General features: G+C 45.9%; 3 protein-coding genes across 5 annotated transcripts in view; 1 reads left to right on the forward strand and 2 right to left on the reverse strand.

Moving 5' to 3' along the window:
- The window catches only part of JCAD (junctional cadherin 5 associated), a 62,739-nt gene extending 38,608 nt beyond the window's left edge, over window positions 1–24,131 (reverse strand). Inside the window, exon 1 of the mRNA XM_075046755.1 lies at window positions 24,106–24,131. The gene's annotated coding sequence lies outside the window, so the exon portion shown is untranslated. The remainder of the gene's footprint in view (window positions 1–24,105) is intronic.
- A 52,455-nt stretch (window positions 24,132–76,586) lies between these two features.
- Window positions 76,587–91,939, reverse strand: MTPAP (mitochondrial poly(A) polymerase). The gene is given in 10 exon segments (XM_075046800.1): window positions 76,587–77,158; window positions 77,161–77,473; window positions 78,412–78,485; window positions 78,586–78,678; window positions 79,894–80,120; window positions 82,093–82,304; window positions 87,843–88,067; window positions 88,400–88,633; window positions 89,194–89,366; window positions 91,749–91,939. Coding segments are annotated over 10 exon segments (1,773 nt in total). The 5' UTR covers window positions 91,924–91,939; the 3' UTR covers window positions 76,587–77,111.
- A 170-nt stretch (window positions 91,940–92,109) lies between these two features.
- MAP3K8 (mitogen-activated protein kinase kinase kinase 8) lies at window positions 92,110–113,834 on the forward strand. Of its 3 annotated transcripts, none has more exons than XM_075046818.1 (9): window positions 92,110–92,541; window positions 97,308–97,432; window positions 98,352–98,712; window positions 101,529–101,693; window positions 103,206–103,467; window positions 106,073–106,179; window positions 109,896–110,048; window positions 110,673–110,919; window positions 112,446–113,834. In XM_075046818.1, the coding sequence occupies exons 2-9, from the start codon at window positions 97,398–97,400 to the stop codon at window positions 112,577–112,579; spliced, it is 1,464 nt and encodes a 487-aa protein (XP_074902919.1). In that variant the 5' UTR covers window positions 92,110–92,541; window positions 97,308–97,397; the 3' UTR covers window positions 112,580–113,834. The 3 variants fall into 3 exon arrangements, with proteins under 3 accessions (XP_074902919.1, XP_074902910.1, XP_074902928.1); XM_075046809.1 differs by lacking the exon at window positions 92,110–92,541 and adding an exon at window positions 94,368–94,452; XM_075046827.1 differs by lacking the exon at window positions 92,110–92,541 and having other exon boundaries at window positions 96,737–97,432; window positions 98,483–98,712.
- Window positions 113,835–143,747: the final 29,913 nt, after the last annotated feature.

The following is a 143,747-nucleotide window of genomic DNA, read 5'->3' on the forward strand; positions in this document are numbered from 1 at the left end:
TTTAAGATGCTGTCCTCCGCTACCTGCCAGGAGCCACCTTCCTCTCTAACAGTGTCAGATGCATGGACAGTGGGAGCTGCAAATCCATTTCAGCGCCAAGTCAGCGGTAGTAGCCTGGCTAAGTTTCTGGCGTGCACTAGGCTGATGGTTTTCCAGCGAAGCCAGTGAGGAAAGCTCTGCTGAGGGGTGTTTCCTTGTAGAAGTGATGAAGGGAACAGCCTGGGGCAATGACACCATAACCCAGTACAGCTGTCTCTGCAGTGATCATTTGTTCACATCCTAGGATGCATTAAAAGAGCAGCTTGGAGCATTTCTGTTGCTGCTTATCCTCTGACTGGGCTGTTGTTAATGCAACACTCATTCAATGAAGTGTTTGGGATGAGGTCCAAAAAAGCACTTAGGTGCCTAAATCCAAGACAGCCATTCACAGCTGCCTAAGGGCTTAGGTTCCCCCTTTTGTATGCCCCTTCCCAGAACCTCTTTAAAAACCTGGACTTCTGCCATGGGGTGTCTCTAGGTGCTGCCATCTTAGCTGGGCTTGGCCACTGGAGCCTGCCTCCTGCCTCTCTGCCATCCAGCCCTGCAGACGAGGTGGCCGTGTTTGGGTCGCTCAGATGCTCTGCGGCTGTGCCCTGAGCTCTGAATTCAGCAACCACAGCTGCTCTTGCTCAAACTGTGGCCGGTGCTGCTCTTCCCCATTGGTATAGCCACCATGGCAGGGTGGTGGTGGTGGTGCTGGCTGGCTCTTTGCAGCCAGACAGTCATGATGAGCATGGCACAAGGGTGACTTTATGCTGATGAGGGAAGAGGCTGCCACTGGCCTGGCTTGAGTGCATTTTCCCCCATGTAGCTTTCCCTTTCTCCCACTCCCTAAGAGGGGTCCAGGATAGAAGTGATGAGCATACCCATTGCAGAAAACAGATGTTCCCTCTTCCGCTGCCCGTGCTACTGACGGACTGGCAGGGAACCGTGGAGCCAGGTTGACTCTGCAGTCTGGCAGCTGCTGCAGGGGTGGAAGCTGGATGGGTCATGGGACACCAGGCTCAAAGCCACTCGTACTGCCACCTGTCAATAAAGCTGTACAAGAACAGCTTAAAGTCATTCCTACCATAGGATAAAATACCTCCATTAACCAACTCTTCTACGACATTGCAGAATATTTCTGTCCATGTGCCTCTTTCCTCAAGATAGAGCTCAAAATAGTTACAGAAATCTGGTTATTGAACTCTAGTGACTTACAGGGAACAAGAGAGAGCATAGTTGCTCTTCAATTACAGCTTATTCACTCTGCTCCTGAAAAAGCCAATTGCCTCCCAGGAAGCTCCTGGGGTAGATGACGAGCTGAGGCGTGCGTGCTGGGAACTCGTTAGTTGGGTTGGCAGCAGTTCTTCCCACAGCCTGAGCATCTGTTTGGGTGATCTGACAGCCATCTTCCACGTGTCTCGCCATGAGATCATTAAGCTTTGCCAGGTTTCTGCTCTTGCCTGATAAAGCAGTTAGGGGTCCGTGTAACAGACACTTGCACTTTTCAAATATATGTCTCAGGTAGGGCTCTACATGCACAAGCTGGTTTTCTCATTAAGCCCTTCAGTTACTGCAGTTTACCTAAATCCATGCTGGACTGTAAAAGGCTTAATTGATGTAACACATTCACTCCTGGTGATGTCAGGGAGCAGCTATACCAATCTAACAGATGAGCTGATCTGATAGCCAGTAAATTTGGGATGACAAGCAAGGTTTATCATGTTAAACCAGATGCCATCAGCACCCTTCAGTCCTGCAAAAATGCTCTAATTCTTCATAAAGATATTACTGAGACATGTAAGGAAAACATGAAATCTGAGCTCCTTCCTGCTCCAGCCTTCTGCCACTGGCTCCTCTTCCTACAATCAGGACCAGAGCCCGATGTGGAGGCATGTTGCTGAAAGGATTTCAAAGGTGAGATTTGGTGGCTTCTCTGCCTACATGTGTCCTCAGCAGAAAAACTGCAGAGCAGCAGAAGAGGGAGGATGAAGGCTACTGCGGGACAGAAAATGAATCTTCTGTAGATCTGTCCATGCATGTGTATCTGGCTGGGCCTCGTTCTCCAGCCATGCTGCGATCTGTATTTCAAAGGGACCATGATTCCTTCTCAAATTACTGGTGCTGGCAGAGCAGCAGAGCTGGCAAGTGAGCATTCAGGAATGTCTTTATCCTTCACAATCCATATGAAATAGGTCCAAGTAGTAATATTCTTGGAGAGCCAGATACAGAAATTTTGAAAAGTTTGGGAGCAGCAAAGCACACTATTAATAAAACAGTCACAGTGCTCTTGGTTTTGTTCTGATTGTGATAATTATAAGCAGAAGTGTTCTTCTGTCTAGGTCAAAGTCTCTGTTGCTTCAAGTTTAGAACTGTCAGAGGCAGCTGAGCTAGACAGCTTCATTCAACGGACAGCAGTATCTGATCCAGCAGGTGACATCAGTCTACTTTGGTAAGTTCAGTGGAAGACTGAAGAGGAGAGCTTGCCTGAGGACCCACTCTCCCATCCACTGTTAACACTATTGCAGTTCAGAGTATCTTACCAAAGGTGTCTTGGCTTAGAGAAAAAAAAGGATTTTTTTTTTGATGTATACTAACATATCCATGACAGTATACAAAGGTAAAAGCTAGTATTACTTCAATTGTCATATTTGTTATTCTAATAATGCTGGCTTATTTTAATGGGGTATCTTCAGCTTGGAGAAATAAAGGACATATTCTCAAAATACTGGGAACCAGAGACAAAAAAGAAGCTGCTCATAAGTATCTTTTTTTATGCTCAGCTAAACATTGTGAAACAAAGTTGGTGCCTTCTGGCAGTATGAGCCTGCTTAGGAGGGGAGATTTTGTTCTGATAGTCAATAAATTTTCCCTACACGTTTTCAATAGGTAAGTCTCAACAGCTACTATTAAGAATCAAAGTCTTCGTGCTCCAGAGGCCAAAGCACCCACCATTTCACCTCATTCGCAATTTAACAGGTTTATCATTTACACTATGGTGTCTCTTTTAAAGGAAATCCCGGTGGAATTAACCAATATTAGATTTCAGGTGCAGCAGGAAAATGTTCAATGGAGCATATTTATGCTAGAGACAGACTTTTGTGCCTAGGTTTGCTGCAGTGGATATTGCTGGAAAGGGCAGCTTTTCTGCAAAGTTCTGTTAGATCCCCTCAGCAGGAAACAATTATCTGTAATACCAATTTCCCGCAGAATTTCGCAAATCCTTCCCTACAGGGATTTCACCTTTCATTGTTTCCCCTGCACAGGACAGAAAATCTAACTGCAGTGCTACAAAAGCAGATCTGAATCATATTTTTTTTAGCCGCTGTCAGCTGAAGGGTATAATCTCATCTTTGACCAGAAGTGGATGGGCAAACAGGGTAAGGGCTGGTGACCTGAGTCCCAAGCTAACCTCCGGAGATCCCTTCCCACTGCACCCGTTTCATGGTGTGATGCCCAAAAGGAGAGGGGTGGAGGGTGCAGTGGTGGGGTCCCTGCTTTGGGGGCACTCCTGCCTTGGCAGCAGAAGGGATCCAAATAGAGGCACGTTGGGGCCCCAGAACATCTGTGGGAAGGAGCACTGCCGTAACTGGTACCTGCCAGGAGGAGCACCTCACCACACCTGCGGTCCCCCCATGTCCTCCGAAGGCCACGGCACCCCCATGGCAGAGCCCCCGGCTGCCTTGAACCACCCTCTCTTTTTCTTTCTCCTGCGGCGGTGCAGGGTTACGAGGAGGATTACAGCCATGGCAACCAGGAGTCACATTTTCAGCGCGTTTTCTGCATTTTTCACCTTTGTCCCTGTTCCCTCTTCCAAAGTGAGGTACCTCACCGTGCCGCTGCCTGACAGCATGGGCACAGCCCTGCCTGAGCAGGCAGTCCCACAACCAACCCACGGTGCGTGTAGGGGTCTGCCGCCTTCTCCCACGTTGGAAGGAAACTCTGAGCTCAGCATCGGGACGCTCAGACCCTGTACTGGGCAGCACATGCCCAGGGAAAGAGGATGTGTGGGATTCTCTGGGGAGGTGGGCGTACAGCCCGAGTGGGGAATTCTGTCTTTGAGCAGTTCAGCATATTCAGAGCTACCATATACCAAGGTTTCCTTGCAGGATCCACCTTTTTCCACCTCTACATACATTTCAGCAGTGGGGGAACAAGGGCTTTGGCTATGTGGTTAGGGATGCAGGTAGGATGACCCTGGGAACACAAGCCAGTCCGTTCTGCTGTCCCCAGTACCTGGCAGCCCAGCAGCAGCAGGACCTGGCCTGCTGGGTGACAGGTACAAATGACTGGTTAGATGTTTTTGCTGCATTTCCCACCAAGAGGAGGCCCGTGAGGTTGTGCTGTCTGTCCATCTGCTCCTGGCAGTTGGCTCTGCCAACCACCTTCACCCAGTCCTGATGGGGGAGGCGTTTCAAGGCCGTGAAGTCCCCCTGGATTTGTGACGTGCAATGAGCTGGGTCCGTCCCCAGCACCAGCTGCCCTCTCCCCAGGCAAGTGCTGGCCACTGAGGAGGGCAGTGGGAGGGTAAGGCAGCGGCCGAGGCAGCGTGGAGAGCCAGACCCTGCAGGAAACCAACCTCAGAGGCTCCTACGAGCAACTCCATCACCGTTTGTCCCTGTCCATCCTGAGCTGTTTATGAACTCCAGCCCAGATGACCTGACATTTGGGTAAACCGAATCTGATTTTCCAGCTGAGGGAGCCCTCAGATCTTTACTGTTTCCAACCAGATTTCATTGTGGAAAGCACATTGCCCTCTGAGGTCTGAACTTCAATGCCAGCAGCAGAAAGCACCGAGAATGCCCAGCTGCTGGCTAAAGGAAACTCAGACCTTTGCTAAGCCCTGGCTGCAAAACAGGGAGGAGAAGGAGCGCAGGAGCAGCCCCTGGACGCAGCACCTGACCGGGGGTCTGACCTGGGGTGTCCCATCAGTGCCCGTGGGTGACCCAGGGTGCAGCTCCTCCGCTGCACAGCTCACACAGGGGAGATGCTCACCCCTCTCCAAAATGCAGGCTGTGCCAGAGGGACATTGGTGGTAAGGTCCTGGTGTCACTCAGGTGAACAGATTTGGCAAGGAATGTGGGAAAGGCAGGAGGCACCTGGGCAGCTGCAGAGGCTTTGGGGGTAAAAGAAAGAGGGACAAACAAGGGGAAAAAAACAGATAGAAAGAACTGTATTTGATACTTTTCAAGTTGTTAGGTACCTGGTACCAGAGATGGACAAATGAAATTCAAATTTCTCAAGGCTTTTTTTTTTTTTTTTAAATTGGAAACTTAAATTTTTAAATCCACTGGAAAAACCATGTTCAAAAGCAACATTTTCCTGCAACAAGTGACTTAAAAAAGCAATGCAGAACCCCTTATTTTGGGAAGAACATTTTAAAGTCACAAAAGTCTGAGTAGCTCTGCTTCCCACTGTGGATGCTGTCAGACATGCCCAAAGCATGTGCAGTTGTATATAGAGCTGTGATTTGCTCTTCTTTGGGATACATTTGTTGTTGGCCTTTAAGCTGCAGGAGAGCTGCCTTGTTTCCCCCTCAGCAACAGGGGATACGAAGTATAGCGCTACCACCAAGAAGTGCTAGTACAACTGTGGAGGCACACAGACCCGCAACACTGAAATTTAAAGCTATGGAGGAATTCTGCAGGGCTGTTAATATTGTTTGATGTTCATCTCCAATCATCCATTTGTATTCATGGTCTTTTTACTTGCTAGAATTCTCTAGCAGTCTTTAATCCAAGAAAAATTCATTTCCCACTTGAGATCTCAGAGGAACGGGGTAAAAACATAATTTGCATGATAATCAAGGTCTCCTTCAAGGAAAGTGTAGGATCTGGATAAATTAGCCACAACCCAGCAAGAGTGGGAATATCCATCAAAAGTTTGTCTGCTTAATTCCAGAGCCCAGGTGATCACAAAATGTTTGTTTTGTAGAAGCCAGGAGAGCAACAGCCAAAGGGAAAAGGTGTGTTATGGTGAGATCTGTACACTGGAAAGCCCTGCTCAAGTGGTCACAGGGGGAAAATGAGAATAATCACAGGCTGCCCTCCCTGCCCGTGGCAGGCAGGAGGTGAAGCACAGCAATAAGGCAGTCAAGGGAGGTTGTGGGGGATTGCTAACAGGTTTGACAAGCACCGGGGGCTGGCGGGGCAGGGGGGGGCATGTGGAGCTGAGCCTCCCTGGGAGAGGGGGAGAAGCTGGAGAGCCTCCCCAGGCCACTGCTCTCCAAGGGGAGATGTTCCACCCTGCCCTTGCCTTCACTCCGCCGAAGGCTGGGAAGGGGGTTTGCAACACCAGGTCTCAGTACCTTTATAGAGGATTTCTATTTTTCAGTCTCACTGTTTAGTTCTTATAATAAGTTGGACATTTTTGATTCAGTTGCAGCGTAGCCATGATGTCCCATGACATGCCACAACATTTACAAAAAGCAAAACCAGTCCAAGTCCTTTGTTGACTAGGAGCACTCCTGGTTATTTCCAAGTGCAATGGGAGAAGCAGGGATCCTGGCCTTCCTCCGCAATACGTCCTTGAGGAGGATGTAATTACTGAATTGGGTTTTGTAGTCTTTCTGCTGGGCGCGCTCTGACTGACAGCCCGGGCCAACCCGCGCTTCTCTCCTTCATAACCGTGGAAGCTTATTTGCCTGCAGTGCCAATAAAAATAAATCATCTGGTTGCCTTATGCTCTGTGCAGATGAAAACAGAGTCATCAGTGGTCTGTGTACTTCTGTGCTAACTTTACGCCCACATCATTCTTTTTTTTTAAATCAAATTGCAGAATTTTGAAGAGGCTACTATGCACTGGAGAAGAACGGAGGGCTGAGGCTCAGTGTGTGTGAATGATGAGGTTACAATACGTTCATTGTTCAGTTTAAATAATGGTTTTTCAAATTAGGTTTGCATGTATGAATGTAATGTTCTCATTGACTAGAGCAATGCACAATAGACCACCCACAATTTGGGAGAGCGCTATGGGTTTGTCCCTCTGTGGGCAGGCATCACTTAGTTTTCCATCCCCATTCTGTCAATATATCTTCAGCCTGGCCTTAATCATTCCTTCTAGATGAGTATATCTGGATCATATAATTTTCTGTGGTGGCCTCATATGCAGTTAAAAGATGATTTCAAGTTGAGAGTCCTCAAAGCCTGGAGAGTTGAGACCTGTACCACTGATCCAAAATCCAACTTCAGCATTTTCCACTCATTCAGTGTGGGAGTAAATCAGGATTTATTTTTCTGAAGTCAGAGATTTACATCACTTTAAAGCAGGAATAAGCGAACATGCCTCATCTGTCAAGGGGGGCCAGGTAGCAGGTTAATGTTTGTTACGATATACTGGGTGTCTCAGCTGCTTTGCAGTAGTTTTGTTGTTATTTCTATTATTACCAGCCCCCCTACTTTCATAAAAAAGTAAGTGTGTAAGCAGCCAAATACAATGGAGTGTGCGGAGGAATCACTCCCACTCAGGTCGCATTGAGATAAAATTATATAACTCAAAGCCCCAGTTGTATTTCCATCTGGAACATATGGCCTTCCCCCTTCCCCCAGTACTTGTAGGGGAGATGCTTGGACAGGTTGTTATTTATGTCTGTGCACACTGGTGGTACCAGGCATGTCTCCGCGGTAGTGAAGGCAAGTATTAGCGCCGGCATCATAGCGCAGCATATGTATGTGATGAGATAATAGACATCTGGCACTGAGAGGCTACTGGGGCTCCGTAAATCCCTTGTTTTGTAGTTTTGTGCAGAAAAGCTACCTCCAGCACAGTATATGACTGTACAGTCTGGAGTAATAAGCTTGGTCCTTACAAAGCAGTGAGATGTGTAACGCTGCTTTTGGGTCCCCAGCTTAGCACTTGTGCCCAGATGCCCCCAAGGACATTGGTGCCTGAAGAGGGAATCAGGGAGCTCTCAGGTGTCTGGGGGCTTCCTTGTAAATCCCTACGGTTTGCTTTGCTTCCTCACATCCCAGCATTTTGGTCAGGCCAAGCAGCTCAGCCTCTGCCCTCAGGCTGGATGTCTCCCACCTGAGAACCCGCACACCGCATGCTGCCTGGCTGAGCTGCACCAGACGAGCACCCACAATCACAGCCCACGCACCCCACATCACTTCCCTGTCCCATGCGGCTGCTGTCCAGGACGCAGGCAGCTCGCTGTCCAGGATGTGGGATGCGCTCACCGTTTTCTGGGACCGAACAGATGTGAATGCCACATCTCCCGCTTTGAGGATGGGAGAGGTGAGTGTTCAGGTCCCTGCTCCAGGTGCAGGTTGTGCACTGCATCCAGCTGTTGTTTAGGATACACACCCTAAAAACCTGTGTTATTAACTCAAGGTTAACATATAGTTAATCTTTTTCCAAATCGAGGAGGTTACAAATGCCGTTAATACTCACCACTGTTGAGAAGCATGAGAGTAAACAACTCATTAGAGAGCACTGTGACCATGGTGAACCCGCCGCAGAACATACAGCACGTTCAATTCTGTGGTGGGGCATTGCCAGCTCAAAATCCCTCGGGATGGGTATGGGACCAAATTCAACTCTCTTGCACTGCCCTGCAGCTACACTGACTTCAGTTTGCATCCCTGTGGCTTTATGTGGTAAACTGGTGGGATATTTGATCTCCAGTACCAAGAATAGGAACAAAGTGTCTGATTCCAGTGCATGATATTCTGCAAATATCTATCTGAGTAGCCAGGTCTGAGTAAAAAAAGAAATCAAATAGAGGGATGTGGAAAAATCTCTTTATGCCTATAAAAGGATCACTTCAAAACCACAGGATTTTGTATAGGAACCTTTTTCCTTAAATAGTAGAAACAGTCACCGGGTGCATTCCATCAGTGTAAAAAATGGGGGTTAGAGGAGAGCTGCTGTGTCCAGCGGCAGTTTCCTCTCCTTCCATCTCTCCCTTTCCTCCCCCCACCACATGTGTACATTGTCTTAGCCCCAGAAACTGTGCTTGTAGGAAGCATGAAAACAGTATAATTGCAATATATATATTTACACACACAGATATAAGCAAACCCATATATATATATATATACATACACATATATACACTGTGCAGTTAAAGACGAACTGCATGGTGGGATTTTTCTGCATTCTTCAGGAAACACCTTTCTGTCCCATTTTCCCACCAAGATAAACAAAACTTGGCAGTGAATTTTGCTGGGTGGCTAAAACCCCAGTGCAGGCTCCTCCTGCAGTCCCACACCTGCAGCCTCCTCCTGCCTGCCACCGGCCAGAAGGGAGAGGAATAAAACCCAAAGCTCTTTGGCAGTGCCCGTACAAAGGCAGTGGGCCAAATCCTGCCACGCAAAACCCTGCTGACATCACGGGGATTAGATGGGCTGCTAATCAGGACAGTGGGATTTGCGTCAATCTTTTAGTTAGGATGCGCTGCTGAGTCCTCCTGTGGTCAGTGTGGGGTGGCTGGGGCTGCGAAGGGACCGGGTCTCCCCGGGGGTGAGCAGCTGTGGGGGGTGGTGCTGGGCTTTGGGGTGCCCTACATCTGCTCCAGGGTGCCCTGTGGCTGCTGCCGTGGGGAGGAGCAGGAATGTGGGACCAGCTGTCCCAGGGCATGGGACCTCAGTGCATCTCGGGGCAAGGGTCCTGCCGCTGCCCTTTCCAGACTGGGGCTCCCAGGACAGCAGGGGACAGGAGTGGGGAGAAGATTTCTGTGACTTTGGGGTTCGGTGGCCCCTTTGCAGCAGGTTTGTCTGAGGGTGGGATGGGGAAAGGAGTCAAAAGGATTCCATCTTCAAGTGGGAAATGGGCTCAGTCGAGACTGAAACCTTTTCTGGGGGTTGTTTAGAAACCAGGGTGATTTTTTTAGTACTTTATAAGAAGAGTCTCATGAGTCCACATTAATATGTTGAAAATGTCATGTAGAAGTGTCTTCAGGGAATCAGGCTGGCTCTAGTCCATCCCTTTACCCCATGCCTAGGTCATTCCTTACAGATGTCTGGATAACCTGTTCTTAAAAACGTCTAATAACAGAACCTCCACAGTCTCCTGAGACAAAGTATTTCAGTGTTTTACTACGCTTACTATTAGGATCATTTCTTAAATCTGTCTTAAACCTTTCTTAACTCACTCCCAGCCAGACCCAACACACACCCTCATTGAAATTTTAGCATGTGGCAGGGACAGAGAGCAGTTTACTTAATTCCTTTCTGCTCAGCCCCTCATGTGCCTGAAAGCCATTATTTCTCCCTTCAGATATCTGCTCTTTAGTCAAACCCAGTTTCTATAGCCTACCTTCCTGCACATACCTGTATAGACCTTTCTTGAGGAACAGCATCCCAATCCATACAAAAATCTCTAGGTGAAGTCTTACACTAATAGGGGGAGCTGAACAGAGGGAGGGGAGATGTCTTGCATGCTGTGTTTCTATTTAGGTACTTCACAATGGAATTTGGAGGTTTTTTTTGTAACAGTATGACATTATAGGTACTCAGTCAGCCTGTGACCCTTCACAACCTGCAGGTCCTCGGAGTCGACCAGCAGCCCAGGCAGTCAGCCCCAGCCTGGCTCAGGGACACTGGGGAGAGGTGTGCATTCAATCCCTCTCTCCAGTTTGTCATTCTTGCAACCTACAGCCAGTGCAACACCTGCCATAGCTGCAACAAGTGCATTGCTCTATTTTTCCATTGCCCAAGCTGTCACTGAAAGTGTTGGTCAATTCTGGGACAAAGAGAGACCGCCAGGGTCCCATCCAAGGCACTCCCCTAGTCAACAGGGAAGTATTGACACCTTCCACATGCAGCTTTGTAACAGCTTCACCCTTCCCACACCAGTTTCACTCCAACTGCATTTCTCCTGCTTGCTCATAAAAGGGATGACACTGTCAGGGTTGGCAGAAACCAGGAGGAAAGGGTGCTGGGGTGAGGATGCACCCACCTACACTGCAGGCACAGCCTGGGGTGGCACAGCAGGTAGCACCCGCAGGGTGGGGGCTGTGGGAGCTGCGGGCTGCGCTGCACCGCACCGCATCGGGCAGAGACGGGGGGGAGAAGCCACTTGGAGCATGGGCCCTGCTGTGGGAAAGCTTTGTAGACCCCAATCTTGGGATCCCACAAGGCCACGCACGGGCTGGCACAGACAGGGTGTCAAACGGGGCAGGGGCTCTGCGGCAGCAGGGCAAAATGTGTGAGGGGCTGGGAAGACCAGGTTAGGAGCAAGGTGCTGCCCTTTTGGTGCATGCAACTCAGTTCTGCTACTGTAATAAATATTTGTAACCTCACAGTGGTAAGAGCTGTGCATATGGGTGGCCACCTCCAGAATGGCTGTTTCTATTTCACGGACCCTTGCACCTTTTGCCAAGTCCTACCCTCCACAGAGGACACAGGCCTTGTGCTGCACATGCACAAGTTTCTAGTAAAGTTGTTTTAGCATAATTAGAAAAGGATAAAAAGTACCTCTGATGCAATTGCTCAATCTCCTTTTCAAAGAGCAACACATCATACAGCTGGAGACACACTGCTGGAGAAAGCACGCTCCATGTACTGGTCTAGCAAACACCTCCTGAACATTTTTTAATGTGACCTGGCAGCAGACCAGGGTAAATGGCATGTTCTTTTTCCAGTGCTTTGGCCCAAAGTGTGCATTTCAGAGGCTTAAAAGAACAGTCAGTCAATTAAATGTGATAAACGAGGCCATTTGTCACCAGCATTTTAGCTTTTCTTTTAAAGTATAAAACGAGATAATGAGCAGGGCTTGAAGAAATCCTTTGTGGTGTTGGGAGCCAAGGGCACATGATATAGAGAAGGGATTTTCTGCCTCTCCCATCATGAGAATGCGATCTGACAATACTCCCCCTCACAACACAGAAATCAGAGACAATGTTAAGATGGGGAAAAAAATCACTAATGGATGAAAAATCAGTAACATGTTGCAATGACGATAAGAAAAGAAATGCACTTAGTTAAGGGCAAATCTACCCCCACTGGAAACTTCCCATTGTAGGTGCTAGTCAATAGGAACACTAACACAGAGGTGGCTGCAGAGTACCTTTAGCTTACAAAAAAGCCTCAAGTAGAGTAGTTACCAACACATCACCTACTCAGAAAGAAGCCAGCAGTGTATGCATGCAGGGGCAGGTAGTGGTTGATGGAAAAGATGGAGCAACCCTTCCCCCAGCATGGGAGAGGGGACATGACTGTAATGGGCTGTGTGAGCTGCAGGGTCCTGCACAGTATGGGAGTCCCGGGGCTTTGGGGCACACTGGGACACCCCATTCACTGGCAGTCACATAGGCAATGCAGCACAGGTATGTAGCCCATAAGAGTGGTGGCACTTAGGTAGTGCCCGCATTCGTGTGGGTTAGTATCCGTGGCCAGAGGCTAGAGCTGGATCTGGATCCAGAACTGGAGTCCTTCCAAGCTCTCTTAAAAAATAGCACCCTTCTTTCTGGCAGGTTCCCTGAATATGTTTCCTTCTGTGCGCTGTGCTTGTCTATCATATGTGTCTAGGAATTAGGAGACATTTACTCCAATGTGTGAAACCTCTCTGCACCTGTGGGACATGAACATATTGACTGTATTGACTGCATTTCACATTGGCGTGTGCGCCACTGGGTCAATGTTACTTCTGCACCCTTTTTCCATCTCCCCTCTGCATCTACCCACTTGCGCGACTACCATAAGAAATTACTCTTTTTTTAAAAAAAAACTTCTTTTCTCAATCAATCATCAGTTTATACTGAATACATTGAGGCAGGAGTGCCAGTAAGTACGGTTGTGCACAAACACAAACATATTTAAGGAGATGAGAACCACTGACAGTTTGCCTCTACAGCCTATGTTTTATTTATGTCTGTGCTGTGCTGTCTTGGCAGCATTTGATTTAGTCCTGGGATGAAAACCCTGCCTTCTTGCACACATGGACAGCCTCACACATGCCTCTGACATTAAATAAGTAATATACACCATGCATGGAAACATATATTTTAAGAAAACAACCCAGATGCACCAGCAACAGGAAGCATCAAAGTAACTCAAAAGACAAAGAATTAAATCGTATTAAAGGAATTGCATTAGAGGAGGTCCCAGTCAAGTACCAAATGCATAAATGCCAAACACGCAGTTGAGCCGATGACTCATCATCAGGTTAGCCTCAAGTCAATGAGTTTTCAGCTGATAACGAACTTTGTGCATGGCCTTCGATGGGGCTCTCCGTGGAGGACCACCCTCCTCAGCACCCCAGCGACCCAATGCCAGCAGTGTGCAGCCAGCTGCACCCACGCAAAGGTTTCCAACACTCATAGCGGCTACCACAGCAGTGAGGTCTGTGCCCAAGGTGATTTTTCAGATGAGGTTTCAAACAACGGGACCAGAGACCGTGCTGTACAAAACTGCTGGTAAGAGTGGTCTGTCTGTCCCTGCCTCCCCTGGAAGCGGGCTCAGCCCCAGCCCATGGGTTGCCCCAGCTATGGCTTGCTGAAAGGGTGGGATAATCCTGCTGAAGCCCTTGGTGGGCTGCCCATTTCCTCTCCTTCCGACTCGCTTGCTTCCAAAACAAATTCCTGCTGCGAAGGCTCAGGCCCTTTCAACTCTGCATTCCTGCCTGTAACACGATCCCTTTTAAAAAGGAGGTGAACTGGTACAACTCAGTGAACTCAAAAGGAAAAAGTTCCCAAATAATTGTTGGAAATGATTGGAAAGAAATATCTCATAAAACAACATCCTAAACCAAACAGAGTGCTGAATGTTTCAGAAGCAGTTAGCTGTGAAATGGTGTGTTTCAAAAGCATGGTGACTTACCACGGGCAGGCAATGGAGGTGTGGGAGTCGATGCCAACGCATTTCCCTTCCTCACATGCAAAGCCTGTGTGGGACTGCTGCCTGCACTGTGAGGTGGTTGTGTAAAGGTGCTATCACCATCCATTTCTCCAACAGCATGAGACCCACCGCTGCCATCTCTAGCTATGGCCCCAGGAGTGAATGCTCCATCCTTTCTGCAGCAGAGGTTTGCTGGCATCCACCTCATTTGTCTGGGTTAAGCGAGGAGGACATGGAGAAGGAGGGGGAGGCTCTGACTCCCAAAAGCTCAGATTTACAGCTTCAGGAAGATAGTTTCTCTGCAAACACTTTCCCTGGTTTTCTTCCTCCTGTTATCTACAGAAAGTTGAGAATTTTTAAAACTGCAGTAGCCTCCCTTAGGGATGCTTGTTTTCAGATCCTGTCTCAACCCAGTTTGGAGCAGGAACTTCAAAGGCAAGGAAATCTGGTACCCTGTTAACTTGGATCCATTTGGAGCTGGTCTGGGCAGTTGGAGCTTGCCATGGTGTTCACAGTCCTTCGAAATATTTACTTATCTGACTGACAAGAGAGTTATTTAATAAGTTATGATGTCTGCAGTTTTGCGTAAACAATTTACAGTGCCATGATGTATGCTGAGTGCTGTTTGGAGAGAGGCAAAACTGATTGTATACACTGGGCTTCAGTTTGGAAAGTTCAGCCCCACGACTGGGCAGTATTATTATACCTAATAAATAACAACAGTTAATCATTTGGACTCTTGCTCTTTCCGTCCTCATAAAGCCACACAAACATGGGCGAGTTAAGGCCATGTTTCAGCAGACCTTGGCCACGCAAACATCAGGGACCTCTGCAGGGGTGCCCAGTACAGCGGTCACAGTGCCCGGCTCTGCCCTTGCCAATGCTGTCCACAGTCCTCCAGCACTTACTGGGCAGAAGGAAACAGCTGGTGTTGTGGGTAGGACAGCCATTGCAGATGTGGGGCATCACACTTCAAGCGCCTTCTCCAAATCTAGGAGGGTGGAGGTTGGGAAGTGAGTCTCACCATGTCCAGGAGGCAGCTCCAGCCCCTGCAAGAGTACAGTGAAGTGAGTGGGTTTGCTTCTTCTGGTACAGCTTCAGGTCATGGTACATGGGTGGGTTTCCTCAGTCTTGCATTTTTCAGTGCCTTACCTCAGGTCTCCAGGGGCTTCCAGGAGGAGATGGGATTTCTGCTGCAGTGCTTTGGGTCACATCAGCAAAGTCCTTTTTCTGTGTGAATAACTTCCATCACAGGTGTGCAGAATCACAAGAAAAGCCTATTCCTTGGTGGAAGAGATGTTCCCACCTCCAGTGGCGTGACACAGGAGTGTCATTGCTGTGGTTCATGGGTGCATGCAGACCAGCTGGTGAGCTGTAGCTACTGTAGATAAGAACAAGCCCCCATGAGACACCAGAGCAGAAAAGAGAGGGCATGGTCTAATGTCAGACTGAGAGGAAGTCAGAGATTTTGGTTCAGTTCAAACTGGAAACAAGGTGTTTCAGTTCTGAACCATCAAAATGTTTTGTATCTGGAATTACGTGAACTGGACATGTCTGAAACAACATTTCCAGGACCATGCAGCTCCCTCAAATTTTCTGCAATTTGACTTTCTGACCTGATTGTGCACAAAGACAAGGGTATGTCTCTCAGAAGTTCCCATGAAATGGAAATGCTGGGCCCAGTGCAGCCATGTGCAATGCAGGAGCTATGCAACAGCTACTGCTGAAAGGAAAAAGCTTGGAAGGAGAGGAAGAAAGAGCCTTTTCTTGCTACCAAGCAGCTGTTCAGATTGACTAGCACAGGCAAGAAATTAAAAAAAAAAAAAAAGATTTAAGAATTTTATTCTGGAAATACTCTTTCAGACACATTCACCATCAAAGATCTACGCCAGATGCTGTGAATAAAGAACAGGAGGAAATTAAAAGGAGGGAATTGACCCTAACACTGACACAAGGTGGCTGGGTGGATGTGAGCTAGAGAAAGGCTCCACATACCCATGCAGAGGAAAATGTGCTTCCTCTGAACAAAGCAAAGTAATGAAGTATTGATTTGAAGTTATTGAACTGTGATACTACATCCATGTTGCTGATGATGGTGTTGTCTGATGGAGAGAAAAGAACAAGGAGGTCTTTCCAGTTCAGACTGGAAAAAGGAAAAGGATGTCTGAGGCAGACTTTCCACATATTGCATTCACCATGGGAGGAAAGTAATACTCAATGCCCTCCTGATGTTCAAAACTGTTTCTGCAATCATCCTCAGCCACCAGAAAAGGCTAATTGATCCCCCAGCTTCACCAATAGCATTTGCTCTAGAAAGGATATCTCTTTTCATTTAGTCTGTTGAAGTTTGCACTCAGAACAAGAAGGATCTTGAGCAAAACACAGCCTGCCTCTTCCCCCCAAGGGACCTTCCGGAGTTATGCTGCACTTAGCAAAGCAAGTGAAGGTTTCAGGGGGACCTGAGGGACAGCAGGCTGATGGCACCACTCTTGGTCTCCATGGAAATTTGCCTTGATGTAATTAATGATAAAGAACTGGGACAAGAGTAAAAATGATTCAGAGAAGCTCTGGTACTTCTCCCCTGTTTAGCTCCCGTGATTAAACCCACACAGGTCCTAGATTGGGGAGTTGAGTCTCAATTATAGCTAAGGAACAGCATAATGAATTATCTCCTTTGCACTTACTTTAGCTGGTGAGTAATCCAATTTCTACCCAAACCCATGTTGACTATGGAGATTTTGCCAATATCTGATTCATCAAGATGCTGGAAGAATGTGGAATTAGAAATGCAGAAGAAGGCCTGTAGCTCTCCACTTATTCTTAAACACTGATAATTTCGGGTAAACTTTTTAACAGATAACATTAATACAACCAATACTTTGGTGAAAGTCCACCTTTATCTAAAATTAAATACAAACAAATGGCCTGCTAAGTGAAGAGTTGGAATCCTCTCTTTTATGTACAATATAAAAATCTTTTTATTTTGGATGGTGGGTCCTTCTTAGATTTGCGAACTCCAACTGAATAGTACAGAGTGTGTTTTATGTGTCTTGAAGGTCTTTTGCTCAGAAAATGCCTGGAACTGCAGGTTTTGAGGTTATAATTTAAATACTGTTGAAAGGTATCAGCAGCCTCAGCTCCCCCCGCCCCGCTGTCGAGAGCCTCAGAGGGTTGGCATCCTTGTGTTTCCAGCCTCAGCCATTCTGTGTGGGTACCAGTAGGAAGAGATGGCTCTCAGAGCAGCTTTCCTGCATCTGAAAGGAGCCTATTCCTGGAACTTACAGACTTGTTGAGTTCCTGGGACAGAAACAATATGACTGCTGAAACTCTGCCCTGTGACTCTGGGAGCTGCTGGCACGATTTGAGGGCTGGGTTTGTAAGTCCTGTGGAGCAGGCACCAGCTTTCTGAGCTGCGCGTCTGCAACCCTGGCAGAAGGAGGTGCTGGCCCGCAGCACGGCGGTGGAGAAGGAAAGCAGTTCAAATAAATTAAAAAAAAAAAAGTTTGGGGTCTTTTATGAAAGGCAGTCTTGTACAGCAATTTATAAAGGGCTCAAGGGATGTTATTGTTTAAATAAATATTTAAGGGAGATTCCTCTCCGTTTAAACACAGTGAGCTGTAGCATGTGGAAAGCAGCAGCATTTGATTACATATATGCAAGAGGCCAAAGCAAACCATTATGAACAAAGGCGGCAGAGGAGGAGAAAGCAATTTCATTTGAGTCTGTTTCTCTGAGATAGGTTATTGACAACACTATTTCTGCCTAGTGCCGAAGTGCAGCAGGGGTACACATCCTGGCAGTCCCAGCAGTGGATGCGCTGTGCAGGAAAGCCATTCTGCAAGCCCTGTTGGCATTTTGTCCATTGAGATGGCTAGGGACAGAAGTGAGTGCAGGGTTTAGCTCCGCAGGTGGTGCCCTGCCTGGCGGCTAGTGACCCGACGTGCAGCAGCAGGACTGTGTGCCCGAGGACAAGGGGACAGAGGTGGGTATGGCTGATCACGCACGACCCATCACGCGCGTTGGCCGGTCTTTGACAGACACACGGTCACAGCCTTGATACTAGAGGGCTGCACATTGCAACACAGGTTCACTTTAAAACCCTGCTTGATTTGTTTGGGGGTCTGGGATGGCAACTCGAACTGAGAGTTTCTTGTGCTCGGTGGCTACAGAGCTGGAGTGACCTTGTGCGGCAAGCTTGGCACAGCCAAAGCTCAACACCGTGCACTGTCAGAGGCTTGATACAAAGAGGTGTTTTCTGCCCTGCAGGTAGAAAATGCCAAGGGCATAGACATCAACTGGTAGTAGTAGAAAAGAAGAGAAAACAAGAGAAATTCACTGTTAATGGACAAGACCTCTAAATAAAAGTGAAAATATGCTAAAAGGCTGTAAGCAGTTAAAAAACCCTCAGTGAGTTTGGGGTTATTAGGAACCCATGCATGTCGTAAGTCTCATACGTAGATTTGGACTATGGGATTCACAAGGGTGTTATAAATTAATTGATAGAAAAGGACTTAGGGGAACCCACGACACTTGCCACAGGGTGGGAAACCTGAATTTATGTCTGGGTAGGTGTTTCCCAAATTGGCTTCACCAGTGCAAAATGCTGAAATGCTCATCTTCCTCACCTTGGGCTAGTCTCCTTTTGAAAAAGGCAAGGCCTTTGCCTTATCAGAAATTAGTTTTTCTTTTCTGATATAACTGTGTATTCATTCCCCTTCTGAATTTAAGTCACAAGCCAATAGAGCACCAAATAAATCATTCTTCCAAAGTGTCCCTGAAATTGGAGAATTCTGTAAAGGTCACGCGGCCCAGCTGACACATTTTTCATGGATGCATCTGAAGATATGGCAGATCCCCTGTATGAAGTAGGACATGATTTATATGGGAGAACACTCTTTGGATTATCAAGATGGTTACTACAAGACTACTCGGCCAGAGCTGTATCTTGGTAGCAGACAAAATCTGTGCACCCATTCACGAACAAATGTCTTTGATGTTTCACCCTATCCCATGTCACTGGACAGCAGAATAACATGAAGACAGATTTATGTCTGGGATGCAACTGCAGGAAGGTAGCAGGCTTCTCTCAAGGCTGGGATCAATCTGGTTATCTCCAGCCACGGGTTCTAGGGACCTTAGTGTTACTGTACAGCCACTTCAGAAACCCAAGACCCTGCCATGGCTCAGGACAGAAGACCTGGCCCACACAATACGTGGAGACACTGGGGTCTGAAAAGTAGGTCAAAGCAGACCATTTGGAAAAGAAAAGCATTAATATCTGAGACAAAATAGTTCATGATTCATGACTATTTGGAAACAAATGAGAAATAGGAATTACACAAAGGCCCCATTTTGTTCATTGAGGAACTGCAGAATTAATTGCATGTACTTTAGTTTCCAGCAAAGGCTAAGTCCCAAGGCACAGTGTTGTGATCGTTGAACTAGTCATGTCACGCATACTGGTTTAATTCAGACCAAAACTGTAGGAAGAGCATGATGGGATATAGGCAGTAGCTAGCTTGGAATAGAGGTGGGATAGGAGCAGGGTCTGTCTCAAGTAGGTCAAGCAATTCATCAAGCAAGGAAGGTTTTGGGTTAGCACCGATGAGGTGCCCTCGCTCTTTCCCTGGGCGGTGTGCAGTGAAAGGAGCTGGCTGGACCGGCCAGGGTTGCAGATTAGGAGGTGGCAGCTCTTCCAGAACTGTGCAAGAAACCTTATGCACAGAGCTGTCTGCTTCATTCATGATGTTGCTCCCCACTTGTAATCATCACATCAAAGTTGTAACAGCAACAGCTTCCCAGATTTATTTCTTTTGTGACAAATTCTACAGGGACATCTGCAATAAGCAACTCCGGTCCTTTGACTGCTAGTCTCCACTCCACCCATCTGCTCTCATCCAGCATCAAAGTTTAGGGCACTGTTTTCCACAATGTCCCGACAATCACTTTCTTGTTTTCTTCCATGACACTTGGTTCAGAAGCCCATAAGTGTCGACCACTCCTTTTCCTTTTCTGTTTCAGTTCTCCTGAAAATACCTCCTTAAAATTCCTTCTTGTGACATCCTTGACAAAGGTGAGGCTGTCTGTTTGCAGCAAGCACTGCCTGCCATGCTGGCCAACACCGTCTCACAGCTTCTTAGAACTCCTTCATCTCTCAGTGAGAGATGTCTGTAGGCAGCCCTGGTCTTCTCACATTGTCATCTCCTGTTCTTTTGGTCTTTGTTTCTACACCGTCTCACACAGATGAGTCCTGGTGTGTCCGTGGAGCTCCCAGGAGCTGATGAAGATGATGAAACTTCACTGCCTGGCTTTGTGGAAGGAGAGGCTGTACAGGATGCTCTGTAACCCATAGCCATAAAAGAAGTGAAGGAAACAATCTCTCCCTGCCACTCCAGCAGGAACGGAAACAAGCAGACTGCAGCTCCCTACTTTTCAATGTGGAAATCACGTCAAGAGGCAAAATGGAAACACTGAGATTTCACCATCTGTCTGCAAATGCTGCATATGTATTGCATAAAAAAATGGGCTATAAGAATACTGTTAAGCCTGAAAAACGCATGAGGCAAGAGATGCCAGATTTAGGCCTCCCTTGTGCTATGTTTTATGATACACTTGTTAATTAGATGATCACACAGTATTTTGCCAGAGGTCACAGCTTTATCCCATGGTGCAGGATGGACTGTCTTCACCGTAGAAGGTGTTATATAGAATTTTGTTTTTTCCTTAGTGTTCAGTGTAGTCCTAGGCTTTATTTGCTACCCAAGCCCTCCTCTGAATAAAAATTAACAATTTTCCCAAGACTGGGAAAATTTCAGTGGCGCACTTCCCTATAGTATCTGGGTGCTTCACAAGTGTCTCTGAATTGTGGTACCTCTGTCAGAGGGTGGTGGTGCCTTAGCCACTTGAACAAAATGGAAACTGAGGGAAGAGATGGGCATCCAAGCAACCAGCTTGATGGCATCAGGCACCAGTTCATCAGGGGTCTGGCTTGGTTGCCCATCCCAGCTGCCCCCCACCACAGTAGTGGGCCTTCCCTGCAGCAAGACCCATGCCCACATCCACCCTTGCAGGCTTCACGGGTCCCACAGCCCAGTGCTTCAAGGTCATGAGCTCAGACCAAGGGGTGACCAACAGACATAGCTGGGGCTGAGGCTGGGGCTGTGCAAGAGCGTTCAGAATCAGGCGGCACTGGAAAGGCTTGAGGCAGAGCTCCCGTCAACTCCCATCCCAGGAGCAGACATTCAGTACCAGGGTCTTATGGCAAGACCTCGCGGCTACTGACTGCAGACTGGGGAAAGCCTCAGTGAGACCCGGCACAAAAGACCCTACAGGGAGAGCAGGACTGAAGCCAGTTCTGCAAGGCAGCAGTCACATACCTGAAAAGGGACCATGGATGGGGCAGCTCAGGTTTCACGTCAGGCTCTGGCATGTCCAGACTCTCCCTATGGCTCACGCCTTGACACACACCTGGCTGCCCCGCTCCCGAGCCCCCTGAACCCCTGACTCCTCACTTGTGCCATGTACTCCCCATCCCCGTTCCATGCCATCCTTCAGCTTCAGCATCCCACTACCAGACCTTCCCTTAGCCTAGCATCCTCAGGGGCCCTGGTTGCCTCCTGGCTATGTGGGGAAGGTGTCAAGAGTGTTTTTCCCTGCCTGCTTTTCCATTGTCCAACCCCTTTGCCCTGAGCAGCATTACAGAGAGAACCCAACTTCATCCTGCTCCTAGATCTAGGGATGGCTCTTGGGCTGCAGAGAGGGGACATGGGTAGCCTGGTCCGTGCAGAGCTGTGAGGAAGCAGCAGGAACTTGGTAGCACTGACTGGGCGCACAGGAGCATTGGGGTCAGCGCTGGGAGCTGCCAGGATGATGGGCTGAGCTTGCTCACATGGGAAGGAATCTCAGCAGATTTTGACTACTCAGCCCTAGCACGTTCCTAATAAGTTGCTATTTTTTCCCTTCAAAGGCTGTCACTAAGCCAAACTGGAGGAGATTTACAAAACTAAAAAAAAAAAAAAAAAAATCACAGTCCTAACACAAAGCTGCCAAATTTCAGATCTCTACTCCAATGCACAGAGGGATAAGAACTGTCCAAGGAAAGGATCACCAGGTTCCCCCCTCCTGTTTCTTCCCTTCGTTTTTTTTCCAGTTGGACAACAATACTTTTTTCCCTATGCTCATTCTTGGAAATGGCTGGACAGTTTTGGCTGAAATTTTCCAGAAAAGAACTTAGCCCAAGGCAGACAATCAAGTTGGAAGAACTCAGTCTAAACGGTTCAAGTCTGGCAGTTATAAGGAACTGTGAACGTGGTCTTATAGCAGGACACATATGAGTAACCTTAATCATAGGAGCTGCATGCCATCCCACCTTTGACGCATTTGAAGTTATAATAGCTGATGATGCTGTTCCATTCAGGTGCGTTTTATCACAATTCAGATATGTCACCAGTAAAAGAGCTTTACATCAGTCATCCCACTGAGCCTTCCCACACCCCTTCCTACTCGAACAGCTCTTCCCATCTAACAACTGGTCGTACAAAAAACCACAGTTCCCTCGCCTCCAGTATTTGCATTTGAGCTTCGGCTTCTTGGATAGAGGCAGCTGATGCTAAAATAGGATTGCTCTCTGAACTAATGTATTCAAAATTAATAAAAGAAATAAAGCAACACACTCCTCTGGCAGGTTCCCATGCATATTTTCCATAAAAGTTCATTTTTCCACAAGAACAAATTGTGAGTATGTGGGGGATTTGCACTGAATCTTGATACGGAGCTTAGAATTCTTGGCACTGCTTGGGACGTTAAAATGACATCAGCTCCACTTGCTATATTGAAATTTTATAGTTGCTGCCTGACCGCATTTCTTTGTTCTGCGCATATTCTCTCTCCTCCAAGCTGCCTCTCTGCCACAATGTACTGTACATGAGTATCATGAAAAGCTGCGTGTTTGTATTCCTTGTAGCCCTGCTTGCCTCTCCCTGTGCCGGGCACCCAAGTGATGAAACTGCATTTCTTCCTCCCGGACAAAGCAGCATTGTTGGCTCAAGGGACGAGGACACCTTTGCCAGCCGAGAGGCTTCCCCGCAGCGCAGCGGCTCTGTGCTGCGAGGGAGCTGGTGTGCCAGGCAGGGTCCTCCTCTTTTCTCCGCAGGAGCAGAGGAGTGGAGTGTGTGCTGCCGGGGTGACAGGGCTGTGGGACAGCGGGGACCAGGGGAGGCCAGTTATTGCAGGCAGAACGCTGTGAAACTGTCCTGTCTGGCTCAGGGAAGGGAAAGGGGAGTGGAAAGAGGGGGAAGAGCAAAGGGTGCATCTCTGGGTGGGAGACAAGGCTTTCTCCAGCACTGGCAAGGTAGCACCTAGAGCAGCGTTTGTGCAGTGCTACCTCGATGGAGGGAGAGTATAAGTGCCCCCCAACACACACGCACTGCCCCATGCCTCGGTGCAGGGAGGGGCAGCTTTTTTTTAAATTAAGCAATAATCTGAGTAATGGTGTTTCTCTATTATCCAGCAGCATGACCCACTGTGTTTGAACACTGTGGGGCAGGAGGACAGATTTGGTGCTTGGGATCCCCTGTGAATCACAGCACGGGGAGAAACAAGAGTGTCGGGGCTGGGAGAGTTAACAGACTCCAGCACTGCGAGTACAGCTCCACGGGTATTAGCACAGACATCACACTCGTTTCCTGGATTTCAAATAAAATAAGGATTCAAGGAAAAGATGATGCTTTCCTACATCCCCTGTGACTTGGAAAGCAATAAGAGCAAATAGAGGCAGTTAATTATCTGGCACGCCACATCCAAACATTTCTGAAAGCACCGCTCTGCCGTTACTGTAAGAGTCACGCTGGAACAGCATTAGCATATACTCTGTAAACAGACTCAGTGCCATCCTCCGGCACAGCCTCAGCCTCCCACATGGGGATTACAGCAGCTGGACAAACCCAGGAGGGACTATACCTGACAGTCAACAAAATGCTAGTTTTGCTTTAGTCTGGCTCGATCGCAGTAATACCTGGGTTTGTTATTTCCTACATTGCCTACATGCTCAGCATCTCTCCTGTGTGATGGAGAATTGCTGCTGCTTGCTTCCCCATGCAAGATTATAATTTCATCATTTCACTGTCATATGGAAATAGCCACAAGACCAGATTAACTGTTAAAGATTGTGAAGCCATTTGCCAAATATTTCTTGCTCTATAAGCAACAACGTTTTTACAATTGCATTTGCAACAACATTTTTGCAATCACATTTATACACTCCTTTGCAAGCACATGCAACCATATACAGAATGCAGAAAATCTTTACCTTGCGTGCCCAGAAGAGAGAGTCTGGTTTCCTCTCATGGATCAGAAGTAGGATGAAAAACAAACCCGAGAAAGACCCTTGAACAGACTCATCTGCTGAGAGTTGTCTAAATCCCAAGCCAGCTCCCGCTAGCAGCTCTAAGTTTGTGCTCTGAATAGAGGCTGTGTTATTTTAACCACAGGATTTCTAGTCATGGGGGAGGAGAGATGGATTAGGTACGTTTGCAATCTAATGCTTCACATTCACCTCAACTGAAATGAACTCCTTTAAGCCTGATGTAAATAAGTACTGCTAAGATATAAATTTCAAGAGCCCACTAACCAATTATGCTTAAACTAACATTCTAAATAACTGTGGAAAATTCCAGAGGAATAAGATAACATACTTTTGTGTTCTTTCCTAAATAAAAGGCATGTGTGGAATTTCATGCTAGATACTACAACAAGTGAGGGGCAGCAGATGAACTGTGCAAACTAACCTATGTAAGGTGCCATACCTCAGAAAACAATATTCCTAACACCTGTTAGCAAGGATTTCAGCAGGCATCCCAGCAATTTGGGTTTTCATGGCTTGTAAAAAGTACAGATATGAAGGATTTGATTCTAAGATTTCAAAAGAGCAAATAAAGCTCTTTAAGGTAATAAGGCAAGATTTTAAAAGGCAACGAGGTCTCTAGTTCTGCAGGAGCACAGACATTAGCCTGCTAAACAAGTGCCATCTCCAACAGGGATGTAAGCTTGATACCCTCCCTGCAGCTTATGGATCGCTACGGAGATTGTTAAATGCAGGCAAAATATTGTGCCCAGGACACTGGTTTGGGGTTTTTGTTGTTTAATCCAGCTCAGACCCTGCCTTCATTTCCTGGTTTATGACACTTTGGTGCTGCAGCTGCTGTGGTTGCAAAGCATGGCTACAGTCCAGGCTTCCAGGGCCACCTCACAGATGATGGAAAAGAGATCTATTAACTTTCTGAGAAGTATGATTTATAAATAAAACACATTCTTAAACCTTGGGCTGAACGGAGGAAAATGATTCGGATGCAAAACACTAGAGGAAAGGGGACAAATTAAAAATCATCTCTGACAGCACAGGCTTCAGGAACACAAGTTTAATTCCGTTTCGAATAAAACCTGGCTCTATAAATAACATTATCTTACACTTACATAATGCTCTTCATCCCAAAGCATTCGCGAGTGCTTTGCAGATGTAATCATCCTGTCCGAAAACCGCGGGCAGACCTCCCGCCTCGGCGTGGAAGATAGCGCTGGCCGGCACTGCTGCGTGCTCTGGGCAGGAGGGAGGCAGCGGAGCATCCAGCGGCAGCCTGGCCGGATCCCGTCTGTCGGCAGGAGCTGGCAGCTGGCCGGGGCACCAGAGCCGGTGCCCTGCTCTTGGGGTGCTGGCCGGGAGCACGGGGCATTAGCTCGTTGGGTCACCCGGGGACCGCTGGCTGCAGGAGGGCTCGCTCTGATGTACGCGTCTGGTATCTTTAATGACCGGCCGTGGTTAAGAGCCTGCCGCCCGGCTCAGCCCGCAGGTTCCCAGGATGGCCTGGGGTATCTCCGGGGATGCCAGCCTGCTTCCTAGAGCTCAGGCTGAGTTCCCCCCGATGCCTGGCTCAGGCTGGCTCACCCGAGCCTGGGTTTTTGCAGGGTAGGCAACTGGGATCCCAAGCATCTGTGCCACAGGCAGGGATGTGCGCCTGAGCTAGAAGCAAAATGTCGCCAAACCTCCCATCAACATGCCTCTGGCCCATCAACCAGCTTCTCCTTTCACCAGTCAAGCAGCTCACTGCACCCCAGCTGGCTTTCTTTGGCATTACTGTAATTGCCATAAGATCAACTCCACTGATGTGTCCCAGCTATAGGTTCTACCTCATCCTTGCATGGGACCCCACAAGGAAAGCAGGCATGAGAAAAGCTCTTGGGGCAGGTATTGCTACAGCCCTCCTGGGGGGAGCTCCAGCTGGAAGAGCCCAGGTCTCCCAGTTTGCAGGGATACTTGTATGACAGGCACCAAAGCTGTGCACCAACATCGCAAGCTGCCAGAGAGGACTTCAGGAAGAAAACAACCTGTCTCCTTTTCTTGTGCTCCCTGCTCCACCTGGATGGAGGATCTTTGCATGCACAGAGGAAGTTTGTGTGCTGCAGAGGGGTATATTTTTGCTTAGCTGGCTTGATAGGAAACAGCAGGAGGAAGAGAGGCCAGCAGAAGTTGCTCTGCAGGTTGACCTGAAAAGAGTCCATTTTTTCCACAGACACTAAAAAAAAGTGGGAGGGGGAAAGCAAAAATAGTTTTGAATTAAGTGAAAGCATTTGATCCTAACACATGGTTTGGTTTTTCCAGTTTATCTCTTAGGTCAGACTGTACTCAATTTACAAAGAAACAGCACTTTAAAAACGTACATAAAGGAAATGAGGAGTTTCATTTCTAAAATGTCAGGGCAAGACATTTCAATGTTCCATATTGCTCCTGTTTCTTTGGGATGTGAAGAAAAGTAGTAACAGAGGGATGGGGTTAGTGTTTGTTTCCTTTCTCCTCCAAGACAAGTCAACAAATTGGACCCTAATTCACAAACCAGTTCCTTCAAGTTCATATTTTTTATCCAAAAAAAAGAAGATCATACTGTCTGAAACCTTTGCCAGATTTAGGCTCTGACACAGCAGCCAGCATTTGGAAGTCGAACACCTGCCTATTGATGAAGTTGTTATTTTTCTCTCGTGCCTTGAGGCAGCTCAGACCTGCTCCCTGCCTGACGTGTCCTCCTGCTGCAGTGCAGACCGCAAACGTGCCCACTGCCTCCAAAACAAAGTCGGTTCCACATAGTTTCCTAGAGCTCTTTCCCTTTTCATCCAACCCTAACATTACAGATCTTAGCTGGAATGGCTGTTTCCCAAGTGTAAACAGCAACAAATTATTCCCTGTCTGTGAGAGGAACATTCCCTTTCAGCACCCTCTGTGCGATGCTGCATATTTCTGCACTCTAATCATGCCGAGTTGAGGTCTGTAAGCTGCGGTGCTCACCTGCCTTCCATTAAAGTCTGCAGAGTAAAACACGGCCCATGCTAGAACTATTTTGGGATTCAGTTTTGTATTTCAGTCAGTGCTTAGATGAATCGAGCAACAAATGAAAGGAAACGTGAAGCGCAATGAACTGTTCAATGAAGTAAAATTTTGCAGCAGCAAGAACTCCCACAGTGGCCTCCCCTTCTGAGATAATGGGATGAAGAATTCATAATAGATGTTGTCGATGGGAAATTACACGCTAAAGGAACCTGAATAGTTGTCCATCTATTTCACATGTTTTCTCCCTTTTTTATAAAGTGAACTGAGAATTAGAGATAAAAAGTTCCTATTTCTTTTGATTAGGGAACTGCTTCTAGAAGTGATATTGCCAATCCCCACCATTAAAAGATCTTTTGTTAGGACCCACACAAAACCACGACTGATTTAGAAAACACAAACTTTTGGGGAAAAAAGCCCATTGGGGAGGGTAGCAGACCACATTTTCACACTTCTGCTCTGCAGTTTTGACATCTGGTACTTAGTTCTGTTGTAAAAGAAAGCAAATGTTTTCTTTAATCAAAGTACTCCAGGAACTGAGGCCCTGAACCAGCCCCTCCCACTATCAAGTACCATAAGACACAAAATTGTGATAGTTGTCAAAAATGAAAAAAATTACAAGAAAAAAAGAGAATTTAGGCTGATGTGTTTTGTGTTATCTTCTTTCTGGATTGCAGTGCTTGTTTCTGTTCTATTTATTTCTAGAATTATGTTGATCGCAACCATCGGTGAACATAAAACACCAAATGACGTGACAAGATAAAACTGAACGAGCTTACAGTTAATTGTAAGTTAACTCAGGGAATTCCACCAAAGAGTTTCCCTTTAAATGAAGTGTGTGCAGCTCTCAGTTACAAGCTCAAGATAAAACAGGTGGGTGCCCAGTTCGGGGGAACCAGGCCCTGTTGGCACAGGAGGGGCGGTGGCAGCCATTGACCCTATGTGGGCATTGCTTCCCCTCTCCAAACCCAGTAGGTCTTGCCCATACCATGAGGAAGTTGCACCCAACCCCGCGAGAAGCATCTCCCAGTTAATGGCATTAGGAGACTGACGATCATTCAGGGTTATGTGGGACACTGCTCGATGCAGGCAGCCCAGGCACCCACGGGGAGGTGGCAGGTCCAGGGGACATGGAGGGGGGGTACCCCCAAACCTGGCCCCAGGAGATCCAGGTCTGCTGAGCAAGAGCAGGGACATGCTGGGGTGGGCTGAGCACCGTAGCCAGGCCCTGCAGGCTTTGCCATGGCTCTGGCATGATGAACAAATTTAAATCAATCTCCTTCTGGAACGAGTACTTGTTTAAGTTTCACAGCTCACCACTGCCCCAAGTCAACTTCGTTTCACAGGGTGGAAACCTCTGAAGTTGTGTTGAATGTTAGTACATGAGTACTGGGCAAAACCTAAAGTATAATATAACTATAATGGTGCAGGCTTTTCTTACCCTGCAGTGGTGGATCTCGAGGAACCGCAGGTCTCTGCAAAGGATTAAATGACTGAATCACCAGGGACCAGGTGTGAGCCAAGGACCTACTGGGACTTCAGCAGAGGTGACCTGCTGTGCTCAGCATGCATAAGGAACGCTGTGGTCACCTTCAAGCCTGGGGTACCTCACAGTTGTTCCAGGAAAGGTTCAGTGGCAGTGCCCAGGGCTGCCTCAGGATGAGGCTCACTTTTAATTATTTGAATTGCCAATAACAGAATTGTAAGCCTGGCCTGTATCTGTAATCACTCGGAGTAGGGTGGGAATTTGTGTTGCTTAGCAAGTTCTTTTGGTTAAATTAACAAATTTAGAGAAAAATAAGGATAATTAAGTCTTCTCCATGGACACTTAAGAGTGTATCATGACGGTAGCTAAGCTGGCCTCTCTATTGGGTGTATCCCTAACTCTCCTCCCATTCATACCAGAATGCCTGCATTTGGTGATGCTTCAAATCTGGGCTAATTGGCCCAGTGCAGGTATAGACTTGAGTTCAGGGGTTGCTTTTGCAAAGGAACACCCTGCTTGCAAAGATGATAAAGCTGAAATCATTCAGCTGCTGGTAGTCTTCCCATATCTCCCTGCATGCCTAGAAGGCACTGGGAAACATGCTGTCCCTAGCGTGCCTAGAAGGATGGTTTTTAAATGACTTACTAGGCAGGTACCATAGAATGGCTCACCTTCTGGCAAGGCGATGGGTTTTGGGGGACCCACACAGGTGAGAGCAGCAGTATGACAGCACAGTAAGGTTAGTACAGTTTCTGGGGTGACTGCTGGCATCGAAGCCAGACTGGCCCAGGAGTGCTGCCCTTGATGCAGTGCCCTTAATGCCCATCACTGGCATTAACGCTCTGATGAAGACATAACCAAACTGTCAATTGTATTGAGCAGATTTTTTTCCTACTTTTCTGGATAGAAAATGTTATTATATTTCCCTTATGGTGATTTGCTTCAGAAAGGGCTTCCTTCTGGTGGGAGGATTTCAGTTAATAGATCTGATTGGAAAATTCCTGTCTAGTTAGAAGTATTTTATTATAATGTTAAAAAGAGGTATTATGACTTGATTATGTCTTATTTATGCTTTTTTACCCTGTCTATCTATCTGCACCTCTTCAACGTCCCATCTCCGAGCCTTTTCTGGCTTGCTGTGGGTATGAGACAGAACGAGAAAATCCATGTAGATCTCTAAAGGCAGAACATGCATTTCCTGAAGGGAGCTTTTGGATGAGATAGCTGAAAACCAGGCTGTATAGACAGCTAAATTTCACTGAGGACAACACTGAAAATACTCCTAGAGAAGAGCTGGGTTTGCTCAGCAATAGAGAAGTGCTAGTAGCAGCGCACAGTGAGACCTTCCACTCTAGAAGATGTTATCTTCTCCCCCAGTCCCACCAGATGGGCAGATGCGATTGCTACTACTGAATATGCCTTTGTTATGAGGTGCCTTCTGAGGTCCTCAAGCATATTAAATCCCGACAGGCAGGCTCATCCGTCAGCAGGAAACATTTGCGCTAGATATGTGACTGCTATAAACTGGAATTTCTGCCTTGGAGAACTTGTGTTATTAAAAAGCTCTGCTGTTGCAGGAGGACTTCTTTGCATCTCCTGCAATGTTTATGTACTCATCTTTATTGTGGAAAGGAAGATTACCTATTGTGACATCCAGGATCAGAAATGAAGGCAACTGAGTTCTGATTTATGAGATGAAGGGTTGTCTCTGTGTTAACAAAGCATTTATGTTCTTGCAGTCAGATATGTGTATCTTTAAAACTGTGTTACATTATGATACCCAAAACAAAACAGTTTTCAGGGACAGCAGGTAGTTTTAGGAGTGGCAGCTCTTGCTCTACTTTGTGAGCAATGCCTCTTTGAACCGCCCTGTCTTATCTTGTACCCTCCGTAGCATGAGCTGCTCTGCACATGCAGTAGAAGCCACCATGGCAGTGCTCATCCAGAACCAGGAAGGACCAAGCCAAACTGGGGCAGCTGGAGGCCTCCCCCACACTTGTGCACCTTTCTGAACTCCTTCACAATACGGGTTGTATTGGGTTTGCATGGCAAGTTTGTGGTAGTGGGGGGGCTACAGGGGTGGCTTCTGTGAGAAGCTGCTGGAAACTTCCCCTGTGTCCGACAGAGCCAATGCCAGCCGGCTCCGAGACGGGCCCACCTCTGGCCAAGGCCGAGCCCATCAGCGACAGTGGTAGCATCTCTGGGAAAACAGATTTAAGAAGGGGGAAAAAAAAAAGTTGCTGGGGCACAGAAACTGCAGCCAGAGAGAGGAGTGAGAATATGTCAGAGAAACAGCCCTGCAGACCCCAAGGTCAGTGAAGAAGGAGGGGGAGGAGGTGCTCCAAGCACTGGGGCAGAGATTCCCCTGCAGCCTGTGGTGGTGAAGACCATGGTGAGGCAGGCTGTCCCCCTGCAGCCCAGGGAGGTCCACGGTGGAGCAGATCTCCACCTGCAGCCCGGGGAGGACCCCACGCCAGAGCAGGTGGATGCCCAAAGGAGGCCGTGACCCTGTGGGAAGCCCATGCTGGAGCAGGCTCCTGGCATGACCTGTGGCCCTGTGGAGAGAGAAGCCCACGCTGGAGCAGGTTTCCTGGCAGGACTTGTGACCCCACGGGGGACCCGCGCTGGAGCAGTGTGCTCCTGAAGGACTGCACACCGTGGAAAGGACCCACGCTGGAGCAGTTCATGAAGAACTGCAGCCCGTGGGAAGTACCCACGTTGGAGAAGTCCATGGAGGACTGTCTCCTGTGCGAGGGACCCCACAATGGAGTAGGGGAAGAGTGTGAGGAGTCCTGTCCCTGACGAGGAAGGAGTGGGAGAGACAATGTGTGATGAACTGACCGTAACCCCCATTCCCCATCCCCCTGCACTGCTGGGAGGGGGTAGGTAGAGAATTCGGGAGTGAAGCTGTGCCTGGGAACAAGGGAGAGGTGGGGGGAAGGTGTTTTAAGATTTGGTTTTATTTCTCATTACACTACTCTGGTTTGATTGGCAATAAATTAAGTTAATTTTCCCCAAGTCGAGTCTGTTTTGCCTGTGATGGTAATTGGTTGAGTGATCTCTCCCTGTCCTTATCTTGACCCATAAGCCTTTTGTTATATTTTCTCTCCCCTGTCCAGCTGAGGAGGGGAGTGATAGAGCAGCTTTGGTGGGCACATGGTGTCCAGCCAGGGTCAACCCACCACACAAGCGAGGGCTGTATGTGCTCCAACAGCAGCGATGCCCCACATCTGCACGGACTGCACCGTCGTGCACACAGTGATAGCGTGTATATTTAGGATGCTGATTGTTAATCCAGACTTGTAGCAAGATGTTGCCAAGCTGTCCTTTAAATTCCAAAAATGTGAGCAGAAGTAGCACAAGAGCCACAGGAGGCCAGTGTGCAGCACTTCTGGTGACTCAAGAGAAAAGTATGGTCACAACAATGCTCCCCACAGACTTCTTTCCCACAAACTTGTCCAGCTGCAAGGTAGCAGGATAAGGTCCCTGGTTTAGAGGGTGCATTCAATGAGATGGGAGCAAATAACAGAGGTCCTTGTTCAGCTGGAGGTGTCAGGGCACATTGTGGAGAAAATGGAGAAACAGGAGCCTGAGAGGAAAGGAAACCGGGGTTTTGGAGCAGGAACCTCAGAGGTCCTGAAAATAGAGGCTAATGAGGAAAACAGGGTTAGCAGAGCTCTTTGCTGAACTTAAGAAAATGTTGATATTCAGACAAAGCGTGTGATGGTTCTTGTTAGGTAATAACAGTGGTTCCTCCTTTCTCTCACACGTCTGATCACAGGAGTCCAGGGACCTCTGACAGGTCCCTGTATCACGGACCACGAAATGAGTCACGTTAGTGGAAGATGCCATCACACCGCCAATGTCTGGTGGCGGTTGCAGCTTGTCGCTCTATGCCGTGAAAGCAAAATGCAGAGCCAGCCACTGGGAAGGGAGTGGGTCCACCCTGATGGCTGCTCCTCCAGGAAAAGGAGTAATTACTGCTAATGAAAATAAGGGTGCGTCTGACATGAATTGGAGTCCTGTCCTCTGGCCTCTGTGGCTCCTTGGCTATTGCTGTTTTCATGTGACAGTTCTTGATGATTTCAGCAAGGCAGGAGGCATCCAGGCACCTGGGAGGGGAGTAAGTCTCTTTTTAATGCATCCAGAACTGCAACCTGCATCTCTAAGAAAGCCTCTGTTCCCATGCCTTGCCTTCAGCTACTTACCTGTAATTATTCCTGTTACAATTAGCCAAGTGGCTGGCCAGGCTGCGGTGTGAAAGCCTGTCTGAAGGAAATGCTGAGCTAGAGATCCTATTGAATACAAAGGTAGGTCATGAATAAAAAGCAGAAAGTGTGGCACCACACAAATGCTTACCCCTTGCACTGCTTGCAGAACAGCGTTTAAGTTTTGCCTTTGTTTTTTGCAAGAAAAGTTATCCTGCATATGATATTATGAGGCTCGGGGAAAGATGCTTCACCAACCTGCTCTCAGGCATTTTTCAAGCCTTCATCATACCTAGCAGCCCTGGAGGAATTTGTTCAAAAATTATGACGTGTGCATGGAAGATCTAAAATGCTACTGAGCCCCGAAGCCCTTTGCACTGCTTGGGGCAGGCAGGACGAGGTGGGGCTGTCTCTACCTCATCACAGTCATACCAGCCCTGAGGACATTTCCTCGCAGAGAGGTCAGGTCCTTCTCCAGAGCTCCCCAGGGAAATGCGCAGAAGGTTCCTAAGGCTTTGCAAGATCTGCTTTGAGGTCTTTTTTTTTTTTTTTTTGTCTAAAGCAAGACAGCTAAGCCAAGGCCAAATCTTGTGCTTTCCAGACAATTAAGAGGCCTGAATAATGAACTTTGTCTCAGAGATCAGGATTTGATCCCCAGATATATTGCAGACTCCCCGTATCACTTTGGCAAGCCACTTTGTGATGGATTTTCATACATTTGGCACTAAAGCCAAGTCGTTACAATGACTATATAAGGCAAGAACCCCAGAAGAGCTCATTTCTCCTTGTCTGGAGTTCCTTGGAAGAATTAGCCCATTATTTTACTTACAAAATGGGAGCTCAGCTCTTCTGAAAACCTGCCCATGCTTGGCAGCCCCGAGTTCTTAGGAAACTGTCCCCACACCTCTCTGCCTCCATTCCCATCTGTATGTTGAAAGAAACCATCTTTCCTTGGAGCCCTTTGTCCGGCTTTTCTGTTCCAACCATGAGTTCCTGGAGGTAAGACCTTTCTCATGTGAGGTGTCCCAACCTCTCTGGCACGGCGGGGCACAAACCTCTGACACACACCCACCTGCCCCTGTTACACAAATATACACCGTTGGTGAGAGGAATCAAACTTAAAGAAGCAAACTGCCAGGAGGAAGGACACTAAAAACAGAAGAAAAACATCATGTTATATTTCTCTTTGACGCACTTTAATCTGTTTTCTCTTGTAAGATCCTGGGTGTTCAGGACCTATTTCTACTTTGCACACTTGGAAGATTAGAAGGCACATTCTCTGGGAAAGGCATTGTAAATCCTCTTCGGGTTTTTAATGATGAAGATGAATAAGGATGAGCATGCTCTGTCTAGAGTGAGCATCAGAAGGAGAAAACACCAGGATTTTCCAGGAAGTATAAAGAAACTGAGCTTAAGGTTAGAGCAAATGGAACTTTCCTCAATTTTATGGCCACAGTAATTCTGCTTGATTTTTTTCTGAAACTGGTGTTTAGCATAGGATTTCTCAGATGCTGGAACTGCTCCTTTGAGCTATGGAAACTTACTCACAAGGAAAGCTACAAAGGTAGTTGTACTCAAATTATACACTGCCCCTAGCAGATCAAAACTCATTCCTACTTGTTCATATTCCAGAAAACCAAGCCTCTCACTGTCAATGTGGGTCACTCAGTGATTAACAGTGCACAAATGTTTAGAGGTGATGGAGAAAAACAAGCATATTTTTGGCAAAGTTCTGATAATCAGACTCAGATTTGCACTAAGACCGAAGAGCTCACAGCAACCTTTCCCACCAAAAATTGCAAGAAAGCACAGTAAAATCAAGGAGACTAACGCAGAGGCTGGCAGATGAGCTCCCAGCTCCATCCTTGACAGACACAACTTGCAGGACTGACAGGGCGGTATTTTTGAAATCTTGAGTGCCTTGTAGAAAGCTGTAAGTGCCAGTGGCTCCTTCTAAAGCCAGGGCATTTGGCACTTTATGGGCCAAACCCTGCTCTGAGGGCAGCTCTGCCTGCCCTGCAGACCGCGCTGTGGATGTACCTGCGCTAGCTGCCGGGGAGCTTACAACGAAGCAGCTGCTGATGGAGTCAGGGTCAGCCCTGTCTCATGGCCTGCTGTTCCCACCTGCTCACAGCAAGCCAGAAAACTCACAGGAGGCCACAAGTCTTATTCTGGGCACTGGTCAGTTCGATACGGAGAAAGCATCCCAAAAAGATTAGCAAGTGCATCTACATAACACGTCTTCATACAGCACGGAGCCTCACTCCTGTGCTCGCTCCCTTGCTGCCATTGCAATGCAAGTTTTCAGTGCTTAATTGCCCTTCAAGACGTGGTCAGGGAGGAGTCCTGGACAGTGACAGTGATGCAGTGAAATTTCCCACCAAATAAAAGGGTTTATGAAGACAGGAGTGGGAACATTTACCTGAGCAAAAGCAAGGTGCAAACATCTTAGTTGCATGCGTTATGGATGCTCCTGAGTTTGAAGCTGGTTTTGTTACACTTCAAGTAACAAAATGGGTGGGTCTCTTTCCTTACCACCCCCTTTACAATGCATTTCAGATCTCTACAAGAAAGCAATGTCAGACCATGCTGGGCTGTACGCAGGGAGTGGCCTGGATATGGAGTCTTTCGCTTTTAGCTAATCTCTTCAAATCTATTTAAGACAGGAGCAGTTTGAAGCTCTTACCCTCTGACAACTACTTGGCAGCTCAAATTAAATGAATTAGGCTAGGCTCCAGAAGATGTGACGTTGTCACAGCGGGGTCGGCAGCAGCGCTAGCCAGCATCCTGATCCCCGCTTGCAGATGGGGCAAAAAGAAACACTACGCCCTGTCCACAGCCACACAAGCAGATGAGTGAGATATCACAGGCGTTTTCCTCTCAGAGCGCGACTGGCTCTCTGGGCTCAAAGCCAGGCTGCTGTGCCCCACTGCTGCTTGGCGGCTCCCCTGCCCAGATGTGAGCGAGCCAGGGCCTGAGGGCGGCAGGGGAGAGGAAAGAAAGGTGGTGTGCTGCTGAAATTCAGGCCCACGCAGCATTTTCCATTATTGGTCAGGTTTGTCTCCTTGATCTCATTAGATTTTTTCTTTTCCTTTTTGTTTATGTCTTCATTTGAAGGAGATACGGTTGCACTTGTTATCAATACTCAGAGGCAAAGCAGTTAACCAGCGATTATTCCAATGCATGTGTGTGTGTTGGTATTCCAGAATGACAGAAGGTCTATAAACAGGCTTTTTTTAAGGGTTCTTATTTGAGGCAGGGCAGAAAAACAATCTTCCACTCTCGGAAAACTCGTGAGATTTGAAAAAGTTGAGGAAAGCTCTGCCGTGAGGAAGCAGAAGTGCCTGCCTGGTTTGCCTGCACAAGCCCAGCTCCCCTAGGAGGGCTGCTCAGAGGAAAACGGGGAGGGGGCCCTTAGGCAAAATCAACTTCTGTTCTCAGCCCTGCAACTGCGCAAGCTGCTGTGGAGATCTGGGGCCCTGGGGTGCGGAGGGGTTTTGTGCTGAGAGCCCCCATGGCAAAACTAACGGGTTTTAACTCCCCTGGCTGCTGCAATCTGTCAAAATCGACACATTCCCGCAGAACATTCCCATTTTGACCAACTGGCATTTTCAAATGGAAAAAACACTCAGCTGGAAAACATCCAACCGGATCTAGTCCTCACGATGCGCTGCATTGACATGCTATTTACGCACTGGAGGTTGGCGTAGCTTTCACAAGGAAATGAATCCAAGAGAAGCCTTAACAATGAACCGCAGCCAGCGTCAGTATATTAAGATAGCAAAAATCTGTGCATTAGCAAACACAGGCAGTGCCATGAATATGACTGAGGCAAGTCCACATCAGCTGTTGTGGTAATGATGTTAACTAATCGATAACTCAAGTCCCATGGAAACCAAGCTGCCTGAAAACAAATCCATTCCTTCTCCTCCCATTTAGACTCAACTGCTAAGCAAAACAGCAGAGAAAAAATTGCATGAATTAGATACTCAAAGTCCCAACCTACTTTTTTTACTGCCCCTTCATGACTCCTAAAGAAAGGCAACACAGTGTTGCATGCATCAATCTGAAGATAAAAATGGTTTCTGAATTTAGGAAACTAAAGACCAGAGCATTTTGTTTATCTTCATTTCCTATGCATCTGCAGATACAAGATTAATCGTAACACTGCTTTTCAGTATGTCACACAAACATGAGGCTTTTTGAGTGAAATACATAATTTGCTCCATTTTACACATAAAGAAACAGAAACATGGGAGGTTAAATTGCTGGCTTTAAGACACGCTGTGGGTCATTGTCAGGTTGAGGACTCAGAGAGCAACTCTTGACCTGTGCCTGATTCATCTGACTCTGCTACCCCAGAAGTTCACAGCAGAATAATTCAGGTGATTTGTCTGGTGTTGGTGGTCTTACCAATGCCTGCCAAAATCACTGGCAAAAACCAAGTTCACAGAAACTTGGTTTCATCAAACTAAACAGAGTCCCTGCCACAGCCAGGATCCAAGCAGTGTCCTTCCAGTGACCCTGCTCTTTTCACAGCTTCCCTTCTCCATCTGCTGCAGTCTCAAGCTGTCATGGTGTGTTGTCCTCCTCCTGCATTGCTCTCCTACCACTGGTCCCTTGAGGCTCTGAGAAAATTTGGGAGGGGCTGCTAAATTTTCAAGAAGATAACTGGATCAAAATGCAAATCGTAAAAATGAAGGATAACCCTTCTCCTGCAAAACTGTGCCTCCCATTTATCCAAGTGACAGCACTGTGATGCCTGGGGGATTCTGTGTTCGCACCTCGTGTAACAGGCTCTGGCTTTTCTTTAAGGCTCCAGTTCCTGGAATAATCTGATTATATGAAAATGCCTAAATCTATTTAAGGAAAATGTTAGTAGCTCTCTTGTTTGAGGAGAAAAGCTCAAAAATATGAAACTGAGGGGATCAAAATCCAGGTGGCAAATTTAAAAGCTGTTGGGTGATTTCTTTTAGCTCACCCCTCTTCTTGCCCTTGCTCATGAGATGCTCTCTCACTTGTGAGATCTTCCTCCGCCTGTCGGGAAGCTCTCTGAACCACAAGCCGCGTGCACTTCTTCCATGAACTACAATCAACACAATATATTAATCATAAGCAAGCATCAGGCTAGACTGGCACCCCGCCGCTGGACCGGCTGTGCTGGAAGGGGCATGCAGAGGCTGAGCCGAGGGAGATGTCTGCACCGGGAGTGAAGTACGAGGTGTAAGGCATGCAGCAGGAGCACTGCTTCAACCTGGCAGGACCCCACTTGTTGAGGGTGGGGGGCATGGCACAGGAGTGTGCTGAAGCACAAGCTGCCCCGGAGAGATAGCGAGGTTGCACTCGCCTGAGTACCCTGTGGAGATGTCTCCTGAATACCAGTCCTGCCTTAGGCACAGCCGAAGTCCCATCCTCTCGCCTGTGAGAGGAGTCTCTGATACATGAGCAGGTATGCTGGATCCTCTCCTTCCCACTTACAGTCAGACAAAACCAAATTGCTCTTTAATTTTCCCCTGGAGCATTTGCTTCTGCATGCTCAGCCAGCGGTCACTGTAGAGAAGGGCCAGCAGTAGATGCGGTGTAAGCAGATATTGCCATTAATGTGGCGTTCATCTTCAGAGCAGCGTGGTGCTTATGGTGCACTGGTGGCATCTTGTGTTTCTCATCAGGCTCCCTGCCGGGTATCTCTGTTGAACGGTGCCTGGTGGGCTGCCAGCCACATGGCATGATGGCAATTCTGCCTCGTGAGCTAGTGGTCACACTGGGGAGGCTGTGCTGGGCGCAGGGAGGGGCTCAGCCAGCGTGCACGGAGGTTTCACACCACCAGCTCCCGCTCAGGCTGTGCTGGCAAGGGGACATCACCGCGTCACTCTCAGCTTCTACAGCTTCAGCATCCCCCAGCGAGACTGGTCTCGTCAGCCAGCAAGAAGTACCTCACTGCAGAGAAGTACCTCACTGCAGAGAAGATGAAAACCCTTAATCATTTCCTTGCACAGATGCTTTTTTGCATGAGGTTTCCTTGTCTAAAGCTTAGCCCTCTGCTCTGGTCCCGCAGGGGCAGGATTAGCTGACCCGCAGGGCACGCTGCAAGGCACATTTGCTTCCAGGGCTTTTCCTGGGACAGTAGAGAGGGACATAACGGAGGCAATCTGCAGCGTGCCCGGCTAGGGAATGCAGCACTAATAAACAACACTAATTAGTTGCGGTGGGAGTTCTTAAAGCTGTGGATGGAGACAGCTGCTCCACTGCACTGGGATGCTGCGCCTTCACTGTGCCTCTCCCTGGCCGAGCAGCTCAAATCCAGCCGCAGCACCGCTGCTCCCCAGCATCTCCCAGTGCTCACAGAGCTCCCCAGAGCCCTCTGGGGGAGGAAAGGCTGGAGCCAGTGCCCCTAAAGCCAGAACTGGGAAGTGCTATGTCCCCTTTCAGCCTCCATTCCTTAGTGGTGTTTTTTACCCCAACCTCTGAGCAATTCCCGAACGCTGATGAACATGGCCTCACCATCTTGCAGGTGAGGAGCTGATGAGAGGAAAGCAAATGACCGGTGCATTGGCCATAAAGCTGTCCTTACTCTCTCCTGCATACTTGGAGCATTATTGATTTAAATCCTTTAACTGCCCCATCCCCTAAAGCAGTCAATTAGCAGTGATGTTTAAAAAAAACCCAGAAATTTGACCCAAGAAGTTTTGCCAGTTTAGAAACAGACATGGTGTTAAAACATAGCGCTGTACCAGCTTCTAGGAAGACAATTAACTCTATCCCAGCTGAAACCAGGACACACGGCAAGGCTGATCAGCCAGAAGAGGGGGGTCCAGAATAACAAGTTGTCCCACTGGTCACTTCTGTAGCTGATGAACAAAAGGGTGTTAGGCACCCCTGGGGCATCCCTTCCTGTGGGTCCCCAGCCCTTCGGGGAGTGGGTCCTCGCTGGTTTCTGCTGCTGCAGCCGTACTGTGGGGTGACTGTTTCTGTTTTGATGGCTATTGTCCCTCACTGATGAACCGATGTGTTTCCTTGAGTGTTTTATTTATTGATCTTTAATAGAGAGTAGTAGTTTTGAAAAATGTAATTCCTCTTACCAATATCAGCTTTTTTTAACTACCAATATATTTCAACATATGATTGGAAAATATCAATTTGATGGAAATACTGTGTTTGAAAGCTTATAACCACCACCATAACTTTCCTGAAAGAGGAGCAGGTAAATATTTTTGGCCTGGCAGTTAGATTCGTGGGACTGCCTTGCAAGCCTGTATCTCAGATTTCCAGTGTGGCAGTACCTTTATAGGCAAGGTACTTGTGCCAGAATGGCAAAGGGACTTACCACCGCCAAACACAGTTTTTACTTGCTCATATTGGAGGGCCGACAGCAAAGCAAGAAAGATTTTCTTTTCCCTTTTTTTCTCCTCCTAATTTAAACAGGAGGAAGCCGTCTTAAAATGACTTCGCTTCAATGTGAGACTGGAAATTGTTTAAATTACTGCAGCGAGGAAAAAGAACAAAATAACAGAGAAAGGACACCAGGGGAAAATGGTGCAGAAAGCAAGCAACATTTTCTTTTTGCTGTTGGTGAAATGGCCAAGTTACACATGTATGCTCTTGATAGGGCTTTTGGAGATAGAAAAGCTCTGTCCAGCCAGGCTGGTAATCTCACCCCCTGGAGAGGCAGTTTTGGAATTAGGGCTGATGCCACGAAGGTGGGACGTCCCCACGGGAGCAGGGTCACCTACTCTTCTGCGGCATGTGGAAGGGACTGCAGCAAGCCCAGAAATGCAGGAGACACCAGAGAGGGGCTGTCTCCTGTGCTTTACAGGGGTCCTTCCCACCACAAGGAGGCTCTACATCTGCGTGATGGCAGACACTCCCCCAAAAGTAATGTGCTTTAATTCGCCATTATGCATTAGCTGAAGGACAGCAGTAGAGTGCGGGTGCCCTTAGTGCTCCTCTGTCCAGAGATGCCACAGCTCTGCTGGGGTCTAAGTCCTGCTGGCAGCAATGGGAGGGATGGTGGTAACCTGGTTGCTCGTAGCTCATTTGTGCCCTTTTCCTGGGCATGAGGAGGTTGGTACGGCTGGTTATCACCGTGGTTAACCCCTGCCAGTGAGAGCTGGGAGGTGCTTGATCTCAGCGTCAGAAAGCCAGTCCTGTGGGACAAAGAGCCATCTCCTCCTGGTGCATGTCCTTGTTTGGGTGGACATCAGACCCTGCCAAAGCTTGGTGGGGTTGAAGGTGGGTTTGGTGAAGGGCAGCCCAGCAGCCAGACGTTCAGTTAGCCAAAATGTACTGCCAACCCCATGGCAGGTGAGCACCCACCTGCCTCCACTCCTTTCCTCACAATGCTTGTGTCCTTGCTGTAGATGAACCTGGAGTGTAACCCTAAGGTTTAGGGGCTGACCCCAGATTGCCCATGGTGACCTCTGGATAGGACTCTGCCCTGGCACGTGCTGGGGACCCTTCAGATCCTGGGAGGGACCCCACTTGCAAGGGGTCCTTAAGTCTTTCAGACGGTGATTGAAAGTCCATTTGTGAAGTGTTCAGAAGATGTCAGATAGTAAAAGCAATTTTGTTAATCACTTACCCTTTCAATATGTCTTTCTGAACCTATCAGTTAGGAGCTGCGCTTGCTGAAGGTTTGGTTTTCATGCGGCATGCAGCACCGCACTGTTAGAGGCACTGGACGCTATAACAGAGCAGAGAGTTATTTTGGTAATTGTCTTCAGGCACTCAAAGAGTCTGAAATAGTTTGGTGGTTTTTTTTTTTAATAAACTTTCTGGAGCACAAGAGCAAGATGGGGCACGTGTCAGGAGGGACCTCAGGGTGCCCCTGGCTCGGCTGGGCAGGGTGGCCACGGTGGGCTATCCCTGGGAGCCCCACGGGGGCTTCACTGCCTGCCTGTGAGAAGGGACCGCAGAGACCAGTGCAACGGCTCACTTGCAGCATGGGATTCATGATTTCAGCTGGGAACTGGGAGTTTCACCAGGATAAGGACTGAAGGGACAAGGGACTGTTTTGACAAGGGTGGTATTTAATGGCTGTCAAGTATACTGACATGGAGGAGAAAAAGCTACTTACGTAAAGCTGTTACAAAAACTGAAAACAATTTAGCACTAATGCCTAGATTTCACTTCACTCTCTGCAGGGAAGAAGGAGAAAAAAAATTGTGTGCTCTCAGTTTTCTGTTTAAATGGGCAGGTTTCCTTAGGAAAAGCCTTTGACCTGCTAATAGCTAATACAGAAATGCTCCACTTTCTCCCAGCTTTTAAAGCTGTTCTTCATCTCTCCTTTCTAGTTAGATATGCAGGGGGAATTGAGGAATATCCATCTACAAAATGATTGCTTAAACCTGTTGTATTTCAGGACACTACAGCCTTGCCTGAAGGAGATTTTGCAAAAATTTTGGCTCTGGAAAACAGATATGCAGGAGCTCACTCATTGATAGAGAGGATGCAAGTAGTGTTTCACTGGAGAGAAAATTTAATGTCCTTTTTTTCTCTATAAAATAAGAATTCAGCTAATCAAATCTGAGAAATACAGGAAATCTCAGTTGGAAAAAAACCGCAAATATACCTTTACAGTTAATCATCCTTGAATCCTTGCAGGGTAACAGGCTTCCTACAGTTCTTGCCATCATTACACAAACTCAACAAAACCCATAATACCTACATGAGGGAGGGCAACATTGAGTGCTACAGAAATGGTGTACAAGGTGTCAGACAACCCTTTGCCAAGTGTCTCTGCTTACGCTGCACAAGTGGATGGAGCAAAGAGGTTCTCATAAAGCCACCCTCCGCTTGTGCCTCAGGATGAGTATAAACACTAACTGGAGAGGTGTTGCAAGACATGTACCTGAAGTTACACAACAAATTCATACAAAAGAGCCAGAGAAAGAGTGAAAAGGTTGCAGAAAGAAAGCGGATCTTGAAATAAAATGTGGGGGGGTGGTAGGATGGGGAATCAATGTTACCACAGTACAAGGGACCACGAAAGAAAAAATATATGCGTTGGTTTGTGTTTGGGTAGTGGTACAAGGCACACACAGAGAAAAGAGAAGAGAGAGAAAGAAGTGAAGTTCATTTCAAAATAGGAAACATTCCTCGGAAGGCCTTTGAACCATCCAGAGAGCTGGGTTTGCTCAGTGTACTGCAATGAGAAACAGTTCATCAGCTCCCCTGGAGGAAAACCTTATCTAGTAGCTGATTTTCAGTGTGACCTTGAACTGAAGTGTGTGAACCCTGGCCCAGAACTGGTTTCCTCCAGTTTCTGGAAGTGCTGCAATGGGAAAGGCATTGAAGCAGTCATGGACACTCAGGAAATCCCATTAGGGGACCTGGCAGCTTTGGTATGGACCAAGGCTTGGAAACTGAGCTTTTATTCCCAGATCTGCCAGTAAACTGATGTGTGACATTGGGGAAGGCAATCCACCCATCTCTGCTTCACTTTCACCATATGTAAAATGGGAATAATTACCTTTTCTGTATTGTGATTTCAGTTCTACTAATGAAAAGAATAGATAAGAGTTCAGTATTAATTATTATCGTTATTAAATAGGCAATTAATTAGAGAACAGAGCAGATCTTGAGAGCCTTAAATCAAAGTTACTGACTTACTTTTCCTAAGCCACCTGGCACCAGTGCTGCATGTATGCAATGCTGCAGAAATCCTGCTTTCCTTGTCAATGTGGCCACAGGGCTCATGGACCTGCTGCCTGCGAGCTGGGAACCACCATCTTGAGCTGGTCATGTCAGGCATGGGGTCTCCTGGGGAATGTGCCACTGTTGGCCACTCTGGACAGAGGAAGATAAAGGCTGGTGTGCAGGGAACAGCCACAAGCCCTAATGAAGGGCCAGTGTCTAATGAGCTCTACCTACCCCACTAGGTGGGTGTCCGTTGCAGGGACAGAGTGATGATGTGCTCTCGCACTCTCCTTGCTGATGGGATTTCTAGATCATCCATGTAGCCGGCCATGAAAATCCTTTCTCATGAATCAGCATGTATTGTCAGCTACAAGCTACCATAGATATAGTCATCTTATTATATGAAGGATTTATGAGGCCAATCATAAACTGAAGTAATATAACTGACCTGACTGTGCTCTTGGTTTGCATTCAGCCTAAGGCTGCTGCATTATATTAGCTTGGATTATCTGAAAAGAAAATGCCATTGACAGTTGGGATGGATTTGAATGGTCCTTCAGTATATGCAGTTCAATGGAAAAATGAAAGAGCATTTCCTCCAATTCTGTGGGCTCTGCCTTAGAGACAGGCAGAGACACTTCTTGCAAAGGAACATTACCCATACTGATATTTGAGGATTGCTCTTAATTCACCCAACCCATCCTTTTCTGTCTGTGCCACTCTTTACAGCCCTCACCAAAACCATCTGCCTTGTCTCAGGGTCACAGTGCCTGCAATGAGCATGTTCATGCTCCACTCCATGTATCAGAGCAAAAATGGATATTTTTTTTTAAATAGGTTGTCTTGCAGTAACAGTTTCACTACCAATACTCTCCACAGTTATTCAAGGAGGTATGATGTCTTTATACAAACATACATGAAGCCTTCAGGTTTATCTTTGAGAAAGGCGTGCATAATAGACTGGTATATAACAATGTAATTTACTTAGCAGTTATAATCCTTCTTAAGGACTGCTTTATATTTCAGGATCAATGTTAATTACACACACAAGGAAATGATTGGAAGACTAAAGGCTCAAACCTACCAGATCTGTATTATGAGGAGATGACTGGGGGAATGCATTTCCCTAGACTTGTGTTCAACAGCTGTTGCACTCGTGGAGCTTTCTTTAGCAAGGGAAGGAGCATCACTGGTTGGGAACCCTTCATTGCTGTCAAGAGTTTTGTCCAGTAGGTTGTTTGATTTCCTTTTAGCTTTAACTTAATAGACATGTTTTTAAAACAAAACAACCCACCTTCCCATGGATCAGTGATGAAAAATATACAGAAAAAAATAGCAACAAATACTGCAGATAATGAAGGTTTTGTTTTCCTCTTAAGGGAATTCTCTGCTATTGATGAACTGTGTAAAAGCAAAAGCTAAGACACAACCAAGGGAAAGTCAGTATGGGATGAAAAGGTGGTAAAACTAATGGGGAAGAAGTTCAACAGAAGCATAGGGATCTCTGTCAAAAAGAGGCCAGGAAGAAAAAAAAATCAGCAGTTCTATGACAGTAATATTCTTTCATATTAATGTTCATATAATCCAGTACTACTTCTGAAGCAATACAAATGTGCAAGCAGATCGAAGTTTCTCCCTGTCCACGTAGGCATGGGAGGGAAGACAGGAGGGCACGCCACATCCCCATGGCAGTGCTGTGGGTCTGGAGGCTGGGTGGGCCAGCCCAGTCAGGGGCCCTGGTACAGCGGGTGCCCCCAGCCTGTCTTCTGCTGGGCTGCAGAGCATGAGCTGGGTGTGGGTCAGGCTCAGCCAAGCCCCCTTTCCCCAAGGGTGGATGCTAAGTCCCAGCAGTTAATAGGGCAGAAACTGGCAATGCCAACCCATCGTCACCCCATCGTGCAGGTGAAAGGGAGACTTTGGTTCCTGACTGTTTGTCCCGCATCTTTCAGCAGGCTCGCTTTACCTCCAGCTCAGGGAGCTAAAATGAGCCCAGCTGACAACCTGTGGCTGTACGTCACATTTTGTGTATTTAAATGGGAAAACCTAACAGCCATCAGAGATGGGTTTTCTGAATATCAAGGGTAATGGCTGTGGTGGAGGTTAGGTCTGGAGGGGACAGGGCTGGAGGGGACAGGGCTGGAGGGGACAGGGCTGGCTTTCCAGGAATGTAGCTACCTCTCAGCTGGATCTGTGCTGTTTGCTCTGAAGCACCTGAAGCTGACTGGAGAGCTGGGGTGTCGGCAATCTCTCCAGGTGATCTTCCAAGTATGCAAACCATCTACTTACAGAGCATTTATTGTCTGTCTTGTGCTCCCTCCTGCTCTGCATCTTGCTCAGCTGCTTTGCAGTGGTGGCAATTCCAGTCCCTCATTTAGGGACTGTATGTTTGCATGCAGGCTGGGCTAAGGTGTAGGCAGGTAGTTCTGCTTGGGAAAGAAGAGGAAAACTTCTCTTCTTCCCTTTGGCTGCCAGGGGAACACCAGGTGCTTTGGGGACCAAGCCGAGACCCAGACACAGCCCCACAGCAAGCAAGGATTGCTCTGAATTTGCAGAAGCAGCAAAACGTCCCAAGAGCTGATGAGGGGAAGGAAAATGGGACCCTCTTGTTTTGGCCTCAGTCAGTCTGTTAGATTGCTTCTTGTCTGCAGTGTCCTGGAGAAACACTTGGGAGGGAATAGGCATTTTCGGATGAGCTGAAAGTACACATAAATGGTGCAGGTGAAGGGCGTCCAGGAAAAAGCCTCTCCAAAGGGAAGACCTGGAATAGAGCAGAGAGGGGAAATGGCAGTCCAGGGGAAGCAGGGAGGGAGGGATGCACGACCACTGCCCAGCAGCTCCAGTGCCTGTCCCCAGGGCAGGAGCAGCACGGCCGGAGCTGGCGCTGGTGTTGCTGCAGCTGCGGAGCCACCTGCCTCTGCCGTGGCGCATGGAGGAAGCCAGATGTGCACCCGCTCTGCCGGCAGGAAGGTGACGTTTTCCTGCAGAAACCGTCTTTCACACCGGTTAATCTCTGCTCAGGGCTCACCCCGCCAAACCGAGAAGCTTTTCCTTTAGTGACTATTCTCTCTGAGAGCTGAGGAAGCTCCATTCTGGCCTTGAGTCAACAACATCTCCCTTTCTATTTCATGTCTTTGGTGCATCACAAAGTTTTGGACAAGGCGGTTGGGGTAGCATAGCAGAGCTGTCTTGCAAAGGAAGAGGAGACGTGCCGTGCCCTGGGAGCAGGTCGTGCTTATTTAGGTGGCAGCCTCATTGCAAACATGGAGCTGCTAAATGGACCCTGGAGCTCTCCATGGACACAAGCAAGGCAGTAAAAATAAACCCCAAAAGAATGACGATGATGCCGCACCCTTGTCATGGGTAGGGAGCTTACTCCCTAACTTGGGCTGCTGGGCTAGTGGGATGTGATGAGATCTTGTGAATCATAGTAGCAACCACTGCAGGAAGGATTTGGGAAACTGTAAAGGCTTGAGGAAGGACAATGGGCGTAACTGGAAGGAGTGATAACTCTGCTTTGTTAAACAGCGTTTGAGGCTCTCAGTGTGGTTTTGGAGTTTGTCAGAGACGAGTTCAGAGGGCTGGGATCACCGCTTGCTTGGGTGGGTCTCATCTGACTAAGCACAGATATATTTAAGCTTATTCTTTAGACTCCCTTTGAAATCAGTGCAGAGAAATAAGCATTGTAGGGGTGCAATTCTCCTTCTCCTGAAGGAGAGGACTAAAACAGGTAACAAAGATTGTATCCTCAAAGCACCTGTTCCCTCAACTGAGTATAAAGAGCCTGTGGTGACTTGCTCTGCTGGAGACATCCCCACTGCAGCTATCCAAAGGAAGGCAAGGTGAACCCCACTCTAAGCAATGCTAAAGAGAATAAAAATGTGATCAGGGAGCTCATCAATCTGGAACACAAAATGCAGCAAAATCTGGAGTTGGATGTCAGAGCACAGGGGTTTTAGATCAAAAGGAAGGTGTTTTAGGAATGACATTAACCAAATAAGGGAATGGTTTAGCATAGGCTGGGGTGGATTTTCAAAACCCAGAAATTTTCCTATAATGCATTTTTAAGCAGAAATACTCTGGTTCAAAGGCAAACTAATTCAGGGAAGCTCTGGCCTGAGCTGCCTGGGAAGCCAGAGTAAATGTTTATAACAGTATCTTCTGATTCTGTATTCGGCAAATCTAAATGGCAAACCGAGGACAGGTTTCACCAGCTTTAGTACATTTTTTTTTAAGGTTTGCAAGTTGCCGCACTACAGTGATGAAAACTAGATCTGATAGGCATTAGTAATGCTGAGCTCACCACAGCTTCATTTGCAGTATCTGCCACTCCTTCACTGGGGCTGCTAGAAGGAAAAATATTTCTTTGCTTGGGCTGTCCAAGGCTGCTTCAGGAAAGCATTTATTTTGAAAGGGAAATGACTGAAATCATTCAGGGTTTTGCTCCACAGAATAAAACGGGACACAATTGAAACTGGGATGTTGTGGAAAGGCTGGGGAATGCTTATTTTCTTGACTGAGCTGCCACCACCTTTTTCCCATGTAGGTAGTTACTGCTCATTCAGACAGAAGAATGGCACAAAGCTGGACTGGGAAAAAGGCTGAAATCAACTTCACAGAAGGTCAGACAAATATTTTTTCCCAGGCCAAACACTATAGGTGCGTTGGTTAGGAAAGACTGAAATGAAAAAGGTGCTTGAGCCAGGGCCATGTTTGGCTGGTCTCTGCCAAGGCAGAGCTCTGTGTTGTACCTATTGCCGCTGCCACATCACGTTAGTTAAGCCCTCCTGGAGAGGTTTAAAGAAACAAACTGCCAGCTCTAACATGAGCTGTCTTCATCTCACAGTTTTCTTGCTTAAAAGCAGAAAAAGAGAAGGGTTTGTGGCAGCAGAGGCATCCCTCTGTTTTAACCCTTAATTTTAACAAACCATGCATGAAAGATTTTTGTTGTGATTTTCCCTTTCTTCTGTCTTTTGAAATATTTTTTTGCTCTGCTTGAGAAACCCATTTCACAAACCTTCTTTTTTAAGTAAGTTGCATGCAGGTGTGTATACAAATATATGTACTTATGGCATAAAGTCTTCTGTTTGGATACACTACCTGGGGCAGGAGCTGTGGTTTTGATCTGGTGTCTAGCAGCAGGGACTCCTCAGAGTCCTTTGGGAAGAATCCTAGGCTTCATTGTGTACAGAGAGGTACTACAGTAACGTAATAGGATGGGTTGTTCGCTTGATGGCCAACTGGGAAAGTATCGGGCCACCACACCGGAAAGCTACAAACGCTTCCTCATGTGCGTGGTCACTTTTTTCCTGTCCCTCACCTTTTGGCTGTCAGAGTTTGTCCAGCCTTGTGTCACCTCCTCCCAGGTATCTCCATTTCTCCCCCAGTGACACCCTCAATATGACACAGCATCCCCAGACCTGTGCTCTGTCCCTGATGTCTAATCACTGTGCCTAATCCCCCACACGCAAATTCTTCAGTCACTGTTGCTTGCATTGTTATTTTGAGTCACTGAAGCTGGATATTAAAAAGATCTGTTTAATCTTTAAGTCTCATTCCTTTTTCATATGTAAAGATCAAATCCCTTTTGAGAGGACACACTAAATATTTAATGTTATACTACACTTGATCTTCACCAAAAGCCTCTGAGAAGGTATTTGTGAAATCCTAGGCTTAATTAAGGGTTGCCCTTTTTTTTTCCCTTTCTCCTCCCGCCCCGCTCCAAGAAACAGCAAGTCGGTGCTTAAGACGAAACAAGAAAAGGGAAGCACCATGGCGTATGAAGAATGGAAAATATCCTGCAGGGTATCTTCAGCGTACATGAGGTGTTGCAGTGTTGCTGTTTGCCATCCCCTTGTGGGCTCTGCGACCTGGTGCCTGGTACAACTCTGGCACCCGGTGGGTGAGGGTCCCCAGCAGACCCCCTGCCTGTGGGTGGCCATGGGATATCAAAAGGGGCAGCAAGGAGACTGAAAAATCAACTAAAAAGAAGCAACAGGGTTCAGTCTTCATCTGGAAAGAAGAGCACAGATGTAGACATGCTGGGAATAGCGCTGTCCCAGAGACGGGATACAACCTCCACTGCCTGCTAGCTGCTGGGAGAGGGAGTTTCACGGTAACCTCAGCCTCATTTCTTATCTCGCTGACGCTAGGGCATTCACTCCCTTGCAGAGAGATAGCAGGATCCCCACGCTGCTTCCTCCTCCCCACGTAAGCCTGGAAAGACTGCAATGGCTTGTTCGGGATGGCTGGGGAGAAGGGCTCTGCGCGGCGGCTGGAGGAAACGCTGCCCGCTCCCTCCGCAGCTGCACAGCCTCGCCCGAGCTGGTGTGAAGGAGCCTGGAAAGCATCGCCACCGTCGATAGTGAGGGTGGGGTGACAGAAAAACACCTCAGAGCCCCTGTGCTATCACATGCATCAGTAAGACCTCCACTGCTAACTTGAGAGAGGCAGCTCCACTGCCCAAAAGTGCAACGAGAGATGAAATAGTAGTTCAGGGCTATGCTCTTAGAGAACCAGCCTGACTAAAGAAATCCTGAGTTTGAGCAGATTACATAAAAAATAAGATGTCAACACAGGGAGAATATTCTGTGTGAATACTGTAGGTCTCATTCCAGTTTTCTTGGCTGCATCTTTCTTAGGGAAAAGTGGTGAAGCAGGAACCTACTTCTCCACGGACTGCAGCCCTGACCTGCACAGAAGGATAACCTTCTGGCAGATTTTGCTCTATGTTCTGTGCTGTGTGAACAAGAGCATAAAAATACTTTCTAGCCACTAATGAGAAACCCAGCAATCCCTGTAGTCAATGAACCACAGAGGTTATAGATGAGAAAGATCAGTAAAATTAGGTCAGTTGGAGCATCCCTGTGCCAGTGCCAGAAAATCTTAAAGCTTAAAGGGCTGGCTTTAAAGCCGAGCAGGCATACACATTTCAAAATGCACAGAGGTTGTAAGGGCTCTGAGTCACCCCTCAGCATCCTGGTTCTAACATGCAGTTCTGCTGAGGTCTTGCAGTGTCTTTGGTGGCAATCAGGAACTCAGGAGACCCCATTTTGCTGCAAACATTCATTTGACCTCGGCAAGTCACTTCCCCCTTATGATTTTTCCACTCTTGTCTGCAGAAGGGACCTCACGTAAGAATCACTTTCAGCACTGTGAGATGCTCCAGTCTTACAGTTAATATAACTACCTGAGTAGTTAAGATACCTACTCTTCTGACCTAGGTAGTAGATGCAGATCACCGCAAAACTAGAGCTTTGTGTGAGGCAGGCCTGGGATATGACTTCTCAAATTCTTGTATCTTTTGGTCTTTAACTCATGGTAACTATTGGCTGCACTGGAAAAGCTCATCTTTAGAAAAAAAACCTTCAGGCATCCTGTTCTCTGTAGCCCTGGAGAAGACAAGGATATGAGGTTGTGGGCATAGGGGATACAAAGGGAATGAATCCTTCACTGTCTCTCCTGCTGTTTCAAGTGTTGGAGGAAGCAGGACTGGGAGTAAAACAAACATTTTCCAGCTCACCAGCTACTTCACCTCAAACCCCAGGATTTTCAGGGTTTCCTAAGCCTATTAAATTCAGAAGGAAGTAGACTCCTTAATGCTCTTGCTGTTGTGACAGCCCAGTAGCCCTACAGAAAGGCAGCAGATAGAAATTCAGCAAGGATCAGCTGGACCTGTGTGGCACCAAAATTCAGGAGGGTGTTTCTGGGGCCCCACAGCAGCCTATTCCAACAATGACCATCCCAACAGGCTTTAGAGAAAAAAATCAAAAGCAGGAGAGCCCCCAGCTGTGGCACAACCCCAAACAGCTGTGGGGAGACACTTTCAGCTCTCCAGTCTCCTGATTTTGATGAGCTTCAGGTGGTTTTCAGATTTTGTTTTGTTTTTTTAGGAAATAAGATCCCAGATAATCTGAGAAATGACAAGGGAAGGAAAGGTCTCGGTATATTACCCTCGTGTTGCTGCACTGTTGCGCCAAGCTCAGGGCCAACAGCTTCCCTGCAGCCATCTGGTGGAGGGAGAATTGCTGTCTCCAGAGATGAATGAAGTAATTTGGATGTGCTGCCTGCCTTTTCTATGTACAGGGTGTCCCTGTGTTCCTTATGGGGTAAGGACACAGCGTTTAGGAGATGAAACTTGCATGTGCACTGAAAAGAACCCAGTAAGATTAGACCATGCACCTTCCCTCAGACCTAAACCAGTTGTTCTTCATGGCCCTGTCCTGTGAGATGCTGAAGAACAGGCCAAGCCCAACCTGTGGACACTGGCTTGGCCCTTCCTCCTGGGTCGCTACTGGATCAATGCATCTGGAGTGAAGCCATGAAGAGAAATCATAAGATTTTGTTCACAGGCCCCTTTTTTTGAGCTTTCCTCCTCAACTCCTTTCCTTTCCTTTTCTTCCCACCTTTTGCCATATCTTCATGTGCTAGAAAAGCCTCAGATTGGCGGTGCCTGGGGTGATGTTACCCAGGCACAGAGCTGGCAGATGCTTCCGATGGTGGCAGTCCAGTCTTCCCCCTTTCCCAGCACTCTCAGGGGACCCTTTTGCCATCTGCTCCCTCTGAAGTACAGGTTTCTACACATACCACTGGTGCTAATAAGAAACATCAGGGGCGCTCCAGCAGAAATTATAATTATCCCCTGCAGCTGGGTGATGATTTTAGTACCTTCCCAGTGGGAAACGTGTCACTGGTTACTGAAGAGCAAACCTAACAAGCATCAGAAATAACATCAGACAAGCCAGTGCCCTCAACTGTTAATGGGGGAGAAATGCCAGTTTTCCTCCTGTATAAAGGAGGAGCTGTATAAAGCCCATGTATGGTCCCTAGTCCTTCAGGGACAGCTTCACAAAAGCATCCACCTGGGTGGCCATAAAAAAAGCATGCTCATGGTCCATGCCTTCCCCTGCCTGGCTGCTGTGGGGCTGCCTGTTCAGCACCCACCCATCGAACACGTACAGGCATACTCCAAAGGAGTCCCTGTTGCTGCATCTCACCCCCACTCAGTGCAAGGCAGCAACACTGGGGTGGAAAGTGCCCTTGGGAACCTCCAGTGGGGACCAGTGGCCAGAGGTAATGTTCCTACAAGCCCATTGCTAGACTTCTTTGAATGGGGGCAAGGCTGGTGTGCAAGGAACATCCCTGGGAATTAGTTTGTCCAGCACAGCACAAAGGTAAAAAAAGTAATGTCTCCATCAGTTAAAAGGATGGAATTTCTAAACTCAAGCTTGCTGACATTTTCCACTCTTATGGGGGCAGAAATGTTAGCTGCATACCAGTCTGGTGCTTAGGGGGGAAAAAAATGAATTTTTATTTTGGATGACAACATCAGAAAGCCCAAAGCAAAACAAACAGATGAAAAGAAACATGATAGACTGTAAAGAACCATGCTTGGCTGTTTCTTTCAGATTTTTAACACTTGCCCATCACATATATTTAGATACCTGCCCTGTGTATATTTTGGATGCTTTCAGTGCTCACACACTAGCAGCTCATTTGCAGGGGAGCCAAGCCGGCGTGCCTGGCCAGGTGTGTGCCGTGGTTTCCCAGGGCCGTGTGGTGCCCAGGTGCACTGTGAAGCCTCTCGCCACCCTGCACACACGTGGCATGCTGAGGCGGCTCCTGCCAGCCCTGCTGTCCCTCACAGAGCGGTGACAGCCAGCACCGAGCATCCCTGTCACCAAACGGGCTCTGCTCACAGAGACTTGTGGCTTTGGGCTGCGTATTTGGTTGTGCCTTGTGTCTACTAAAGCAGACAGTCTTGGCTGGTTTTAGAAACGCACCGCTGCCCGCGCTGGGGCTAGCAGATGCTGGCTGCAACCTGCAGGTGTCCCCTGGGCAGGACAGGCCATGAGGAAGGTCACTGCAGGGCGGCAAGCGTTCCCAAGCAGGCTTGGGGCTGCACACAAAGAGCAGAAGCAAGGCTGCGGCTCTGGGTCCCTCTCTGATTGAAATTTGGCTCTGCCAGCCGAGAGCCCCAGGCACAGGGCGGCCACATGGAGCTGCAGGCAGAAAGTGAAGGGGCAGGTCAGCCCAGCCGGTTTCTCCTGTTGGCGGTAGCTTTGCCACGCAGCTCGGTGGCACCCTCTGCCCCTGTCAACGGTGCGGGCACCTGCAGAGCACGGGGCTGCCATCACCAAAGTGGCCTTTGTGGTGTTAAAGGTGGGACTACTTCAGGATGCTTCGGTTAACAAAGGAAAATTAGCAAGAGGAGGCTTTTCCCAGCTGGGAGGGAGCGTGGGAGGAAGTGTGGCGGGTGACTCACACAATGCCAGCCCAACAATCGCAGGAACTTGCTGGAGGAAATGACTAAAATAGCCACGCAGGGCAGCCCTGGAGAGCCGGCTTCACATAAATAACCAGGACGTGAAAGCTGAACTGCAAAAGGTGATGGAGAGTGAGCGGGGAGGGGGAGAGGGGATGTCTTAGAAGAGGGTGGTGGAGGGAACGGCCGCCATCCTCCGCGGTGAAGGACCCTCCGTGGCGGTGGCTGGAAGGTCAGCAGCAGTGCCGAGGGGTGCAGGAGGACCATGGTCTTCCTCAGGCTTCCCTAGGACAGGCACCGCAGGTGACCTTTGGTTCCTATCGAGCTGGGACTAGGCAACTGGTCATTAGCTGTGCCAAAAACCAGTCAAGCAAAGTTTTTCTTCTCCCTCTTCCCCTTTTGGAAAAAACATGGCCAGAGGCAGTTATATCAGCAGGACCACACCAGGAGAAAAGTATTTTCCATGTTGCTGCCTGAGAAGAAAGGTGCAGCCCCCATCTTTTCCCTGGCAGGGGAAGCAGAGCTGCCGCTCGCAGCGCCATGCGTCCGGAGAGCCCAGCTCCGTCTGCTGCCACGCGCCTCGTCCTCGGCCCCGAGAGCACAAGCGCCTTCGTGCAAAGCACACAAGACTTTGCAGAGTTTATATTAAAATGGTGGCTCTAACAAACACTCCCTGCAAAACAAGCAAACAGAGGAACATCACCGTGCCAGCCTTTGTTTTTGGATGAGGTTGTCCCTGTTGGCTATTGCTGAGATGAATTTGTTTCTTCATCACAGATATTCCCTATATAAAGTATATAGTTTATTAGCTTTGATCTCCCCACATGCAGTACTTGAAGCTGGATCCAAGTTTTATGCAGTTAAATACTACCACATGCTTCAAGAGCTCGGTACAGCCTTTTCTATAAACTAGCGTAAATCAGAGTAAGAATTTGAACTGCTTCTTGCCAAAATAGAGGGTGTGCCTCTTGCCCAAGCTAAAGTCTTTTATTCATCTCTGCTCACAGTTAACCTGCAGGGTAGCAGTTTGGGTTTATACAATACCCATTATGTCCCATCCAGGAACACTGCAGCCTTCCAGTGACTCTGGGAAATGCAAAAGAAATATAACAGCCAAAATCACCAACAGTCATGAAAGTCTTTCTGATCCTGGTTAATCCCTCAGCATCCTGGTGACATTTGTTTGTCAAAACACATGAAACCTTGGGAAAAAATATGAAGGAGTGGGGGGGAATCATCTGTAGGATATAAAAGACAGCCAGCCTCTGGAAACTCATCCAGTCCTTCCCAGTCTCATGATCCACAAGGCCATTTCAAGCACAGGAATATCATTAATCACCATGACAGCCCAGTTCAGTCCCAGAGCATCAAACGTCCTTGTCTTTGTGGGGAACCGTACCTTTCAGTGTCTCTGGGAGGGGCTGAAGGAGAGGGCTGGCTGGGGCAGCAGGGATTCCTTCCTGCTGAACGCAGCCAGTCTGCTAGAAATCAGATTGAAGCAGAGCCCAGTTTGGCCCTCAGTTACTTGAAGACGTGTTCCTGAAGGACATGGGCTAGGGCTAAAATAAACAGCACATTTCCAGGAGGGCAAGCAGGGAGCAGTTAAAAATCCCACAGGAGGGGAAATTCCTGGGCAGCCTGGGGGTGACAAGGAAGAGATGTAAATGTGTGGGCAGCCAGGAGCCCAGCCTGTGGCTTTATTCTGATGAGGGCTTTTTCCAAAATGGGTGATGCTTTCCATGGTGCTCAGCTGCTGCAGACGGCAAGAGCAGCAGGTGCTGGTTTGTGGTGCAAACTGGGTGCTTTTTCTCCATACAGACACCCCTGTGGAGCCTGGCTGGCATCAGGACCAGGGCATATGGAGCATGGCTGACGTTGAAAATGGAGCGAGGCTCTTGGGAAACCCTCTTTTTTCTTTGCTTTGGGTGAAGTCCACCTGCTTTGGAAAGTATAGCATAGGAGACCACACTTCCCCAGGGCAAGCACAAAACACAAACTCACTGGAAATGAGGCATCAGTAGCTCCTGTGTTCACCAAAGAGCTTGTTTTTGCATGAGTTTGTTTTCCTCCTGCAGCCTCCAAGGGCTGTGAGGGGGTCAGAGCCCTGTGCCGTGGTCCCTCAATGTTGCCAACAGCCACAAAGGCAGGACTAGGCTTTCTGGGCTGATCATGCAGTTGCATTGCCCTGCTGCACTCAGAAGGTGACTCAGAAGGATTTTGCGACATTTCTCCAGACCTGACCCAGTTTGGGGCTGGATACCACCCTTTTGATCCACTGAGAAGCGGGTTTCTTGCAGTCCTGTCCCACACAGAGGCCCAGAGCACTGGACTGGCTTGTCCATACCTTGGACCGATGACAAGAGAAACAACTTGTCCTCACCTGAAGAGAGGAGGAGGACATGGACTGATTTGGTTTCAGTCTGTGCTGCTCACACACACTGATGGCTCTTTGGAGCAGTCTGAAAAATCCACTTGATTAAAAAATACAGAAACAATTAAGCACTTACTGCTGTTTACTTTTACAATAGGAACAACTGATCCTTCTTCCTTCTGACTTCCACCTCTGACCCTAATTCCTCACTCTGCACACAGCCAGGCATAGTTCAGAGAGGGGAAACGGTAGGAGAGATTAAGATTCTCGACTTCAGTTAGAAATATAAATCAGCTTTGAAATAGTCACATTTTTTGGCCCAAGGGAAGTCATCTGTACAAATCAGGCTATGGCCACTTTTTTTTTTATAACTAGAAATATGCCAGCTTTCTGGCTGCTGGAAATTATAACATTTTTTTGTTTTTTTCATGACAGTGGGATCATGTAGCTGATAATGTTTGAAGAGAAGCTTAGAGCAGGAGAAACAAAGAGGCAACATAAAGGCACTGCTGTGACAGTGGCTGATGGCACGGTCAGGCACAGCACCCCTTGGTGACACACGAGAAAGAAGCTGAGTGGAGGATATGGCACAGGGTCCCAGGCTGTAAATGGAGCATGTTGGAAGGAACTGTGAAACCCCATGATGTCCCTGCTCCTTTGGAGTATTTATTTTCATGACTTTATCCTGTATTTTGCCACACTGGCGGTGACACATTTCACAACACCGTGTTGCTGGTAGGTTTCCTGGTGCTGGTGACCTCGGAACCCATCCTTGTTAGCTGGCACGCGGGTTCCAGCATCTCCCGGGACACCAGCTCATTATGCATTTGGAGCAAAGGGGTAACCTACCGTGTCAGCACAACCAGTTCCTGTCCCAAGACCTGCTCAGGGGTCCCAGCGGCCTCCAGCATGAAGCCCCCATGCCCAGGGGCTGCACAGCTGCCAGCCACAGCTAGCCCAGTGTCTCGCCTCGCTTGCCAGCAGGCAGTTACTTCACTTTGGTGAAATGGGTAAGAAAAGTAAACTATTTGCTCTGCTTGACCATATATTAAGCAGATGTAGCTTTCCCCCTTTGCTTGCTATTTCTTAATCCAAATCATTTCACTGACATAATTTATGCTACAGCCCAAAAAAGCAGTTGCATTGGCACAACTGAAGTGGACAGTAGGAATGACCACAGTCTCTGCTGTCAGAAAAAATTTTGGCACCAAGCTTCCATCTCATGCATGAGAGACCAAGAGAGAGCCCAGGACAGCCTTTGGGATAATAACTTTGTGTGTGAGAGGCAGATAGGAGAGAGAGTAGAGGGTGATGGGATACAAATAATACATTTTCTTATTCCGCTTCTACAAAATGAAGCTTTAATTTAAATGTTTCAGCACTATAGCAATGGGAGGGGAAGTGCATTGGGGTATAAAACATATGAAATGTGTCATGGCAAAGAATAGCTGAGAAATGCCCAGCAATAACAGAACTTCAGCTTCACATCTGTTCTTAAATATGTAAAACAGCTAAAACTCCACTGGGCAGTTTCCACTGCCAAATCTGGATGTGCTGGACCTTATATTAAAACTGTTTTGTCTCCATAACCAGCTACTGAAGTTTCAAAGCAAAATGTGCTGTCCTTCACTTTGGTTTCCCACCGTCCTTTTGCTGCTCAGTGTCCCATATGGCACTGATGCTAGATGAGAAACCATTTCACTGAAAGCTCTCTCTCCCCCTAAACAGAGAGAGCATCTCCTGCAGACACAGTGCCTATACAGCTCAGTGTCTTTGAAGACAGGAAAATGGCATCTTTTTTTTTCTTTGAAGCCTGGAATACAACCACCTTCCCGCTGGCCATGGTCTGAGACTAAGGCTTTGTAAACAAAACCCAAAGACGTCAGGAAGCTGCCTTTCTGCTGCCAGCATGAACATCACCTGCGGTGGGTTACCTCAGTCCGAATACCACTGTGCTGACAGCACCGCTGGGACACCTTCCTTCACCTTGCAGCAGCACGTGCCTGGTCTCCAGCCAGCACTCTGACAGCAGGCACAGGCGCAGGCACGCCAGCGTGCCCACAGCATCCTTCGCAAACCATTCAAACATGTGCAGGCTCTTTGATTTTGCAACTGTTTGCAGGCTTCTATGCTTTCATTGCCTTTCTGAATGGTTTGTGATTATTTCCCACTGGGCTCCAGAAGAATGGTGTGTGATCATGATTTGTGCTGTATCATTAGGTAAGTGAAGGGATTGCACGGATAGAAGATCTGGGAGGGCAGAGCTGGGGGGATGTGAGTTACCATGGGGTGGTTTGGCTCTGGTGGCATTTGGAGGGTGACATGGGTCTGAAGAGATAGTGCATCACAGAGCCAAGTGCAGCCAAGTAAGGTGTGCACTCTGACCTTTCCTCCACCTCCCCAAAGCAGACAGCCAATCTGTCACATCTTGGAGAAATACGGATAAAAATACTGATATCTGTGTCTGTGGATCCAAACAAGTGTTCTGCTTTTCCAGGCACCTTTCAATGCAATTTTTATTTCTCTTATATGGCAGGGAGGATGTTCAGGGCCAAAAGCCTCCCAGAACCAGGTTGCAAGAAGAGGCATGTACAGCCACATCTCTGCCCTTACCTCTCCAATATCCACCACGGAAAAGGACAGCAGTTGTGCCACTGTCACTGCTTATCAGCATCCTAGCACCGGGGAGAGCCAAAGAGCACTGGAATTTACTTTAATCATCTCTAGCCATTGAGTGTGGTTGCAGAAAGTCAGACGTGATCAACCTCAGAGCACAAGTGATTGCTGTGATGCTTTGTCACATCAGAGGCAAAACAGAGGCTGTGTGTGGATCTGGCCAGTTCCTCTCGAAGCAGTGCTGGCTCACCATGGTGGGGCTTTCCTGCCTACAGCTCTTCCAGGAGCAGGCACTTGCATAGTCGGTTTGGTTTCTGCCCTACCAGCGTCCTCCACAACAGTTTTTGGTGCCCCACTGGGCAGTCCGTATAGTGGGGCAGGCCTTGGCAATGGGATTAACCCACTGGGTTCTGTAGAAATCACTCTTTAGTCATATGCAGATTAATAGAGACTGACACCATGTAATTAATTTTCTGTTACATGCAGAAAAAAAAATAACTTATGGGATGCATTCCATTTTCTAGCCAAGCCTATAGGTCTAGCCTACCTATAGGTAGGACCTTCTCTCTCTGCAAGTTAAAACTATATGCTCCAGAACAGGGAATTTAATTGAAATCTTTTAAGAAGAATCTCAAACTGGCAGGGTCATGGGCTTGAAATCAGAGACCTGCACTTCTGCCTCTTTAGGGGATTCAGTGTGCCCATGGTGCTGACTGTGTACTTGGCTTTAGACATCTGGCTTATGCCAAATGCAACCTGCTCTGAGCTCGCAAACATGGTCTGGGTGTGTAGGAACAAGCTAGAGATGAAGCCTGGCTCTCCATGCTCGCTGTCAACACATCTCCCAGGGTGGTATAAGTCGCTAAATTTTTTCTCCTTTTTTTTTGTCCTGGAGCAGTGGGTAATGTTTTCTTGGATAGAAAATCTTTCCAGCTAGCAGTGTCCAAAATCCAACTGTCAAACCATGGCTGAAACTATGGAGGGATTTGGTCTCAGTGAAGGAGCTGAGAAGGAAAAAAGTGTCAGCATGGGGCAGAGAGGCAGCTTTTGGCACCCAGACCAGATGGGAAGATAGGGAGCAGTCTGGGGCCGAGGCAGGTTGCTGGGGTGATGTGGGCACACGCAGAGAGAAACAGGGAGGGGGGCTCATCCTTCCCACCAGCTGGCTGAGGGGCTCTGCAGACGGACAGGCGAAGGACAGGCTGATATTTGTGAAAAAGCTGCAGTGGTGTATTAATGCAGAGAGTGTTCTTCTGCTTGAGGAGGCAAACATAAAAGGCAGACGAGCACTTTGGAAAAAGAACTGTCATTTCAGAGTACTCCTGCTCCGCGGAAGCGTGAGGACTGGCACGCTTGACAGCAACTGACGGGAACTCTTCCCTGAGCCTGCCCAAGCCTTGTTGGGAGCATGATCAACTCATGCTGGGCTCGCCATGGTGGGGCAGGTGGGCTCCCATGCCATGCTGTGCCACCCCAAGGATTGGGCAGCGGGGGCGAGGGTCCCCTGCCCCAGCAAGGAGCAGCACGGGGGAGCAGCTGGGCAGCCTGTGCCACCTCTGACGGCCCTACGACTAAAAGCTGCTCTCGCCTGCTGTTAGCACTTTTAAACATCATTAATCTTTTAGGAAAAATTTGCAGTATTCTAAAGCACACCCTGGGTAGCAAGTTAAATTTGTATGTTTAAAGAGAATCATTTCACCTTTTCACTGCGAAGAGGCAGCAAGGGTACCCCTTGCTGGGGATTTGATGATGTCAGCGCTGGGGCTAGGATGACGTTAATGGAAAACCTTCACCAGAGCTCTTTTCCTCTGCAAAAAGAAGCTGAAATTTTCAAGTATACACCACAGGGGTTTAAGTGTGCAACCCTTGTGCAGAGCACAAGGAAATGTGAGCGCACAGACATGCCACAAAGACCATCTCCTCCTGTAGGCACTGAGGAAGGGGGAGGATTTAGAAATAAGGTGCTGGGGGTGAGTGGGAGGAAAAGGGAGGGACGGAAGATAGATATATAGAGGCTATAATTACATGGAAATATTGCTGTTGAGGTAACTTTTTTCTGGAGAATACTGTAGAATGGACAGGGAAAAAACCAATATGTTGTAAGCACTGCAGAGAATTAACAGAAAATTGCATCCTTGCTATAGGATGCTATAGACTCCTCTGAGACCAGGAAGAAAATATGGAGCAAGAAAGACATCCTCAGTGGAAGTGGTCGGGTTAGGGAACATTTAAACAAATTAGACATGCACAGGCCCGTGGGACCTCAGGAGTTGCACCCACAAGTGCTGAGGGGCTGGCCAATGTCATTGTGAGGCTACTCTCTATAATCTTTGAAAGGTCAGAGCAATCAGGAGAGATTCCTGAAGACTGGAAGAAAGCAAATGTTCCTCCTTCTTCAGGAAGGGCAACAAAAAGATTTGGGGAACTTTGGCAAAGAAGACCAACAGTATCCTGGGCTGCATTAGACAAAGTATTGCCAGGAGGTCAAGGGAGGTGATCCCTCCCCTCTACTCAGCACTGGTGAGGCCAGACCTGGAGTGCTGTGTCCAGTTCTGAGCTCCTCAGTGCAAAAGAGACATAGACATACTGGAGAGAGTACAATGAAGGGCCATGAAGATGATTAAGGGGCTGGAGCATCTCTTAAAGAAGGGAAAGCTGAGAGAGCTGGAGAAGAGGAGGCTTGGGGAGGATCTCACCATTATGTATAAATATCTGATGGGAGGATTTAAGGAAGATGGAGCCAAGCTCTTTACAGTGGTTCCCAGTGACAGGACAAGAGGTAACGGGCACAAGCTGAAATGCAAGAAATTTTATATAAACACAAGAAAAAAATGCTTTACTATGAGGGTGGTCAAACACTGGAGCAGGTTGCCCAGAGAGGTAGTGAAGTCTCCATCCTTGGAGACATTCAACATCAACTGGACACGGTCCTGGGCAACCTGCTCTAGTTGACCCTGCTTTGAGCAGGAGGTTGGACTGGATGATCTCCAGAGGTCCCTGCCAACCTTATCCAGCCTTATCAGTCTGTGATTCCAATGTCACCCAGCTTCAAATTGTTAAGACTTTTATCTCTTCATTTGATTGTTGATAGAAGGACTTTTTTAGTGAATGACAGATGAGCTTTTTGTTGGTAAGAAACACCTGAAATACCGGACTTTATCAGCTCTCAGTCGAAACAAAAAAGTCTACAGATCTTCACAGGGATTAAACAATGCAGCTACTACATGTACCTAACAGGGCTTGAAAGAATTACCCTGGAATAATGAGAATTTTGTAGGAAAATGACACATTATTCTGGTTCATGCTTACAAAAGTAAGAACAAACCTTCTGGGAAGACTTTTTCAAATTCAGTTTTAGAGAGATCTGTGAGGGGATGGGAAAGGTTTCCCAGCTCGCCTGGGACTTCAGCAAAGCCCTTTCTAATCAACAGCCTCATGCTCCAGCCCTGGGAGAGAAGGCCAGGCAGGCTGTTTCAGAGCTTTGCTGTCTCTGACGTGTGCTCCTGCAGAAGCAGCTATTCCATGTTAAAAATATGTATTTTTTGCACAGCAGCTCACAGCCCCACACTGAGAGAAAGAAGCTGAGCTGAGGGAGGGAGGGCTGATGCCACGAGGTCTGTGGCAGGCAGAACAGATGCATAATTTCATGCTCAAAGAAATCACCTCCTTACATGAGCTGCCTCTGTTATCCCTCCCACCACTGTTAGTGGAATTTGTCTTTCTGGAAAGTGAGCCTACCACACAGAAAAACTAATTTATCTTCTCCTTTTAGGAGCTGTTTTTGCTGGCAGAGCCAGACACCTTCTTTGCTTTTCAAAGTTTTCCAACCACTGTGGTGGAACGTTTCTAAACACCCTCCAGTAAAGCCCATCAACGCAGTCGTTCCTTTGCTGGGAGCGCACGCCCCGGCAGGGAGATGTGCTCGGCTTCATCACCCGCTTGCAGCCCAGCTGGTGCACTGCCGTGTACCCCGACAGCAGGACCACCTGCATCCCGTGGTGCCAAGTGTAACTTCATGGAGCAGCGATGAGCAGGCTTGGCTGTGGTTCAGCTAAGCAGTAAATGTTTTTTGACAAGGAACAGCAGTGTGAAGTTTAGCCCTCTGTGCTGCTCTGAAGTCATCCAAAATTATGATCTACAGCATCTCCGCACCCACTGAGTTGCTATTCCTGAGAGCAGACCACCCAATCTGTATCTCGGCGTATTGCAGGCTGTCATCCCTACGCACTAGGGGACGGAGAGCTTTCCAACCCCTTACCTTTGCCATTATCAAGGACTGTGTATGGCTAAACTCCATGCAGATAAAAGGTTTTTTTCTATTAATGCTGGGAAGAAACTCAAAATCAAGACAGGAGGTGGTGTTTTGCTGTCTTCTGACTGTCAGGATCTGCCCTTCTCCCTGCTGTTGAACGTGCAGAAGAGGGACAAAATTTGTGTAGGACATGGACTTAATACCAGAAAGGTATAAGGGATGCAGCGGTCCAGCACTGAATAAGCTGGCAGGTGAGTGAGAAAGTAGACAGAGCCCAGGAGTTATTTGTCTCAATAAAGAACATACCCAGGGCTTTTCCCAGCACAAGGGAGGGAGAAGAGTAAGGTTCAGAGGTAGGTGTGAGCAGGCCAGAGGAGGCAGGGACAGCACACAGCCCAGACCCTGATTTGGGTGCTTTTAGCATCATGAAAAGTGTGATGCAAAAGGCAGAGAAGCATGGGGGGTTTGCAGGGCAGTGCCTGCTCTGGGCTGCTGCCGGGCACCCGCGTTCCAGGGAGGCACCTTCTGCAGAGCAGCTCAGAGCCCCCGACCGCAGAGGAAGCCACGGCTGCACCCGTCGGTTCGGCGTATCCCTACGTCCCTGCCGGGCTCCTGTAAAATGAGTGGGTGGGTGTGTACGGGGCGGTGGGGGCTTGCGGTGGTGCTGCCAGCAGAGCCTGGATGGCAAGGGGCAGCGGGGGCAGCCGACACGCTAGCGTGGGCACTCGCTCGGGCACACACCACGGGCAGGGTACGGACGAGGCAACTGCTTGAAAGAGCACAGCACCAGTACGTGCACACAGGGCAGAGCAGCAAGGGTACGGAGAAGGGGTGAACCACTGAGGACCCCGAGGACCTCAGCCCAGAGGGGAGTGGGGCTCCAGCTTGTAAAGCACTGGTGTTTCAGATAGGTGATGGATAAATGGCCTGTAATTATCCAGTGCGAAGCTAATTACTTACAAAGACTAAGCTTCACATTTACAGACTGCAGTCTCACAAGCCGCCCCTTCAAGTCTCACCGGATCAAAAAAAGAGCCTGACTGAAAGGCAGAGGGGGTTTTTATTGTGGGCTGTCCCACGGCACATTCACGAAGCAACCATCTTCCATGACGGAAAAATTTCTCTTGTTTTGAACTGAAGTGGATGATGAGAAAGTTAAATCACTGCAGCCTGTTTTGAAATCCAGGTGCTCATAGCCTGTTGCTCCTCAACCCGAGTCCATCAGCCATGCCTGCTTTCAGGCATATGGCTCTCTTAGGCTTGGTGCAGTATGGAGTCGCTCACGTGCTGACAGCAACCATCCGCCTGCCTCTGCTCACTGGTTTTGAAATAAAAGTGAAATTTCTTCAGGCTGTGTAAATGCCTTAAAAGGAAGAAAACAGAATTAGCACACTTTTTATGCTGTCTGTGTATGAAGGGACTTCTCCCTCCAGTGTTATACCAAGAGAAAACGTGCCGTGTGTTGTATCCCTAGCAGGGTTGAGCGGCACAGAAACACTCTCGTGGACTTTGCAGAGGAGATGGGCAAAGGAGGGAATCAGACCCTTTCCATGTTAACAGATTTATTCACTTCCCTGGGCCAGAATTTCCATTTCCAGGGAGAAAGGGAGCACTTTGCCCAGGTTTTTGGAATTGGAGCAAAACCCAGGTGCGCCACAGCAATCAGAGTTTCCTCTCTCCCTTACTGGAAAGTTGGGGGTGATTTTCTCTGCCAACAGAAAGCAGAGGAGCCAGCTCTCCCATCCCTAGGGACTTGGGATGATTTGGGGAATGCCTCTGCCCAGGGGGTCCCCTGGGGAGGCGCAGCGGGGGAGGATGCTGAGAAGGTCTCTGTGAGACACGGCATGTACCCTAAAACTTCCTGAGAGAGCAAAAGACATTTTAAAATTCCCCAACTGGAGCTGCAGCTTGTTCGAGCATTGAAGCATAATTGCTCCCAGCTCCGATGTCAAGTTGGATGAGGACAGAGCTTTCCACATTACTTTTCTACAGCTAGAAGAGTGAAAGCTGCAAGGTCCGTGCTATTGCACAAGAAGGACTCGCTTACGCAGGGGGATTTCCCAACGAGGAGTGCAGCCTGCTTAGCCCAACCCTGCGAGAAGCTCTCTGCGTCACGGGATGCTGTGTGGGCATGAGGCATGGTACAGCGATGGTGGGGGTGGTTGCCTTGGGAATAAAGCCCACGTCAGTCTTTTTCGGATTGAAACATAAAGAAAACATAAGTTATTAGAAACTGGTCTGTTATTTACTGCTGACAGGCTGCAAGAGCTCATAAAAGCAAAAGAAACCAAGCTTGTAGTTTGCTGGGCTCATGAAACAGAGGTGCAGGGGAAGTGCGGGCTTTGTCTGGGTCACTTTTATGGTCCCTCTGCCAGGGGCGATCACTGCGTGGCTGCCCAAATGCGTGTGCCTGCGCGAGGGGGCAATGCAGGAGCAGGAGCAAGGGGAGGGCAGCTCCCTCGGCGGCTGAAAGGCTGTGCCAAGCTCAGCTGAAAGGGCCTGCAAAACTCAGCAAAAGGGGGTGCAGAACTCAGCTAAAGGGTCTGCAAATCGCAGCTGAAAGGGTGTGCAAAGCTGGGGCCTTTGAGCAGCTACAGCCAGAACTCGCCCAGCAAGGCGCTGCAAAAGTTTCTTTCCAGAGGCATGGGGAAATCTAATGGTCTCCAACGTTTTCTTGTCTTAGCCTGTGCTGAGCCACTGGAGCACATACGTATTTTGCTGTTGACAGTTTTCACTAAAGAATGAAGTGGTGTAGCCACAGTCACTCCCTGGTATCACTAGAATTGCATGGGGTTAGGCTGCAGCAGAATTTAATCCAAATATTTTTAATTTTACTGATTATGCGTAAATTCCCCTACTCCATTGATTATCTATGCCCCAAAAGTGAGATTGAATTTGCCTTCTATCAGCTAGGCAAATACACTAAAAAAAGGCTTTCAGTCAACTTACAGGACTATTGTCACAGCTGATCCACATTAATAGTTTAACAGCCTTGAGCTTGCTCTCGATTCAACATCTGACCTTGCTAAGGAGGAAAACGCTACAGTCCCCCTGAGTTGTAACAGAGTGGTTTTGCAAACCTCAATACATTTTCCTCGTTATAAAGAGGAGCTTGTTTCTGGAAATGGTACCAGTAGGATAGGCTGTTATATACCAACAACAAGCTTTCACATAGATTTGTATAAAATGCCTTAGAACTGTGAGAGAGGAACAAGAAAACTTTCATGAATAACTGAGAAATCCAGCCTTGAACTTCAGGGGGTTTTGAGCATCTTCTCAGCTGCATCCTTAGTGCCAATGGAGAAAATCAAGGGGGACCTCATTTCTCTTATTTTTTATAGGAATCGGACCAAACCCAACACTTTTAAAAAGTAGATTTATTTAAATTAGTGCATTAAATAGATGCATATAAAAATAGCCTAATATGATAGTAATTATTACACCATCCAAATCTAAATACAATCTTTAAGCCTGACAGTCAAAGTGTATGTGGTAAAGCCTTATCAAAAGATGTTTTTTCATCCTATCATGCTACTCTTTATTCTGGTATTACAGATATTTGAATGGGAAGATTAGAGTGTTGCTCATGACCTATACTCCTTTTTTTCTACTTTCAGCAACAAACAGTAGTGTCAGTGTTAAACAAGATTATAATATCTTGTTTAATTAAAAACATCACCATTATTGAACATTTGACATAGTCAGCCATGCTTTTATCACAGCACCGAGCTACTTGTTGGATCAGGTTTCCAGATGACTTCCCATCCTTCCAGATATACACTGGCTCATTTACAGAAACAAAGACCAAACTGGAATGGATGACTGGCTCACCGGACATACTGGCCATTCATCACAGCGTGATGCTTCAACGGAAGACATGCTCTGTTTCTTCTTCCCAGCATAAACTCCTGTGTAATTGATTTTTCAGTGATTTTTCAAAGATGCTGAAAAGATCTGGGATTCAACACTGGAGCCCTTTGAAAATCCCGGTTGTGTTTACATGCTTCTCTCTGTCAGAACATGGTGTTCTGCTCTGTGTTTGCATGCATTTCACGTAAGAGCGCAGTAGCGGAGATCAAAATCCCCTTCCGTTATTATTCTTTATGCTTTTATTCATAATCAACATCAAGATCGTCAGCTAGTGACCTCTGTTGAAAGCCATTGAGCTACAGATACTTACACAAACACTGGCTAGGGCTTCAGCCCTATGAGAAGAGAAATCTGACCTTTAGGCAGGTAGACAGAATTTCCCTGGCTTTTTTTTTAAATTAAGCCTCACCAGCAATAAAAAAGTAGATTAAATTGAATTCTCATGATGAAGCTGAAATAAAAATATCAGAGTTACCACCCACTTCCCTTCTGAACTGTGTTGCAACTTAAAATCTTTGATTGCACATATTGTTATTTCAAATTTATTATCACCTGACTTGGTATCTTTCCTGTATGAGACAGATTTGCATAAGCTAATTAACTGAACGCTGGAGAAAAGAATCGCTATAAATGGTTAGGACTGATAGAGGGAGGAGAACAGTCTCATAAAAGTCCACACTGTGCTAATAAACATGCCAAGAAAAAGTATGATCATTAGACAACATCATGTCCAGCCATCAGGATTTATTTCCTCCTTTCCAGAGGGAACAAAAAGGGTAGATGATCTGGTCTTGGAACACTGCCTCCAACTGCTTCAAAAGTCTATTCAGCTCTCAAGATACGGGACCAAGAGAGTAATTTTTTTCCTTGAATGTGCGTGGTGTGGAACCTAAAAAAAGTACTGGGTTTGGCTGTAATGTTTGTCACAACATATATTCTATCGATGCTGTAAGGCATTGCAGATTTCTCCCACTGGTATGACAAGAAGCTGACAGTTTCAAGGAGATGCATTGTTTGGGAAAGAGTTATTCTCCCCAAAACAGGAAGGCACAATATGTGCCTCAGCTTCTCCTAGCTATAGAGCAGTATTAGCTGTACTGCTGCTGTTTGTGTAAGTAATGGTGACAGAGGACCAGAGGGACAAACCTGGAAACTAGAGCCTGAGGTGCTTGCACGGGCACGTGCAGAGACACGCCATGCTCCAAAGGGTGCATGATACCATCCAAACCTACCAAACAAAAGCAGTCCCAGGTCCCTCCCTTGGAACACTCGCATAGGGAAAGAGATAAAAGCTTGGTTCTTTACCTTTAATAACCAGAGGCTTTCCCTGAAAGAAGAGGCATCAGGGGAGAGCTGGTAGACTCCCACAAGAAGACATGTCGTCATGATGTGCAATGGAGTGCCCAATAAAACATTGTAATGCATTACACAAAATTATGTCCCAGACAACTTCATCTCCTGCCAATTTGCAAAGCCTGTATTTACTGAAAAGGTAAACCCCAAACTGACAGGTGAACAGGTCTCTGCAGCACTATTACAGACATTACAAGGCACAGGGCTGAAAGAAAAGTCTTGAGCTAACCAAGTTACCTGCCAATTTCCCCTGACTCTTAAGTACATGAAATGTCTACATGAACATAAACTGCTGTCAGGAACTCATGCTGGAACAGCATGACTGAGTATTTCTAAGGGCTTTCTCCTTGACACAGACCCAGACTTTAATCACAGAGCTTGGGTAAAGAGTAAATGAGCTGTTTAATCTGAAAAATTAAACCTCCTCATATACAGTGTCCAGCTATGCCAGCTAGACAGCAAGTATTTGACAGCAAACTGTTTATAGCCTACCTCTGCCAGGGGAACAATTTAAGTAGTATCAGAATAGGGTTTTTTCTGTCATGCTTCCCATTCCCAGACTTCTTTGTAAAGTCTGCAAACAGAGATGCCAACATACCCCATTCTGACCTACATAGCAAACAACTGGGCTTGTGTTCCTGCTGTGTTATCACCGAAATGAATCATTGTCGCATCTCCTCAATGGCCTGGCAAGACGGAGAGTTTTCTGCTGGGAAGTGTCAGCTGAATCCCGCACCTACTGCTCTCATGACACCAACTGCATATTTTGTGTTTATCACAGAAAAGAAAAACACCCAGCAGAAAAAGGCTTAGCTTTAAATTTTGCTCTTTGCCAGGACAAACATGGGAGCAAGTGAAGCACAACTCTGAAAGCTCTAGCTTATTAAACTCCAGGGAAGAAAAAAAAAAATCAGTTCATCAATCTTTTTTAAAAAACAGAATAAAGATGCTAGATAAAAATGTGTCATCCCCTGCCAACAACATAAATTGCACAAATCTGAGGAATAGAAATGGCCATGCTATAACATCATTGTCCACTCCTTCTGTATCTGAGAAGAATTTTAGTGTTGTGTCCTGTTGTTATTGGAGTCTGGAGGATAAAAACTTGCCGGGAATGGGGCATGGGGATGACAAACCGTTCTTTGGTTTCTCAGGCTTCACAAGTCCCTGGGTCAGTTTGGCAATGAAAGGTCCCCACTGAATCAGAAAGATTAACTCCAAGGGAAGGCATCCCTACTGGGAGTGAGCAGCTGGCGGTAGTTAATATTTATAGTCTTCTCCTGCAATGGTGGGTGGGGTCTAAAAAAGTGTAGGAAATTTGGACTAGGTGTCTTTGAATCAAGTCTACATTAACCTATGTGATCTGAAGCTTCTCTCTCACCAGCATTTGGAGCATAAAATCCTATCACTTATGCCTAACTGCCACATACTTGTAACCCTATACATGTGGGATAAAATTTAATTAAGACAAACGGAGACACCCATATTCTCCCTTTATAATTTATGAGGATAAAAGGCAAGTTTTTTGCCAGGGCAGGGTTCAGGAACTTCACATATCCTGCTAGAAAAAATTCCTTCTCTCCCCATTAAGAGATATCTTTCAGAGTTTGTCAGACATCCAAAATATTATTTCTGCTCTCTTCATTAGAAACCATGTTTTGTAAGCGACAGAGACGTACTCTTCACAGACCACCATTTACTTAAACAAATTATTAATCATAAAGTGATGTCGGAATGCAAGAAATGCTACATCTCCAACCATGACTCAACGGCACTTGGTTTGACCTTTGTTTTGTTTGGAAAATCCCCAAAGTTAAAAACCTCTGCTGGGTGAGTTGAAGCTGGCTGACAATCAGGTTGGCTTTCTCAGGGTTTTGTTTTCTTGCTTTTTTTTGGTGAGCTCTTTAGACATAGTTCCCTGGACACTGAGGGGTTCAGAGATCAACAGTTCAAAACCATTGCTGTATGAAACGCATCCTCATTTCAGTATGCAACAAACCTCTGCCCGCACCTGAGGAAGGAAAGCGCCAGGTATTTTATTCTTTATCTCATCAAAGACTTCAACAGCACAATGGAACAGCAACTTACTGAACAAATACAGATATCTTTCACTTTAACTCCTAGAAGAAATATAAAATTAATCGCTGCAAAACATTTCAATGATTGAAAATACTGTGTACAGTAAAAAGGGGAACTAAAATCATACAGCCGAAGTGGGAGAAGTGTGAAAGTCTGTTGCTATCTGTAAGCATTGGCATTTTTAGGATAACTGAAAATGATAATATTCCACATTCCTAAGCCAACTGCAGTGCAAACCCTTTTAAACGTGGATTTTAGTGCAGAACTGTAATAGCTAAGGTCTTTAGTGTCTCAGCAAAACAGATCACGGTCATTTCAAAGAAGACCTTACTTTGCGAGCTCAGATATCAAGCAATTATAGCAAACCCTCTTTTGAAAGGTGTCCAAAGATAATTTTCAAAAGGAAGAGGTATGAATCACCTAAAGATCCACAGAACAATTCTCTATATTGTATTTTTGGAGTCACAAAATCTCTGACTCTCATTTCACAATGGAGTCAGTAATGCTTCTTTTTTATTTACTGCAGTGGCTAAATACTCACCCTCTTATGTATTGGATATTGTAATTTCCATTCAGTATGCTCTCCCAAATCCCATCCTTTATAAAAGTAGTGCACCACTGGGAGGACTACAGAAAATTAAGGGAGGAAAATTGGTTCAAAGAGACAAGGCAGTTCCTTGTTATTGCTGGATTGTTATATGTATTACTTTCCACTATATAATTATTTTGGATAATTAATCTAATAGTAATTAACACTTATCTAATTACTTGAAATATGAAGCCTTTATGTATCCTCCCAGCTCTTCTCACATCCTGAAAATCTCTAGCAATAGCTCCTAGAGAAGGACGTTAGAAAATGAAACTTAAGATGTAAATATTCAGAAAGAATTTAAATAATACTGCTTTTCAACCTAACAATCCACCTTCTAACATATGTACCTTTTCTCTGCAGGAAAGCAGAGTTTTGCCTGTGTCCAACATGAGAAAAAGCAATACAGAATTATGGGAATTCTTCCATCCCGTGGAGTCAGCAACACAAATGGGAGGCTATGCCTTAGTAATTCGTGGGGCTTTTACCTCCCCCGTCAGGCTGCGAGGATAATACTTAGAAGACATATTCTGGGAGTTGTTCCATGCAAGATTCCTGTACGGGGCTGCACTGTTTGCATTGACTACAAATCTGTATGCCCAAGAGAGCTCAGCATGGGAACAAAAACCTATCTCTGAAGTCTTCCTGTGAAACAAATTGAACATAGTTTTCCCCCTAACAACAGGGGAAATCAGAAATAATTCTGAAGGATAAAGTGTCTCTCAAAAAATTTGAAGAGAACTTCTGCTTTCTAATACTGCAGACTGTGTTAAACTAGTCTCTTAAATGAACAGACTTCCTAAAAATACATGCTCAGTATAGGTGAGGCCCATCAAGTCAAGCTAATTGATCCCTCTACGAGCCACAGAGAAGGCAGTATGGAGACTCAATCTACATAAGAAATTAAGCAGTTGAAAAGTTACATTGCAATGTGAGAGCCATGTTTTAAAAACTACCCATTTCTTGAATGCAGCTGTATTCACTGTTGCTCCACAAAATACTATGGACCAAATGAAATACTATTTTTTACAGATCAGATCAGATATGATGAAAAGACAATGGGGACAGGGAAAAGAAGCAAGAAGGTCCTGAAAAAGAAAGCAAAACAACCCTCTACTTCAAGAAAGTACGAGAAACAGGTCTGCAAAAGCAGTGGATCAAGACTTTCAACTAAGAGGATTTATGGAAGAAGAGATTTTATCTCCAGGCACAGGTTAGCCTTGTATAAATTCTAACCCTTGTTTTAAAGAAACTGACCCCAAATTACCCATGACGTTTAGAAAAATTTTGTACTAGAAGAGAACCTTGTCGTAATTTTGCGATAAGCAAGACAAAGCATTTGGAAGAGAGAGCTTTCCAGTGAATAGGATGATTTCACTTTGAAAAACTTCCTAATTGTTGATTCATCAGATCTCCAGAGCAGCCTAGGCTGGAAATCCTAAACTTGCTTCAGTTGAACTTGGCATGGACCTTTAACTAGTTCGTTGGCAAAATTATTTAAACAAAGGTTCTTTGTCTATCTTTCCTTTTTCCAAAGGCACAAAATTGCATCAAGTAAAAACATAGCCCGTACCCCCCAGAGAGTATAAATGAAACTGAACTTAGAAGTAAATCTGCAAGAACGAAGACATGCTGTTGTAAGAACAGGTTTCCTCAATGACCACAGACCCAGCACGAGCATGGAGTGCAGCTACATTGCAGTTGAGAGCCCAACTTCTCTGGACCCAGAAGTAACAGTGCACCGGCAATGTGCCAAATCCAAGCTGACAAGCTCTGCGGGGCAGCAGAGTCCTGTTCCACACTAGTGCATGTGTGGAAGCAACAAAGTCCTGGAGACGCTGTGTCTCTAGAACTTTGTTGCTTCCACACCTGCCCAAGTGTCTCTACATGGTGTTATGTGCTTCTCTGCAGAAGCACCAGCACAGCTAAGGCTAGCTCAGATGTTCCCACCATGCTCCCCTGCAGCAGCACAAATGTATTTTCTGCTGCTTTTCTGCAATGCCAATCTGGTACTCACAATCTCTTATTTTCCTGCAGATCCTTTTAGAAATTAATTTTCAGGCAGGATTTTAATGTCATGGGGACTTTGTAAGCTGGATAAGAGCAGTGGCCATATCAAGGGTTTCAGCTGGGAACAATAAGGGAGGACAATTATAACCCACATTTAAGTGAGGCAGCAGTGAACATGGATTGAGAGGAAAGGATACAGGGTGATGGGAACCAGAGGGACCTACTGAAAAATAAAAAAGGATGAACAGGTACCCACCCCAAATGTACAGATACAAATGTGTGGCAGTTTGGAGAACAAGCAGGAGGAACTAAAGCCCCTCATGCTGTTAGTACAGCACTGTTGGAATAACAGATATGGTGGAAATGCTCACATGTGGTGGAAGCACTGTGAAGGATGGATACAAGCTCCTCAGGAAAGACAGGGAAGGAAGAAGGGAAGTCTTGGGGGGGGCTCTTTACATGAAGGACCAGCCTCAACATTTGTGATGGATGGTAGTCTGATTGGATTGTGCGTCATGATCAGAAAAGAAGCCATTAAGAGTGACAAGGATGTGGCAGTGTATTACAGACCAGCCCATCAGGGTGATGAGGGCAGTCAAGCATTGAAACAGGTTGTCCGGAGAGGTTGTGCAGTCTCCATCCTTTGAGTTTTTCAAGGCCTGACTAGATAAAGCCCTGAAGAACCTGGTCTGATCTCACAGCTGATACTGCTTGAGGAGGCAGCTGGACTAGGTCCAAAGGTCTCTCCCAACCTGAATTATGCTGTGATCCAAAGAGTAAAGAACGGAATCCCAGGCAGGAACTGTAATTTTGAAATTGAGGCAGAGGAACACAGCATCTGCTACCAGCCAAGAAGTCTGTTTTGTGACTGTGTCTTAGCCATGAGCATCACACACAGATGCCTACCCAGCAGCCAGCTGTAGACGAAGGCTGCAGATTCCCAGGAAGCCACAGAGGAATGACGGCGCAGTGGCAGTTGCAGCAGAACCCATTCCTGCAACTAGTGAGCATCAAACATTTGGGGGGGGGGGGGGGAATCCCTGGCAACAAATGTTAACTTGAAGTTATTGTCCCAAAGAACATTTTCTCAGGGCAAGGAACTTTTAAATGTTTCAGTTTCCCTAACCAGTTAAGAGCCAGGGAATGTGAGACTGCACTAAAAAGTATTCCCTGCGAGGGGAAGGGGAAGAAGGGGAAAAACGTGTTTAATTCACTGATGTTCCTTATACGTGGCCTCTGCAACAGTCCTACCCTACAATGTAGCATATCAGTGCCAAGTCCAAGAAGCAACTAAAACAAACTGCCTCACTCTTGCCGAGACATTGTTTACATGTTTTTGGACCATATGAACGAGCTCTCAAATCCACTGTCACCATAGCCCTTTCTTCACAAACATCCAACCCTTGTGTTTACTGACAGAACCATACTGCTGTTCCTAACCACCTTCAATGTGATAAGGCTGCTGCCCTCAGGAAATTATAATCACACCGTTTCTCTTGATTTGCTAAATACACCCCCTCAAACCTTGGTCATCCTCTTCTCTGTCTGGTTCTCTTCACACAGGTGGCTTCAGTTTCACCAGCGTCACACAGCTCTTCTCCCAGACACAGCTCATGCTCTAGGGAAGCTTACGGTCAGCTCTCCACCCCCAGCTAGCAGCCTCCTCTATGAAAGCTGCCCATCGGGCTTATTTGTGTCATCAATGATAGCTGCTCCTCAAAGTCTCTAGGCTTCACTCAGCAGCTGGCCTCCAGCTCCCTGGACTTGCAGACATCTGAAACAATCACTTGTGCATTTCCATTGCTACAACACTGCTTTTGGCTTCTTTCTTTTCAGAAATTGGCCTGCAGCCATGACAAGGGTTCAGAACTACTCCCCAAAGGGACAGGCAGTCTAAACAGAAAAGTGATGCTGAAAGACGCTGCATGTGCAGTAACCACGTTCTGCCCTGCCTTTTAAGGAATACTAAGCAGCTTCAACGCCTATACACATTTACAAATAAAGCATGTGCTTCAGGGTGGCTCAACAGTAGAACCAAATTACAAAGTTTATTAGTATTTGACAAGTGTCCTGTGTCTATGTGTCAAAATTCTTATAAAATCTTTCCTATCTATGTCAGAGTGAACCACTGTGAATGTAATACAAGTAGGTCAGTTCTGGTGTATGCTCCTGTCCCTCATAAGCCATTTTCTTACTATTGCACTGCAGTATTACCCATTTTGTTTAGCTGGAAAAAAAGAAAACTCACAAGTACTCGAGTACTGCCCTAATCTTCAAAAAGCTTCAAAGCCTATTGCTGGAGAAACAGCAGAAAATGTACCTCTAGGTTCTGTAAAGACTAAGGTGGTAATGGACTCCTTACAGCATCAGTGCCAAGCTTGCTATCAAAGGCTTTGGGTTAGCACCAATAACAAGTTACAATAAACTTCATACCAGCCTCCAAAAAGAAGTTCACACACCAGCACCAGGATTTAGGTACAAAACTAAGTCTGAAATTCAAGGCTCAGTCTTGAAGAAGTTCATAGGAGAATTAATTCCTGTGACCAAGATAATGACTATGTGAGTCATTGTTCAATAAAACATTTATAAATCAGAAATGGACACATATGAATATTATTTTAAATTCCAAATAAATTAATACAGAATTGATCTGTAAGAGGGTCTTCCTGCCACTCAAGGTCTAACCCTTTAGTCTGCCAAATGCTGGAAAGTACTTTTCCTTGCCCAGTTTTTACAAGTACTTTGGAAGTATGCATTACTGCCCACAGTATTTCCAACAAATAATATCTCAGGGAAAAGAGAAAACACACTTTTAAACTGTTCAGACTACACCATTAGAAATAAAGTCTACACAAAATCATATACCACTGCAACATTAAAGAATTTAAAAATACTGAAAATGAAACTGTAATCATAAACATCAATGTTGCATCTGTACGACAATCTCTGAGTTACAGTAATTTCTTGTACAGAATTTCTGTTAAGAATATAGACAACAGTCTGTAGAGTTATTATCACTGTTGCCATTTAGTTTTCATGCACGAGTGGCTCTCAAACTGGACAGGTGGAATAATCACAAACGTACCTGGAAAGTCTATCTGACATTTGCTTGCTCTCCATTTCACTTTCTGACTTCCTTCCTTCCCTTCTCACTCCCTCTTCCTCTGAAAACACTCTCTTTTGTGGCAGATGGACAGAGAACTCAATGCTTTTAAGTCCATCAGAAGCATCGATCCTTGCTAGGCCAACTGATCTGGAAGGGAGACTCTCACCGTTCTGCTGGATATCTTAAAAACAACGCAAGACTAGGAACAGGACTCCAGCATGATACATGATTCCCTATGGATCTCTGCAAGGGACAGATCCCTCTGCAAAGGATAGTAAGAGGAAGGCTTTGGTGTTGCCTAGTAGGCAGCAACTTTGAGGAGAGTGATGAGGCAAGAAGGGCCTGCAAAAGCCCCTGCTTAACCTGAAATACAAGTTCAAAGCAAAGTTGAAGGCAAAATGAGAAACATGAGTGTATATACAAATGTGGGTGGTAACCAGTCCTATGGGTACAGAAAACAAAAGAGAGTTGACTGAAGAAATTTGAGATCACGTGGTAAAGACAAGAGCAAAACTACTTTTCCAACACAAAACAGTTGCACTACCCTTGGAGAGCAATGCTTTATGAAACTGCAAACGCGACTATCTAATTCCATTCTCTTTATTTTGTCTTGGCACTATCTACATGAATGAAAAACAATTGCAAAAATAGATACATGCACTTTGGTTTTACTGGCTTCCAGAACACGATTGGATTGGAAGTAATGGTTCTAATGTGTTCATATTCTTTCAAACTGTGGTTTCACTGAAAGGTGGTTGTTTTTTGAGCTTTTACTTAGCAGATCATTTTTATGTCAACAGAATTCCCAAAGGCTTTTTCCCATGCTGCTCCTGTCAGTCTTTTTTTTTTTTTAGAAGACTGCCCAACTGAAGGCTACTTCCAAAATGTATTTGTAAAACTTGCATTTGAATGCTCTTCATTCATAGAACAGATAGAAAAGTGAAGAGTAAGGAGGAGAAAAACATACAGAAGGAAAGCAGACCTGTACAAAAAGCATCACAATGGAAAACAGAGGTAATTTGACTCTCCATTTCACCATAATAGAATTATTAAAAGTAATGTTCTTCGGACTGTGTGTCACATTCAATTCCTAGAACAGAATATCAGCTACTGTGTTTCTGTGCTGAAAGTCACTTTCCCACTGCTTTTTGTAGACTATTTGCATTAGTTAACCTTAAAGAGTCCAAGAGGCTTCTGATTGTTTCACTTCCTAGTCCTTTCATCCTATTCTTCATCTTGCTGGGATTACCTTTTCCAAATGGTACCAGTAAGGCTGCCAATCCCCAAGGCTCTTTATTGGTCATTTGCTGAGTTTTATCTTCCTTCTGTAAAATCCAGGCACTTTCTCTGGCCATAGCTACAAATTTCTCCAGCTGTGGCTGATTAACATTCTTGCTGATATTAAGGTCTTGTTCAAAGGGATTCCAGATATAAAGAGGAGTAGACTCAGGTTTATTTACTTCCTTTCCCTGCAGACAGCGTAAAGAAAAAAGCCAAAGTTGCATATGTGCATTACAGGCTGAGCAAATAACAATCACTTGAGTTGTTACATTAGCATTAAAAGTATTTTGATCTAGTAGAGAACTTTTGGGGAAAAAAAAAAATCATTATTAATCAAGTTAATTTTCCTGTCAACCTGACTGTAAGACTCCTGTTCTCTGAATCCTCTTAGTGGTGCTTTTCCTTGCCACATTCAGCTTAGATTTCCTTCAAGGCAAAGAACACACAACTACAGCTTAGCCTGTCCGTTTGGCCGTTCTGCCATTTACTTTTCCACAAATCTCAGACCTCATTCATTGCAACCTCCTACTCCTATCTCCATTCATGTATGGGCAGCATGAGTGTGTCATATTAACCTGCATAGCCCAGTTTGATAAACTACTACAAGCACTTAAACTGTTCAAACCATTCCTCTCACAGTGCTCATTAAGAGCTACGTTATAATAAACCAAGATTACTGCCTTGGCTTAAATTCCTCCCAGTTCAGTCTGTCTTTTAAGTACAGAGCTATTCAGGTCATGGTCCACTTCTGGGCACTTGGTGTAGTACAAGACAAGTTGTTGACAACTATGTAGTTTGCTATTTAAATGCACTTCCATCTCAGTGCATATCAGTGCTACTTAGCTGACTTGCTCTGTATTATAGAACCTCAGCAAGCTTAGCATCAGAGTTTGTGCCTTCCACATATCCAAGTAATGACACTGTAAATTTTTTTAATGGTGCTGTGATTAGGCTCCGAGAGGAAAACTCTCTTCCTTCACAGAAAGGACTCAATTTCTGGATACAACCAATTTAAATGTATTTTCTGTATACAATACGATAGAAATTGTTGCTTAGCATATGTAGTTTGTCAAATGGCAGACTGAGAAATTCAATTGATAACGATGAGAGATTAAAATTAATATACCTTTCGGAGATTTATGGAATTCCTTCTGAAATCAAAATTTCCAAAGTATTCAAAAAAGTCACCCAACAATACATCTAAAAGAAAGAAAACAATAGCCATCAGTAACATTAAGCAAAAGTTTACTTTCGATATGCTCATAACAATTAAAAAAAAAGTTAATGAAGATATACCTACCAAGTGTTTCTGTATTTTTTGTAGGTTTAATCTTGCTTAAATCGCTAACAAATGAGCAATCATATCCTCCAATTATATGCTTGTCTTTTTCATCTGAAACAAGAATCACAGGCATATTTTGAAGTGATAAACAAGAAAATACCATTGTATTTAATAAAATTCAGATGACTGAATTCAATGAATGCTACCATATTAAGTAAATCAAATTAGGAGTTCACAAGTGAACTTTCAGGTTAACATTCAACTTAAGTGGTTAAAGATTTACAAGAAAATCTTTATGGAAAGATTGGACACGCAACGGAAAAGAAACATGACTAAATGGCATATTTTCAAAAGCCTACAAGAATAAAGTATACGACATCTTTGTATCTCTGAAGTTACTTCTTTTATGTAACAAACCTGATATCCCTGCATACAGAGCTTTATCATACACTGAACAGCACAAACCTCTAAGATTAATACCTGTATGAGGGTTTCAAAAAAATCAGACCCAAAGTGTCCACCATCTTTTTCTGAAAAACTTAAGAGAATTAGGAACATTCCTGTAAAATTTCAGGACAGGTGTTTTATGTATAAAAAGCCTATAGAATTCTGATGGAAAAGTTTAAACTGATTTAAAAGCAACTAACCACAGACCTTTTTCTCCAGTCAAAGCACTAAAGCTTCCAAGGAAACATGTCAATAAGCAGAAGGCACAAGTGAGGAATCAAGAACTTAGGGTGTCATTCTCTACGCTTTCATAAGATTTACTGAAGATAATACAGCCTGAAAGCTATGTACGAAACCGCCAGAATAGCTTGTTTGCGGAGATATAAGAATTATTTGCAGATGGCCCGAACAGTCTCAAGGATATTACAAATTGTGAAGAAAAAATATAGCCTTTCTTTTAAACATTTGGTATCTATAAAACAATATACATCATACCAATCTGCACAAAATCCTTAACAACTGCAGAAACATCTGAGACCCTACAAGTCTTCTAAAAAACAAAATACAAAATAAACAAAAAACAGCCAGCATGAGAGAACTGAGCAAATAAATGACTTTTAATTATGTGAGGCATAGAACAAGACTAACCCCTCTAAATAGAATTTAGAATTGTATTGAAAATGGATTTAGTTTGCCTTTAAAAATGCATTATTTTCATCAAAAAGATACAAGTAAAACTTGTAAGTTCCCTCAAACTTAAGGCACACTTGATATGCATTAGTATTTGAGAACATAAAGAAATTGCTTGGGTTTATTCATCACTTCAGAGAAAACAAATGTGAAAGTCACCTCAATAAACACAAAACCAGCTGTCCTTACCTGCCAGTTCTTTAAGTTGGTCTAGTGTTGGAATTATAGGTGGTGATCTCTTTTGCAGAAAAAACATGACCATCATGGTCAGAGAGAAGTTTGTAATCCATGTACCAGGAACACTATTTGTAAGTCCATGAACACGGGCCCAACATCGTACACTGAACACTAGCGCTCTTACACGGGAATCAAGACAGCCATAGATATATAAGAGTTCTGAACTTCTTATAGCAATACTGAAGAAGAAATTAAAAGTAAAAGACATGTACATAATGAGAGAATTGTGAAGTACCAGATGCAGTGTTCGTTGTTCATCCCTAGAACATCAGTTATAAGGGAAGAGGGTATCCATTAAAAAAAAAAAAAAAAAAAATTAACTTTCATGCATTTAAAAAAAATAGAAGAGAATGCCTGAAATTGTCCAGGATGAAATACCTTGTAGTTTTCCATAGTAAGAAGGATATAGTTATGAGTAAATAATAATACTGCATTTGCACTGGTTCCTGTTTCCTTGTTCCACATCACAGTGGGGGAAAAAAACAAAAAACAAAACCACCATCAAGTACTCAAGAGTGAAACTATGCAAAATCAAGGTGGAAAAACCTACACAGTTATCCACAGTTGCCTTTGAGGTACATCAGACAATATCTCTATCCTAATATATAATAAAATACAACTAGAACTTCTTTTACAATTTTTAATCTGAAAAGTAATAGAATAATGCACTGAAAAATACATGAAGTGCAGAGACAGAATGAAATCTGCAAAACAAGTCAATTTGGTAATTTTCAAATGACTAATGTTTGGTTCTGGTGAAAAAACAACTATTCTGGAAGGATAAAAGTTTTCAGCTGGATCAGTTTTTGATATGCTTCATCATACGGTCATACAAACATTCATGTAGTGTACAAATGGGAAGGGAAGAAAAAACAGAAAAAAAAATGGAAGCAAGGTGTGAGAGCAAAACTTACCTTGGGGTCAGTTTTAGTTTAAAGTGCTTGTTGAACTACAGCTGCAGGAGTTTTTACTCCCAATCTTGCACTGAATTCTTCTAAAAATCCACCATGGCATTTGGGGGAATCTACTATGTCTAGGTTTTGTAACACCTGGGCTTCTAAAATTTCAACTGTGAAGTGCTTCCTTCTGTCCACAGAGGTCTGTTATTACTCCAAATGATAACAAGACACATACATAGTCCCAACCAGCCAAACTGTCAGCAGAGAATTACAAGGAAGTTTGCACAGAACTGCATGCTGACTTTCACTGTGGCTGCATATACGAAAGTAATTTTAATGTAAGACATTTGTTCAGTACTGCCTTAACAACTCCTGCGTATTCTGAAATAGAACTTTGGGTAATTCAGAAAATTCAGTCTAGGATCTGACTGTATCCGTTGTAGACAAATCACAAAATCTGCACTAAAAGTCACACCAAAAGTATTCTGAAAGATAATCACTCATATTCTACTATTCTCTAACAACAATGAAAAGGGTTAGTAACTCCTTTTTAATTATGTACCCTTATGCCAGGGCTACTGATGTATACTGGACTGAGGTGGGTATTTCTTAATAAAATAAGTGACAGCAAAACAAATTATATGCTTTACTATCAACGAAATGAGAGCAAGCCGGAAGAGGAAAAATAGATGCAGAGAGGTATTTCTAAGAAGCCTGCTCCCTCTATTGGGCACTGCTGTGAAAGGTCCTAAATGACAGTAACACTTTAGACTCCCGTTTTCTGATGCAGTGAGTTAATTTAGCATTCAAGATACCTTGCCAGCAAACAGGTGTATGCAGGCCCTTAAAGAAGAAAAAAAGGACACCAAAATAACTAGAAGCCCAACCACTAAAAATTAACACAATGGAGCTCCTTAATCTGAAAAGCAATCAAAAAAAGGCTGTGCATATACCCATATACATGAAGGGAAGTAATGACCATTGAATGCTGCCTTCTTTCAATTCCTTGTAAGCCAACCTTATTGTATAAAGTGGTTTTCAAGTCTTCAGTTTCAGCTAGCAAGTATTTCCTATGCTGGAGAAAGATATCTTAAGCACATTAAAACCAAAGCTCCAGAAGTCAAAAATATCCTTTTTACTTTCAGAGCCTACACTCACATTTGTCAAGAACACAGCAACAGTTTTCATTACAGGTTTTCAAGAACGTAAGCACATTAGTATGCTTCCTAAACTTTTTAAAACCAGGTCTCACCTGTTGCTCACTGACAGATCACACTGGAATCCTGTCGGTTGATGGGAAAATTTCACCAGCGGGCAGCGAGCATTGAGTATCTTCTGTACGCTCACACATCCAGGACCAAAATTGTCAAGGCAATCACCAATCACAGAAAGAATTTTCTGAGTTGCTAATCTTTCAGATGGTAATCTTTTCATCTGATACTCCATTTCGAAGGGACCTTTTTTCTAACACAAAATTTTAAAAATAAACTGTTAGGTCTGGAACCAAAGATACATTTAAGAATACTTCTGAAAGACCAATTTGCAAAGGAGTCTGTACAATGAGAGACTGAAAGACAAGAATTATTCAAAGCAGCCCACAGAACTTAAAAAGGTAAAAACATATTGCTTTCTCTTTTATATTCTTTTCTAGTGATTCAATTTTTCCAGGTTAATAGTGATAAACTTACTGTAAAGTTACTTGTTCAGATGAGCGTATAATAATACTACATCTCACTATTGCCTACAACAAGTAATTCTGGAATTCCCGAGAGAGGATATATGCTCTGACTGAAAAGAGGAGCATACAATTAAATTAAAAAGGGGGGCAAAACACAACCAGACCACCATTAATTTCAAACCACCAGTAATTCCATTTCAAATCCTCAAAGAACAATGCGTTATTAGTGAATCAAGTAGCAGTGTAAAGGAAAATGTCTTTTTCATTTAAAAAAACTTAAAAATTTTAGCATGCAAATTACTTAATCCTTCAAAATGAAGGTAAGTTTCCGTAAGACTTAAAATAATCAATTCACATCAGACATGGTTTTTCTGACAAATAAAAAAAAATGTGGAGATGTATTTTGACAACATCAGACATGCGTTTTCCTGTAGGCCTATCGTATTTTAAATTGTCGTATTTGTAGTTTATACCTCAATAAAATAACTTTACACCTATGAAATCTCTGTTCTTTTTTATAGTCTCTCTATATTTTTAAGCCTCAGCTAATTTTGCTTGTTAATGCAATACCTGACGCTGACTTACCCTCCCCCTTGGAACATATCATAGGTGAATGCCGTCGTGGTTTAACCCCAGCCAGCAACTAAGCACCACACAGCCACTCGCTTGTGGGTCAAGATAAGAACAGGGAGAGATCACTCAACCAATTAATGTCACGGGCAAAACAGTCCCGACTTGGGGAAAATTAACTTAATTTATTGTCAATCAAATCAGAGTAGGGTAATGAAAAATAAAACCAAATCTTAAAACACCTTCCCCCCACCTCTCCCTTGTTCCCAGGTATAGCTTCACTCCTGAATTCTCTACCTATGCCCTCCCAGCGGTGCAGGGGGATAGGGAATGGGGGTTACAGTCAGTTCATCACACATTGTCTCTGCCGCTTCATCGTCCTCAGGGACAGGACTCCTCACACTCTTCCCCTGCTCCAATGTGGGGTCCCTTGCACAGGAGACAGTCCTCCATGAATTTCTCCAACGTCGGTCCTTCCCACAGGCTGCAGTTCTTCATGAACTGCTCCAGCGTGGGTCCCTTCCACGGTGTGCAGTCCTTCAGGAGCACACTGCTCCAGCGTGGGTCCCCCGTGGGGTCACAAGTCCTGCCAGGAAACCTGCTCCAGCGTGGGCTTCTCTCTCCACAGGGCCACAGGTCATGCCGGGAGCCTGCTCCAGTGTGGGCTTCCCACGGGGTCTCAGCCTCCTTTGGGTGTCCACCTGCTCTGGCGTGGGGTCCCACCCAGGCTGCAGGTGGAGATCTGCTCCACCTTGGACCTCCACGGGCTGCAGGGGGACAGCCTGCCTCACCATGGTCTTCTAGGGAATCTCTGCCCCAGTGCTTGGAGCACCTCCTCCCCCTCCTTCTTCACTGACCTTGGGGTCTGCAGGGCTGTTTCTCTAACATGTTCTCACTCCTCTCTCTGGCTGCAGTTACTGTGCCCCAGCAACTTTTTCTCCCTTCTTAAATATGTTATCACAGAGATGCTACCACTGTCGCTGATGGGCTCGGCCTTGGCCAGAGGTGGGTCTGTCTTGGAGCCCGCTGGCATTGGCTCTATCAGACATAGGGGAAGCTTCCAGCAGCTTCTCACAGAAGCCACCCCTGTACCTTGCCACGCAAACCCAATACAATGCATACTATACAAACAGCATTATGAAGTGACCTAACCAGTCCTCTGAGACACAGAGCAAGTTACTTTTGTCATCACCAGGTTAGTGCAAAGAAAATTTGCACTCACAGACAGGTGAAACAATCCAGAACTTATGGACCTTGCGACCTTTCCCACAAACTCACTTTAGGTGCTGAAATTCTGAGTCGCTCTGGCAATCACTGAGGTGACTGTTCCTGCTCTCCTCTTGCCAACAGTTCTCCAGGCAGTATGTGTGCTTGAACATACCAGAATAGAGGTCCCTAATCCCATTTGGCTGTGTAGCTGCATGCTACAGCAGGGCTGGCTCAAGGTGAAAGAAGCCTATAACTATCAACATTGAGGTAGGTAACAGGAAAGAAAAAGACAGGGACTCGGCCAACATGTATGTGTGCTAGTGTTTGGACCTTTATGTTTGCGACAAAAATCACAATGTGCCTTACCAGACAGCAGGTCAAGATCTCTCAAAAGCTGGATGAAGACTTTTTTGTAATGATAAACCAGACATTCTTAATAGTTGATAGGACCTTCAGATGAATTCTGCAAGAAGACACCAGGAGGTCTCCTCATGTTGGACAGAGACAGTTCCAGCCAGCTCCAAGACGGACCAGCCACTGGCCAAAGCTGAGCCCATCAGCGACGCTGGTAGCACCTCTGTGATAACATATTTAAGAAAGGGTAAAAAATGCTGTGCGGCATCTGGGAGAGTGAGAAAAATGTGAGAAACAACCCTGCAGACACCAAGGTCAGTGAAGAAGGAAGAGGAGGAGGTGCTCCAGGCACCAGAGCAGAGATTCCCTAGAAGACCATGGTGTTGCATGTTGTCCTCCTGCAGCCCATGGAGGACCACAGTGGAGCAGATACCCACCCTGCAGCCCATGGAGGACTCCATGCCAGAGCAGGTGGATATACCCTGAAGAAAGCTGCAGACTGTGGAGGGCTCACACAGGAGCAGGCTCCTGGCAGGAGCTGCAGGCCATGGAGAGGAGCAGCTTTTCTGGCAGGATCTGTGATCCTGTGGGGAACCCACACTGGAGCAGTCCATTCCTGAAGGACTGTACCCCGTGGGAAGGACCCATGCTGGAGCAGTTCTTGAAGAGCTGCAGCCTGTGGCAGAGACCCTATGCTGGAGCAGTGAAACAGCATGAGGAGGAAGGAACAGCAGAGATGAAGCGTTATGAACTGACCACAAACCCCATTCCCCATCCCCCTCTGCTGCTTGGGGGAAGGAGGTGGAAGCATTGGGAGTGAAGTTAAGCCTGGGAAGAAGCGGGCATGATGGGGAGGTGGTTTTAATTATTTTTTTATTATTATTTATTTCTCACTATCCTAATCTGGCAATAAATTAAAATAATCTTCTCCAAGTTGAGTCTGTTTTGCCTGTGATGGTAATCTGTAAGTGATCTCCCTGTCTTTATCTCGACCCATGAGCTTTTTCATCTTATTTTCTCCTCTCTCCTGCTGAGGAGGGGGGAGTGAGAGAGCAACTGGGAGGGCAGCTGGAGGCCAGCCAAGGTTAACCCACCACACCTACAAAGCACAAAGCTCTCTACGTGGTGGCACCTTAGTCTCCCATTTTGACTATACGTTAATCAAGACACAAGAGTTGCAATAATTTTTACATTTCTTTACAGGACAATGCTCTAAGGTACCTTATTTTGATACACGCTTTCACATTGATGCAGCGGATGCACCCGTGTTTTAAAGCTCCAAAATTTCAACAAAACCAACAAGATCATCATCTTTAGTGTGTAAAGACTGTGCTTGCAAGCAAGACAAAAGACTCACGACACGACACAGAGTATTAAATGTGCCACGCAGCCTATTAACCTATCATGTAACCTGAAGACGCACATTCACCTAGTATCCCTCCTGGCTTTTGCTGCAGCATTCCCATAGTAGTAAGTCTGTCAACCATCCACAAGTAATTACAACTGCTAGTAAACCCATCACCAAATAACTCTAAAGTTTACAACAGAACTTCTATTTCTACAGAGAATGAATACTAAAGAAAACAGCAAGTTACAAAACATGCTTTGAAAATAGACATTTTATACTTGAAAGATTTTTCCCTCAAAATTTAAGAGGCAACTTTACTGTTAAAACATGAATGGTTCCTAGATTTTAACACTTCCCACACACGCACGATGATCCTACTCTTCAGCAGACACTTTTGCTTTCATTGTGTTTGATCACCGCAATAATACTAAAAACTATGTATATTTGCAGGGATATTTCTTTAAAAGTAACGTACATGGCAATATACAAATTGTACGGAAAAGCTGAGTGAATTTTCAACTCTTCAAAAGCTTAAGCCCGTGGCCTTTTTTTTTTTTTTTTTTCTTAAGGAAAACAAAATTATTTTTTCCCAAACTATCTGTCACCATACAAATAAAAAGAAAAGTTTTCAAAAAGCCAGAATCACTTACTTAATTACCCATTCAGAATCCATGAAGAATCCCAACTTCTCCACAGGGCGTTTCTGATCCAACTCTCCCTTCTTCCTATCCTGATTCTCATGTCTCTCTTTCATATTTTGTTCTCTAATCTGAAAGGATATTTACACTGCCCACAGCCAAAAAACAGCAGCAAGAGATAAGATCCTTCCAAAAAAGCCTTGTCTAGTCCTTTCCCATTCTTAATGCCTACACGCACAAGGACTGGGACACAACCTACTCTAAATAACAGCTAAAATTTGAAGCTGCCCAAATACCAACACTAAACATGTGAACTTGGTTATATAGTGTAGATTTCTGATTCCTAGTATGGGTAAAGACATGATTAAGATGGAATTTAATAAGTGCATTGAAAAAGGCAATACTGTTGAGCAAATACTGCTTACTGGCAGTCTTGTAACCCTCCAGCTTCTCGAGGTAGTGATGCAAATTCTGTACTTTGGTCAGCAAATTCAAGCGAGTGTATTTCAATTTCAAGCCTCTACACCTTAGTAACCACCACTTGTCTTGGTGCTTATTATTGTATTATCAATGAGGCATTCAAATAATTACGAAGTATCTTATGGAAAGTCTGACAACTGAAAGTATCTGCATTATTGATATGGCTCAGTTCCTGTTTTGCTCCTGCGTCCTGGTCCCCAAAACGTCTACAGGTTCCTTTCAGGAGTAAGTTAATTAATTCCCTTCAGCTCTTGAAACTAAGGAAAAGAACCTGACAACCCTCCCAAAATGCACATGCACACACACACACAAAATTACTATGCTTTAGAACATGGAAGACCCTAACACAGCCAAGCTCTAAAACAGCAGGGATGAAGCCCAGCAGCTCTAGAGAAGACAACACAACAGTAGGATGGGAAGGTCTGACATTGCTGAATCAATTTTGGAGGATGAAGGATTTTTTTCACAGTGAAATTCACCCTAACAGTATGAAGTCTATGTAAACACCAAATCATTTTCTTCCTATTGCAAGGAAGATCTCTTTCATGTCACATCAAGCTTTTAAAAGTCTTCAAATACAAATGTTCAAATAAACTCATTCACAGTCTAGTGTATGAACTCATGTAAAACCTCAGTATAAATAAACTGATTCCTGTGTGTGAAACAGCAAATGAACTGCCCTGTTGGAAGAAATCCAACAGACTGAAGATACACAGCAGTCTTACCATTTTTGTAGCATGCTTTTGTGTATCATGGAAGTCCAGAAACATGTCCACATCACATCCCAATTTGCCAAAGGTGTTGACTGAAGAGCCAAATGGCTTTACCGTGCTGTCTGGAAAATACGCACGTGTGAAATCCCGAACCAGCGAACAGGCCAGAAATCGGAGCTTGATATTTTCTTCTGTAAGCTGATACTCATTCAGTAGAATGTACATCTGACTGCTTATCTAGTTAAGAAAATAAACATTGTAAAAATACAATGACACACCTTCTATCTATTAACATGTATTTTCAACTACTAAATATCACCGCAATTAGAAGATTTTTTTTTAATCTCAAACAGGTTTATTTCACACAAAAAAAATTATTTTGACAACTAAAATTAGTAATTTCATCTATTTGTTTCAATGTAGGAGAACAATTCACACAAAAGTCTAACAGGGGTTACTTTTTTTTTTAATAGAAATAAATTGCTTTATATGTTGCACATGACCACTTGCAAATCTGAAACGGAAATTGTTCATTTTTAATTGAGAGAGATTTAGAAACCTCTACTTACACTGTCTGCTTGACAAAGCTTTTCAGTAAGCTCTTTCACTGGAATGTGAGACTGAGGAGAGAGGTGAACTGGTGCCTCTTCAGCAGCTTGACTCACTGGGTTTTTCAGCGTGAAAGTAAAAAGTCTAGATTTAAATGGGACAACATGATGCTGTGCAGCACTTGGGATTCCAATAGCGTCCTGCAATGAGGCTATACTGTTTTTTTCCGAAAATTCTATTAAAGCATGGATACCCTAAAACATTAAGAATGGAAATAGACAGGGTTAGATAAATGCATACAAGCCTTGAACTGATGGTACTGCTATTATTCAGATGTTCCTGAGAGTATTGAGACAGTTTAATATGACAGTCCTGAAGCTGAATGCTAGGTTCTGTACCTCAACACTCTTCAGACACTTTTTCACAAGAGGTCAAAAATATTTAAGATATGTTATTCTTGGCAGTAAGCACTCAACATAAAAGTTCTAAAAGCTATTTAACTTCACAACCGTAATGCTCAAGAAACACATAAAAAAGAGTTAGCTCTATTGTTAGAATAATAAACAGTGCTATGTAAAAGTTTCAAAGATTTAGTGCAAAACAGGTTGCTAACTATCCCTTAGAGGTGTTGCTTAGCTGACTTATGAATAAAAATCTGTTGCTCAGCAACTTATAAACATTAACAAAGATAAAAACTAATTTAATATACTAGTTATATATAACTTGCTTAACTTGCATGTATGAGGCCTTGACCAAATGCTGGTATTTCTTTTTGTCTAAGTCTAGATTTTAGTTTACATTGTTAATTACTTACACGGTTTTCAAAAAAGAAATGACTCTTAATATTTCCATGACTAGATAAATACTGCAATAACTTTTTTTCGTTAAGTTTTGGTGGGCACTTAATTAAAACAGTCCGTTCTGCTTGCTCTGATCGTTCTGTTTGGACCTCGGCAAATGTCTTCTTTCTGGTATTGACTTCAGCATCTGTGAGAAGAAATGAGCATCAAGGCTTTTCTATATAAACAGAAAGATTTAAAACTGATTTTAGTACACTTAATCTCTTCCTCTGAATTGAACAAAGGTTTGTCCTGGCTCTCTAAGAGGGTTACAGCAAAAGAGAAAACAATCAAGAATGAATGAAAGACACAAACATAAGTGTATTTCTCTCACAAATGCATGCATTTGTAAGAAATAGGAAATGCAGGAAGAAAACAACACTGACTCCCCTTGATGCCACAGGAAGCCTAATGATACAAGGAATCTTTGTTCTTCTTTGGTTTGCTGTTCACCATCAAAAAACTCAGCACACACAGTCAGACTCATACATACGAGTCTGGAAATACCAGTGAGGGTGTGAGGCAGAGCTAGCTGCGCTGAAAAGATAATCTCTCTCAGTTACCACAAAACCAGCACTTTCACCTTCGGAACAATTCAACACTTGCTTATTTTTACAACTCATCGCCTTCTTTTACAGTAAACTCCTACTCAAAGTTTTCATTTAATACTATACTTTCATCTACTCTACTAGAGTAAACCCACAGATCAGTCATATCTCACCATACTACTGGCAATCTATATTGTTGCTGACAGCCTACAGAATTAACATGGAAATGAGACATGCTGGAACATCCAGAAACACAGAAGCTTTTTTCTTGATTGCACACAGGCAAAGGGGCCATGTCCCAAATTTGAAATCATAATCACTTCCTTGCATAAGTCTCAAACTATTCCATTGACCACATCACATTACCAGAGCCTGTGAAGCTGCTACTTAATACTGCCATTCGTAATTCAGTTTGGGAAGCTGGAGAACATGCAGTTATTTCTCTGCAGCTACTATCTGCTACAGAAAGGTTCAAGGGAGCTCTTTATTGTATGTTTTTATTTTGAGGAACCCACAAGATATTACGGCCTCAAGAAAATCTTAACTATCATGTAATGACACTTGTTAGTATTTATTATTAAGCAATCTTTTGTTTTACAAAATTTACTGAGCTCTCACACAGGCTTGTAAATAATAACCAAAGTAGTTGTTTCAATAGCTTAGTTTTATATAGCATTTTTCATCAGGAGACCAAAGAAGCCCTTTATCAAGATGATAAATATCCTATTTTCCATAGGGGCAGAGAAGTGTGAAGTGACTGAGATGCAGAAAGGACAAGTCCCATGGACAAGTGACACAATCAGGAGATGAACCCAGATTTTCTCACTCCCACAGCTCTCTGCATTAAGCCAGGGTGGCTATGTAATTCTTGCCTGATTTCCTGCCCGTACATGCTTAGATACTATACCAAAAGATGTGCTCTAACATCTCTTCTCAGCTCTGCTGTCATTTGCACAGTCTGAGCATAGCACAGATGCAGATGACCGCATCCAAATGGTGGTTGTAAGCATTTTTAAACGCATGAGAGGCTGTACGCTTTGCTTTCTTCCCCTGTTCCATTCAACATTTCCAGTTAGTGACAGAGTTTCACAGTTATTTTAAACAGGTATACAGCAGCACTGCTGCTGGAAGAAACAGCCCCATCTTCCGCACAGTGCTCGTACATATTCTAACGCTGCCCTCTGCATGCTGATGCTAACGTGAGCATTCACATAGTCATGTAGCAAACCAGGTAAGACTAATGATCAAATTTATACACCAAAACAAGAATGATTAACTGAAATCTGGAATTGTTCCTTAATCGAATTTGCTGCATATTTGTTAGTACAAGGATGTGAACAGCAAAAGGTTTTGTGAAACTGATAATACAGCCTGATCTTCTCCTCTCTTTTAAAAAAGGTTGCTATCTAATGTTTTCCAAGCGCTGAAACATGAACGTAAGTAGAAGCACAGGCCTCATGCTCACAAACGCATGAACTGCAAGTTACACGCTACATCCAAGTTACAGCGCGTCAACAGCGGACAGTCCTCGCTAGTTCTTGGCTTCTACTAAAGACACGGCATCAAACGTTCCCTGTGCCTTTTCAAGGGCGTCTCTCGGGAATAACCACCGCCGCTTCATCTGCCTCCACCTGACACCGGCGTTTAATAAACCAAGTCCTAGACAACGACAGCGGATTCCGGCCTCCTGGACCGCTCCCCGGCGCTACGGCCGGGAGAGCACAGGCCGACCCCGCTGCCGCCGGGAGGACCCCGGCGGCGGCTCCCCGGGCTCTGAGCAGCTCCTGAGACACCGGTAATGCCCTGGCGCCGCTCCCGGAGCCGAACCGCCGGCCGCAAACACGGCAGGCGGCCGCTCCACAGCCCAGGCCCTCGCCTGACCTCGTCGCCTCCCCCCCCCCCGGGAGAAACAGCCGGGCCGCCCCGGCCCCACACGGCAGCCAGGCCCCGAGGGGAACGCGGCGCGGCCCAGCGACCCCTACCTTCGCCCGCCTCCTCGGCGCCGGCTGCCTGCGGCGCCCGCTGCACCGCGGCGCCGGAGGAGCCGAGGCGGGCCTGCCCGCGGGCCGCGCAGCCGCCGGCCGCCGCCGCCGGGCCGGGGAGGCGGAGGCGGCCCCGCAGCACGGACAGCGCCCGCCCGCCCGCGCGGTGCGCCATTACCGGGCAGCGCCGCGCCGGCAGCAGCCTCTGCGCAGGCGCCGGCCGCCGCGCTCGACGGCGGCCGGAGCGGCTCAGCATTCCTCCGTCTGGCGCGGAGCGGCTCCCGGCGAACCGACGTTTCCCGCGCCGGGAAGGGCCGTTGCTGCCGCCGAGGCGTGGGGGAGCAGGCAGCTGCCCGGTCTGGCATGAGGGAGCAAACCTAACTGGCCGGGCCCGGCCCACGGCGTGTGGGTGCTGTTGCAGGCAGAGGGAACAAACCGAGCTTGCCAGGCCGGGTCCGAGGCGTGGGGGCGCGGGCAGCTGCCTCCCCGGTGTGAGGAAGCGCACGGCGGCCTAGGCCTCCTGCGTGCCGGGCTGCCGGGGCCTGCGGTCGCCCCCGGCATGAGCCCCCCCAGCCGAGGGCGGGAGGGTGAAGGTGGGCGTGCAGGTGAACCTGGAGGGGCCCGTGGCCAAGACGGCGGGGGCCGAATGTGGATTTTGCCAGACTGGCTAGTTAAGAAGGGGAAGTAAAACGTTTGCCTGGTCCCGTGCCAGGGATGTGAAAGCAGAGTTACTGTAGTGAAGGCAGCGGTTGGGGCACGGAGCTGCAGGGTGCCTACAGCACCGGTTCCCCAGGTATGGACTGAAGAAGACGTCTTTTTCTTGAGTATTTAAAACCAAGTCATTTGTGTAAAACTTGTGGGTGCATCTGTAGCGTGTGTTAGGGGCCATGTGGCTACTTTGTGCGTTAGCAGGTCTTTGTTACAGAGCTATACTCTTGGTAGCCTAGTAAGTCAGGGTCTGTAAGTAGTTGCTGTGACCTGATTATCTTGGGTTTGTATCCCAGGATGATCCTAAAGACAGAGAGTAGATTGCTTTTAAAATACTGCATTTCAGTCTATATCCTACGTACGCATGCCACGGAGCAGAAACTTGTGTTTCCTCCATCTCTCCATGGTGACTTTTCTGCTGGAATCCTATGACTTGTCCTTCCTAAATTCATTGATGTGGTTAGAGAGAAACTCCTCCTCTTTTACCCTTTGAAGCTGCTCTAAAAGAGGAAAATGGTTTCATTAAAATTAATTGTGGGTTTAGGAAAACTAATAACCCAAGCAAGTTCCTGAAAGAGGATGCCTGAGGTATCCTAGCGTGAGAGCTGCTACTTGTTGAGGATGTGTTGTTACTCAGCCTTAACCTCCCACTTTCAACGTGTTGCCAATTCTGCCCTCTCCTAGCCCCGGTCTCTCTCCTTTTTACCTACCTATCCTGTGGCCTACCTTCTTCCTCAATCCCCTTCATTTCCTTCCTCTGTTTTTTCTTCCTTTAATCATCTTCAACTTTCTTGCATTTTTTCACAGATGTTTCTTAGCAAATGCTAGTGCAGTTGTAGCAGCGCAATTGAACAAGGTCAGACTCAAAAAGGAAGACACTTCTTTATGGAGGTTTGGCAATGTATTTATCATCTGTATATTTTGGAGAAGAAACAATGTGCAAACAGGTTAATCCTGCTCCCAGTGTTCCACATACTAAGTTATGATGCTAAGGAAAACAAAATCAGGTAGGGAGTCTGTCTGAGTCCCCGCAGGTTTCAGAACGTTGTTTGTGCCATGCTTTGGACAATTGTGAACAACATGGTAGAGGTAGCAGACATATAACCTTTAAACAAGGGAGCCAGTATGTCTGGATAATATAAACAGAAAAGGAGTTGTATGTACTGATAACAAACACTGAGGCCTAAGGTGGGTGTTTGTCCTGAAACTTTATAGTGAAAGTTTTGCCATTGACTTCAGTAAGCAAATAGTCATTATAGTGCAGATAATAAACAGAAAATACAGCTCATGTCTTGTGAGACCTTGAGACAGGTTCAACTCACCAGCTCCTAGTGCTGTGGCAACTGGTTTTGGTGATCAAGAAGTGCCGCTTCTCTCCTTGAAAACTCATTCACGGAAGAGGAGCTATTGGGCAGCACAGTCCCACACGAGTTCTTGCCTTTCGGGTGAGAAATAAAACGTAGTCCTGCCCAATTTTAGCAATTGCCAAACTCAAGCTACTGTACTTTAGTCCTACTGCCACTAACAAATCCTTCCCGTCGTTGCCCTAAATTCCACCGGAGTTTCAGCTTAAGTTTTTTTTTTTCCAGACAACGCTTAAACTAAGCGTGTGTCGGAAGCTGCCGGCAGCCCCCCTAGACGCGCCTGGGAACACGAGGGGCCGTGGGAAAGGGCTTCGCCGGTGCCGCCAGCCAGTGACACGCAAAGTGACCGCCGGGGCGCGACGAGAGCGCTCGCCGGGGCCGCGCTTCCCCCCGGCCGGCCGCCCCGCTCTGCGCCCGGGGCCGGGCGGCGCTCGCTCCCGCCTTCCAGGAAACCGAAATAGAAACCCCGGCCGGAGCCGCGCCGGTCCCCCCGCCCCGGCCGGGAGCGGGCGGCGCTACCTGCGGCCTTCCCCGCCCCCGGGAGTTTCCCGTGGGACCCGGCCGAGCGGCCCCGGCGCTGGCTGCGGGCGGGCGGGCGGGCGGGCGGCGCGGCCTCTCCCGGAGCCCCGCGGGTAAGTGGGGCCGGGGGGAGCGGGGCCAGGGGCTGCGCTGGGGACAGGCGCCGGCAGACACGGGGCGGGACGGGGCTGCCTCGCCGCTCGCCCTCCAGCCCGGCCGGCTGGCAGCGGGGGGTGGGCGTGGGGATGCAGGGGGTTACGGCTGGGCAGGCTGCTGGCTGCCCTCTGCCTTCTCGGCAGCCCCCGTTCGGTCTCCAGCACCTGTGCTGTCCGCCGGGGGGGGCTGCGGGGCGGGGAGGGGGGCACTGCAACGCATCCCGGCTGGAGGTGAACTTTCTGCCGCTGTCAGCGATAGGAGGTTCGGGTTTTTCCGTGGGTTTTGTTGCCGGTGTTTTTTTTTAATTTTTCCCAAGTAAAAATCCGAAATGACATAGAAGTTGAAATTGTCGATATTTCTTGTCCCTTGACAGCAGAACTGTATTTCTAAGGGATTGCGTTTTTCAAGGTCTGTCGATAACCTTTCTTAAAAGCAAATAAGGACTTTTTTTTTCATCACTGGTGGACAATTACTTGCCGCTTAGACCAAAAATTTATTCCCTAAAAGCAGCACAAGAAATCTTTATGATGGGTGTGTGATTGTGTTAAGCCAGTCTGTGCGGTTTTTGGTTATTTTTTATTATTATTTATTTTTATTGTAGGTTTTGTTTGTTTTTTTGTTTTGTTGATCCCTGACACAGAAAAGTCCCACAGGAGCTCGGAGGTCTGGTATCCAGTTGCTTGTATTTTAATATGGTGGATATAAGGATGCTCTCAAGCAGCATACGTCTCAGAAAAAGGGGTTTAAGGAAAAGCTACTCGTGATAAATAGAGAAGTAAACTTGGCTTGCAGATTACTCATGTGATGATGTTGAAATAATGGCAGAACTGGAGAAAGAGTCTTGTGCTTTAGCAACTGACTTAAGTGCTTATGTTTAGTTTTATTTTCCCACTGTAGGCAAAAACAGTTTTTTACTGAGAACCTAAGTAAAGCATACTTAGTGCTGTAATTTCTTCATGTACCTACATTGTGCAGAATGATTTAGAACATTAATTGACTGCCCACCACACATACTAGTACAGGATTTTAGGGATAAAAAGGAAGAATGAATTCCCTGTTGGCAAATGGACACCTTTTTAGTGGTGGAAATATAATAACATAAATTGCTGCATAATTTTAAAAAATCAGCTTTACGTAGTCTGGACACTGCTCTCCTAATGTAAACACTTAGTGTTTAGAATTTGCTAGATAGAGGGAAAAATGCAGCTTTTCTCAAGCACTAAAAGCACAGAACCAAGAACACACAGTTTATAGTCACGTTTTCTTGTTATTCAGGGCTTTTTGGGTAGTAGTGAAACTGTCAATAATATTATTAGTATTGTGCTGTAGTTTGGGAACATTTTGAGGAACGGAGCAGAGCTGGCACTTTTGGAAAGCTGCATTTGGTCTAAACTGTACAGATGCCTTACGCATGAAAATGTTATCAGAGAGTGAATTAGTTAAATCATTGTACGTACTTGTCTTTATCCACAAAAGACTAGAGCATCTAGAGGCTCATGTTTTTCTTCAGAAAGTCCCTCAGGACTAGTTTCTAACTTTACCTGACTTTACACATGCAATCTCTCAGTTCCTTTTATGACTGGACTGTTTCTTTTCTCTCCACCCCCACTAATTCAGCACCAAAAAAAAAAAAAAAAAGCAGTGAATAAAACTCCTGCTGTGGAGAAAAATTGAAATCTCCTTTATACTAAAGAGTAAACACTTTCAGGCTTTGTTAATGGCCTTTACCTTGGGCATAGAGCAGGAAGGTGGGATGCTAGGGGAGAGAAAACACTCCTAGCATCTTTTATTTCTTGCGTGGGTTGGAAAAAACTGACCTCTGTCAGCACCCCGGATACAAAGCCTGCCTGCTCCCCGCTTGAGTAGTGCTAGCGACCGCAAGGTTTCCTACCCAGCTGCCCTAATGCTAGAGGTGCTGTCAGGTTGACCTGAGGCTGCGTGAACTGGTGTAGAGTGCTGGTGAAAGTCACTCTGTTCGTCTTGGGGGGACAGGCGGGCGGGGTGCTGCTCTGCCACCGTCGCCCCAAAGATTTGAAAAGGAGCGCGTTGCACTGCAGGCACTCCCCTTGCCTTTTCCTGTGTTGCATCTGCTGAGCTGTCCTGTCCTGCCTTTCGAACTCGCAGCACGTGGTCTCAGTTTCTTTGCCAAATCAGCTGCGTCATTTTACTCCGTTTTCTTCAACGTTAGAGCTGACGTAAATTCTCTAACCCATGAGAAATATGTGCCACAAAGCTTCCACGTCCTTGCGGGGAGGGTAAGAAAGATAATGATCATAACCAGAAACTGTACCTGGGTAAATGGCATTGCTTCATGGCCTCAGGGGACCGAGTCTGCTGCTTGTCCTTGAGATAAATAAGTTGTGCTTGCTGCTTTTCTTTTTTCCTTTTTTTTTAAGTATCTTTTTGTCTGGTTGTTATCTTTTGCCCAGAATAGATGGTTGCAGTGGATTATGAGAAAAGGAAGTGAGACCTCTCTAAATAGGGCATGGTCTACTCACTTCTGCTAGAGGAAAAGGAGATCCTTCTCTTCTTTGCTACTAGCAAGCATGCGGCAGGGAGAATAAAACTGAGGACCTAATAATGGAAAAACTATTTTTCACTACTACTTGGAAATCTGGATGATCATACAGTAGCTTGATTATTTTTTGAGCTGTCATCGTTTTCTGCAGAAAAATCCCCTGTTATCTCAGCCTTGTGATTACTAGTTTTTCTTTCCGTGAAGCCTGTGAAGCCAATGATCATATGAGTATAAACCAGTCTTTCTGCCTGAGCTGGTATGCCATGGCTTTATTTGTTTTGCTTTTTTTAATAGACTGCTACAGAACGCTGTGAAATTATCATCGGTGGTAAATACAGGTTCAAGAAACATGACGACTTTAGGGATTATATTGAGACGTTTTTGATGGTTTTGTGTGATGTAACCAGGATAAATACAAGGTAAGTGCTGTAGACATTTACGTGTTGAAAACTATTTGTATAAGTATTTTAATGACTGACGATGCATATGTTTTTAACTTGAATAAAGTAACTCTCTCTGGCTTAAAATAGGAACCTGGGATGGGAAGGGACTTCTTGGGATATTGAACCCAGTTTCTTGTAGTGAAAGTCTGCTTCAGCAAAATGGTCAAGATTTACCTTAAAAAGTTATTGTTAGGACTAGCGAGGGCAGAACAAACTGCTGGAAACTGCTTCAGAAGGTCTTTGCTTTTGTGATAACTCTATTTCTGACTTTCTTCTGAAACTGGTGAAAATTTCAGTTCAAGTCTAGTTCTGATCAGCTATTTTCAAAAAAGATGGATTTTGTATATCAGGTGGTGACTTGTGCTTTATGCAATGATACTAACAGATGCTTATTGCTAGTGAAATGATCTTGCTCCATGACCTTCTTATCTTTCTGGACACATCACATAAATTGCTCATAAAAACTTGGGGATAAGCCAATTGAGTACATTTATATCCCTCTTTGTCATTAATTTCCAAATAATAAATTCCTTCATTTGTATTGAGGGTGCTCCTTCATTTTTGCGTATCCAGCAAAATAGAACTAGTATGTGCTTCCTTACTATGCCAGTTCCTCTAACAAAAAGCTTTATCAAAGTAAATTCCAGGAATGAATGACAGGGGAGGTTCACTAATAACTTCTAAATAAAATTTCACTAGCAGAGAGTTTTTCTCCATTTCCTCTTCACACAGTCTACTAATTATGATTTTCTTCATAATACAAATTAATAATTTTAAATCTAACTGTATAATGATGAGCTATCTATCACCCCAATCACTTCTTTTCACTCTTACTTTGCTAAAACAAATTTAGGTGAAAAATGTTTTCAGGTTTGTTTGTTTCTTTTTTTTTCAGGAGTGGTTTTGCAAAGTGGACAGTAATGGAGTATATGAGCACGGGTAGTGATAGCAAAGAGGAGATTGACTTGTTGCTAACTAATTTAAATATGTCTGAGGTGATAGACATCATGGAAAACCTTTATCCAGGTGGAGACCTTGCAGTCTATGAAGACAGCTTGATTACAATGTGCGAAGAGGCAAATCAAAATGAAGAACGTGCGGAATCCTTGCTGTTTTGTGAAAGGGAGGTTTCTTTGATGTCCTCTGTCAAATATGGGACTGTGGAAGACCTGCTTGCTTTTGCAAATCAGGTGTCTAACACTTCAAAACAATTTAAAGGATGCAGACAGCAAGAATCTGGAATCCTTTTGAATATGGTATGTCTCTTTTCTTTTTACTTGAAAATTAGTAGACCTTAGGAGTTAGAAGTTTTTAGTAAATCTAAACAAAGATCACCCCCAGTCCCAGGAGTAACAGTCAGGCTGTTGTTCTCTGCACAAATCTGGGACTGGAGGGATCTCTGAGGTCATCAAGTCTAGCCCCTGCAGTCTCAGGCAGCTATGGAAAAAGGTCTGTTGAGGAAGATCCACTCTATGTTGCCTCTTGGGATTCCTGGAGATTAGAAAACATTTCCCAACATTGAATACAAACTTGAGATGTGCAGTAAAAAAGCAAAAGCCACAACTATGATGGCTTACAGGTTTGGGAAATGGTAAGGGTTTTCTAGTGCCTTGTGTTCGTGCAGTAAAAAGAGTTCATTATGCAAAACTCCCAATAAAAGTCTAGCATCTATTTTGGTATATTTACTGAATTCACTCTCTATGCACAAATGTAAAAAGTAGTAATGTAAGGAGAAAAAGCATATAGTATCAACTGTGACTTTCAGAATTAACAGTATTATGTAATATCACACACTGCTAAACTCAAGTATAGATGTGTTGCTTTGAGATATGTTCATTTTTTCCCTAAAATGGTTGGTGTTCTACAAGCATCTGTAGATGTTAGTGTCATTGGACTTCTGTTTAAAATCAGTTGCTCTGGAAACAAATCAATTATGAAATGGAAGTTTATTCATATATGTTTGTGCTGCTGCTTTATTTTCTTAAGATGTTTTCTACATCTATCTTCTAAAATATCTTGCATATAATGTTTTATATGTGAACGTTGGTTGCTTGAGACTTACTGGTTACTGAGTTTGTGTGTGAAATGGCACAGGGTATTGCTTTATTTTGATTTGGAGGGAACATTGCAGTATTGCAAAACAGTCACTTTTAAACTCTGTAACACTGAAATGACACTTACTAATATTAAATGTTTCCTATACTTAGGATAGACACTGTTCAACATACTCGTGGTTATTTTGCTTCCATATTGTTTCTACAGATGCATACAATTGGTATGAACCAAGTACTATGAGGTGCATATGATCCCATTAAGCAACTGAGGATTGGAGGCAGGGCATTACCTGTACATGCATTTCAGCAGGTGCATCTACACTGTAAATATCTACAGCATTTTAGTTAGGATCAGGAGTGTTTTTGATTGCCTGGTTACCCCCACTGACTGCACCATGGCTCGTGTCACGAAGGGTCTTGGAGCGCACAAGCTGGACTTCTTTCAGTTGAAACTAAACTGCAGGATGTGTTACAGCCACAGATGAGCATTCGCTGCGTAGGACCAGGCTCGGAACTAGTCCTGAAAGCCTCCTGAAAATGTGAATAGTGTGGTGGTTGTTACTCTCTTGCTCTGCAAATCCACTCCACTCGGTCTCTGTTACTTTCCAGGATAGGTGTAACCTATGTGGATTATCTAGTATCAGCCCCTTGAAATGCAGAAGTGAGCAGGCGAGATGTACAGATTGCTAGAGTCTTTACCTTGGCTCTGATAAGTAGAGGGGAGGCTCATTCTGCATATCCTAAGCAAAATACTTTTAATAAAAAGACACGCACCCCCCAACAGTTCAGAACTTATCCTCCCGAAAATTAAGAACTTCAAAGAATTAATTTATTTCATGTAAATACTAGTCACAAATTACAGTTTTAGCAGTCAAGAAGATACTTTCCTAATTAAAAAACATGAAGGTAGTTGAAGCACAGAAAGATTATGTGCATTACCTCTTAAAAAGAAATCTAAACCAAATAATTTTCCTAATATGCTGTTATCTTAAAAAGGGTAGCTGAAGAGCTGAGTACGTGAGGCCATGTGACAGACATGAAGTGATAATATCCTTGATCTGACTTTACATATCTTCAAGAATCTCAATAAAGGAGCAGTAAACAGGTTAATGATATTCAAGATACGGACAATACTTTATATCCCTGAATTAATTAGAATCATATTCTCAGGAAACATTACTAATTCTTTAGCTGAGAGAATACTAAGAGACTGAAGAAATAACATCAAACCTCAAGCAGTACTCACATGGCTGTACCTAGGAGTTTGGTCTTTCTCTGTCATGTGCAGAGGGAGGGAGCTGTTTCGGAGGAAGATTTAGAGCAAGATACTGACTTAGATGCTCTGAATTGCTTCCTGGAGCAACCCTCTTTGCCTTGTTGATGGTATAGAGAACCAAAGCTCCCAACATTACCCACCTAAAGCAGATGGTGTGCTCTTTTTTTTTTTTTTTTTTTTTTTTGAACTACAGTATAAAACTAGAAGGTGGCCGGTAAAATCGCAGCAGACTTCTTCAACCTTTTACTAAGCAGCAGAAACTCTGATACAGGATGGAAAACTAAAATGTGTTCCCCTAGCAGTACATGTGATATTAGGAAATGCTGAAACTCTTGCTCACATTGTATAAGATAGCCTGTGAGTAACAGGTATGTGGCATAACAAGTTAGTAGATTACAGGAAGGACAAACATGTGCAGGTAAACCTAATAACAAGAGGTGGGTAATTTCATTAATCCAGCTGCTGTTGTTGTTGTTTCAAGACAATTAATTGCAACTTACACTTTGTAAATTAGTCACTGGAGAGAAACGTGGATGCCTGGGCTGTGAATGAATGCCACACCTCACATGCTGTTCCCATTTGGCGTTTCTAAATAAAGACTGCTGAACAGATTGCATGCATCATGCACATATACAAGTGATTTTTTTTTTCCCACCACATGTATAAAATTAATCAGGCTTAAAGTAGTTTTAACTTCATTGCGATTTTTTTATTATTATTATTTTTTTATTTAACTCCATAGATCACACCCAAGAATGGGCGCTATCAAATTGACTCGGATGTGCTCCTGTTTCCGTGGAAGCTGACTTACAGGAACATTGGCTCTGATTTTATTCCTCGGGGAGCTTTTGGGAAGGTGTACTTAGCCCAAGATAGAGAAACCAAGAAACGAATGGCATGCAAACTGGTATGTTAGTTCAGTAGTTTTATCTCTGAGCAAATATTGTACGACACAGTACATACAGTATATTTTCAAATATGTCTGCATCAAATTCCACTGTTAGGCTGGTGATCATCTTCGTTTTGTTGGCCTACACAAGGTAGGAAAAATCCATGTATTAAACTGTTAACTTGTTTTAATTTTTTTGTCTCTGAGACTGCAAAAGTTTCAGCATTTTGAGAGTATCTGGAAGTATGTGTAACTGCCATGTGGGCAGGCCTGCTGTGCTGTGGGGGTAGAAGTATTTCTACTTGTCCTGCTGTACTCATGGCGGTAAAATATCAGCATGAGGTCACGTCCCCGCTGAAGGTGATAGCAAAACCCTGTTGCTGCAGATGGTTTTAGGATCTTGTGCTTTCACTGGGGTCTTCAGACGTAAGTTTTCTTTACTCCAGTGCCATTAATGTCCCTGAGAGCTCAGCTTAAGTGCAACTCTTATTGTGTTTTGGGCACTAACTGAGCATAAGGTTGTGAGATATTTCAAGAAAACTGCTGAGCACTTCCCTATTTTTATACATGCCAACATTTTCTTTCAACTTTACCTTTCAACATACTATTCTGAACTGAACAGTAAATGCTTAGGGCCAGTAAAAGCTCGGCTGGGACACTGCTCTATATCCCCCTGCTCATGAGTAAAGCATGTGCATTACTTCTATATGGGAAAGAGTTGGGAAGGCTGTTGTATGTCCTTCCATTGCAGCCGGTGTATCCACATGGGGACAGATTTAGTTTGCCACTCCTGCATAACTCATTGCAGAATTAAAGCTTCCTAATGTTTCTGAAGATACAAAGAGTATTTCTCATTGCAGTAAAAATGTTAGCCTCTTATTTGGTTCACAGCCACAAATCTGAGGGGAGGAGAATAAAAAGAGCAGTAGTAGCTTTTCCATGTCTAAGCAAACACTGCTTTTTATTGTCTTAGCAATCTGCTATCAGGACTTTTTAAAGAAATATAGTGCTGCCAGTTGCTCGCTTTAAAGCAGGTTTCATTTCTTGTAAACCATAAAACAGTGCTAGTAAGGATTGAATCGAGGTCAGTAATGGTCCTGACCATGATTAGTCTGTAGACTTTGCTGAGCACTGCAAGCACTGATCCATGTGTCAGACGGGTGTATAGTTCTGGTAGAGCAGATGAGACTGCACAAAGCTAATGGAAAAAGCAGCAGGATTTTTATCCCCTTCACCAGGAAGTTTGCATAGAGCTTTTGCGTAATCACTGGATTTTGACAGGAATAACTCTTGCTACATCACTTTTTCTGGAAGATTGCGCTTTTTATTTGGGCATGATTCCAAAAACTCTCTCAACTTTAAACTGGAAAGGAAGAACAAGTCACAGGATCAAAATAAAGCTCCATATTTTAACAAGTGCATAGGAATGCTTTGCTTCCTTCTTACATTTTAATCTACAGGATAACTAGTGTTAGTACAGATAACTTGTTTTTTGAGCTGCTTTTCTGTGGTTTTGTTTCAATATCCTAGGTCCCAGTAGAACAGTTCAAACCATCGGATGTTGAAATACAGGCATGTTTCCGTCACGAAAACATTGCTGAATTATACGGTGCTATTTTGTGGGATGAGACGATCCATCTCTTTATGGAAGCCGGAGAGGGAGGATCTGTCATGGAAAAGCTGGAGAGTTGTGGTCCTATGAGAGAATTTGAAATCATTTGGGTGACAAAGCATATTCTGAAAGGACTTGACTTTCTCCACTCCAAGAGGATTATCCACCATGATATCAAACGTATGTGTGTGGGATTCTTTGGGGTGCTTTCTGGTCCAAGCTGGGCTGGGACTCTGGTGGAGAGCCTGGGACTGAGCTGGGGTGCATAGCTTCGCATCTCTGGGTGGGAGGGATGGATAATGCTCAACAAATGACAAGGTCAGGTTCTGGAGATAATAATTATTTACACTATTTATTAATTCATTGCAGTGGAGAGGATGATTCGAAAGTCATAGTTCCTTTGCCTTTCTTGAGCAACTCAATTTGAAATAAAAACCTAAAGAAAATGAGTGAAATTATCAGTCTGTGTTAAACCAGAAGTTTCCCTCTTTCCATGTAAATTCATTCTGAGTGCTTCCGTGCCCACCTTCCTCTTGCACCTTCTTTTAGGTTTTATGTTTCTGCATGGATGTTTCTCAGTTTGAGGTGCTTTGGAACTAAATACCTAATTTGTACTCTTTTTTTCTTTCAACAATTACTGCAAATTTTACTATATATTTGCTTTTAAAAAGCTCTGAGTATTAACATGTATAAATAATTGAAACATATTGATACTAAACCTAAATTAAATACATTAGTATTAAATTGCTTTAAAATTTAATTTTAATGCATTACATTTAATTTAATATTAAATACTGTTTCTCCCAGCACCTCCTATGCCCGCAGACAGGTAAATTCTGCCTTTCTGGTAACAGTGCTTCTAATGAAGACTTACCTCTTCTGCGAGTTAATTTTTTGCTGAACTTGAGGGCTTAAAACAGAAATATTCAAACTGAAGTGTTACAATAAATAGTTGACAGAAGACAGTTATCAAGAATTGCTAAATTTTTATCTCAGTTTTGCGTTACTTTTAGTTAATGTGGGTCAGTACTTTAGATGTAAGCCTTTGAGATTCTGACAACTATAAAACTGCTTAATTTTTCCCGTAGTTGTGCTTTCTCACTTGTAGTAAGAGTCTTTCCTATGGGTTTACTGTAATTGACAGTAACAAAGACATTAATTAAAAGGTTTAAAAACCAAACCAGCCAAAACCCAACCTACAACATCTACATAGTGGATAGGAGAACCATCCCATTGTGAATGTGGTGGATGTGAGCGCATTTTGCTTTTTCCAGCCTTTTTCTGCGTTACTGGATGCAGGGCAGCAGCTGAGGCAGAGGTGCTTGGGTGCGAACCCCGGCCACCCTCCTGCCTGCAGGGAGCTGTTTTTTTCGAGGGGGTGAGCTGGGTAAACCTGGCCCTTAATGGCAGTCGTACCCACCACCTGGCGAGGTGGCCTCTGCTTGAGGGAGAAGAGGTGTGTGCTTTCGCCCATCAGGTGGAATTGATAGAAGAGGCTGTTTCCCAAACATCTGTGATTTCATCCTTACTGCATTTTGAGTCTGTCCTGCTGACGCAGGAGGTGATGGGGATTTTACTGGGACGAAGACTGCCCTGAGCCAGGAAGGGGAGGAGGACTTTCTGTTGGTTCTTAGCAGCAGCTCAGTGCTGCCACTCACTTTAACCCTTGGTTGGAAAGCGGTTAAATTGAAGGTTATTTGGTGGGGGAAACTTTTGCCCAAAACCAGCTGAAGCTGGGGCTGCGTGCAGTCCCAAACAGGCAGCAGAGCTTGCTGCACTGTGGCAGTGTGGCCCTCTGCACTGTCCTTTACATGGTGTTTAAAATCTGTATTTTCAAAGGTATCCCTAAAATTGCACCTTTATTTCTGTAGTTTTGTAGCACTGGTTAGGAGGCAGGTATGTGAAGGATTGCTTCAGGAACGAGTACTGCTGAAATCAAGTCTGTGTCTTCTCACTGGGTGGGCATGGTGGGCACTGTCAAGATGGAAAATGACCCACAGTTTCCTCTGGGAGAAGATGTGTTTCTGTTGTGTAACTTGGAGACTTCATTTGTTCTTGTCTTCTGAAATGGCAAACAAGAATTTCTCAAGGTTTACACGCAGTACTACCTTCATAAATATTTGATCAGAAATACAACTGCAAAGAAAGCCCTCTGAGCACAAAGTTGTGCCTTAGGCAGAGTTTTATGAAGGAAAGTGAGTTAAGCTCCTAGATATTGCAGCAATTTGGTGGGAGTTTGGAAATCCCTGTCTTGTATTACTTTTGCAGCCATAGTCTTGTCCTCTGTCATCATGCTGAGCTGCTGTTGCTGACTGCTGCAGGAGACTCGTGTGGCTGCTGTGGAGGGGCCTTGGTTCCTCTCTACTTCTGTCTTCATTTAAATTGTTAGTGTAGAGAAACTGCTTGGTGACCAACAGTTATGTTGTTTATAGCCTGACCTGCACAGCATGCTCTCCACCTTGGAGACCATTAAACGTCTTCAGAGCAAGCCTCACTGCACTGAGGTGCCTACCAATCTTCCACCTTCCTCCCTTACCCTCAGCCATTTTCTCTCTCTCTCTTCTTTTTTAAGCTAGGAAATTCTCCAAATGTTGATTCTTCTTTTATGTAAACCAGTCTAGGTTGATTTTTAAGATATGATTTAAAATTGGACACAGTTGCTAACAGATCCGTTTTTGCTAGGAGAAGTACTGTGTTGTCTACATCCAAATGAAACTGGCACATTGTAAAATAAATGCCTAACATGCTAGAAACTTAAATGTTGTCATTTTCATTTTTCTTTTAGCAAGCAACATTGTCTTTATGTCAACTAAGGCTGTTTTGGTGGATTTTGGCCTAAGTGTTCAAATGACTGAAGACATTTACTATCCCAAAGACCTTAGAGGAACAGAGGTAAGAAGCTGGAGGGACAAAAGTTCTTATATTACTCCTATGGTTGTGATGCTTAGGCTCAAATTTGGAGCTTGAGGGTAGAAACTTGGGCAAAAGATTTTTATAACAACATCAAAAAGTTACAAACAAACATTAATGTAATCTCAATTATATTTTTATTTTCAACTTGCTGAATGGAGAATCCGGTGTTAGACTTGGAAAGCCATGTCACCTTCTCTGTAGTCCCATTTCTTAGCAATTTCTAAATCTGAAGTCAAAGAGAAATCAGGGTTCACTGAAGTCAAACAAGGGAACAGTACTCTGAGGAGGGTTGTTTGCAGTGGATCAGCTGCTGGTCAGAGACACTTCAGACAGGAATTTGTTCTTTGCTCTAGCAAAGATTTCTTCTGAGATACCAGCTATGGACTGGGGTAACCTGCTCAACACAGTAGTTTGACTCCTCCTTTGAAACTGCAGAAATTACAGACCTGTGGGTTTCACTGTCTTTCTAGTCAGGGGAGTAAAGAGCTTACAATGCTTACTATACTGGAAGCAACATGCTTTCTGGCATTTGATGTACGTGCTTTGTGGGTTTTTTTTATTTTGGTTTGGTTTGGGTTTTTTTGTTTGTTTGTTTGTTTAAGGGGGTTTTGTGTGCTGTTAATGAGAATAAGAAAAATGGTGGGAATGAGTTGGAAGCCCTGGTAGGGTATTTCCCAAGGATGGAGGTGTGTGTAAAAAGGAAATTTCCAAGATTGTGGACTGGACTGGTGATGATCCTCTCCTGGCTGTTGGAGGACAGGCCAAGTTTGTGTTGGTAAGAACAACTGTGGAAAACACTTAATTCTTCATTTAGTAGGAAGAAAATTATTCCGCACTGTTGAGCACCTGCAGTCACATCCTCAGAAAGTGGATAGTCCCCACAACCCTGAAACATGGTGGTGCTTGGTGTTGACTGTCTCAGGGGAGAGGTAGGCAGTCCTCGGAACCAGCAATCCTGCCGTTCCGCCGCAGCATTGTAGGCCAGAAGTAAAGTCACAGAGAGAGTGCTGGGAAAGGAGATATTCAAATACCAGTCAAAGACTTAAAGGAACATCATGAATGCTAGTCTATAGGTTTTTCTGCTCACAGTCTTCCTCCCAGGCATCTTCCTCTCCACAGTGCCTGTGTTCAGCCTTGTGGGTTGCCTAGTCCAGTCACCCACAAATGCCCTCTGTAGTCTTTGATAGCGCTGGCTTTCTTGATTTTTTTTCAAAGTAAGATCTGGACTCCGAAGTCCTCCTAAGTTTTGCACCGTCTATTATGCAGCCTTAGGAAGTGGGGCAGTTGTCCAGGAGTGCTGTTTCTTCACATGGTTGTGCAACCCCATGTTTGGGCTCTATCACTGCCATGCAGCATTGTGCCTGTGAACTGGATGGTTTCTTATGTCTGGTATTGGTAGGGACTCATGTCCACAAAGCAAGTGGCAGTTGGAGCTATCTTTCTCCTGTGCATGTTCTCCTCTGGGGGGGGTTTATTAGGTTTTATTAGGTTTTTTATTTGCTTCTGTAGCACAGGAAGTCTGAATGTAGTGAATCTGCTTTGTGTTTATGAAAAGGAATAGTTGCAATTCTGGACAGAATGATTGAAAGATAGTTAAATTTTGTTTAGTTGGTGTAGCATGAAAAAAAGGTGTTTCTGAACAGTGTGTACAAAGCATGCAGCACAATATACCCTGGTTGTGATGAAACTGCTCTGTGAGAAATACTTTTTCTAGGCATTTGCTACACTTTCTCTTACACCTCTGTCACTTTGTTAAAATGTGTAAGCTTCAGTTACAACTGTTTGAGGGGAGGAAAAATTCGTCTGCTGAGGTTTATTGAATGTGGAAGGTGTGATTCATTTGCATGAATGCTGAAGTATAACTAGCACAGCATGAAGAAAAGGACTGGTTTTTAGTTGGGTTGTGTCTCTGGTCTGACCAGTAGACGCGTGCCAGCCCAGCAGTAGGAAGGAGTGAGAATGGGAAGGTATCCAGGGCTTGGGCTGCCTACTTTGGTGACAAGAGTCTTAGGCCAGTCTAAATCAGTCTGAAATCACAGCTTTGGTGCACATCTCATTTTTGCTTTTTGTCCCTGTGCAATCAAGGTGCCTCTTGACCATTTTCACACCTGGACTATAACTGCAGACAGGTTCTTGTTCCAGCATCTTTTTTCCTCAGGAAGGCAGCTGCTTTTTGTTTATATAGATTTCACACAAGTCACACTGTATTTGCTAATCACTTTTTTTTTTTACAAAAGTAGAAATTCTGTTCTTTGGTCCTTATGAGACTTAAAGGCAGCAGGTGCAGATGCACTTAATCTGTCGTAGCCCAGAGGAAAGCAATGGATAGGAGTAAGTAGCAGCTGTAGATGCCTGCTGAACCTTTGCACATGCTTCCGATCTGAAGCTGTGTTTGCAGATGTGGTATGTGATTTACTGGGAAATATTCCTCGGAATTTGCGTGAGCCCTGCAGCCTTTCTCAATCTGTGGTAGTAAGTAGTCAAACCATGTGGTGATGACTTAACTTCCTGCTCTTGTGTCAGTTAATGGCTTTTAATGTGATTCTTTGTGGCAGGATGACTTGAACTAATTAAAATTCTGTTTGGTTCCTTTTGAGGGAAATTGGGTGAGGGAAAAGTAGAAACCAGAAGCAAACAAGGCGGCTTGCTAACCTAGTGTGTTGTGGGCTGTGCCCACACTGTGTTGAAACCTACTCCCTCAGCCGGTGGCGGTGGCAGAGCCGTGCAGGCAGCTCCTGCCAGCTGCGGGGTGTGCCTCCTGCATCCTGCCCATCTCGTTCTCCTCCAGCTGTGCTCCCAGCTGCCTGGAGCTGGCAGGAGCTTCCCACTAGATCCTTCTTCAGGGTCTTGACAAATCCAAACTTTTCAGCGAAATGTTTGGATGGAAACTGTATTTTGGTTTAGACAAAATTAGAATTTTTGGTTTAAAAAAAGGATGGAAGAGGGATGCTTGCCTTAATAGCTGCCCTGGGGATAATCTGGTGGAAAGGGCACGCAGCAGGACTTAAGAGACCTGGCTTTTAATTTATTCATTGCCTTAGACTTGGTTTATTCCTCACCATCCCATTTCTTAGGATAATACCCCAACATGCAGGTTACTGGATAGGGAGTGGAGAGGAAAAGAGTAAGGAAGACAGGAAGGCGTGTATCTGTCAGTTCTGCCCAGAAGAGTTGTATAGTATCCAATGTAACAGGGATTTGAAGAGTGGACTCCTACCCCCCAGCTGGGTGGCTAGCAGTGAGGGTCACCCTCTCTCTTTAGCCTTGTGCATGGCCATGTTGTTCAAGCAGAATGGAGCAGTCCTGGCAATACAAGCTGGCAATTCGGGCACCTCCTTTTGCTATGGAGGGATGAGGTTCCTGCTACACAGCTGAACGAAGCAGAGCCATGGCTTGAACCCCAGCCTCTCACAGCTCTCAGCTAAGTCCCATAGGCACTGAGCTGTGGCCTGTTTGGGGAGGGCAAACCTGGAATATGACTTTGTCCAGGTGCCAGACCAGAAAATCCCTGTGATTGTGGTAATGTACAGAGCAGAAAAATCTTATTCCCCAGACGGTGCTTGGTCTTTAGGCTGCAGGTACTAGTGGGGTGCATCTCTTCAGAGGGGAGTTTTCCAGATCACAAAATGTAACAATTCATCTTTGCTTCTTGTTTTCCCCTATTGATTAATCTTTTTTTTGTATATTCTTAACAGATTTACATGAGCCCTGAAGTTATCCTCTGCAGAGGCCACACAACAAAAGCGGACATCTACAGCATGGGAGCTACTATTATTCATATGCAAACTGGCATCCCGCCCTGGGTGAACAGATATCCACGTTCTGCATATCCATCCTACCTCTATATTGTAAGTGTCCTTAGCAAAGCTATAGCTGAATTTCAGTTGAAGGCTTTCCTGTACTTTTGTTGGGAAAGCTCCAGTCATATAAAAACTATCAAAATATTTGTCAGAGAGATGATATCATCCTTTTTGCTTCGGGGGAGGGAGGGAAGAAGTGGGTTTTGATCATTTAGGGGAAGACAGAGACTGAGGTGGAGTCATCTCTGTGGTTTGTGTTACAATTTATAGGCCTTGAGTTTACTGCAAGGACAGGGTTAGAACACCGTGAAACTTGATTGAAACAAGCCCATCTGTGTTCTACTTGTCTGTTTTGCTTCAAAGTTGCAGATAAAAACTGAGGCCTGGCAAATATGATTCTCTGGTTCTTCCAGTGTGGTACAGAAATCTGGTGAATTTGCATTGCACCAGATTTTAGGCTTGCTTGGACTTGCTTTGAGTTTTTAAATTTATGATAAAATCTGATTTTAAAAAGGTGGATTTTGTTACATGTTCTGTTCTCATTGATCAGCCCAGCTTAAGGAGGTGATGAGTTTTAAGTGGGGAATTCCCAGACCACTCGTGGTTATCTGTGACTTCCTCTTCCATTGTTTTTGGAATAACTGTTTCAATGGTCTTTTTTTATTCCAACAGATACACAAGCAAGCTCCCCCCTTAGAAGACATTGCTGAAGACTGCAGCACTTCCATGAGAGAGTTGCTAGAAGCAGCTCTAGAAAGGAATCCTAATCATAGGCTGTCTGCAGCAGACTTACTGAAGCACGAAGCCTTACACCCACCCCCGGAAGAGCAGCCGCGGTGCCAGAGTCTGGATTCGGCATTGTTTGAAAGGAAAAGACTGCTTGCAAGGAAGGAGCTGCAGTTGCCAGAAAACATTACAGGTAATGACATCAGGCTTACTTATCTTGCACTCTGTAGATTTTACTTTGTGTCAAAACTTGACTTGAGTGAGTGTTTAGAAACAAACAAAACTCAAAAAGCTTCTGGAAAGATACCAGTAAAACTCCCAATCAGATGAGATCACACCCAGAGCTCATTAAGTGTTACATAAAACGCCCATTGACTTCAACAGGGGAAGAACTTAGCCTGAATTCTGCAGCTCCGGAAGGGCTGGCTCATGAAAAAACCCTGGTAGTCAGTCATGGCACTATATGAAGTATAGGTTGCTGTCCCAAATTGCCTTAATTTGCCACAGTGCTACAGATGTTTTATCGATACTAGCGATTTGTTAACAACAACAACACAAAGGGTCCAACAACTACCACCATCACCAAATCCAACACTTTTTGCTTCCTTAAAGGAAGAGACAGATGCAAAACCATGACTGTAATGTCGCTGAGTGTCAGCAGTACAAGCCCTTTATTTTAGAAACAAAAAGACTGTAGGATAGAACACAGTTTCTCTTGTGCATTAGTAAGTGCTTTATGAAGGACAACACATGAACCAGTTAGGAAGCTCAGTGGGTTCTCAGATAATATCAAGCCCAAGAGAGATTTAGTGCCAGCAACTTGCTAACAGGCTTCAAAATGCTTTTCTTGTAAAATATGTTAGGAGGGTCCTGACAAAAGGCATTTAAGAACTGACCCCAGACAAGTGGTTTATTTGATTGTGATAAGTATTTGAAAAGATATCTATGCAAAGTTTTGGGTGCTGTAATTGTTGCAACAAATCCACTTAACATTTAAATCAATCACAGCCTTTGCATCTATTGATCTTTTGGGCTTTGCCTTGTGGGTGCATAATCCTTTAACTGGCTCAGGCCATCTGAATTAATTCTTTTGAAGATGAAAAAAATATTTGACCATTAAACTGGAACTTTAGTTTAGGAGCATGAAGTTCCATGACACTCATTATACAAGTATTCAGGGAAGTTCTGTCATTGCAAACTGGGTCTGGTTTCTTCAGACCTTGATTTAAAGGAAAAAAAAATTTGAGACTGATGGTCCCATATTTGTTCTGCATTGTCACACCCAGCGACACAAAGAGGATGTCATCTGTTTAGATGAAAATTCCCCTGTAATGAAGGGGAATTCTCAGCTGGCAGAAAGTTAGCAGGTTTTTTTCTTGCACAAAACTCTCCTTTAGCATTATGGCTCAGAGGATGAGGAAGCTCTGCCTAGCTGTCCCAGCTGAGGGAGGTCTTTTTTGAAACAGTTGAACACACTTGCTGTTTTCAGTAGCAAACTGCTTATCTTTCTTTTCCCTAGAGTTGTGGGTTGATTTGTTACCTTTTATTTTATTTTATATGAGGTTTATGTTATATTGTCCTTAAAAATGAAGCTTTCTAAACCACAGATAAATAAAAGCAAATACTAGGCCAATTATTCCAGTAGCATCTACAACCATGAAACTGAACTAGTGTAGCTATTTGTGCAATAATGACATGCTTTGTCTCTTTCCTTTTTAGATTCCTCACTATGTACCGGGAGCATGGACGAGTCGGACCTGCTAAAGAGGCAAAGATCACTCTATATAGATCTTGGAGCTCTAGCTGGTTACTTCAATATTGTTAGGGGACCACCAGCCTTAGAATATGACTGAGTAACATTTTATGTTGGCAGGTCAGAAGTGGACCTCTGCCTCTTAAAACTTGATTTTAAGACTTGATTTTCAAATTTGTACATAAAAATATTGCCATTGTAGGCTGTCAAATGTGAATAGTGTTTAATTGCACAGACGATTAAGCTAAACCCTTAGGGGCTCTGATAAGCTGATCCCAAGCAACGACATTTGTGCATCTGCTGGTTGACCAACAAGAAGATGGCAAAAAGAACACTGCTGGGAATGTCTTAATCTGGGATATCTTCCTGTGCTGGGCCTTGCACTTTTATAAAAGTTGTAATATATGCTTGAAAATAATGCCATGAAAAAAAAAAAATTGAGCATGTGGGCTGTAAGATTCAGTCGCTCTGAGTTGTCCCTAGAGAAAACCTTCCAAAAAAAAAAGTTCTTGATTTAACTCATCAAAGACTGCTTCAGTCTTGTTCTGTCTTTGAGACTTGGCCAGTCTCTGGTCATTCTTAATGGAAATCAGGGCCTCCCTTAAGCTGAGTTAATTTCTATCAGTTATCTCTGTAGCCAAAGCATCACTTGGTTACAGATGTGTTTTAACTCTGCATCTTCCCTGGGCTGTCAGAGCTAAGCAGGGCCCTTTCCCCCTTCTCTGTGGGTGGAGGGAATCCTTCACTGGCTATATCAGTTAGCTTTGGGAATAGCGCAGCAAGCTGGCCCTGACAAAGCACAACAGTGATTCCACCTGCTTCCTATGTTACAGCTACTGCAAGGATATATTGGGTAGTTTTCAAGGGTAGATCAAATGTTATTCCCTATTGGTAACAGTGGGCAGGCTCCAGACTCTTGCTTTTTAATACTTTAAAATTGTACATGTGTATAATTGCCGTGAGTGCTATGATTTGGAAAGCATGTCATTAGTGACAAGCTGTGTTTATGTTCCTATGGAAATGGAATTATATTGTTCTTGCTGTGCCTCATACATTTGAAACATGATGTTTTGGATGATAGTAAAACTATGTAAACTGCATAGTTCTGTACATCCCATGGGATGAGAACGTAAACTTTTATAAAACTCTCTTTGATGCTTAGGATGACTCTTTATAAGCATTTGTGTTAAAATGGCATACTATGTATGTTGTATACTGAATCTTTTCTGAAGCACAGTCTCTTTTTCATATGTCTGTTATTTAATGCTGCTTCTGTCTAACACATGACCTTAAACAGATGATTTCTAGTTTGATACTGATATGGTCAAATGAATAAATCCAGCTCAGTGCCTTGAGATGTGGTCACTTTGTTATTTCATCTTTGCAAATGGCATGGGGCTGTGACCGTATTTGGGCCAACCTCCCTTACCATGGCCCAGGTACACCACATGCATTGTTCCACTTATTGGGGAGTTGCGTGAAGGTCCTTGTTGATGGATTTGGGACTCTGGTAACAGACAATGAGTGTTTCTGACAAAATCTTATTGTCAAACCCCAACACTCCTTCTGGACTGTCTGGATGTTGCCCAGTGGTTGTGTACAACATGCAGCACTTCAGTCCTGATGTTAATTGCTGCAAAAAATCCTGCTGGGAATAACCCACCTGCTCCAGTACTCTGTGCAAAATCTCTAGATGACTAGTCGCTTTGAGGAGAGCTGTGTAAGGGCACCCTCTTCATATCCATACTGGCTGTAGTGACCAGGATATTTGGGGATCAGACTTTCAGTGTAGCTGACTTAAAGAAAACATGACCTAATGGTTTGGATGCTCACCTTTGCCTTGAGAGACCTGGGTTCAATTTTCTGATCTTTTGCTGATGGCTTTTGATCTTTAATGAGATTCATAGAATTAGTAGGAAGCAGCTTTTCAGGTAACTGGAGGTGGTTTTAAAATCTCTTCCCCAGTTTCCCCTGTATCAAATAAAGGTGTTTATCCCCACCACATAGTGGCTAGATGTTATGCGAACGCTTATGAAGTGCCTAGATACTTCAACAATGATGTCCATGTCAGAATTACAGGCTGCTAGGGCGCTTTTACCATTGCTTGAAAAGTGTTACAGTGATTTTTCTTCTTTTATTTTTTTCTTTAATGCCATCCTCCTCTTCCCCACCCAGTTAAATGGTTTAACATGGAAATCTGCATATGGGGACAGGCTCACAATTTAAGACTCGTTCCTAGTATATGGCTTTTATATATCTTCACACTATGCAAGTAATAAGTGACCAGGTTATCCAAAGTAATTACACTTTATATATTGCCAGGTATAGGTGATAAGATTTGTCTGAGTGAACCAATAGCTCTGTATAGGCACATCCACAGGTCTAAACAGTATGAGGCTTCATGACAAATATCACCTCAGAGGACTGATACACAGCCAACAAACAGCGGTTCACGGATACACTGAACACCAAGCATTGCTACCAGCTCTGTGAGCTTTCTAATAGTTTAGGATTTTTGCAGGTGAGCCTCAAGCTGCAGTTAAGCAGGGATTTCTCTTTGGAGCAATACATCATATCCCAAGCATATCACATCACTCGAGCGTATCCCACAGCGGTTGATCCCTGTGTTGTGTAGGTTCACCAGTTTGTGCCACCACCTGGGGCACGAGGTCAGGGAAATGAACTGGGTTGGAAATAACCTGGGAGGGGGAAGATCGTTTCTCTAATCTAGTTGCTTGAGCAGCTGTGTACTTGGAGCAATCAAGGCTGGAGGTGAGGAGGAGGGAATGAAAAGGCACGGTGGGAAAACTCTGCCAGCACAAGCCCCAAGGGGATGGCTGGTCTGCAATGAGCTGTGGGATTTTGCAAATGGTTTGCCTCTGTGTTGATTTCTGGTGTGTAGTTTCATTTTCTCTTGGGGGAATACTGAGACTCATGCTAACTGCAACGGAAAATACAAAGGGAGAAACCCACTGCTCACAGTGACTGGTGAAATCAGGTAGCCAGAGGTGCCTTTTCTCCTCCTGGGCTCAGCATGTTTCTTGTCCTCAGATCAGCCTGTGACCCTGAGACTGAGCCCACCACTGTGCTCCTCCACAGGGCTTCCTGGTGTAAGCAGCCTACAGCGGCTGTGGAGCTCCTTTGAGAATGTGCTGAGCTCCCACTCTGTTCAAGAAGGAAGATCAGGTTCAGGTTATGCCTTTGAAACAATGTGGGGAGAGAGAGAGAATTCAAAGTCCCTTTTTTCCCATTTTCTTGTAGCTGCTGCTTCTTTGCAACCCTGCTCCCCCTCTTGTGTCCCATGCCTCCTGCAAGTGAGAGGGTTTCACTCGCTGCCTGGTTTCTGGAGGTTTCTTAACTCCTTCTAAATTCAGGCCCTTGTTTTTCTCATCCTGCAAAAATGTCAGTGGACAGAAGAGACTGGGAGGAGCAACTGGAAGAAGTAGAAATAAGGGGTTTCTTGCCTGGAGGTTAAATGAGTTTCCCTGTTAACCCAAATGGAAGTTTGAGAAGCTGCAGTAGAAGTACAGAGCGGTTTGCCAGGCCCTCCTCGCGTGTGGTGCTGGTGGGGATGAGCGGGGAGGCCCTTGGCCAAGCGTTAGTCCCTTTGTTGGGACCTTGGGGAAGACAGTGTGTTGCTCTTCTGGCTAAATGGCAGAAGCGAAGCAGCAGCTGGGGAAGGGGCACCGGAGATGTGACCCCCGCAGCAGCTGGGAGGACCAAACGGGTCCGTTGGGAAGGGCTGGGGCGTAGGGAGCAGCACAGTGCTGTGTGTGGCCAAAACTGGGAAGGTTTCTATGGCTGGAAACAGCTTCCCTTGGGGCTGTACTAGCTGCTTCCAAGGCAGGCTCAGCCACTGTGGGGGAGGACTTTGCTTCCTACGCTTTGCTTTGCATCCCGTGCCCAGGGAGGAAGGATTTTGCAAATTCCCAGAAAAAGAGCACCAAAGCACTATTTGGAGCCCAAGCATCATTTTCTTTTCCTTACAGGAAAGGCCCAGCAAGGTCCGTTTCTAAAACTGTCACCATCCAAAGCTAATCATTTGGACAAAGGGAAAACAAGTCCTTTATATATGGTGCGTGCTGTGCTGGCCAAACTCAGCAACACCCCCAAAAAATCCAGTCAAACCTTGGGAGTGGCTCATTACAGTCCCATGGGCACACTCGTGCTGCTTCAGGCTGGCCACCAGAAATAGCCCTGCCGACTGATACTGGGGCACAGTGACTCACTGGGGAGGAGGCGAGCTGCTGCCACAGCCACGAGCCTTTGCTCACCTGTGTCCCACACCTCCCGTGCGAGGCAGCACCACGTGCCACCTGAGCAGCGGGTTGGCATGGCTGTGGGGTCGGTCTGAGCATGTCCAGGAGAAGGTGGGTTTGTCTGGAGAGAGGCTGTCAGAGGGAGGAAAGCCAGGGATGCTCCAGAGTGGGGTGTGCAAGAGAAAAAGGCTGCGTGTAGCTGATCCTCATCAAAGCTACGGGCAATAGCAGCATCACTCTCACCCTTAAATCTGGTCTCAAGTGTGAACCTTGTTCCAGTAGGAGCCAGTTTCAGAGGAAGGATGCTACCATAGTGTCCGTGCACAGAGGGACAATGCCCCACTTACAGGCTATGACACTAAGCACAGCTTTGCCAATATGAAAAAGTCAAATAAATGGTGATGTTTGAAAAGTTTAAAATCCCTCCTGGTGCTGATAGCAAGTCACATGCTGAAGCGGCACGCAGCTGAGGAAGGACGGGGGATGGAAATGAGAGACAGGCAGGGAAGGACTTGGTGAGGTGTATGCGGAGCCCAAGAGGAGGGGGTGGCAGGAAGGCATCCGTCAAACCCCCAGGGTGGAAGTGGCACAGAGCCAGTGAGCAGCCTGGGGGCTTGTTGAGGCTGCTGGCAGTGCAAAGGGCTGCCTTCTCCTGTAGGTCTTACAGTAAGCCAAGGTCAACTTTTATTCTTCCCCTGCCCCCTCAAAAAAAAAGAAAAGAAAAACCGGTTTGCCCAAAGAGGAAGTCTTCAAAACCGGTGTGTGAATTCCCAGTGTAGGTCTTTTCCCTTTGTCAGCTCCTCTCTCGCCTGTCTAAACTGCAAGTGAGCAGGAGCTGCTGCGTGTGGTCCTGGTACACGTAAGCCCATGGCAGAGCTGACCCTGAGCTGAGTCTGTGCCTGTATCACACTGTCACTGCGAATGCTGCTTCAGGAGCCTTTATCCACTGCTGGTATAAAGATCACCTCCAACCACCGAGCTGTTGTGCCTTATTTTTGTGCATAATGATAGTGGTTTCCAAACCAAACCTGATGACCCTATCACCCGTGCCAGCTTCCCTCCCATCGCCCAGCGCTGGCTCTCCCACTGCAATGCCCTCCGGTCCCCGCGGGTCACCGTCTGCACAGCACACTCTGCCGTGCCAGCCAGCCGGGGGATGCTGGGGGGGGCTGGCACCCTGGCTCTGCCTCTGCGCTGGGTCACCAGCCTCTTGGAGGTGACTTGGCTGTCACTACTGGCACAGGTGGAGCTGTTTGGGGATGCCTTGCTCTGCCCACTAAGCTCCCACCGCAGTGCCTGAAGGTGGTGGGTTTCAGCTGCTGCCCTGGGCAAGGCCAGGAGCACAGCCATGCCCGGGGATGACAGCAGCCCAGTAGCACCCTGCTCCCATCCCCCAGGGGCAACCTGGACCACTGGGAGCATCCACCAGGTGAGCCCCTGCCAGGGCACCAGGGCCGGCACTGCGAGGACCATGGCTGCGCTTTCTGGCATATAGAGGTGGCAATGCCAGGGCGCCAGGGATGCCAGCAAAGGCTGCCACTAAGGGACGTGTCTGAAAAATGGTCCAAAAACCCCCTGCAATGGTGTCTGGTCTAACTGGCTCCCTGCTCGCCCTGCAGACCTGCTGCAGAGGGACATGTATGCTGCGTACATGTGGGTTTGAGTGTAGGTGGTTTTGAAAGAAAAGAAAACCAGGTTTCACTGTCTCAGGCAGAGTTAGCCACATGCCGTTTTCAGGTACACGCTGGGTTATTTTCAGGGAAAACCGAACCGGTTTCTGCGCAATGAAAGATCTTTCCAAGAAATAAGGAGTACCCTTTGAAGCTGAGTTGGCTCTTCCCCAGAAATATGAAAACATCTTTGGCTGCAACACATCAATAACTCATCTTGCCAAAAGAGCAACATTTCAGGGAAGGGAAATGACCCAAATAATGTTAAAAATGTTCAGGAAGTTCTGGCTCCCTTTCTGCACTGTTTTATGCAACTACTACCCCAGTTAGGTTGTATTTTCCAGCCTTGCAGCAAGATTCCAGTATTAACTGTGACATCTTCTCTTAACCTTCTCTGTAGTGTGCGTGAATAAGTGCAGATTTGGTAAGACATCAGAAATTACATGGAAGGAGGAGGCCTCAAGGTGTGTCTCTGAGCATGCATATCTTAAAGAGAGGTGTGGTATTTCCTCCTGCACCCCATGAAATTTGTAAACGGGGCCAGAAGCATTCCTTCTTCCATGATGAAAGGGGGTGACTTCCAGCGCTAATTTATCAGGCGGACGCTTGGGCAGCATTGCACATTCAGACACCTGAAGCCAGAATTAGCTCACGTGTCCATCAGCGGGTGTCCCTGTACACCTCATGTTCTGGCACGCCAGAGGACAGGAGGGACAACCCAGCAAACCCCTCCATAAGCAGGTCTTGGGCAAGAGAGACTTCTTATGCACACCTCCAGACCTCTTATTAGGACACATGGGAGATGAAACCAGCACGGTAGGAAGGCCTGCTGGAGATGGTCTGCAATAAAGACCTTTCATCCCTCGGCTGCCTGGGAGAAGGAGAAAAATTCTGGATTTAGGCAAGGAAATGTGGTGCGCCTTGCAAACTCAGCTAACTCCAGCTGTTGTAAGCTGGAATTTGCCTTCTCTTAGACTTCGACATTTTGCATGTCCAGCCTTCATATTTCAGTAGATATTATTCTTCTAGATTTTGCAATAGTGATGATTACAGTACTTCATTTGTGCCTTTTTGATCAGAAGAGGTCTTATTTATATTTAGGATGTGGTTTTAGTGAACTGGATAGTGCTGCTATATGGAGTCATCACGGCAGAGATTCTTGCAGGAGCAATTAGTACCAGAAGCCATGAAGACGGATCATCTTCTCCAAAATGATATTGTCGGTGTTGTATTTGCAAATGTTGTCTCAGGCAACATCACCTCTGCCCCTGAAAGATTTTGAAATGAGGCAGAGGTTAGACACCAGGGAAACATGTCCAGCTATTAAATATCGGCCTGTTGAGCATGACTCATCTTTGTAACACTCCCTGCTGGGTGCTCTTCTCCCAGGTCCCGTGAGGCTGTGATTATTCAGCTGAAGTCATGCACTCACAGCAACATAACAGTTTCAGACCAGAGTTTTGAAAATACTAGCAACCAACTGGGTCCATAACATTGCATGCACAGTTTCAAGCCTAATTTATAAGGTAAGTTGCCTTAAATTGGTATTTTTACAGATACAGGGACATATTTTCAAAGCTTGAATGGGACAACCCAAATAACCAGGTGTGACTTTGCAGTCTGCCCTGTGTGGAGCAGGGATTGGACTAGAGATGCCTCCTGCTCCGTGTGGACCTGAACCTTGAGGGGCGGCAGGAGAAAGCTGAGCCACCCTGCATCCCATTGCTCGCTGTCCCATGTTTTGGATGGAGAGCAGAGGCTGGTGCATGAAAAGGCAGTCACAAAAAGGCAAACCTTATCTCCCTTCAGCGTCTGCCTGCACCCTCACCTCTGTCTGGTGTCCCAGAGCAATGGGCCCCTTCCTCTTCCTCTGCTTGCTTACCTCCCCTCCCAGTCTTGCATGGTCTCAGGAATGGCTTTTACAATTTCCACCTCCTCATGACACAGTGACTTTTACACCCTGTCCCTGCAGCTCACCTAGGTTATTCCTTGTGCCTGGGAGAAACTACAGAAGAAAGCCTTGTTTCCCCCATCCAGGCAACTTTCGATGTGCTGCGGGGCACTGTCCCCCCCTTCCTCCCTGCCTGACTCAGCCATCTTCTGTCCCCTCTCCTCTAAGGTCGCTGGGAGAGGGACTACCAGGCCCTCAGTGCCTTTCTGAGCAGAAAAGTCCGCCTAAGCACTAGCACTGTGATATGTGGGTTACTCTCCTTGATCCTGCCAGCCCCTGCAAGGGAAGGTTTTACTGGGAGAGGAGCCAGGCAGAAAGCATGGAAGAGTAATAAGCCTTTAGCAGAGGACAATACTTGACATATAGCTGCACTGTCACCAAAACGTGCGGAAGAGCAGGGGTGGCCTGTACATCATGCTTGCCCTGAGCCAGCGCGCTGGCAGTGCTGGGCTGGCTCAGAAGTCAGGTACTTTGGGAAGCCGACTGCTGTGGGAAGGGGTCCTGCGCTACCCACCAGCTGGTGCTGAGCACAGCACCCTGCGTGTCTCCTGCAGGAACGCTGGCATATTGCTGTAATACAGAGCGGAAAGATTAAAGATTATTTCCACTTTCCCAGTGACGTCAGTGCCTCCACCTCATCTCCTCTCAGGACATGAGACAGTAAAGCCATAGCTGTTCCACTGCCAACTTGTGAGTCAAAGCCATAGGGTGATGCATGCACCAAAAGGGCACCAGGGATGCAGAAGCTGACCAGACATGGGTTGTAGTCCGACCCTATTAATTTGCCTAGTGCATTTATCCATAACATGCACCCAGGTTTCTCTTTTCTTTGAAATAAGTCTCTTCCAGGCCTTTATCTAGCACACGCCTGCCTGTTTTGCAGGACACTAGCCAGCAGCTCGCTCTCTGCACCTTGCTGAGCAGGCTAGTGTTTCTGAGTTTAAATCCCTCCTCTCCTCTAAGTAAAGGAACAGTCTGGTTTGTGCCACCCTGCCCTCAGGTACCCTAAGACACTCGCAGCTTTGCTAGACTGTTGCTTTCACGCCCCTTGCCTTGTGTCTGCCCAAGTCCCATGCAGTCTATATGGAGCTATCTAGCCAGCAAAACAGGAAAGCTGCCTGCATTCAGCGAGCCTGCTCCTGCCTCAGCCCCAGCCACAGCAGCTGAGCTGCCTCCTGTCACTCAGACACCGGAGCTCTGAGCTACTCATTTACAGCAGGGTCCTTAAAATTATCTCCTCCTCAGCAGCCGGTAGCGTAGTCCCAGGCATACACTTCAGAAACCCCATACGGGGCACGTCTGTACCGCATCTGCTGGGACAACAGGCAGTCACAGATATTTAAGGAGCTATGTTGCTGCTAGTGATGAGCTTCACATAGCTTTCCATCCCAGGGTGGTGCATGCAGGATTATTCACAACCTCCACAACTCCCACGGACTCACTCCTGGCACGTAGCTGACTCCCAGTGTCACACCACTGACTTACAGGCTTACTGCCAGGGACATAATATCTTCCTGCATTTGTCCTGGTTGGTAAATGGTTTCTCAGCCATGTGTGCTGGAGCCCTCAGCTTATTTCCTTGCTGTTGAGAGCCAAGCTCAGTATAATGTTTATTTATTTGTGCCTGAAGCCTGTCTCGCCTTTCACAGGGTGTGGGAAGGAAAAGTTCATGTCCAGAGAGCAGCGTGTCCTCACGCCCCACGCGAGGCAGAGCTTGCATCCTGCCTCACTCCCAGAGAGGAAAGCTGTGGCCCTCAGGACCATGGGAGGGAATGCGGCTCCCGGGTTCAGGCTGGGCATTTTGGCAACACAATGCTTTCTGTCTTGTGCCTTCCTCCACCATGGTTCCTGGGCCTTTGAGGTGCTTTCCACTGTGAGGTTTTGTGGAGTTCCTGCAGGGTTGGTGGAGGTGCCCCAGGGATCAGACCTTGCTGCACACCGGCTCAGGTGGAGGGGAGAGCTCTATTGTGGGGCAAAATGAACAGAGCAGACGCGTGAGACAGAGAAAGGAAATGGTTCAGAAACCATAAAACTGAAAGTGATAATTATCATCTTGTCTAACTTTTTGCATTACACAAGGACTCCTTGCAGAAACTCCCCCAGCTCCTCTGCCCTGCCCTGCTCCCTGGAGCAGGAGGGATGGCGAGCGGTGGATGAAGTACTTCAGAAATAAGAGAAGACCTGAATGCCATGGCTGAGAGATACCAGCTGCGAAAACTGGCCTCACAGACATAAGCTATGTGGATTTCTGCTGCAAGCGGAGTGCAGCAGGAGTGCTGAGCAGGACCAGGCAGCGTGGGCACTGTGAGCACCCCTGGGCTGCGGCACCTGCAGGACAGGGTCCTCTCCTGTCTGTGCTGGTGGCAGTGGGAAGTGGTGCATTGCAAGGACGCAGGAGCTGGCTACTGTCTCTCATCTATCCCATGTCCCCAGCGTGGTGGTAGCCACCCTAAGAGCCACATCCCTGCCTACACCTTCACCTGCCTCATCCAGTGTCTTCACACCTTTGCAGTCCCAGACCCGCTCCTCGCTCTTCCTTCTCCTGCACAGACCGACGAGCCCCAGGCTTTGCCCTCTTCCCTCCCAGGCTGCCGCTTGGTGCCCCGATGGTTTTTGGTGCCCTCCTGGCAGCCTGAGGGTGCTGTGTGTGCTCGCTGCCGGGTGAGTCACCCCCGGAGCACCCGTGGGCACCCAGGTGTTAGTATTCCACTGCCCACCTTCCCCGTGACTCACCTGCCCTCCTCGGGCACTGCGAGCCTGTATGATGGCAGGAAAAGGGAGGTGACTGCCCCCAGTGGGGGGCTGCTTCCATTTTGTACCCCCTTGACAACTTTCTTGGAAAAGTCTGTCTCAGGCTGATGTTTCCTTACGCACAAGATCAGTGCAGAAATGAGCTGGCAGTGGGGAAAGTTTACATTAAAAACCACTTTCAGACCTTACCTGAATGCAGAGAAGAGCTCTTTTTCTGTTACGTTTTCAGGTGCCTTTCTGTACTCTGGTTAGTCTAGGCTAGTTTTATTTTCAGCCCTTCTAGCCTGGGGATTTCCTGAGAGGTTAAAGGAGGAAGGTGTCTGGAGCCAGATCCTAAAAAGGACGTTGGAATTGAAGTCCAGCACCTGATCAGCTGATGCCAGCCCTTGATCATGTCTAAAGGCTCTGTATTTATTTTTTCTTTATGCCCAGACTTCCCTAGAAACTGGAGGAAAACTAGAACTAAGGAGAAACTAAGAGGATGTAATAAAAATACTGGCAGGGAAAATGTCATGCTGGTTTTCACAACACCCCTGGGCACTGCTGCATCATGCAGCAGACCTTGCACAAAAGAGGAAGAGTTCCTGTGGTGAGTTCTTTCTCCACTTCATTTAACCCCTACTTTGCTGTTGGTTTTGATGTCCTTTGATGGATTCAGCTTGCCTCATTACAGCTCTCGCTTTCCCCTTGCACTCTGAGACGTCCAAGGCATGACCTCGGCCGCTCAGTCCCTTTTCCCAGCCTTTGTAGGCTCCTGCTTACACCTGAAACCCTTACTCATCTATTAACTCATCCCGTTAGGGATGAAGCCTTTCTACACCTTCTTTCTCTTGAGGCGTGTTTCTCTAAACAGCTTCTGCGTCTTCTGCTTGGTGGAGGTTTGGATAATGTATAGCCCATAAGCTTGTCAACACTTACACCTGGACAGGGAATTGCCCTGCCAGCCCATGGCCCATTCCCTACTGCTCCGGCTACTAAGGGCTCTGTGTTTTTTTCTCTTTTATGTGACCTGTTTGCATCTATCATGCAACCAAATAGAGGCATACGACGGCTGCCCGCCCGTACACCTGGAAGATGAGGGCAAGTGTGCCGCGGCCGTGTGGCAGGCACATGTCTGGTTCTGCAGTGGGGAGGGATGTCACACACTGGGCCTGCACCTTGGTGCATCAAGTCCATCAGAAAAAAACCTGCTGGCTTCCAAAACTGTCATTGTTGATCCCTCTCTGGAGAGTGCTATCACAATGCAAATTTGACCTTGAGGAATTTGTAACAGATTCCTAACACTGCCCTGCTAGGACTTCTTTATGACCGGTTCAACAAATTAATTTTTACACAGATCAAAACTGGTTTCTTTCCCATTCCCACAGTGAGGAAAGCTTTCCATCCCGTTCCCTGGTACTATTCTCCTTCCTGCTCGTTATCGACTCTACAAACCTGGGTGACATTCCTGCTGCTGTTATCTCTGTACTAGCTGATTTCCTGTCTTTCACTGGAAGATCAAGATACTCCTCCATTTTATTACCTGAGATGCCGCATTTATTGTATGATCCTCTCAATTTCCTGGGTTTTTTTTGTCCTTTCTTTCTGACATCACCATATTTCTTAGTGGAAACAGGCACAGTTCTCTCACTTACTGTAATGTTTCCTTAATAACTGTCCTTATCAGCACAACTACTTCCTTTCTCCTTGATGCACATTCTCCTGCCCTCTAGACTTCCTGTATCTCCTATTCTTACTTTTCTCTTCCTGTCTAGTGAGACTAGGCACAGCAAAGAAAGTTTTTTTCAACAGTTTAAACTTGGAGCTGAATGGGAAGTTGCACTGACAACATGTCATATGCTGCAAGAACAATTCCCTGCCTAGATCTAAGTTTCAAAGATTTTTTTTATTATTTTTAAACTTGAAGTATCGACTAGGATCAGCTGGGCCAGATCCAGACCCAAAGGTTAGTCTTTCAGCTGCATAGATTTCATGCTGTGAATTTCTCCCTAAGGTCTCACATCCCCAAATTGTCCTTATAGCACATAGTGTTGAAACATCTCTTTGTTTTCACTGTGCTGTCACAACTTCGTACTCCTTTTCTGTGGCCAGAAAACTCCACTGGACATCACCTAAAACTTTAAGCACCTTCTGTCACTTGCTGTAGCTGTGCTGACCTATTCCAGTATGAATTGCTCACAGTCATTTGGTGTAACAAATTAAAACCCATAGGTTTTCTCTGCTCTAAGATGATCTTTGCAGTTTCAAATCTTCAGCTGGTGTCATAGCTCTAGGCAAATATGTTTGCTTTCCAGAGAACCTTGTCATCCTTCCTCGTAAGAAGTGTACAAATAGATAAACAGATCTGGATCTCATCTTTCCATCCTCACCAGATATTTTTGTCTGAGACGTCTTCATTCTTCTTTGGTTTCTGGGTCCAGGCCATCTTCATTACACAGCAGCATTGTACACAGTAGTCATTAAAAGCAACAACAAAAATCAGATCCTTTCTCTTGGCTTTTATTGCAACACTTTTCATGATATCTGAGTGACTGAAGAAATCAGTGCCCGTAGCAAGACCTGGTCCTCCCCATGCACCCGTGGTCCATAGCAGGAGGACAGCTGGGGAAGGCGGGTGAACTGCTGAAGCATGGCTGCACCTCGGGATAAGGGAATCCAGCGTCGTTCTCAGCTCTGCTGCTGCCTCTCTGGGTGGCTAACACCAAACCTGTACAAAAGAGTGACTACAAAAAAGAGACAGTTACTACCTATATCAAAATATGGCCACTTGCTGAAGGAAAATGTGAAGAAATATTACCTACTTGAAGAAACAAGATAGTTGGGTTCCAGCCCAGAAACAGAGTATAAGCTCGGGCAAGTGAGACCATGGCCTTGTGTTCAGAAAGTCTGTTATTTCTCAGCTCTTACCTTGGAAAAATTAAAATTTTGCAGTTATTTTGAGACTTTCAGACAGGAATTCCGACTGAGCAGCAAAACATTATTACTCATAAACATTTTCTGCTAGGCAAAACTGGAACTGAGCTGTGGATGCTTATACCAAGTGGGTATTTCAAAGGGAGGAGAAAGTATGTGGCTGGTTCACAGGGATAGGCGAGTGTCAAGATTTGGTTTTCCTTTAGCTAAGCACAAACCAAATTATCTCATAATGCCCCTGTTTTGTTTCCAAAACCTCCTGACTTTGCTTGAACCTAAAATACCCTGAGAACGACTTTTCTTGCTGCTTTTCGCTTCTGCTTTCGGTGGTAACTGGAAACCAGAAGCTTCAGCACACACGAAAACAGTGGTGACGGGAGAAAGAGAATTACAATTACTTCTCTGAACTACCAATGGAAAAAAAAAGTTAAAACTTCCCAGATTGGTCCGAGCTTTTGGTGGAGCCTGAAGGGAAGAGGCCGGTGCAGCTGCAGTTATTTCTGCCAGGGCATGGGGTGAAGGCCAGGTTATTTGCCTCCAGCCTGGCTGGGGGCTGCCCATCCAGGTGCAGGGATTAAATACAAATCACTGACGTTGACTACAAATGGCCAAAACACAGCTTTGGAGCTTGTGGGAATTTCCTTTTCCCTTTTTTCCAGGTACACATGTCACTCAGGGAGGAATTCCCAGGGAAATCCTCCCACCAGGACCTTGCCGTGGCACAGAGAGGAGAGCATTTGATCCCAAACCCCTTGCTTCAGCAGAAAACCGCTTGCTAGCTCAGCCTGAGTCCTGTCAGCATAAGCAGGGGTTTGTGAGAGGTTTCCACTGGTAGGAGAAGCAGGTGGTGCAATCCTGACCTTCCCTCAGACAGCCCTCTAGAACCATGGGGGGTGCCTGGCTGCATCCTCGGCCCTGGCAGGAACCCATCCCAGCTGGTAGGTGAATTTTTGCTGCACCAGCCCCTGCCTTTCGAGGTAGCCCTCTGCCCTTGCAGTCGCACCAGATGTGCCCCAAGGCCTTTGCCCTCCATCTCCTCCATGCTTCCCCCACCAAGGGCTCCTCTTCTGCACCCAGACCTCATGCCACGGGGCTGTGCCTCTTCCTCCTCCCCTCTCAGGTTACTCCTGCCTTTCGGCTCCCGTTACCAGTTTAAGCAGTGTATCAGGAAGGCTACAACGTGGTTTCATCCTCTTTCCATGACACCACCTTTAAAACACAGAAATGTGCTTTAAATGGCTTCTGTGATATTCCAGGACTTCTAACACTTAACCATGTCACAGTTAGATGCTTCATGGGTGCTAACACACTTGGATAGCCAAAAGAAAAGAGAAATGGTACCAGAAAAAAACATAAAATTCTCTCAAACAGTCCAACAGCATGTTTTCTGAAAGACACCTGGCTTATGAACAACAACAGAGGGTAGAGAGGGTATGTGGTTTGGGTTTCCACTTCTGGGGAAAAATAGAGCAACTATTGGGTCTGTCACCTGTGAGCACCAGCCTTACCCAAAGCCATGCTGATACCAAGCTGGTAATAACAGCACCCAGGTTTTCTTCCACTGCACGGCAGACGCTCACCGATGCATCTCCCCAGGGTGCTGCAGGGCAGCGTCCTGCCTACTAAGCCTTGCCGTGGTTGAGCAGTGTTTGCAGGGGCCAATGAATCTTCTCTGGCAATGAAACTTCTCTGCTCTCAGCTCCATCAAGAGACTCTTTTTCCTGAAAATGACCCAACCCCAACTGAAAGGAAAGGGTGGTTCAGTGGCTGGGGTTGGGGTACAGCCCTGGTGCAACTCCCTCCTCTGCTGCAGGCTCTCAGGACACTGGCCCTGCTCCTGCTCCTGATACCTCAGTGCCCATCTGTGCTTTCCTGCTCACAAAGCCATTGAGAAGATGAAAACTTGGAAGGTTGTGCAGATAGACCCTCTGGCTGAGAGTTAGTAGTTAGAAACCGAAAGACTGTCATCTAGACCATGGCGTCTTCTTTCTATGTATCTTACAGGGTCCAACTTCATCCAGACCCTCACTGTGTGATGTGGAGCTGCAGGGTTTGTAAAAAAGACATGGCATTTAGAGGGTGATACGAGAATGTGAAGCCTATGGCAAAGTGCTTTTGCCCTTGGTTTCACTCTGTCACTGGGAGGATTCATTTCCATGCTGCAGAGAGGCCACCAGACTCTGCCTGTGCCTGCCTTCATCCTTGACTCCCAGGAGGAGACAACCTGCCCTTAGCGAGGTGTGTCATTTCCTGAGTCATTGGGGAAATCTGGGACACCGGCACATGTAAAGGCCGTCAAAATGTGTCCCTGCAAGTCCATGAAGATGATGTTGAAAATGATGTGCTATGGGGACTGGAGGAGGAAGAGACAAGTTTCTGTGCCCCAACAGTCCTGCCGTCTCTGCTGTGAGGCAGAGGGATGCAATCACTTTTGGGATGCCTTCCCTGCTCCCCTAGCAGAGCACAGCACAGCACAGCACAGCAGAGGGCAAACAGAAACATGTGAGAAACAGCCATTCTTGGCCTTGGAAACTTCAGTAATACTCCAAAGTAGTTTTGATAATTAACCCTTTTGTGACTACAATTTTGCATCATGGGCCTGAAAACACCAACAATTTGTTCAACCCCTTTTTAAAATTCAGCTGGAACTGAAACTCTGTGCAGATTGCCTGACAACAATGAATCATAGGGGTCATTTATATAGAAAAACAAGTCAATCATGTTTGCAGCATATAATAACGAGTTATGCCACCCACATCTTCCCCAGGGAGTAGTTTAACACCCAGAACAGCAAATGACTTCCTTGCAGAAGATTTTTATTCTATATAAAGTTAAATTTAATTTTTCTTGGCCTCTCCTCTTTTGAACTCTCTCTTTTTTTTTTTTTTTTTGCTCCCCTTTTCTGCATAGAGTTAAGTTAAACCTAAGCTTGCCTGCAGGCTCGAGATGTGCTGGGGCAGTGTTGTGGGGATGGCTGACTGGTGAGAAGCCAGCATGCTGCAGCCTGGGAGTGAACCCAAACACTTTGATTCCCAAACGATGGGGTAAAACCCGCTCTAGACACCTCAGTGTTATTATTCTGGGCCATTGACCAAGCTCAGGTTACTTGGCCATGCTCAGGAGCTGCAGCGGGTGCAATGGGATGCGATTATTTGCATTGCCCCACCGGCTGACAGAGGCCCTCCAGCTGCGCGACTGCCTCTCTATTTCCAGCCCAGCATGCCAGATTTTTTTCCCTTGAAACAAACTTAAGTATAGCATAAGGTGGCTTGTTGCCCCTCCAGGAGGGAAAGGGGGGTGATGGCTGTTGCTGAAGAGACCCATCAGCAGCCCAGGCTACGGTTTCTGCCCCGTAGGGTTGTGTACAGGCAGGGGAAGTGAGACTCATTCTGGCACTGTGCAGGGCAGAACTAACACGATGGGCACGCTCTCTCTGACTGACGATTTTGCAGATCAAGTGGACTCCAGGAGCAGGGCTACCAAAGTCAGCCTCATTCCTCCTGGTGCCGAGAGGGGTTTGGGGGAGTTAAAGCCTGAACCACATCCCTTAGCCTTCTGCAAATCCTAAGGAGACTCCAGCTCGGTTTGAAAACTTCGATCGCCATCTAGTGATGTCCCTGCGAGAGGAAACTATTCGGGAGCTGCACTGCTGGGACCAGCGGGTCTCATCCCCTGGAGCCCAGAAGGGGATAAGGGAAAAAAGAAAGACTAGCTGAAAGCAGGGCTATTGCAACCGCTTTCCCCTCGGGCTGGTTTTGCATTGCACCAGCTCCCTGCTTTCCTCCCGGGATGCCGTGTGTCCAAAATGTGGCTGAGCCTGCCCAGCTGGCTGGAAGGGCACAGGGGTTCCGTGCTTCCAGCGGGTACAGTGCCTGGGCCCTGCAGACAGTGCCTGCCACCTTGTCACTCTTTGCTCTGCTGGCAGCCATCAGCTGCCCCATGGCCTCAGCAGACAGGGAACATTAGCCAGTGTTCACCTACCAAAGCGTAGGATTTCAGCAACGCTCAGTTTAAAATCCCCAAGCGCAGTGTGATCTACCTTGTGTTTCACAGGTTAAATTAGGAATATAAGTGTCCTTCTAATTTGATGTTACAAGCATTTTATGGGCAGTCCATCTTTCCTGTCACAAAATATAGGACAAACCTTTAAAGCCATCAGATGCAAGAACTGATGTGACCCAGAGAAGAACCATGAACCATAGAGCACATAAATGTTCTCTATGCAAAAATGAACTCATTAAGCTGTTCATTAGAAAATGGCAAGCGCTTGTCAATTCACTAATGATGTAAATTTAATCCACTATAGCTGAATTTTCTTAAACAGAAAACTTTTAAGAGGTGACCCAGGATATTTGTGCGGTAGGAGCAGGAGGATCCAGATTCACAGGATGAAAAATAAAATACATAAGCAAAAAAAGTTAAATGACAGCACTGCTAGCTCATTGGCTCTCTCCTTCTGTGCAGTAGCCAAAAGTTGCCACCTCGCCTGGTGCGCATCGCCCAGGTGGAGTCATGCCAGCATGTCCTTGGTGCAAAGCTGGAACAGGGAGCTCTTTGCCCTGCCCCAGGCTCTTGCTCCCACCCCCACGCAGAGTATGTCTCCCTCTCACTCCTGCCTGCGACTAGATCTGGCTTAAAAATGATCTTACAATAAAACTGAAAAGAATCTGGGAGCGAGCAGGCGGGGATGGGGAGCTGGAGAGCTTTCTGCTGCACTGCTGCTGAGCCTCTGATCCCAGCCCTGCAGATTCAGTGTGCTGTGGAAGGACACCCTGATGACTGTGGCTTGCCTTCCTTTCCATTTTAGAGCCCAATTCCATTTTCTTTTAATTCCAACCTTCTTCCATTCCAGTCTCTTCCTTCTTCTACTTCCCCATGGGGTACCCAGATGCAACTGGGGGCACTCGCTCATGCTGGTGGCCGGGTGGCACGGAGAGGTATCCAGGCACTCTGGGCACATCCACGCTGGGCACATCCATGCCACTGATTCAGCGTGCTGCTGTGCAAATGCCACTCTGTGCCTCTGCTGATACGCATAATTTCTACTTCTCCCTTTGGTTCTTGGTCTCACTTTCATCCAAATTACTTCTCCCCTTTAATAACACCACCCAGAATTTCATCGTGCGTGACTCAGCCCCGGTTGGTTCCCTCCCTGTGCAGCACAGGAGGAAGCCAGTGTTTGCTCTTGCAGGCTGAGATCAGACCGGCCGCAGCATGTTCTTGGTGCCTGGGGTCCCTCAGGACTGCACAGGCTTCACCTGGTGGCCTTGGCGATCTGCTGCACGGAAGGAGAGCTCCAGGCTGGCCTTTCTGCTGTGCGCTGGGCTGACCTGCTTTCGCCCAATTTCCAGCTTGCCAGACTGCATCCAGCCTGTTTGCTTGTGCCTCTGCCCTCTCCCCTGCCCGCCTCACCTCGGGGGCATGCCCACCTCCTCCCACCTTACACCGTGTCCACACTGGGGCGGTTTCTCCTCTGCAGCAGTGGCCTGGCTTTCCCCTCCACAGCCACCGTGCCAGGCACAGCTCTTGTAATATGCTTTGCTTTGAGCAGGCTTCTCATATTACCCAAGGATTTTGTGATTTTACCGAGGTTATTTCCCTGACACCTGACTGCTTCACAGTTTCAGGTGCACAGAGACAGACCTAATCAGTATACATCCCTAAAACCACACAAGGAAGAAAGGTTTTACATTCATCAGGTTTGTTTAATGACTTTTTTTAAAGAAAAGTGTGTGTGTTTTTCTGAGAGGACAAGGTTGGTAAAGCAATGCAAAGAATGACGCACATAAAACTCTGGGAGGGGGGAAATATAAAATGCAATCAACATTTTGTTTAATGGCTGAGGCTTGGAGGATTTTTACTGGCACTTCACGCCAGAGCTGGAGCTGTTGCTCTTTCCTAATAGTATCAGCACCGGAAAGAACATTTATGGAACCTCATGGTTTAACCCCTGCCAGCAACTAAGCACCACGCAGCTTCTCACTCACTCCTCACCCCTCCCAATGGGATGGGGAGAAGAATCGAAAAAAAGAAGTAAAACTTGTGGTTTGAAATAAGAACGGTTTAATAACTAAAGTAAAATACAATATAACAATATAATAATAATAATAATAATAATAATAATAATAATAATAATAATAATAATGAATTTAAAAAAAAAAACAGAGAGAGAGAAATAAAACCCAAGAAAAGACAAGTGATGCACAATGCAATTACTCACCACCTGCTGACCGATGCCTGAGCCGTGATCCACCCCTCCCGGCCAACTCCCCCAGTTTATATACAGAGCTTGACATTCTGTGGTATGGAATATCCCTTTGGCCAGTTCGGGTCAGCGGCCCCGGCCATGCTCCCTCCCAGCTTCTTGTGCACCTGCTTGCTGGCAGAGCATGGGGAAACGCAGCAGAGGGAGCTGGGGCTGTTTAGTCTCGAGAAGAGGAGGCTGAGGGGAGACCTCATCGCTCTCTACAACTACCTGAAAGGGGGGTTGTAGGAAGGTGGGTGCTGGTCTCTTCTGTCAGGTGGCTGGAGATAGGACGAGAGGAAATGGCCTCGGGTTGCGGCAAGGGATAAAGGGATAAATATCTAAAGGTTAGCTATTAGGAAAAATTTCTTTACTGAGAGGGTTGTCAGACATTAGAATAGGCTGCCCAGGGAAGCAGTTGAGTCACCATCCCTGGAGGTATTCAAAAAGCGAGTAGACGGGATACTCCAGAACATGGTTTAACGGGCATGGATGATGTTTGGACTTGATGACCTTGAAGGTCTTTTCCAAGCTAAATGATTCTATGATTCTAAACTGAAAAATCCTTAGCTTAGGATAAGTGCTCCTTAGCAACAACTAAAACATCAGTGTCTTATCAGTACTATTCTCACACTAAATCCAAAACACACTGTACCAGCTACTAAGAAGAAAATTAACTCTATCCCAGCTGAAACCAGGACACTACGTTTTATAACCAAATAGGAAGTAATGGGGGTTTTTTCTTGCCTTGGGAGAATCCACAAACTTTATGTTGAGGCTTTCTTGGACTTTCCAGTAATGTCACTTGTGGTGGAAGCCAAGGGACAAAAACATAAAAGCAGGGATAAAAATAAATAATCTGAGGGAAGTAACCTTTGAAAACAAGGAGAGATACAAAGAGATAATAAATTGAAAAAAAAAAAGTTTATTCACTGTTACCAGAGCTGAACTGGTTTTATTTATTTATGTTTTAATCTTGGTCAGAATTTCAAAACAAGGTCTTTCGGATTGTTTTAGCTTGTGCATCACTTTTAAGTAGTATTTTAGAAAATGAGTTCATGGTCAAAAAATGCCCAATAGGTGCAGGGGATTTCCAGTGCATTTCAAGCCAACAGTGCAGAAGAGTTCTAAGAAGGTAGCTTCACACCCCAAACCCACAACCTATTTACCACCAAAATCTCTTTCTGCCCAAAGAGATCAAAAGCTTGGACATGGTGTATTCATTCTGAAATACAGGGGAAAAAACCCTGCAGACCAAATATTATCCAGGATCCCTCCTCCAACATTTTGCAAGTAACCTCAAGATATGAGAAAATACCCTTCCCCAGACCATTAGCTGCTTCTGGAGAATTACTGATCAGAAATAAGTCAGTGTGACTTTTCTCACTAATGGCCCACACCGCAGTCCCTGCTCTGCACCCGTCCGGCAGTGGGGCCATGATGTGCAGCATCGGCCACCCTCTCCGCACATGGGGGCTAGGAGGGTGGGCAGCACCCGGGGACCCTTCCTGGAGGCCCCCCGCCAAAACCCTGCTGCAGCCAGGAGGTTCTTCACAGGCAGATTACAAGAGGAAAAATGTTGCATCATTTGGGACTTTCAAGTTTTTGAAGATTTCTCCAGTGTTCAGTAAGGAGAGGATTTTAAACAGAGCACTTGTTCTCACACTCGAAATTCTTTATGAAGGAAAAGTAGCTACAGCGGGTTTTGAGCAAACATGAAGACCTACAACTGCTATAAAGGGAATTTGCTGAATGAATTGGTGTTCTGTAATGAATGGGTGCCAGTAAGGATAAATTAAGTCAATATGACTTAGATGGAAAGCTAATATGACCAGAAGGAATCAGAACTTATCCCATCCAGTCATTATTATCACTATCCAGCCATATAAAGTTCACCTTGCTTGGACAGCCCCATACAGTCTGCACAACACTATTAACCTGTTGACATAACAAAGAGGAACTTTGGATTTCCCAGAAGCTCATATCACTTCCTTGACAACGGCGCAAGGATTTAAATATATGCGCAACATATCCTGCTGTCTGCCCCCTTCATCTGCAGACAGGATCATGAAGGCTGAGCAGAGCTGTTTTCTGCAACCAACTTTGCTTTTGTTGGCAAAGGGTTCCTGTTCCAGGTGAAGAGAACTCATGCAGTAAGGAGAAGATTAGCTGCCCTCTCTCAGAAAACTTTATTAGTTTATAAAAAAATGTCCAGGAAGTTCCTCCCTGCCTGGCTATAATACGGCTTCCTTCAGCCTGCAAATTAAAAACTGCCCTTTGGCTGCTCTGCTCTGTATACCCTACAGTCTTTATTAAATAACATTTGACTGAAAAGGATCTGGAAAATCAAATAGATTTCACAGCTAGTTGATAGAGATAGAGGAAACTACATAAAGATAAGCGCTTTCATGTTTCAATAGCAACAACAAGATCTATAAAAATAATCATAAGTATAGAATGTCATTTCCTTGAAGTATAAACCGCTGGTCCTGTCTTCTACAAGCCTGGAACTTGTATCTCAATAAAAGTCATACACAAACCACTTACCACTGGCACCTTAGCAAAAGCTTTAGCTCGCAGTGGTTTCCAATGAAAAGAGTCCTCAGTCACTTGTAGTTTTCTGATTTTTTTTCACTATTAATATTTTTTGTAACTATGTTGGTTTAAGGGCTTCTAAGTCTGTCATTAGCAGCCAATTTTAGAAACAGCTCTTAAATCCATGTAAGTTTTTAGAAACTTTACCTTGCTGAATCTTTCAGACTGACATTTCCTGGGGTTTGGGGGAAAATGGTCAGTTCTTTTCATAATTTGAGCAGAAATGGTTTACTTCTATTTAGGACCAAGTGAAAATCATATGTTTCCCATTAAGATTTTTGTTTGGGACTGAGGTGGGGATGAGCTGGCACTGGGAGGACGGAAGGCTCTCCCCTGCTTTTCATGTTGGATCTTGTGGGAACAGCATATTGACATTTTCTGCATAGGTGAGCTCACCGTCCGGGCCATCTGGGTTTGGGAATTGGTTGTGCGAGGATGCTTGTGCATGACTTCCATATACAAGCATTTACAAAACTAAACACTGCTAATGCTTTCATTAAAAAACTTACAAATCTCTAACCTGAATTAATTTATTTTGTAGCTAAAATAAAACTTAATGTCTGCTGACCTAATGTATACCAGCAAAAAAGTTTCTGCCTTGTGTGACTATAGAGTGAAAGTCCTCAGACAGGGAAATTAGCTGTTATATTTAAAGACATTTAAACCCTCCCCTAAAACACTTTATACAACTTTCCTTCCTCTTTAAATAACAGTACTTCTCTATTTACGTTGTAGCAACGCTAAAGCTTCCAAACCGCCCCAAATTCTGCAATAGCTTGGTTTTTTTTAACACTCCCTAACTCTTGGAGTCAGCAAATATTTACGAAAATTTTGCTTTTCAGCAAAAATAGTCTAGTCCCGATGACTGCGAGATATGCCCGCTGCTGTGACGTCTGCGTGCCTTAAGCTGTCAGAGGCTGGAAAATAACCCCACCAGCCCCACGGCTGCGTTAGGAAACTTGGTGTTCCCTAAGCCAGCGTCAGGGGCCGGAGGGAGGCAGGCCTGGCTCCTGGTTTGGCAGAACCTCCGCGCTGCCCAGGCCGATGTCTCGGTGCCCAGCTCCCCGTTTCCACCCGCGTTTTGTGAAGGCCACCACGTTTTCCTCATATTAGGGGTTGTCCTCCTCTTCCCGTGCTGCCTGGGGGCTTCCGAACATCGCTCCGCTCTCACCTGGGCACCACCTCCCTCCCCTTCCCCGGCGCTTTCCCACGCGGTGGCTTTGGAGGGGGGGAGAGCCTTTCCCCTGTGACCCCAGCGTGGGTCGGGGGGTCTCTCCGGCCGGGCTGATTTGGGGAGCGGTGCCAGCGTGCTCCCCCCCGCCGTGGTGCCGCGCTCTGGCAGCCAGAGCAGCCCCGGCTACCGCTCGTGTCGTGGGAGGCGCAGCGCCAAAGACGAACCGGATTTTACACCGAAACGGGGGGGATTTCGTTCCCTGCTGCCGGGGGTCTTTTACACCGCCTGCGGCCGTCCAGGCATCGGCGGCCGACCACCCCAAAGGCGCGCAGCCCCTCGGCGGCCGTCGGCAGGTGGCAGCGCGTCCTCTGCCTTCGGGAAAGGCTCCCCCCGCCGCCCCCAGCCCCCCCCGGCCTTCCCCCGGAGGGAGGGCGCAGGGGGAGACGCTGCCGTGCGGGAACGAGCTGCCGGGCGAGCGGCGGGGAGGGGGCTCGGCTCCGGCGGGTTTCCTTCCACCGGTAAGCGGGCGGTCTGGGCGAGGGGGGGGGCACCGAAAAGGCACGGCTGGCCAAACGGAGGAGTAGTTCACCTGCTGTCTGCAGCGGGCCGAGGGAGATAAGTGACATATCTGATGGCATGTACGGAGAAAGAGCCCCACGCAGACCCACCCTCATTTTTATTAGCTGCGTTTGCAGGGCAGGAGGCAGGCAGCGTTGGCTGAAGAGCACACCAGGAGGTAGGGATCCCCTGGAGCCCGAGGTTTTCCATTGGTTTGCTATGTCACCTTGGGTGAGTTATTTAAACTTCGTATGCTGGCTCCTTGCTGAGTTATTCTGGGCACGCTGGACTTTTCTGTGGTAGCCTCCCACCCACAGGAGCCTGAAGGCAATGGGATGTGGCGAGCTGGGGTTCCTCAAGGCTGTCTGCCATAGGAGCTCACTGGGATGAGCCCCCCCCCCAAAGTCCACTCGACAGGCTCTGCATCTCTTGGAGGCAGGTTTCTTCACTCCTTTCTTCTCCCACGCTCTTTCTCGCCAAGAAAGTGGCCATGGGGACAATGTGAAAGTATTTCCGTGCCAAATAATCGGTGCGTTATGGCAAGTACAAGAAGTCCTGTAATACACAGCTATGGAACAATTTGATTCACTCATGAGAGTTTATCATTAAAAAAAAAGCTGGATTTTTTTTTTCTTCTTTTCCCATTTCTAATGATATATGTCTTCCTATGGATCTTGTTTATCCATATCTAAGCTCTCTTGGAAACCTGATAGATGCTTGGCTTCAGTGAAATCATGAGGCAGTAAGTGCCAGAGATAATGTGATATAAGAACACCTTTCTTTTGCTCATTTTAGCATCATCCTGAAACATGTAACTTTTCTGTTTCGTTGAGTTACACAAGTCCAGTGTTTCCCATTGCTCTTTTTTTTTACTTCTGTCATCATTTTCATTTCCTGTCTTTCAGCTCCCACTATCTCTGCATCACTTCTTGTGAAAGATTGGCCAGAGCCGAACAAATTATTCTTGTCAGGGTAGACTTAGAACTTATTGAACATTTTCAAACACTTTTTCATTGACTTTAAGTGAGCTATGACTATTTGTAGTGTACAAGGTGCCAACCTGTGAATATCATGGCATTTTCATCAGTCTTGGGGAAAAATCCCAAACCCCTTGAAGTCAAAAGACACTCTGCCACTAACACAGAGAAGTTTGTGTCAGGCTTTACAGGTGCAATTCAGTTCACAGCTGAATGTAGGTGCCTTAGTTTGTGAGGCGAAGCCCTGACATGTCCATGCTGCAGAGTAAGAGGCAGATTTAAGAAGGACCATAAGCATGTCATGATACTGCAGTCACTATCGTGCTGTGAAGTGAGTATAGCCAGAGCTGTAGCAAGAGCAGGTTGACAGGCATCAAGTGAAGCAAATATGTGACTTCATCCCTCTTTGCCACATACAGTGGAAGTTCAAGTCCTGCTGTCGTCGTGCTCTGTGAAGAGTGTCGACCCCTGCCTTCAGAGCGCTGGCACGACTCGCAGACACGCGGTGACCGCTGCAGGTGGTGGCTTGAAGGCTCAGCTCTGCGTAGTATGGAGGGGCAGCATCAATCAGCACTGGAAAATTGGCACAGAAGATTTTTCTGACCTGGGGGGATCCAGCTCAGCAGTGTACTCGGTCTGGACAAGTGCAGGTGTCTAGACTTTGTGCTGTGCCTTTAGGAGTTCTGCTGGATATAAGAATAATCTGGCATGTTTTTAAGGGGAGAAAATGACCAAGGCAAAGCTGTTCCTTCGACTGAAGGATATGAGAGGAGACACTTTTATAACCATCAGAGTAATCCTAAACAAATCCTGAAACTTTAATGGGAGTCATTTTAGCATATTTCCTGTAATTTGTAATATTTATTTTGATATATGTTCAGAAAGTTTATGTAATATTTTTCATGCATGAGCTACTTTTGGCAAAATATAGAGATCTTCACATGCGTTCAAATTTGCTATTATGATTGGCCAAGCTTTAATAAATGATTTGTAATAGCAAATATTGGCCATGTGTTTGGAACAGGGATGTGCCAGCGCTCCGGCATGGATCCCCTGGACCACATTACGCAGCGCTCGGGCATGGAAATATCTGCTTATTGCAGATGACCTGACCTCAGCTAGCCTTTGTGTGACTGCTGCAGAAATTGGTTTGACCTGTGGCCCTGCTTTCTACCCAGAAATCTTTTCCAGAGTATACAAGATTGTGGCTTTAGGGGCCAGATTCCTCACTTACACCTTGTCTTATATCCCACATCTGTCATTTTCCTGTGACTATGTGAGAGTGTTGTATTCTGGCTTTGAATACTCTTTGCACAATGTGAAAAACACTGGCAAACAGGGCCAGAAATTGATCTCACTGTCAATCATGTAATATCAAGGAAACTCTCTTTCATCAGACAGAGTAATTCCGAATTATCGTCTGCATCTGAATCCAGCTTGTTATATCCACTAGCAGGAGTGATTCATTTCTGCAATTAATTGAAAATAGTGCAGGAAAAAAAAAAGAAAGCTGGAATTAGGTAAGAAATGTTTAGAAACAGGAGTTGCTGTGGTACCTCCTTGTGTACCCATGAGAAAGCAGCGCCCTGGGTTAACTACACGTGAGTGAGAATTGTTTTGTATTAAGTGCATGCCTTCACAAAGATCAAGCTTTTCGAGTGAAAATGAAACTGAAATGATTTTATTAAAATATGACAGAAAGCATTACAGTCCGTGATGTCCTCAGTCTGCTGGTGCCTTTCCCGCCCACCCCCTCGGTGGCCCTGCCTGGAAAGAAGGTGTCCGTCCCCTCCTCCCACCCGGGCACTGGGGCTCCCAGGCGTCCGTACATCACTGGCTGCTCTCCACTCAAGTGATGCTCTGCTAGCCTCTGCCTCTCTCAGTGCTGGTTAACCAGCCCCCGGGCAGCCACAGACATCACTCGCGTCACCCGTGTTCTTCATACACCAGAGTCTCCTGACTCTGGTTTTCTTGGACCACAAGCCGCAGAGGAGCGGTGCGAAGGCTGGGTGTGAGAAGCGGGGCACGCTCAGCTGCAGAGCCCACGGGGAGGGTCCTGCTGGTGAGAGCACACCTCCCTCCCGGCCCTGGCAGGGCTTTCTCCCTCAGGAGGGATTTGAAAACTTGGCTGGCTTGAACGAAAGGATTTTCTGTCTTGCTGGCTGCTGACCTGCAAAGGGTCTCCTTGGCCATCGCTGCCGAGCCCGGCGAGCGTGCTGCCGTGTTAGCCAGTGCCCACGCAACCCCGTGGCCAGCGTGGGGCACGGCTGAGGAGCCCGAAGCCTGCACCGACGCCACACGCCGTGCCAGCCGCTCCAGCTGCTCGCGAGGGCGCCCAGTTTGCAGCAAACGGGAGGCACCCAACTACGCTTCTGTACGACGTGCCCCTCTTTTTTAGGGCACATCTATACGCCGAGTAGACCGGATTGAGCTCACGTCAGCGTAGAAAGCGTACCGGCCTCCCACCGATTTCAGAGCACGCCCTTAGCACCTGGCAGAGCGGTGCGGGACCCAAGCCTGGTGTCCTCAGCAGGCGGTGGCCCACCCGCGCCAAAGGGGCTGCCGGGCAGAGCCACGCTCGGGGCAGTTCCATTATTTTCTAGCACCATCTAGTGGGTAGACAGGCCCTCCCGCACATGTCACTTGGAGAACGTTTCCCCCTTATTGCAGGTTTAAACAAACAGGTACAAAAGCTTGCGCTTGACCTCTACTCGTTTTTCCATTCATTCCTTACGGGCGTTGTTCCAGGAACCGATGCGCTGATATACGAACGAGCGATCTGTCCCGTCCCCGCAGGCACAGGGCTGCTGAAGAGCACCAGAAGATCTCAGTTTATCATCAGCCCTTCACGGGAACTTGACTGGACAGGCTCTGAAAGAAACCGAGCATTTTGTAAGAAGAAAATAGCTTTGACAAAGCTGCTACTGATCTCATTCTGCTGCCTGAAATACCTGGGACAGGCCAGCTCTAAGCAGGTATGTAAAAAAGCAAAAACATTAATTTTCTATTATTTATAGCATGGCTGTCACACACAGAAAATGTGCCAGGATTTTCCTGGCAGTTGTTTCCCCCCTTGTTTTAAAACATGCAAATAGTAAACAGAGAACAGAAAAGGCTCAGCCACAGCTGATAGCAATATATGAAAAGAGGCAGCGAACAGCAAGACTGCCTAGAGCCCCCCAGCACTCCTGCAACTGAAACTAGGTTTATAGGTTGTGTTCAAGTTAAACAACCTTTAAGCTAAGCTTTAACAATAGTTGTTGCTGTCAATATATGTAGGAGAACCAGGCCAACAGGTACCTTTCAGCAAAAGCTCAGGCCTGATCCTGCTCTGCCTACTCCAAACATGGATGAAGAACAAACCTGTTTGTTTCCATCCAAGGGAGGGTTACAAATTTAGATGCTGTCTGAAGACACATATGGGAAGAACCATATGAGAGAAATGTGTCCTTGATTGTTTAGCAGCACTCCTCGTGGCACAGGGCTCTAACCAAAGGTGCTCCAATGTCAAATGTTGGAGGTGCTGAAACTTTACTCGCCTTAGTAGGCTCATACCTTATTCACTCAGACTTGGAGCAGACTTTGGCCTCTGGATTTTGAAGAGGTTTGGGAGAAGCCTGTCTTTTGTGTTTGTGCGGAGTTTTTTTCTGTAAAACATTTGCATTTCTGTTATAGCTGCATATTATCATTACACAGCAACTATCTGCCTTTTTTCGTGTTTATTCTTCCAAATGTCCTGGAATGCAACTTTTCTGTTGATTTCTGGGTAATTATTTCCAGTTCTCGCCACCTGAGAGGAGAACTCACCCACTGTATGTAAACATATATTGTAAATTGCTTGTGCAAGAACCACAGAATCATAGGATGGTTTGGGTCGGAAGGGACCTTAAAGATCATCTAGCTCCAACCCCCTGCCATGGGCAGGGACACCTTCCACTGGATCAGGTTGCTCAAAGCCCCATCCAACCTGGCCTTGAACACATCCAGGGATGGGGCACACACAACCTCTCTGGGCAACCTGTACTAGTGCCTCACCACCCTCATAGTGAGGAATTTCTTCCTTATATCTAATCTAAATCTACCCTCTTTCAGTTTAAATCCATTACCCCTTGTCCTATAACTGTATGCCCTTGTAAAAAGTCCCCCTCCAGCTTTCTTGTAGCCCCTTTAGGTGCTGGAAGGTTGCTATTAGGTCATCCTGGAGCCTTCTCTTCTCCAGGTAGAACAACGCCAACTCTCTCAGCCTCTCCTCATAGGAGAGCTGCTCCAGCCCTCTGAGCACCTTCATGGCCCTTCTCTGGACTTGCTGCAACAGGTCCATGTCCTTCTTATGTCAGGAGCTCCAGAGCCAAACACAGTACTCCAGGTGGGGTCTCACAAGAGCAGAGTAGAGGGGCAGAATCACCTCCCGTGACCTGCTGGCCATGCTTCTTTCAATGCAGCCCAGGATATGGTTGGCTTTCTGGGCTGTTTCCTCAACCAGTTGCACTTGGCTGATTTGGCATTGCTCTTGTCTACCACCACTACACAGGTGTTCCTCCAAATGTAAAGACATCTGTAGGTAATATGCAGTCAGCTCCATGCTTTCCCATCTGAGTCCCAAGGGACAAGAGTGTTAGAGATGTTTCCTGTGGGAAAGAAATTGTGGGAGTCCCTGTGGAAGTGACTCCCACTCTGGGGAAGACCTCTGGGGACTACTGCAGCCAGCACAGCAAGGGCTTTCCCTGACCAGGCTGTTGGCTTCTTCAGGTCTGCTCAAACCCCTGCTTGGAAATCTGAGAGGCTCATTTTTCTATAACTTATTTCAAGTTTCATCAGGCACAGAAGATCCAGTCTCCAGGCTTCAGTTGAGTAGTTTTTTGTGAGCAGAACAGCACCCAGTTTGCACAGTGCTGATGTAAACATCAGCCTCAAATAATTAGTGCATGTGGCCAGTTAATCATCTCGCTGGCTCCAGGTGGAAACGTGCCAAGACTTTTCTATAGTAGTGAGGCCATTACATTTGCACTTTATTTGCATTGGATGTTTAAATATTTCTGTATCCCAGTCACAGTTTCCCCCACCAGTTCTTACAAGTGTTATACATGTTTTGGATGGAGCTGAGCAGAAAATATTTTTAGTTAATATATAAATTCACAGCAGTTTTAGAGCAATTGAATCAATTTGGGTCAAGTTTGATAAATCATTTTGACAAAAAGTGGGAAGGCAGCCTGGAAAGCATCTTGACATTTTGTTTAAAAATGATATTTTCATTTTGAAATCAGGCTATATTTAAAAACGAAAAAATCAAATCAGCTCCAAATACTTCTCTCCAGTTGGCAGTTGAAAAAAAATATCTGTTTTTCACCCAGTTCTACTTGAGAGTTTGACAGGGCTTGGTGACCTAGTAAGCATGTCTTAATAGAAAAAGAAATACTTTTGGATTATTTGTGGCTGATCCTGTAACGGTTTTCCACTCAGGACTGTCACAAAGGGTTCTGCAAGCAGGGGTCGTGCAATATGTGTGGTACCTCTAAAGAAATTGTTATGCAGGTGACCATCCCTTCCAGATTACTTTCAAAGGCTGGTAACTCATCGCAGCAAGAGGAGAACGTCTGTAGGATGAGAGGCAGGATTCCTTGTAGGTAATATCTGTGACAGTCTGTTGGGCAGGAAATTTCAGTGGCAGTGTTCTTAAAATGGCTCTCTGTCGCAGCTCTCACCTTGGGCTCAATATCATCCCAATATCATCAGTATCATAAGGAACACTGTGAAGAAGTTTGTCAGGTCTTGCCCTTTTTTAACACGCAGCATGCCTTGCTGATGTATAGCCATCAAATTTTCAATATGAGTACCGATCATGCTTGTAACATGCTTGCAGCATATGGGACAGATGAAATGAGAAGGTAAAATATAGTTCACACAGGTGTGTTGCACTACGGCACTCATGGACAGTCATTTCCTGCGCTCCCATTAGCGCTGCTCATCACCATCTAACAGCTGATACGATGCTGTCAGTGCTCTGCCTTGTTTATGCTTGCACAAGAGTGTGAGGTATATAAATACCCCCCCAACATACAAATGTATATATATATTTTTAGTGTATGATAAATATTTAATTGTGAATAAACTCTCTGATCAGTTTAATCCATCCTCTGGTCATGTTCTGACTTCTGTTTGCTTGTTCATTATTCATA

This window comes from Buteo buteo, chromosome 2 (genome assembly GCF_964188355.1).
Source record: "Buteo buteo chromosome 2, bButBut1.hap1.1, whole genome shotgun sequence".
NCBI lineage: Eukaryota > Metazoa > Chordata > Aves > Accipitriformes > Accipitridae > Buteo > Buteo buteo.

What these genes read in the sequence shown, in the direction of transcription:
- MAP3K8 (XM_075046818.1), top strand. Translation starts at nt 97,398, where the DNA reads ATGGTTTTGTGTGATGTAACCAGGATAAATACAAG. An exon ending in AAGACCTTAGAGGAACAGAG is followed by an intron (nt 106,180 to 109,895) that starts GTAAGAAGCTGG and finishes TATTCTTAACAG; the next exon opens with ATTTACATGAGCCCTGAAGT. An exon ending in ATCCATCCTACCTCTATATT is followed by an intron (nt 110,049 to 110,672) that starts GTAAGTGTCCTT and finishes TTATTCCAACAG; the next exon opens with ATACACAAGCAAGCTCCCCC.